The following is a 144179-nucleotide window of genomic DNA, read 5'->3' as shown; positions in this document are numbered from 1 at the left end:
AATATACTACATCACTGGGCATTATACTACGTGGCTCGGCAATATACTACGTGGCTGGGCAATATACTACGTCACTGGGCAATATACTACGTCACTGGGCAATATACTATGTCGCTCTACTATATACTACGTGACTGGGCAATATACTACGTAACTGGGCAATATACTATGTCACTGGGCAATATACTACGTCACTGTGCAATATACTACGTCACTGGGCAATATACTACGTCACTGGGCAATATACTACGTGGCTCTGCAATATACTACGTGGCTGGGCAATATACTACATCACTGGGCAATATACTACATCACTGGGCAATATCCTACGTGGCTGGGCAATATGCTACGTGGCTGGGCAATATACTACGTGGCTGGGCAATATACTATGTGGCTGAGCAATATACTACGTGGCTGGGCAATATACTACATGGCTGGGCAATATGCTACATGGCTGAATAATATACTACGTGGCTGGGCAATATACTACGTGGCTTGGCAATATACTACGTGGTTAGGCAATATACTACGTGGACATGCATATTCTAGAATACCCGATGCGTTAGAATCGGGCCACCATCTAGTGTACTTATATTTCATATATTTTAATATCTATATACTCTTTTTTTTTTGGACTATAAGACACATTTTTTTCCTCCAAAATTTTAGAGGAAAATGGTGAAGGGTGGTGACTTATAGTCCGGATGTACGTGCCTATGACTGTGGATATGGGGGTGGGGGAGCAGCAGCAGCGAAAAAGCGGGTCACAGGAGTCAGGATCCTGCGCTTGTGGCTGACTCCCGTGCAGGCTGTCAAAGGAAAATGAATATTCGCTCCCCATGCCTATAGTCCCTCCCACCCCTATGCACTGAAGCCAGTACCAGGAGGTGGGAGTCCCATGGGAGTGGAGAACAGTGAATATTCATTTTCTTTAATAACGGACACACTTGATCACTCAGCCACTGCAGGAAGCTGCTGGCTTCGGCTAACAGTGTGCCTGCTATTAAAGAGAAATAAATATTCACCTCTCCACATGCTCATAGTCCCGGGCGTGGGGAGCAGTGATAATTTCGGCAGCTGACCTCAGCGCATAACCAGCACAATGTGTCACTGCCATGTGCTGCTTACAAGCTTAAATCAGCTGATGGCCTCAGGACAGGATGCTGCGATGGAGCATAGGGAAAGTATGTAGAATGGTTTATTTTTTTTTTGTGTGCAGTGTGATCTGGACCATGTATACCAGGATGGTGATGGGGGCATGTATACCAGGATAGGGATGAGGGGGCATGAATACAAGGATGGTGATGAGGGGGTCATGTACACCAGGATGGTGGTGCTGGGGCCATGTATACCTGGATGGGGATGATGGGGCTATTTATACCTTGATGGGGATCATATATATTAGGATGGGGACATGTATACCTTGATTGGAGACATTTACTTACTAGTATGGGGGATTGTAATACAGAATTGGGGAAGCTGCACTACTTCGATCGCCTCTGCTACACACAGCCGATGATCAGATTGCCTGTGCATAGCAGAAATGCTCAATTGCTATAAGCGCCGACCACCGAGTGGAACTCATAGCAGTCTGGCAATGGCAACCATAGATGTCTGCTTCAGACTTCTGACTGTCGTGCCGACCCATGCGTTCATGGTGGGCGGAATAAAGGATGAGATTCCAGTAAGCACAAGTAAAATGCCACTGTCAAAGATTGCCAGCAGCTTTTAACTAGTTAATCGCTGCGGGTGGATCCCAATTCCATCTGCTGCTGTGGCGGGCACATGTCAGCTGTATAGATCAGCTGACATGTGTCCACAAAGGTAAGGCCAGGGGAAGTCTGACTTGGGCATACTGCTACGCCCAAGTTGGAAAGGTGTTAAAAAGTGACTGAATAGACTCATATGCAATAAAGAGAGTGACCCCACAGTATAGACAGCAGAGAGATATCAAAAGTTTTCTGCAAGAAGAAAGTAAATAGTTAAAAAGAGAGAGCTGCACAATATAATTGTTGGATAATAGGAAAGCGGCATAGTTTCTTGGGCATTAGTTTAACTTGAAAACTTATCCATAAGATCTGTGAAAATGCATTTTTTTTTAATTATTAAGGCTGGTTTCACATTTGCGTTTTTTGCGGCTGCATTTTAACGCATATAAACGCATGCGTCTTGTTTTCCTATATTTAACATTAAAAACGCATACTTTTTTTTGTACGCATTTGGCCGCGTTTGACGATGCATGCGTCGTTTTGATGCTTGTGTTTTGGTGCGGAAATGCAACATGTAGTATTTTCTACGCATGCGTTCGATTGCGTCAAAAAAACATATTGCTGTCTATGTAAACGCATGGGTTTTTAAGCACATGCGTTTGGTTGCGTTTTTGGACACTGATAAGCCACCCCCCACCATCAAGGTGCTAAAGGGATCCAAACCCTAACCCTAACCCTAACCCTAGCCCTAACCCTAACCCTAGCCCTAACCCTAACCCTAACCCTAGCCCTAACCCTAACCCTAACCCTAGCACTAACTAAAGTTGATGAAGGGGGTTTGATTCCTATTTATAAGGGGTTTTCTAGTGGATTTTTATGATTGGCAGCTGTCACACACTGAAAGATGCTTTTTATTCCAAATAATATTTTTTGCGTTACCACATTTTGAGAGCTACAATTTTTCCCTATTTTGGTCTACAGAGTCATGTGTGGTCTTTTTTTTTGCGGGACGAGTTGACATTTATATTGGTAACATTTTCGGGCACGTGACAATTTTTGATCGCTTTTTATTCTGATTTTTGTGAAGCAGAATGAACAAAAACCAGCTTTTGAAATTTCTCATCATGCTTACCAAAAGCGCAAACGCAGGAAAAAACGCATGTAAATGCGTACAAACGCGGCATTTTTTTAACCGCATGCGACAACGCATGCGTCTAAAATACGCAGCATTTGTACGCGTTTACATGCGTTTTTTTCAACACTTGCGGATGCGTTTTAAACGCTGCAGCAAAAAACGCAAATGTGAAACCAGCCTAACTGATATTCTCTTTTTAAACAAATGATAGCCTCAGTTTTAATTCATAGGCAATGACAAATGTCACACAGGTCCATATTGTCCAAAAGCATAAAATTCAGATCCATAATGGAACTTCATGTTTATATAGAGAATACTGTTTACAAGTCATCTTACACATGACAGTGTTTTTCAATAGCATTTGTCCGGCTAATATTAAGAATGCAACCTATATAGAAAAAAACTATAATGAAGAGACTTGTACATTTAAAAGCGTATGGACCCACCCTATAATCTATCTATCTATCTATCTATCTATCTAATATTCAGAAAAAAGGCAGCACTCCTTGCTTATGGTGAGCGTTTGTGGTTTTTAATTCAGACCCACATGGCAGGCGCCGTTTCCTCTGTGGGCCATTTGCACTGAAGTTGTTCCATCCAGCAAGTCCAAATGGATATTTTCTCTCTGAACCCTGCTTATACAGGTACTATACAGATGATCAGGTTTTTAAATACATCAGATAGGGATTATATACATTAGACAGGACTGCTCTATTATGGGTATACCTTTTGCAAAAAAACGTATTAACTAAATACCCTGTATGTTTTTCATTTTTTGACTAGCACTTGATTATTTACTGTGACTTTTTTACAACAGAGTATTTTTGACCTCGCTGTGCTCTTTTTGTGTCTTCATGTTTCATGCGCAGTAATGGCGCTGTTAGACTCCGGGAGCTTAGTGACTCTGGTGAGGGCCACTTTTCCTCTCCACCTGCTCCCGGGAAAGAAAGTCAGCGTGCGATGCATACATAGTGATGCAAAGGACTACCCTTTGGACAGAGTGGATATTGAAATGGCATGTGGCACTGAGTACCATGTAGTCGGCGTCGTTCTGGACTTGTTGCACCCTATAATTATTGGCCGGGATTTCTGTTTCTTCTGGTATTTGTGGGGAAAGGGTTCTGAGGTCTCTAGCAAGAGTAGGGAACCAATGAACCCTAAAAAGGTGTCGCCACACCCAGAGACAGACAGGTTTCCTTTTTGTGTTCTGGTTGGGGATGAGGAGGAAGTGTCCCCTGCATCTGACATTCTGGAGTTAGAGGTAACCGGTGAAAATTTTGGGACTGCCCAACATAGGGACCCCACTCTGAGGGAAGCCTTTAATAATGTCACACTTATTAATGGGGTTGTGCAGGAGCCAGGGAGCAGACACAAGAGTTCCCTATTTTCTCATGAGTAGGGAGTTGTTGTACCGGGTCACGAAAATAAGGGAGGAGTTGGTAGAGCAGTTGGTAGTGCCGGGTCCATATAGACGGAAGGTGTTGGATATGGCTCATTCACACATCTTGGGTGGACACCTAGGGGTGGAAAAAATGCAGGAACGGGTTGTGCAAAGGTACTATTGGCCTTGGTTTCACCGGGAAGTAGTGAAGTATTGCAGGTCCTACCCTACATGTCAGCTAACTGCTCCCACTCCTCATTTCCGGAGCCCCCTTGTGCCATTGCCCATTATTGAGGTGCCATTCGAGAGAATTGCCATGGACTTGGTTGGTCCCTTGGTTAAATCAGCCCGGGGCCATCAGTATGTATTAGTCATCCTGGACTATGCCACACGCTATCCTGAGGCAATTCCCCTGAGAAATTTTTCCTCGAAGAGTATAGCACACGAGTTGGTCCATGTGTTTTCCCGGTAAGGTCTGCCGAAGGAGATCCTGACTGACCAGGTGACACCTTTCATGAGCAAGGTGATGAGGGAGTTATGCAAAGTAATGAAAATCTCCCAGTTGAGGTCCTCAGTGTACCATCCCCAGTCAGATGGCCTTGTTGAGAGATTTAACAAGACACTGAAGAGCATGCTGAGAAAAGCTATAGAGAAAGATGGTAGAGACTGGGACTGTCTCTTACCATATCTGATGTTTTCCATTTGTAAAGTTCCTCAGGCCTCCACAGGGTTCTCAACGTTTGAGCTTCTATATGGCCGACATCCGCGAGGACTCCTGGATATAGCCAAGGAAACCTGGGAAGCCGAAGTCACGTCCAACAGAAGCGTCATTGAGCATGTGGCCCTGATGCAGCAGAGGATTGCAAAGGTGATGCCTATCGTGAAAGAACACCTCCTCCAGGCACAAGAAGCTCAGGCCAGGGTCTACAACTGGTCTGCAAGAGTTAGGCAGTTCAATCCGGGAGACCGAGTTCTTGTGTTAGTTCCAACGGTGGAGAGCAAGTTCTTGGCCAAATGGCAAGGGCCATATGAGATATTCGAGAAGCTTGGTGAGGTAAACTATAAAATTCACCAATCGGGAAGACGGAAACCAATTCAAGTCTACCATGTCAACCTCATCAAGCCATGGCAAGATAGAGAGCTGGCAGTAACTCCATCTTTGCTAAGCAACCCAGAAGGTGAGGTTGGAGGCGTTACTATAGCGGAAACGCTATCGACGGCCCAGATAAACAGCAGTGCCGAAAGTTACTCCAGAAGAACAGGGATATGTTTTCAGAGTTGCCAGAATACACGATGGTCATAGAGCACGAGGTCCTGACAGAGCCACATGTACGGGTGAACTTGAAGCCTTACCGAATTCCTGAGGCCTGTCGAGAAGTATTCTCCAAGGAGGTGGAGCGTATGTTGAAGCTTGGAGTCATTGAGGAATCCAAAAGCGGTTGGTCGAGCCCAATTGTTCTGGTCCCAAAACCTGATGGGGAGTGGAGGTTTTGCAACGATTATCGGAAGTTGAATGAGGTCTCCAAGTTCAACGCATATCCCATGCCCCGCGTTGATGAGCTCATCGAAAGACTTGGGCACGCCAGGCATATAACCACCTTGGATTTGACGAAGGGGTATTGGCAGATTCCCATGCACAGAAAGCCAAGGAGAAGACGGCGTTTTCTACACCAAATGGATGCTTCCAGTATGTCTGGATGTCGTTTGGCCTACAGGGAGCTCCGGCAACGTTCCAGAGGGCTATGGATAGAATTCTTGCACCCCATAAGCCATACGCTGCTGCGTACCTGGATGATATTGTCATCTTTAGCCCGGACAGGGAGAGTCATCTGGAAAAAGTCCAAGCGGTGTTTGATGCTCTAAAGGAGGCGGGGTTTACAATAAACCTGAAGAAGTGTGCCTTGGGTAAGGAAGAAGCTAAGTACCTAGGATATGTAGTGGGCCGTGGAGAAATAAAACCCCAAATCAGGAAAGTGGAGGCAATTCAAACATGACCAAAGCCACTCTCCAAAAAGCAAGTTAAAGCCTTTCATGGGATCGTGGGATATTACAGGAGGTTCATCGCAAACTTCGCCACGGTGGCTGCACCTCTGACTGATCTGCTAAAGGGGACGAAATCAATAATGGTTAAATGGTCCGAAGAGACAGAGTCAGCCTTCCAAGAAATGAAAGAGGCTCTGTGTAAGCAGCCCGTTCTGATGACCCCAAATTTTAAGAAAGAGTTTATTCTTCAAACAGATGCCTCAGATGTTGGGGTAGGAGCAGTCCTTTCCCAAGAGCTACATGGAGAGGAGCATCCTGTTCTCTATCTGAGTAAGAAACTGTCCTCGTCTGAAAAGAATTACTCAGTCGTTGAGAAGGAGTGTTTGGCCATAAAGTGGGCGGTGGACACGTTACGGTACTATCTGCTGGGACGTAAATTTAGACTCACATCCGACCATGCCCCACTTAGATGGATGAGGGAAACGAAGGGTAGAAATGCTAAGGTCACCAGTTGGTTCTTAGCCCTGCAGGACTTCAATTTCCATGTGGAACATAGGGCCGGGAAGCTGCACGGTAATGCTGATACCCTATCAAGAATCCCTTGTCTAGTGGGAGAAAGTGCCAAGCCCCACGGCTTTAGGCATAGGGGGAGGTATGTAGCGTGACTAAAGGTTGTATGGTCGACGGGAGATATGTATCACATAGGTGGCTTGTCGCTGTATCATAGCCCTGCCTATCTATGTGTCTTTCAGGACCTGTGGTGATGTCATAACCACATGTCTAATCATGTGATGGGTTCCTGGGTGTGGTTAGACCTATAAAAGAAAGGCTAATGTTTAACACAGCAGATGTGTGTGGAGGTGAAACCCTCCAGAGTGTGTTAAGGCTCCAGGACTGAGCCTGAAGGACTAGACACTTGTTTTTCTTTTCCTGAGCTAAAGGCTATTTGCTTTCTGTTATTTTGCTATGTGGTTTATGGAGCAATAAACCCTGTGAACTTTTAATGGAACGTGCCTCCTGAGTGTCAGCCGTCGCACCTGAGCAAGTGTAACCCCTATACCACATATTACCAACAAATATAGTCCGTGTACCAAACACAAATCAGGACTATAAGGTCACAGGTTCCTTTTCTTGTACATCCTCCAACGTGGTGTACATGATACAATGTACGAGGTGCCCTGGAAGTATCTATATTGGGGAAACCATGCAAAGATTACAAACTAGGATGAATCTACACAGACACACAATCAGGAATGAAATGGACACACCTGTGAGAAAACATTTCTCTGGACCTGGACACAGTATGACAGATTTAAAAGTCTTAGTACTAAAAGGTCATTTTAAGGACCACAGGGAAAGGAAAATTTTGGAATACAAACTAATGAAGATGTTTAATTTGTTGACACTAGGACTCAATTTTCCCTATCTTTCCTACCTGATCTATCTATCAAAATAAATGAAATCACACTTTCCCCTGTCCCCAAAATCCGCTGCCTCGGAGTAACCCTTGACTCTGCCCTGTCCTTCAAACCGCACATCCAAGCTCTCGCCACCTCCTGTCGCCTCCAGCTCAAAAATATTTCCAGAATCCATCCTTTCCTCAACCCACACTCTATCAAAATGCTTGTGCATGCCCTAATCATCTCCCGCCTCCACTACTGCAACATACTCCTCTGTGGCCAACCTTCTAACACTCTCGCACTCCTCCAGTCCATCCTTAACTCTGGTGCCCGACTAATTAATCTCTCTCCTCGCTACACTCCTGCTTCACCTCTTTGCAAATCCCTTCACTGGCTCCCAATTTCCCAGCGTATCCAGGTTAAACACTGACCTACAAAGCCATCCATAACCTTTCTCCTCCATATCTTTCCACACTAATCTCTCAATATCTTCCCTCACATAAGGTCCTCACAGGAGGTCCTCCCAAGACCTCCTCCTTTCCTCCACGCTTAATTGCTCCTCACTCAATCGCCTCCAAGACTTCTCCCGAATATCACCCATCCTCTGGCATTCAGTGCCCCAACATATCTGGTTATCCACTACTTTTGGATCCTTTAAAAGAAACCTGAAAACCCACCTCTTCAAGGAAGCTTACAGCCTGTAAAGACCACACGGCCACCTCAACACCATTGGAGCTACTGCAACCCTCGACCTACTGTCTCCTTCCCCATAATCCTGTAGAATTTAAGCCCGCAAGGGCTGGGTCCTCTTCCCTCTGTATCAGTGTGTCATTGTTAGTTTTGTTTACTGTAAGTGATATTTGTATTTTGATGTAACCCCTTCTCATGTACAGCACCATGGAATTAATGGTGCTATAGAAATAAATAATAATAATAAAATAATAATTTAACACCTGGATTTATGAGTCATTACATGGATACAATTCACACCTCCACCAGACGGACTCCAGATAACTAAGAACATTATTCCCACTGCCTCTCCATTTGTAAGAAAATGCCTAATTTGATTACCTTGGCTTATCTTTAGAAGGCACCAAACTTTCCCACCCCCCTGAACAAAGGTCCTGCTGTAGTATTCTCTAAATGTTGTGCTTTTTTCTTATTAATCTATTTGTAATCTTGCCTTAAGAAGGAGCAACTGTGCTCTGAAAGCTTGCAAACATATTATTTTCTGGTTAGCCAATAAAGGTATTACTCCTAGAATACTTGTGTCATCATTGTGCAGAAAAGTATTTACATCGATTTTTCTGGCTAACTCGGTACCACAATACAATGTGTTATTGTACATCATACCTAACATACAGAAAATTCTCTTACTCCATCATGTTGGAAGCAACAGAGCAGAAGTGTGAAAATAAAGTAATATATTACACAGAAACAAACTGGGGCCACAAATTAAACTGCTAATTATTTTATTTCCATTTCAATTTATTTTCCCCTATTTACATAAACAGCAGTAATGTCAAGATGAGATATGATTCAGGAGCTATATTTTAAGCCGCACAATATAGCATTTTTTTAATTCCTCCAATATATTATAAATCATATTGAACAACACTTGCACATAATCATGAAAAGGTTTTATACATATGTTTGATTTTATTGCTATATTGTTCACTCTCACATATGACAATGGATAATTTGCTGTACACTAAAAATAAATTTAAAGATTTGCAGATATTATGTCTATCACACTATAACGGCACAAAGAATACAGCTCTTGCAAAAATTAGGAGACTACCACATCAAAACCCCGTCATGGGCAGCCCAATCTCCAGACCTGAACCCCACTGAAAACCTCTGGAATGTAATCATGAGGATGATGGATAGTCACAAGCCATCAAACAAAGAAGAACTGCTTAAATTTTCGAGCCAGAAGCAGTGTGAAAGACTGGTGGAAAGCATGCCAAGATGCGGGAAAGCTGTGATTAAAATCATGGTTATTCCACAAAATATTGATTTCTGAACTCTTCCTGAGTTAAAACCTTAACCCCTTCCCGACCCATGACGCCACGTAGGCGTCATGAAAGTCGGTGCCAATCCGACCCATGACGCCTATGTGGTGTCATGGAAAGATCGCGTCCCTGCAGATCCGGTGAAAGGGTTAACTCCCATTTCACCCGATCTGCAGGGACAGGGGGAGTGGTAGTTTAGCCCAGGGGGGGTGGCTTCACCCCCTCGTGGCTACGATCGCTCTGATTGGCTGTTGAAAGTGAAACTGCCAATCAGAGCGATTTGTAATATTTCACCTATTACAACGGGTGAAATATTACAATCCAGCCATGGCCGATGCTGCAATATCATCGGCCATGGCTGGAAATACTAATGTGCCCCCACCCCACCCCACCGATCGCACCCCCAGCCCCCCGATCTGGCCGGTACACTGCTCCGGCTCCCCTCCATCCAGTGCTCCGCTCCCCCCGTGCTCTTGTCCGCTCCCCCCGTGCTCCAATCACCCCCCGTGCTCCAATCACCCCCCCTGCATTCCGATCCACCACCCCCCGTGCTCCGTTCCACCCCCCGTGCTCCGTTCCAGCCCCCCCGTGCTCCGTTTCACGCCCCCCGTGCTCCGTTCCACACCTGCCGCGCTCCGATTCCCCCCCCGTGCTCCGATCCCCCCCCGTGGTCCCCCCACCCCATCATACTTACCGATCCTGCCGGGGTCCCGTCCGTCTTCTCCCTGGGCGCCGCCATCTTCCAAAATGGCGGGCGCATGCGCAGTGCGCCCGCCGAATCTGCCGTCCGGCAGATTCGTTCCAAAGTGCATTTTGATCACTGAGATAGATTATATCTCAGTGATCAAAATAAAAAAAATAATAAATGACCCCCCCCCCCTTTGTCACCCCCATAGGTAGGGACAATAAAAAAATAAAGAAATTTTTTTTTTTCCTCTAATGTTAGAATAGGGTTAGGGTTAGGGGTAGGGTTAGGGGTAGGGTTAGGGGTGGGGTTAGGGGTAGGGTTAGGGGTAGGGCTAGGGTTAGGGTTAGGGGTAGGGTTAGGGTTAGGGGTAGGGCTAGGGGTGAGTTAGGGGGAGGGTTAGGGTTAGGGCTAGGGTTAGGGCTAGGGTTAGGGCTAGGGTTGGGGTTTCGGTATGTGCACACGTATTCTGGTCCTCTGCGGATTTTTCCGCTGCGGATTTGATAAATCCGCTGCGGATTTATGGTGGATTTACCGCGTTTTTTTCTGCGCATTTCACTGCGGTTTTACAATTGCGATTTTCTATTTGAGCAGTTGTAAAACCGCTGCGGAATCTGCACAAAGAAGTGACATGCTGCAGAATGTAAACCGCTGCGTTTCCGTGCAGTTTTTCCGCAGCATGTGTACAGCGATTTTTGTTTCCCATAGGTCTACATTGAACTGTAAACTCATGGGAAACTGCTGCGGATCTGCAGTGTTTTCCGCAGCGTGTGCACATACCTTTAGAATTAGGCCATGTGCCCACACTGCGGATTGGCCGCTGCGGATTCGCAGCAGTATTCCATCAGGTTTACAGTACCATGTAAACATATGAAAAATCAAATCCGCTGTGCCCATGGTGCAGAAAATACCGCGCGGAAACGCTGCGTTGTATTTTCCGCAGCATGTCAATTCTTTGTGCGGATTCCGCGGCGTTTTACACCTGTTCCTCAATAGGAATCCGCAGGTGAAATCCGCACAAAAAACACTGGAAATCCGTGGAAAATCCGCAGGTAAAACGCAGTGCCTTTTACCCGCGGATTTTTCAAAAATGGTGCGGAAATATCTCACACGAATCCGCAACGTGGGCACATAGCCTTAGGGTTAGGGTTGGAATTAGGGTTGTGGTTAGGGTTGTGATTAGGGTTATGGCTACAGTTGGGATTAGGGTTAGGGGTGTGTTGGGGTTAGTGTTGGAGGTAGAATTGAGGGGTTACCACTGTTTAGGCGCATCAGGGGTCTCCAAACGCAACATGGCGCCATCATTGATTCCAGCCAATCTCGTATTCAAAAAGTCAAATGGTGCTCCCTCACTTCCGAGCCCTGACGTGTGCCCAAACAGTGGTTTACCCCCACATATGGGTATCAGTGTACTCAGGATAAACTGCGCAACAATTACTAGGGTCCAATTTCTCCTGTTACCCTTGTGAATCTAAAAAAATGCTTGCTAAAACATCATTTTTGAGGAAAGAAAAATGATTTTTTATTTTCACGGCTCTGCGTTGTAAACGTCTGTGAAGCACTTGGGGGTTCAAAGTGCTCACCACATATCTAGATAAGTTCCTTGGGGGGTCTAGTTTCCAAAATGGGGTCACTTGTGGGGGGTTTCTACTGTTTAGGCACACCAGGGGCTCTGCAAATGCAACGTGATGCCCGCAGAGCATTCCATCAAAGTCTGCATTTCAAAACGTCACTACTTCAATTCCGAGCCCCGACATGTGCCCAAACAGTGGTTTACCCCCACATATGGGGTATCAGCGTACTCAGGAGAAACTGGACAACAACTATTGGGGTCAAATTTCTCCTGTTACCCTTGGGAAAATAAAAAATTCTGGGCTAAATAATTATTTTTGAGGAAAGAAAACGTATTTATTATTTTCACGGCTCTGCATTATAAACTTTTATGAAGCACTTGGGGGTTCAAAGTGCTCACCACACATCTAGATAAGTTCCTTTCGGGGTCTAGTTTCCAAAATGGGGTCACTTGTGGGGGGTTTCTACTGTTTAGGCACATCAGGGGCTCTGCAAACGCAACGTGACGCCCGCAGAGCATTCCATCAAAGTCTGCATTTCAAAACGTCACTACTTCACTTCCGAGCCCCAGCGTGTGCCCAAACAGTGGTTTACCCCCACATATGGGGTGTCACCGTACTCCGGAGAAACTGGACAACAAATATTGGGGTCAAATTTCTCCTGTTACCCTTGGAAAAATTAAAAAATTCTGGGCTAAATAATTATTTTTGAGGAAAGAAAACGTATTTATTATTTTCACGGCTCTGCATTATAAACTTCTATGAAGCACTTGGGGGTTCAAAGTGCTCACCACACATCTAGATAAGTTCCTTTGGGGTCTAGTTTCCAAAATGGGGTCACTTGTGGGGGGTTTCTACTGTTAAGCCACATCAGGGGCTCTGCAAACGCAACGTGACGCCCACAGAGCATTCCATTAAAGTCTGCATTTCAAAACGTCACTACTTCTCTTCCGAGCCCCGGCATGTTCCCAAACAGTGATTTACCCCCACATATGGGGTATCAGCGTACTCAGGAGAAACTGGACAACAACTTTTGGGGTCAAATTTCTCCTGTTACCCTTGGGAAAATAAAAAATTGCAGGCCAAAAATCATTTTTGAGAAAATAATTTTTTATTTTTATTTTCATGGCTCTGCGTTATAAACTTCTGTGAAGCACTTGGGGGTTCAAAGTCCTCACCACACATCTAGATTAGTTCCTTTGGGGGTCTAGTTTCCAAAATGGGGTCATTTCTGGGGGATCTCCAATGTTTAGGCACACAGGGGCTCTCCAAACGTGACATGGTCTCCGCTAATGATTGGAGCTAATTTTCCATTTAAAAAGCCAAATATTGTGCCATCCCTTCCGAGCCCTGCCGTGCGCCCAAACAGTGGTTTACCCCCACATATGGGGTATCAGCGTACTCAGGAAAAACTGGACAACAATATTTGGGGTCCAATTTCTCCTATTATCCTTGGCAAAATAGGAAATTCCAGGCTAAAAAATCATTTTTGAGGAAAGAAAAATTATTTTTTATTTTCATTGCTCTGCGTTATAAACTGCTGTGAAGCACCTGGGGGTTTAAAGTGCTCAATATGCATCTAGATAAGTTCCTTGGGGGGTCTAGTTTCCAAAATGGGGTCACTTGTGGGGGAGCGCCAATGTTTAGGCACACAGGAGCTATCCAAACGCGACATGGTGTCCGCTAACGATGGAAATAATTTTTCATTCAAAAAGTCAAATGGCGCTCCTTCCCTTCCGAGCCTTACCATGTGCCCAAACCGTGGTTTACCCCCACATGTGAGGTATTGGTGTACTCAGGAGAAATTGCCCAACACATTTTAGGATCCATTTTATCCTGTTGCCCATGTGAAAATGAAAAAATTGAGGCTAAAAAATTTTTTTGTGAAAAAAAGTACTTTTTCATTTTTACGGATCAATTTGTGAAGCACCTGGGGGTTCAAAGTGCTCACTATGCATCTAGATAAGTTCCTTGGGGCGTCTAGTTTCCAAAATGGGGTCACTTGTGGGGGAGCTCCAATTTTTAGGCACACGGGTGCTCTCCAAACGTGACATGGTGTCCGCTAAAGAGTGGAGCCAATTTTTGATTCAAAAAGTCAAATGGCGCTCCTTCCCTTCCAAGCCCTGCCGTGCGCCCAAACAGTGGTTTATCCCCACATATGAGGTATCAGCGTACTCAGGACAAATTGGACAACAACTTTCGTGGTTCAGTTTCTCCTTTTACCATTGGAAAAATAAAAAAATTGTTGCTAAAAGATAATTTTTGTGACTAAAAAGTTAAATGTTCATTTTTTCCTTCCATGTTGCTTCTGCTGCTGTGAAGCACCTGAAGGGTTAATAAACTTCTTGAATGTGGTTTTGAGTACCTTGAGGGGTGCAGTTTTTAGAATGGTGTCACTTTTGGGTATTTTCAGCCATATAGACCCCTCAAACTGACTTCAAATGTGAGGTGGTCCCTAAAAAAAATGGTTTTGTAAATTTCGTTGTAAAAATGACAAATCGCTGGTCAAATTTTAACCCTTATAACTTCCTAACAAAAAAAAATTTTGTTTCCAAAATTGTGCTGATGTAAAGTAAACATGTGGGAAATGTTATTTATTAACTATTTTGTGTCACATATCTCTCTGGTTTAACAGAATAAAAATTCAAAATATGAAAATTGCAAAATTTTCAAAATTTTCGCCAAATTTCCGTTTTTATCACAAATAAACGCAGAATTTATTGACCTAAATTTACCACTAACATGAAGCCCAATATGTCACGAAAAAACAATCTCAGAACCGCTAGGATCCATTGAAGCGTTCCTGAGTTATTACCTCATAAAGGGACACTGGTCAGAATTGCAAAAAACGGCAAGGTCTTTAAGGTCAAAATAGGCTGGGTCATGAAGGGGTTAATATTGTTGTTTCTATATGAACTTGTTTTTTTTTTCTAACTTTGATCATTTCTCCTTTTCAGAAAAAAAATACAAAATTTATTGCTTGAAAATTCGGAGACATGTTGTCAGTAGTTTATAGAATAAATGAAAAATTTACATTTTACTCAAAAATATACATATAAAGAGAAAAACCAGACGAACTAAACATTTTGCAGTGGTCTCTTAATTTTTGCCAGAGCTGAAGGTACTGCGGATTCTACCAGGAAGGAAGAGATTTTCAGGGCTCTGTCTGGAAGCCACAGACTACCGACCTGGTGATCTTTTTGATCTGCTCGATTGTAAAACTAAAACTGTTTGTTTATGTTCATTGTCTGTAACGTTAATACATTTATTGTTATTGATTTACTAATCCATTGAGAAACAAACTGAAATCATTTTTAGGGGGAAAATAAAAAAACACCACACTAAAATAATGGGGTTGCATAAGTGAGAACACCCTCTCATAATTGAAATGTGATTGGGTTCCGAATTAGAAAATCCCATTTAAACGCATGTTAAATAGTAGTAACTGCACAGATGCCATAATGTAAAGTGATTGTAGTTAACTATATAACCCCATATAAAGTTTAGGGGTTCTAGTAGAATTTACCTGACAGATTGATTGCATGTTACAGCTAAAGCCATGGCCCATAAAAAGCTTACAACACAGCAAAGGGATCTTATTGATGAAAGTTATCAGTCAGGAAAAGTGTAAAAGAACATTTCTAAGACATTAGATGTACCATGGATAACTGTGAAGTTGTTCATAGAGAAGTGGCGTAAATTTGGGTACAACAGAGAACTTACCTACAGCTGGATGACTAGCAAAAATTAATCAAAAGGCAAGAAGAAAATTGGTCCAGGAAGCTGCCAAGAGGCCTACAGTTACATTAAAAGAGCTGCATGACTCACTGATTGTGTACTGCATGTAACAGCAATATCTCATATGTTTCATATGTCTTGTATGTGGTGTAGGATGACAAGAAGAAAACTTTTTCTTACAAAGAAAAACATCCAAGGGCAACTATGTTTGCTAGAAACTACAATGAGTCTACTAAAATCATGTGGGAATATGTGCTAAGGTTTGAGGAGTCTGATTGAGCTTTAAGGCCATAATTCCAAAAGTAATGTTTGGCACTAATCCAAAACTACACATCAGCAGAAGAACATCATACCCACAGTAAAGCAAAGTGGAGTCAACATTGTGGTTTGGAACTGTTTTTCAGCAGCTGAAATTGGGGCATCAGTTAATATTGAGAGAATTATGAACAGTTTCCCAGAGTGGTCAATTTTGCATCACAGCCTTTAAGCCTCTGCTCAAAAGCTAAAGATCAAAATAAATTTAATCTTTCAGCATGACAATGACCTTAAGCATACCATGAAAACAACAAAAAGAAAGGCAAAAAAGATCAAAGTTTAACATTAGTATAAGGGTATGTACAGTATATTTATACATTCTCATTATTTCTGTTATTTACTACTTTTTTCCCACCTGAAAAGTGTTCAGCATATTTTAAAATTGAAGTGTACAGCTTTTGGGCAACATTAAAAGCTATCAAATTCTTAGTATGATTTTTTTACATGACCAAAACCTGACATTTGGACTGGGGTGTGTATACTTTTTATATCCACTGCATATACAGTATCTATTTGCACTATGAGGATGAATAGCTAGAGAGCACCAACATATTCTGCAGCATTTTACTGCTTAGAAGGTACATGTACAAACAAACAATATTAGACATTAAAGAGTAACACACAAAGTAGTTCACCAAACCAATGAAGAAGAGAAAGTGCGCTGATCACAGGAGTTTCCAATATATAAGGAAGTGGAGATGACACAAAAGGTAAAAAGTGCTTCATTGAATGTGCCTGAACTGGTCACCAGCCAGTATTTGTCTACGTACAGCAATACAGTATTTCCATTGGTCTAAAGTATTACGTGAAGCTCTAACAAATTAGGTCGTCTTTAGTGATGTGGGAGTTTAGATTGTGTAAAAATGTTTACTATGTTTCTCATTAAACAAAAACATCTTTATACATATCTAAAAATATAGAATATAAAAATATAAAGTGCAGTTTGTATTGGGCAACAAAGCACAATTTCAAATGGGTTAAACACATCATGAAAGACTCCTAATTAGAGTTGAGCGACCTTGACCTTTTTAGAGTCGAGCCGGGTTTCGCGAAACCCGACTATCTCAAAAGTCGGGTCGAGTGAAATCGCCCGATTATGACATAAAGTCGGGAGCGACCGAAACACGAAACCCAATGCAAGTCAATGGGGCAGCATAGTCGGCAGTGAGTGGGGGCCAGGAAAACACCTAGAGTGCCCATTTTAATGTCAAAACCATCCATTCTTCTTAATGAAGCTTGTCAAGCGTAATTTACCTTATAATAATTGGAAGGCATTTGAAATTGGGGGTCATTTGGCTAAAGTTGTGGTGGGTAGGGCTGGTTCAAGTAATTAGTGGGCCCAGGAAATCTGGACCACGTCACGGCAGTGGAGCAGGGAGAGGTAAGTATTTCAACTTTGCAAGTGCTGTGAACCTGAGCAAGCAGGGGGGGCCCACTCGTTGGCATTGGCACTGGCACAGGGCCCCTCAAAGTACAGCGGTGTGTTTGCACGGCGGGGGCGCCTCCCACCGGCAGCAACACTTTTGCGTACCATGAGAGGCCCTGTGCCAGTGACGTCGCCAACTAGTATTCCTCCCCCCACCTGATGAAGGAACCTGCACTTTCATCTGCACCTTCCTGTTTGTCCCCGTGTAAGGTGGTATGGTATGCGGGAAGGGGGACCTGACTTTCAGCAGGGTCACAATCTTGCAGTGTAGCGTGCACGGGAAATGTTGCGTTATGGGTCAATGTACCAGCAGACTCATCTATCACTGGCTGGGCAATGGGCAGGATGAGGAGGAAACACAGATATAGGCCCAAAGAATAAAGTGGGCTAAATGCAGTTCAAAATTGGTAACACAGGACTAATCAGGGGGCATTGCAGTGGAGGACAACTGGAATGAGAGGCTGACACAGAGAGTAGGCCCAAATCAGTAAGTAGTCAAAATGCAGTTCAAAATTGGCAACAGTAGTAAACAGGCGGCACAGCTTTGTTCAGTGGAGGAGAACAGCAAGGAGTGGCAGACACCGATAGTAGGCCCCAACCCAACTAGTAGGCCAAATGCAGTCTAACATTAACAACTACTTAACGAGCACCTGAAAACGGAATTTCAGGACAGGAAACCAGGAGAACAGCAAGGAGCGGCAGACACCGATAGTAGGCCCCAAACCAACTAGTACGCCAAATGCAGTTGTTCCGTTTAACCACAATTTAATGAGAGCCTGAAGATAGAAGTTCAGGAAAGGCAACCTGGAGAACACCTTGGAGTGGAACACACCATCTCTCTACACCCCATACCCAATTTGTAGGCCTAATGCAGCGTAGTTTCCAACAACTACTAAACGAGAGCATGATGATCGAAGCATTGGCGAGGAAACCTGGGGAACACCTTGGAGTGGAACACACCATCTCTCTACAGTGGAACACACCATCTCTCTACACCCCATACCCAATTTGTAGGCCTAATGCAGCGTAGTTTCCAACAACTACTAAACGAGAGCCGGAAGATCGAAGCAATGGAGAGGAAACCTGGGGAACACCTTGGAGTGTAACACACCATCTCTCTACACCCCATACCCAATTTGTAGGCCTAATGCAGCGTAGTTTCCAACAACTACTAAACGAGAGCCGGAAGATCGAAGCTCAGGAAAGGCAACCTGGAGAACACCTTGGAGTGGAACACACCATCTCTCTACACCCCATACCCAATTTGTAGGCCCAATGCAGCGTAGTTTCCAACAACTACTAAACGAGAGCCGGAAGATCGAAGCAATGGAGAGGAAACCTGGGGAACACCTTGGAGTGTAACACACCATCTCTCTACACCCCATACCCAATTTGTAGGCCTAATGCAGCGTAGTTTCCAACAATTACTAAACGAGAGCCGGAAGATCGAAGCAATGGAGAGGAAACCTGGGGAACACCTTGGAGTGTAACACACCATCTCTCTACACCCCATACCCAATTTGTAGGCCTAATGCAGCGTAGTTTCCAACAACTACTAAACGAGAGCCGGAAGATCGAAGCAATGGAGAGGAAACCTGGGGAACACCTTGGAGTGGAACACACCATCTCTCTACAGTGGAACACACCATCTCTCTACACCCCATACCCAATTTGTAGGCCTAATGCAGCGTAGTTTCCAACAACTACTAAACAAGAGCCGGAAGATCGAAGCTCAGGAAAGGCAACCTGGGGAACACCTTGGAGTGGAACACACCATCTCTCTACACCCCATACCCAATTTGTAGGCCCAATGCAGCGTAGTTTCCAACAACTACTAAACAAGAGCCGGAAGATCGAAGCTCAGGAAATGCAACCTGGGGAACACCTTGGAGTGTAACAAACCCTCTCTCTACACCACGGAAGGGCTGATTCTTAGGAAGGAAGGCTGTCGGAAAGAAGCAGGGCGCGTCCGAGGGTGATTATATTCTTATTAGGTATATACTCACCCTCGGACGCGCCCTGCTTCTTTATTTGTAATGAATGTTTATTTGCAATGTGGTTTTGACTTACTCTATTTTTTTGGTAAATAATGATTTTATTATTTTCATTGTTTTGCATCTTCTTGGCAATAATATAAAGAAGACGCGACAGGACAACACTCGGTGGATGCCATATCTGTGTTTAAAATTGAAAAAACCTTTCAGTTAACTACTTGCAGGAGAAAGTTATTGTAGCTGGTGGCCATTTTTAGTACTGTACCAGATTTTTGTTGTATGTGTTTGTTTTTAATGTTAAAATGTCTGCATTTGATATCTCTCCAGTATTTTCTTTTTTATAAGCAAAATACTTATTTTTATATTTTCTGATGTTGGTTCCAGGGGTACACGGGCAGCAGTGGTGTGGTCAGTGAAGGCCTAGTGGAAGGAGTGACCGCAGACAGGCATCGAAGGCCTAAAATAATAACACATGGCTGTAGGCAATTTTAAATTGGTTACAGGGGTACACGGGCAGCAGTGGTGTGGTCAGTGGAGGCCTAGTGGAAGGAGTAACCGCAGACAGGCATCGAAGGCCTAAAATAATAACACATGGCTGTAGGCAATTTTAAATTGGTTCCAGGGGTACACGGGCAGCAGTGGTGTGGTCAGTGGAGGCCTAGTGGAAGGAGTCACCGCAGACAGGCATCGAAGGCCTAAAATAATAACACATGGCTGTAGGCAATTTTAAATTGGTTACAGGGGTACACGGGCAGCAGTGGTGTGGTCAGTGGAGGCCTAGTGGAAGGAGTGACCGCAGACAGGCATCGAAGGCCTAAAATAATAACACATGGCTGTAGGCAATTTTAAATTGGTTCCAGGGGTACACGGGCAGCAGTGGTGTGGTCAGTGGAGGCCTAGTGGAAGGAGTGACCGCAGACAGGCATCGAAGGCCTAAAATAATAACACATGGCTGTAGGCAATTTTAAATTGGTTCCAGGGGTACACGGGCAGCAGTGGTGTGGTCAGTGGAGGCCTAGTGGAAGGAGTGACCACAGACAGGCATCGAAGGCCTAAAATAATAACACATGGCTGTAGGCAATTTTAAATTGGTTCCAGGGGTACACGGGCAGCAGTGGTGTGGTCAGTGGAGGCCTAGTGGAAGGAGTGACCGCAGACAGGCATCGAAGGCCTAAAATAATAACACATGGCTGTAGGCAATTTTAAATTGGTTCCAGGGGTACACGGGCAGCAGTGGTGTGGTCAGTGGAGGCCTAGTGGAAGGAGTCACCGCAGACAGGCATCGAAGGTCTAAAATAATAACACATGGCTGTAGGCAATTTTAAATTGGTTACAGGGGTACACGGGCAGCAGTGGTGTGGTCAGTGGAGGCCTAGTGGAAGGAGTGACCGCAGACAGGCATCGAAGGCCTAAAATAATAACACATGGCTGTAGGCAATTTTAAATTGGTTCCAGGGGTACACGGGCAGCAGTGGTGTGGTCAGTGGAGGCCTAGTGGAAGGAGTCACCGCAGACAGGCATCGAAGGCCTAAAATAACACATGGCTGTAGGCAATATTAAATTGGTTACAGGGGTACACGGGCAGCAGTGGTGTGGTCAGTGGAGGCCTAGTGGAAGTAGTGACCACAGACAGGCATCGAAGGCCTAACATAACAAAAATGTCAATACAATGGTATTGTTAGTGGCAGGCATTGAAGGATGTCAGCGCATAGACTAAACATTGGTGGAGCTGTGAGATAATTTTGCAAGTGGTAGAGCACTGTTTGAGCTGGGGTGGGGGGAAACTGTCTTGTGGCCAGCGGTACAGGCCCAGGGCCCCTCATATTACAACGGTGTGTCTGACGTTGGGTGCGCACCACCACCGCCAGAGACACTTTATTGTACTAGGAGGGACCCAGTGGCAGTGCCGTCGACCAAAAGCGGGCTCACCCACCTCTTCAGACAAACTGCACTCTCACGGGTGCTGTCGCCAAGTGTCGATACCACGGCCCCGTGTGGGGAGTTTGGCCATTTAGTGAGGTGTAAACATGTAGTATGCTGGACAATCAGGTGCAGAAAATTACGAGATTGGAAAAGGCATTCAGAATAGTCCACAGGCAAGACCTTTTCATAGGAAAGCTAGGTGTCAGCCGGGCAAGGTGGGGCAATAGATTTCGAAATCCAGTTGTGGTTCATTTTAATGAAGGTTAGATCATCTACATTTTGGGTAGCCAGACGAGTCCTTTTTTCTGTTAGTATTGAACCTGCAGCACTGAATACTCTTTCTGATAGGACACTAGCTGCCGGGCAAGCAAGCTCCTGCAATGCATATTCTGCCAATTCTGGCCAGGTGTCTAATTTTGATGCCCAGTAATTAAATGGGAATGACGGTTGAGGGAGAGCATCGATAAGGGATGAAAAATAGTTTGTAACCATACTGGACAAATGTTGTCTCCTGTCACTTTGAATTGATGCTGCAGTACCTGTCCTGTCTGCGGTCATAGCAAAATCACTCCACAACCTGGTCAGAAAACCCCTCTGGCCAACGCCACTTCTGATTGCTGCCCCTCTAACTCCTCTGGTCTGATGGCCCCTGCAGCTCGTGTGAGAACGATCACGGGCGCTGTGTGCAGGGAATGCCAGAAGCAAACGGTCAACAAGAGTTGATTGTTTGGTTGCTAATATTAGTTCCAAGTTCTCATGTGGCATTATATTTTGCAATTTGCCTTTATAGCGAGGATCAAGGAGGCAGGCCAACCAGTAATCGTCATCATTCATCATTTTAGTTATGCGTGTGTCCCTTTTGAGGATACGTAAGGCATAATCCGCCATGTGGGCCAAAGTTCCAGTTCTCAAATCTGCGGTTGTGCTTGGTTGAGGGGCAGTTTCAGGCAAATCCACGTCACTTGTGTCCCTCAAAAAACCAGAACCCGGCCTTGCCGCGCCACCAATTTCCAGTGGCCCCGGAAAAGCTTCCTCATTAAAAATATAATCATCCCCATCATCCTCCTCGTCCTCCTCCTCCTCTTCGCCCGCTACCTCGTCCTGTACACTGCCCTGGCCAGACAATGGCTGACTGTCATCAAGGCTTTCCTCTTCCTCAGCTGCAGACGCCTGATCCTTTATGTGCGTCAAACTTTGCATCAGCAGACGCATTAGGGGGATGCTCATGCTTATTATGGCGTTGTCTGCACTAACCAGCCATGTGCATTCCTCAAAACACTGAAGGACTTGACACATGTCTTGAATCTTCGACCACTGCACACCTGACAACTCCATGTCTGCCATCCTACTGCCTGCCCGTGTATGTGTATCCTCCCACAAAAACATAACAGCCCGCCTCTGTTCACACAGTCTCTGAAGCGTGTGCAGTGTTGAGTTCCACCTTGTTGCAACGTCTATGATTAGGCGATGCTGGGGAAGGTTCAAAGAACGCTGATAGGTCTGCATACGGCTGGAGTGTACGGGCGAACGGCGGATATGTGAGCAAAGTCCACGCACTTTGAGGAGCAGGTCGGATAACCCCGGATAACTTTTCAGGAAGCACTGCACCACCAGGTTTAAGGTGTGAGCCAGGCAAGGAATGTGTTTCAGTTGGGAAAGGGAGATGGCAGCCATGAAATTCCTTCCGTTATCACTCACTACCTTGCCTGCCTCAAGATCTACAGTGCCCAGCCACGACTGCGTTTCTTTCTGCAAGAACTCGGACAGAACTTCCGCGGTGTGTCTGTTGTCGCCCAAACACTTCATAGCCAATACAGCCTGCTGACGTTTGCCAGTAGCTGCCCCATAATGGGAGACCTGGTGTGCAACAGTGGCAGCTGCGGATGGAGTGGTTGTGCGACTGCGGTCTGTGGACGAGCTCTCGCTTCTGCAGGAGGACGAAGAGGAGGAGGAGGGGGTGCGAACGGCTACAGCCAATTGTTTCCTAGACCGTGGGCTAGGCAGAACTGTCCCAAAATTGCTGTCCCCTGTGGACCCTGCATCCACCACATTTACCCAGTGTGCCGTGATGGACACGTAACGTCCCTGGCCATGCCTACTGGTCCATGCATCTGTTGTCAGGTGCACCTTTGTGCTCACAGATTGCCTGAGTGCATGGACGATGCGCTCTTTAACATGCTGGTGGAGGGCTGGGATGGCTTTTCTGGAAAAAAAGTGTCGACTGGGTAGCTCGTAGCGTGGTACAGCGTAGTCCATCAGGGCTTTGAAAGCTTCGCTAACGAGATTAGTCTAGCTATGTGTGCATTCAAACCCTGTGTACGCGGATGCGAGGCTAAGTACTTCCTTTTTCTAACCATAGTCTCATGTAGGGTGAGCTGGACTGGAGAGCTGGAGATCGTGGAACTAGCGGGGGTGCCGGTGGACATGGCAGACTGAGAGACGGTGGGAGATGGTATTGTTGCCACCGGTGCCCTAGATGCAGTGTTTCCTACTACGAAACTGGTGATTCCCTGACCCTGACGGCTTTGGCCTGGCAAAGAAACCTGCACAGATACTGCAGGTGGTGCGGAAAATGGTGGCCCTACACTGCCGGAAGGGATGTTGCGTTGCTGACTAGCTTCATTGGCCGAGGGTGCTACAACCTTAAGGGACGTTTGGTAGTTAGTCCAGGCTTGCAAATGCATGGTGGTTAAATGTCTATGCATGCAACTTGTATTGAGACTTTTCAGATTCTGTCCTCTGCTTAAGGTAGTTGAACATTTTTGACAGATGACTTTGCGCTGATCAATTGGATGTTGTTTAAAAAAATGCCAGACTGCACTCTTTCTAGCATCGGATACCTTTTCAGGCATTGCAGACTGAGCTTTAACCGGATGGCCACGCTGTCCTCCAACAGGTTTTAGCTTTGCCACGCGTTTTGGGCAAGATACGGGCCCGGCAGATGGAACCTATTGCGATGTTGATGCCTGCTGCGGCCCCTCCTCCTCCGCTTCAGAACTGCTGCCGCCTGCACCCTGTTCCCCCAATGGCTGCCAATCGGGGTCAAGAACTGGGTCATCTATTACCTCTTCTTGTAGCTCGTGTGCAACTTCGTCTGTGTCACCGTGTCGGTCGGTGGTATAGCGTTCGTGATGGGGCAACATAGTCTCATCAGGGTCTGATTCTTGATCAGCACCCTGCGAGGGCAATGTTGTGGTCTGAGTCAAAGGACCAGCATAGTAGTCTGGCTGTGGCTGTGCATCAGTGCACTCCATGTCAGATTCAACTTGTAATGGGCATGGACTGTTAACTGCTTCACTTTCTAAGCCAGGGACGGTATGTGTAAAGAGCTCCATGGAGTAACCCGTTGTGTCGCCTGCTGCATTCTTCTCTGTTGTTGTTTTTGCTGAAGAGGACAAGGAAGCGACTTGTCCCTGACCGTGAACATCCACTAACGACGCGCTGCTTTGACATTTACCAGTTTCACGAGAGGAGGCAAAAGAGCTAGAGGCTGAGTCAGCAAGATAAGCCAAAACTTGCTCTTGCTGCTCCGGCTTCAAAAGCGGTTTTCCTACTCCCAGAAAAGGGAGCGTTCGAGGCCTTGTGTAGCCAGACGACGAACCTGGCTCCACAGCTCCAGACTTAGGTGCAATATTTTTTTTCCCACGACCAGCTGATGCTCCACCACTACCACTACCCTCATTACCAGCTGACAATGAACGCCCCCGGCCACGACCTCTTCCACCATACTTCCTCATTGTTTTATAAACATAAACAAACTAACGGTATTTGTTGCTGTCACACAAATTACACGGTGAGCTATAACTTCAGTATGATTTAGCTACCCCTTTACAGGTGAGTGAGACCACAACGAAAATCAGGCAACAAATGAGAGAGATGCCACACACGCAGGACTGTCACTGAAGCACAAATGTAAATATTAATCTCCCACTGATTTGATTTTTTTTTTTTTTTTCAGGGAGACTTTAGGAAAAAAAAATAGAATAAAATGATTTTTTCAGGAAGAATTTAGAAACCAAATAAAATAAAATGATTTTTTCAGGGAGAATTTAGAAAACAAATAAAACAAAAAAAGGCTTTCTATGGCCCACTGAGTGAGAGATGACGCACACAGGAGTCAGGAGTGGCACACAAGCCCAGAGGCCAATATTTATCTCCCACTGATTGATGTAGTGATTTTTTCAGGTAGATTTTGGAACCCAAATCAAGCTAAAAAAATAATAGGCTTTCTATGGCCCACAATTGGAGAGAGAGAGAGAGATGGCACACCCAGGAGTCAAGACTGGCACACAAGCAGAAAGGGTAATATTAATCTCCCACTGATTTGTTTTTTTTTTTTTTTTTTTTTTTCAGGGAGACTTTAGGAAAAAAAAAATAGAATAAAATGATTTTTTCAGGAAGAATTTAGAAACCAAATAAAATAAAATGATTTTTTCAGGGAGAATTTAGAAAACAAATAAAACAAAAAAAGGCTTTCTATGGCCCACTGAGTGAGAGATGACGCACACAGGAGTCAGGAGTGGCACACAAGCCCAGAGGCCAATATTTATCTCCCACTGATTGATGTAGTGATTTTTTCAGGTAGATTTTGGAACCCAAATCAAGCTAAAAAAATAATAGGCTTTCTATGGCCCACAATTGGAGAGAGAGAGAGAGATGGCACACCCAGGAGGCAAGACTGGCACACAAGCAGAAAGGGCAATATTAATCTCCCACTGATTTGTTTTTTTTTTTTTTTTTCAGGGAGACTTTAGGAAAAAAAAAATAGAATAAAATGATTTTTTCAGGAAGAATTTAGAAACCAAATAAAATAAAATGATTTTTTCAGGGAGAATTTAGAAAACAAATAAAACAAAAAAAGGCTTTCTATGGCCCACTGAGTGAGAGATGACGCACACAGGAGTCAGGAGTGGCACACAAGCCCAGAGGCCAATATTTATCTCACACTGATTGATGTAGTGATTTTTTCAGGTAGATTTTGGAACCCAAATCAAGCTAAAAAAATAATAGGCTTTCTATGGCCCACAATTGGAGAGAGAGAGAGATGGCACACCCAGGAGTCAAGACTGGCACACAAGCAGAAAGGGCAATATTAATCTCCCACTGATTTGTTTTTTTTTGTTTTTTTCAGGGAGACTTTAGGAAAAAAAAAAATAGAATAAAATTATTTTTTCAGGAAGAATTTAGAAACCAAATAAAATAAAATGATTTTTTCAGGGAGAATTTAGAAAACAAATAAAACAAAAAAAGGCTTTCTATGGCCCACTGAGTGAGAGATGACGCACACAGGAGTCAGGAGTGGCACACAAGCCCAGAGGCCAATATTTATCTCCCACTGATTGATGTAGTGATTTTTTCAGGTAGATTTTGGAACCCAAATCAAGCTAAAAAAAATAATAGGCTTTCTATGGCCCACAATTGGAGAGAGAGAGAGAGATGGCACACCCAGGAGTCAAGACTGGCACACAAGCAGAAAGGGCAATATTAATCTCCCACTGATTTGTTTTTTTTGTTTTTTTTTCAGGGAGACTTTAGGAAAAAAAGAATAGAATAAAATGATTTTTTCAGGAAGAATTTAGAAACCAAATAAAATAAAATGATTTTTTCAGGGAGAATTTAGAAAACAAATAAAACAAAAAAAGGCTTTCTATGGCCCACTGAGTGAGAGATGACGCACACAGGAGTCAGGAGTGGCACACAAGCCCAGAGGCCAATATTTATCTCCCACTTTTTTTTTTTTGTTCCAGGGAAAATTTATAAACCCAATAAAAAAAATAATAAATAGGCTTTCTATGGCCCACTATCTGAGAGACAGAGAGAGATGGCACGCTTAGGACTGGCACACAAGCCCAAAGGCCAATATTAATCTCCCTTTTTTTTTTAAGGGAGAATTTATAAAACCAAAACAAAAAAATAAATAGGCTTTCTATGGCCCACTATTTGTGAGAGAGATGGCACGCTCAGGACTGGCACACAAGCCCAGAGGCCAATATTAATCTCCCACTTTTTTTTTTTTTTCCAGGGAAAATTTATAAACCCAATAAAAAAAAAATAAATAAATAGGCTTTCTATGGCCCACTATCTGAGAGAGAGAGATGGCACGCTTAGGACTGGCACACAAGCCCAAAGGCCAATATTAATCTCCCACTGATTGATTTATTGATTTTTTCAGGTAGAATTTAGAACCCAAATAAAGCAAAAAAAAAAAAAAATGGCCTTTCTATGGCCCACTGAGTGAGTGATGATGCACACAGGAGTCAGGAGTGGCACACAAGCCCTGAGGCCAATATTTTTCTCCCACTGATTGATGTAGTGATTTTTTCAGGTAGATTTTAGAACCAAAATCAAGCAAAAAAATAAATAGGCTTTCTATGGCCCGCTGAGTGAGTGATGATGCACACAGGAGTCAAGAGTGGCACACAAGCCCTGAGGCCAATATTTTTCTCCCACTGATTGATGTAGTGATTTTTTCAGGTAGATTTTATAACCCAAATCAAGCAAAAAAATAAATAGGCTTTCTATGGCCCACTGAGTGAGAGATGACACAGACAGGGATGGCACTCTAGCAGAAATGTCAATCTTAATCTCCCACAAAAAAAAAAAAAAAAAACAGGGAGTGTCCTTCAATTACTATCTCCCTGCAGTAATCTCAGCCAGGTATGGCAGGCAGCAATAAGGAGTGGACTGATGCACAAATTAAATAAAAAGTGTGTACAAACCAAAAAGATAGCTGTGCAGAAAGGAAGGAACAAGAGGATTTGTGCTTTGAAAAAAGCAGTTGGTTTGCACAGCGGCGTACACACAGCAATGCAGCTATCAGGGAGCCTTCTAGGGCAGCCCAATGAGCTACAGCGCTGAGGGGGAAAAAAAAAAAAAATGTAGCTTCCACTGTCCCTGCACACCGAAGGTGGTGTTGAGCAGTGGAAATCGCTACAGCACAAGCGGTTTGGTGGTTAATGGACCCTGCCTAACGCTATCCCTGCTTCTGACGAAGCGGCAGCAACCTCTCCCTAAGCTCAGATCAGCAGCAGTAACATGGCGGTCGGCGGGAACTCCCCTTTATAGCCCCTGTGACGCCGCAGACAGCAAGCCAATCACTGCAATGCCCTTCTCTAAGATGGTGGGGACCAGGACCTATGTCATCACGCTGCCCACACTCTGCGTTTACCTTCATTGGCTGAGAAATGGCGCTTTTCGCGTCATTGAAACGCGACTTTGGCGCGAAAGTCGCGTACCGCATGGCCGACCCCGCACAGGGGTCGGATCGGGTTTCATAAAACCCGACTTTGCCAAAAGTCGGCGACTTTTGAAAATGAACGACCCGTTTCGCTCAACCCTACTCCTAATTAATTTTGTCAGGCCTGTTATTAGAAAATTGTAGGGCTTCTACATTTCTCAATTTACTTGGAGTCAGGCTGGCAGAAATAAGTGCATAATTTCGTTTCAACAGATGGGCAGGGTATGTTGGCTAGTGGTGGTCCTTCATGGCGTTACTTTATTGTCACAATGATGACCCAACTTTGGTGTTCACCCTGCCCTACTAATCTTTTCCCCTGATTTCATTGTCTCCAATTAATCCACATGCATTTTTTTTCCATTCTTGAATTCCATTATCTATTCAGTACAAATTCTGGTCCCCAAAGCAGTTAGGGGAAGATGATGTAAAGCAACATGTGCAACTTTTTGATTTCCTATTTTTGCTTATATAACACCATCATAGCCATAGTTTATAGCGCTTTACAGAAATTATTCTTACCACTGTTTCCATTGGGGATCAAAATCAACATTTCCTATTAGACTTGTCTTTGTGATGTGGGAAGAAACTGGAGTTCATCGAGGAAAAACACGCAAACATGGTGAGAACATACAAACTCTTTGCAGATATATTTGATAGGATCACGAACCTGATACCCCTGCACTGCTAACCCACAGTCCTAACCACTGAGCCAATGCTTATTGTCATCAGTATTCAACTTTAACCACAGTAAAGATCTATTGATCACAAGATCTCACCTATATGAATGTTCTAATCGGTCTCACCATTTCATGATTTCCTACTCTTTAATGTTTAGGTTTGGATTATGAGTATCTGCTTTTCTTTTAGTGAAGTTATCTATCAAGTCAACAACCCGACAATTTCTGGCAATAAAAGCAATGGGGATCTCAGAAAATAACTTTCAGATGTTCCACTAGGAGTATAAACAAGTTAAAAATTATCAGATGTTAATACGTCATATTCCAAAAAATAATGGTGGACAAAAGGCCCAGATGAAGACAGTACTTCTCTGTATGACATAGGGAAACAAAATTTACAGTACCCATGAGTTTAGAAGAAGGGGGCTTGCTTTCCAGAATGAAAGGGCTATGAGAAAAAGAACAGATGTCATTCTTCATGTGCTTACCAGGATTTAGGGACATGTTACGCATATTATCCCCTCATAGTACACTCAGCCATGGAGCTAATTAGTGACAGCTTTCTTCTCCTTTGTGAAATATTTACATGTAACAGTAACACATACATACAATAATTCAGTGGCAAATTGTTAAAACAAGCATTTTTAAATGTGACACCTTTGTCACATATACAGTTTAGTATCAGGTCAACATTTAAAATCTTACCTGTCTAAATGTAGGTTTTCATCCATGTCTAAAGGTTGATTGCATATTGCTAAGTCAATGAATAGATGAGACGTCTTGACTTCTGATTGTGATGCATTGGAGACCACTTCAGAAGCATGGCTAAAACATTGGTATATTAGAGGGATAAATAACTCTTTTTCCTAATGTATAGTGATCCATCTACTTTGGTCGGAATGAAAACTTTTGTAGAAATCTCTAATTAAAGTGGTTGTCCACACAGAAATGCTGCTCCTGTGGTCTCTGTTGAGCCTTGAATTGGTGATGTTCCATGCACTCAGCCACCTTACTGCTGATGTAACTAATTGGCTGCAGGGTAATGTGACTGATGGACAACTACTATCAAAGGAGATGATGTACTGTCCTTCAGTCACCTCACACTGCAGTATGTTAATGGCTGCAATGATCACGTTACTAATTGTAGGTGTCGCCATTAGTTCTGGGCGTGATGGAGACCATCGGAGCAACATCATTGGAGTAGTGGGGGATACATCTTTTTTTATTATACAATAATATCTTGCCTTTAGCCAGTTTTAAACAGTTGTAGAAACTACATTAATTATTATTTGCAAAAGGATAACTGACAATGGGAAGTACAGCCATATCATTAGTTATCTTCATAGGGCAGGGACAGAGAAGCTAATTTAAGATGTCACTGTCAATCTTTGTGTGGATGATTGTGTTAGCATATATAGTCCTTCTTTGAATTTTAATCCAGTCCAAATTATTTTCTAAGTAAAAGTGTTTCTGAAGGTGTTATTGGCATGAAGTTCTCTCCAGATGTCACTAACAACCCACATCCAATCCACACAGGCAAATAAATCAAACCATATATGTCCATAAATTAAGTTATGTGTATTATTGAAATGCCTTTAACACTTTGTACAAAAATCTTGTTGATGATGACAGCTTGCAGATGCCTCCTTTATGGAAAAACTAGTTGCATGTGTTGGTGTGATTTTGACCCATTTGGTATGTTTGTCCATTCATCTTTCTTTCATGAAGTTTCTTGTGCCATATACTGGAAAACAGAACCACAACATGATGTTCCCACCTCCAATCTTCACTGTTGGTATGGTGTTTTGGGGTGATATGCAGTGCTTTTTGTCCTCCAAACATTGTGTGTATTATAGTTACATAGTTATATTGTTATATAGGTTGGAAAAAAGGTTTATCAAGTTCAACCTTTCTCCACCAATAGTTTTTTTTATCACTAAATTGACTATTACCCAAAATGTTTTGTGTATTGATGAAATCATCCAGCCCTTTTATAAAAGCTGTTATAGTGTCTACCATTACTACCTCTTGTGGCAGGGTCTTCCACAGTTTGACTGCTCTAACTTTACAGAACCCTGTCCTATTTAGCTCTCAGAATCACCTTTCTTCCACACATAATGAGTGCCACCTGGTCCTTAGTATGGTCTTTGGAAGGAATAAGTCATGTGCCAGTCCTTTGTACTAACCACACGTAAATTGATACATATAAATGAGATCCCCTCTGAGGCATATTTTTTTCTAAGCTAAACATGCCCAACGTTTTCAACCTCTTATCATATGAGAGGCCTTCCATCCCTTATAATAATCTAGTTGCCCGCATTTGAACTGACTATATTTTATGAATGTCCTTTTTTTAAATGTGGGGCCCAAAACTGGATCACATATTCTAGATGTAGCCTCACAAGCGATTTATAAAGAGGTAACAATACGTTTGGATGATGGTATTTTATCTCTCTTTTCATACACCCTAAAATTCTGTTTGCTTTTGAGGCTGCTGCTTGACATTGAGTACTGCTGCTCAGCTTACTTGTAACCGGAGAACTAAAAGTCCTTCTCCTGTTCTGTAGTCCAGAGTATGACGCCATTTTATTTATATGCAGTAATAGGATTTCTCTGACGACTCTTTGTTTCCTGTCATTTAACCAATTTCTTACCCATCTGCATTTTGTTTCCCCCAGTCCTTGCGTCTGTAGCTTCAGTATAAGGCTGTTATGGGGTACAGCATCAAATGCCTTTGCACAGTCCAGATAAATCACATCAGCTGCATTGCCAACATTCAGATTTGCACTTGCCTCCTCAGAGAAACCCAACATGTTTGTTAGACCTTTCATGAATCCATGCTGGTTGTCAGTTATTATATTATCTACAATATATTTCTGCAGGTGATCTCTTATAATGCCCTCAAAAATTTTGCACACTACTGATTTCAGGCTTACCTGACGGTAGTTGCCTTGCTCCACCTTCTTACCTTTCTTAAATATCGGTACCACATCAGCCATCCTCCAATCCTGTGGAACCATCACTGTTATAAAAGAGTCTAAGAATATAAGATACTGTGTTCTGTCAATTACTGATCTCAATTCCCTCAGTATCCATGGATGAATGTCATCTGGAATGGGAGATTTGTCAATGTTTAATTTGTTCAGATGCAGGCGTACTCATTTTTGTTTTGGACTAATTATATCAGGTGGTGAATTTCCATGGTTTTTTGCATTGCTCTTTCTTCATGTGTTCAATACTTTTTCCATTTGTCTTTTCTCATTATTACCCATAACTAGTGTTGAGCGATACCGTCCGATACTTGAAAGTATCGGATAGTATCGGCCGAAAAATATCGGATATCGCCGATACCGATATCCGATACCAATACAAGTCAATGGGACATCAAGTATCGGAATGTATCCTGATGGTTCCCAGGGTCTGAAGGAGAGGAAACTCTCCTTCAGGCCCTGGGATCCATAGTGAGGTGTAAAATAAAGAATTAAAATAAAAAATATTGATATGCTCACCTCTCCGGCGGCCCCTGGACATCACGCTGGTAACCGGCCGGCTTCTTTGTTTAAAATGAGCGCGTTTATGACCTGCGAATGACGTCGCGGCTTCTGATTGGTCGCGTGCCGCTCATGTGACCGCCACGCGACCAATCAGAAGCCGTGACGTCATTCGCAGGTCCTTAATTCCTAGAATTAGGAGTTTAGTGAATGAGAATGACGTTGGGGCTTCTGATTGGTCGCGTGGCGATCACATGAGCGGCACGCGACCAATCAGAAGCCGCGACGTCATTCACAGGTCCTAAACGTGCTCATTTTAAACAAAGAAGCCGGCTGGTTACCAGCGTGATGTCCAGGGGCCGCCGGAGAGGTGAGCAATCTTGCCTTGCCCAGGCGTGTACTATGAAGGACAGAGAATGAACTTCAATCCAATATTGCAGCCAGCATGCAGCCAGCGGGTAAGGAAAGGGTGAATCAAAAACCCCAAAACCCCGCCTCCATGGCTGAAGATTGTTCCCTCCAAATTCAGGTGACAGTGTCCCTTTAAGTTGAGTGTGTTGAAATCACTTTGACTAGACAGGCATGACTAAGAAACCAGGTACCTGGAAGCTGAAGAGTTGAGTGTGCACAGATAGCACCTTGGTGCATAAGTAGGTAAATAGGTAACTTGTTGTATCAGAGTTTTATGTGTTGATAACCTCAATGAACAGAAGAGTTAAGGTAAAATTCTGGTGCACAATTTTAGTACAGCTGGTTGTGCGTACAATACTCATGAGCAGCAGGTATAAATTGATAGTCAGGTAACAGGCTATTGCGAGCAGGCAGAAAGGTACTGGACAGGTATACTGAGTGGCAGTATCTGGGGACCTGATAAATAGCAAGCATGCAGAGGACTAACTAACACATTACTCAGGCACCTTCATTCAGGTGGAGGTGCCTTAAATAATAAATGCATGTGCAGCGTGCCGATACAGTTACATTCTGTGGCAGAGCAGAGAGAATTGATCTCTTTGCTCTGTCGCTCGGCCGCTATGGAGCCTGCCTGTCATCGCAGGTTCTGCTGTTTCGGCTGACCGCATTGATGAGAGAAGAAGCGAATGCTCCCTCTCCCATCACACCCCTGTCAGAATCTGACTCAGACACTGACAGCAGGCATGAACACGTCACTTCCCGGTGCCCACTGTCCAGAGATGTGCAGGAGCTCGAAGCAGCGGAGGAGAAAGGAAGAAGAGAGGTGAGTATTTATTTATTTTTAAGGGGGTTGTCTTATACTTCAGAATCTGCCTATGTGGGGGCTTCCTTATACTACAGAGTCTGCTTATGGGGGGATTCCTTATACTACAGAGTCTGCCTATGGGAAAGATTACTTATACTACAGAGTCTGCCTATGGGGGTTGCCTTATTATAGAGTCTGCCTATACGAGGGATTCAAGGTAAGGATACATGTCACTCCATATAAAAAGGTGCCAAGGTAAGGATACCACTCCTATATCTCAAATGTATATAAACAATTTGGCACTCTATTTGATGCAAAAAACTTGTTTATTCAGATCAGGCAATCCCAATTTCACAAGTAACATTTCAGTCTTACAATCAGACCTTCATCAGATGGATTGCAGACAGTTACTGGTAGCCAAATAGCAGCGCAAGGAAATGGGAGTAAATCCCTGAGGAAAGCAATCAGGGGGATTCCTTATGCTACAGAGTCTGTCTATGGGGGGCTGCATTATAATACAGAGTCTGCCTATGGGGGGTGCTTCCTTATACTACAGAGTCTGCCTAAGGGGGCTTCCTTATACTACAGAGTCTGCCTATAGGGGGCTGCCTTATACTACAGAGTCTGCCTAAGGGAGGGCTGCCATATTACAGAGTCTGCCTATGGGGGACTGCCTTATTACAGAGTCTGCCTATGGGAGTGTGCCTTATACTATTGAGTCTGCCTATGGGGGCTTCCTTATACTACAAAGTCTGCTTATGGGGGTGATTCCTTATACTACAGAGTCTACCTATGGGGCTGCCTTATTACAGAGTCTGCCTATAGGGGGAGATTCCTTATACTACAGAGTCTGCCTATGGGGGGCTGCCTTATAATACAGAGTCTGCCTATGGGAGGTGCTTCCTTATACTACAGAGTCTGCTTATGGGGAAGCTGCCTTATACTACAGAGTCTGCCTATGGGGGGTCTGCCTTATACTACAGAGTCTGCCTATGGGGGGCTGCCTTATACTGCAGGGTCTGCCTATGGGGGGCTGCCTTATACTACCGAGTCTGCCTATGGGGGCTTCCTTATACTACAGATTCTGTCTATGGGGGGCTGCCTTATTACAGAGCCTGCCTATTGGGGGTGTCTGCCTTTTACTGCAGAGTCTGCCTATAGGGGGCTGCTTTATACTACAGAGTCTGCCTATGAGGGGTCTGCCTTATACTACCAAGTATATGGTGGGTCTGCCTTATACTAGAGTATGCCTATGGAGTACTACCTTATACTACCGAGTTTGCCTATGGGGGCTTCCTTATACTACAGAGTCTGCCTATGGGGGGCTGCATTATTGCAAAGTCTGCCTATGGGGGGATCTGCCTTATACTACATTATTAAATGTAAAGTGGGCACTTATTGTTATAGGGGAACTCAGGTTACTGTGACTATCAAAGGGACACACAGAGAGCATTATTACTTTCTAGAGGGCAAAACATGGGCACTGTTTTCTAGAGCACTTGCATCCGGCATTACTAGATTATAGAGGGGTGCTTTAGAATTTAGAATGCACAGAGAACCACACAGCAGGTGCAGTAATAGCGACACATACGGCAGCAGTGGCTCAGTATTGGGATATCAGCAGGATGAGGAATTTGTGCAGGTTGGGAATAGATGGTAATGGGACTGGAATATGAGAAGTGAAATGTGTCTTTGTTATTTTCTCTGCAGCCGAGTCGTGGCTGGAAGAAGTTTTCATGTCGGTCTGGGCCAGATGGAAAAGATGGGAAAAAAGAACGATTCCACCAGAAAGAACTTCAGCAGTAAGTCATTATCTGTAACTGTGCTGTGATATCTTATATGTTCTGTAGGACTGGTAACTACTACTGACCATATGGCGGTAATATCCATGTTGGTCTTTGTATAGAGATTATTTTCAGCAACAGCATGGTCATCTGCTCAGATCCTACTCCACCATTAGGGTGCGTCACCCAGTTATAATCAAGGTTACCTGGTTAGGGGCCCACTCAGAGACTCCGCCCCCCCAAACCAAAACCCTAGCTATGCCTCTGAGGCCAAGAGTTTGAACTTGTAGGCTACATGATTTATCTGTTTGAGAACCTTGAACAGACCAATGAAGCGAGAACCCAATTTATACAAGGTTAGCTTGAGATTATCATACTTTGACAGCAGCCAAACCCTGTCCCCTTGGTGACACAGAGGCAGATCCAGACGTCTCTTCTCTGCGTGGTTTTTCATCCATTCAGAGGATTTCAATAATGCAGTCTTGGTGTCTTCCTAGAACATAGAAAAGCCTTTGACTAGGGATTCTGCAGCAGGAATGTCAGTGGTAGTAGACACAGAGAACAGAATATTGGGATGCTGAATATAGACTATAAAATTGGTGAGGATTCACTCACATGGTTGTTGTATGAGAATTTGGCCCAAGGTAGGAGTTCGGCCCAATCATTATGGTGGACATTGTCAAAGTGCTGCAGGAAGTTGGTCAGGATCTGATTGACCAGCTCTATCTGGTTATTGGACTGCGGATGGTAGTCTGAAGAGAAATTAAAAGTCACATTTTTCAGTCTGAGACAATATGGAGAGGTAAACCATGGAGGTGGAAAATATCTAGTACAGGTCCTTCTCAAAAAATTAGCATATAGTGTTAAATTTCATTATTTACCATAATGTAATGATTACAATTAAACTTTCATATATTATAGATTCATTATCCACCAACTGAAATTTGTCAGGTCTTTTATTGTTTAAATACTGATGATTTTGGCATACAACTCCTGATAACCCAAAAAACCTGTCTCAATAAATTAGCATACTTCACCCATCCAATCAAATAAAAGTGTTTTTTAATAACAAACAAAAAAACCATCAAATAATAATGTTCAGTTATGCACTCAATACTTGGTCGGGAATCCTTTGGCAGAAATGACTGCTTCAATGCGGCGTGGCATGGAGGCAATCAGCCTGTGACACTGCTGAGATGTTATGGAGGCCCAGGATGCTTCAATAGCGGCCTTAAGCTCATCCAGAGTGTTGGGTCTTGCGTCTCTCAACTTTCTCTTCACAATATCCCACAGATTCTCTATGGGGTTCAGGTCAGGAGAGTTGGCAGGCCAATTGAGCACAGTAATACCATGGTCAGTAAACCATTTACCAGTGGTTTTGGCACTGTGAGCAGGTGCCAGGTCGTGCTGAAAAATGAAATCTTCATCTCCATAAAGCATTTCAGCCGATGGAAGCATGAAGTGCTCCAAAATCTCCTGATAGCTAGCTGCATTGACCCTGCCCTTGATGAAACACAGTGGACCAACACCAGCAGCTGACATGGCACCCCACACCATCACTGACTGTGGGTACTTGACACTGGACTTCAGGCATTTTGGCATTTCCTTCTCCCCAGTCTTCCTCCAGACTCTGGCACCTTGATTTCCGAATGACATGCAAAATTTGCTTTCATCAGAAAAAAGTACTTGGGACCACTTAGCAACAGTCCAGTGCTGCTTCTTTGTAGCCCAGGTCAGGCGCCTCTGCTGCTGTTTATGGTTCAAAAGTGGCTTTACCTGGGGAATGCGGCACCTGTAGCCCATTTCCTGCACACGCCTGTGCACGGTGGCTCTGGATGTTTCCACACCAGACTCAGTCCACTGCTTCCTCAGGTTCCCCAAGGTCTGGAATCGGTCCTTCTCCACAATCTTCCTCAGGGTCCGGTCTCCTCTTCTCGTTGTACAGTGTTTTCTGCCACATTGTTTCCTTCCAACAGACTTACCATTGAGGTGCCTTGATACAGCACTCTGGGAACAGCCTATTTGTTGAGAAATTTCTTTCTGGGTCTTACCCTCTTGCTTGAGGGTGTCAATGATGGCCTTCTTGACATCTGTCAGGTCGCTAGTCTTACCCATGATGGGGGTTTTGAGTAATGAACCAGGCAGGGAGTTTATAAAAGCCTCAGGTATCTTTTGCATGTGTTTAGAGTTAATTAGTTGATTCAGAAGATTAATAATAGGTAATAGGTCGTTTAGAGAACCTTTTCTTGATATGCTAATTTATTGAGACAGGTTTTTTGGGTTATCAGTAGTGTTGAGCGATACCTTCCGATATCAGAAAGTATCGGTATCGGTTGGGATCGGCCGATATTCAAAAAATATCGGATATCGCCGATACCGATACCCGATCCCAATGCAAGTCAATGGGACCAAAATATCGGAATTAAAATAAACCCTTTCTTTCCTTGTAGGTTCATTCTACATCAAGGAAAACAACTAAGAATAATGTAGGATGTATTGTGGGAGGTGGCGGAGACATTAAAGGCAATGAGGTTTAGCCCAATCAAATAGAATAGCATGTTTTTTTTTTTTTTTTAAGACGTTCGGAGTGAAAAAGATATTGAGTATGTAAATTTTTTTTTATTTTGTCAGATATTGATGTTTCACTATTCCACGCCCTTCCCCTTCTTTTTTTTCTTTTTTTTTTTTACTTTTCCCACACTTTCATCTTCATCATCATCAGCATCTTTGACATCAACTTCTTCTTCACCTTATTCATCTTCTTCTTCATCTTCTACCTATTTTTTTTTTTTATTACATTCTTCATATTCATTTTATTCAACTATTATTATTCTTCCTATTCTACATATTCTTTTTATTCCACTGTTATTATTCTTCCTATTCTACTTCTTCATCATATTCTCATTTGTGACAGGCATTCCCGTAGTTGTTATCTATAAGGCTATATTCACACTTAGCGGTTTTTACCGCGGAACCGCCGCGATTTTGATGCTGCGGGTCCGCAGCAGTTTCCATAGCGTTTACAGTAAAATGTAAACCCTATGGAAACCGCAAACCGCTGTGCACATGCTGCGGGAAAAACCGCGCGGGAACGCAGCGGTTTACAACCCGCAGCATGTCACTTCTTTGTGCAGAATCGCTGCGATTCTGCACCCATAGGAATACATTGAACCACTTACTTCCCGCATGGGGCTGTGCCCACGTTGCGGGAAGTAAGCGGATAATGTGCGGGTGGTACCCGGGGTGGAGGAGAGGAGACTCTCCTCCAGGCCCTGGGAACCATATTTGGGGTTAAAAAATAAAAAATCTGGTTATACTCACCCTCTGATGTCCGGAGCTCCTGGGCGCTGCACGCGGCCGTCCGGTCAGAGTTGCTGTGCGACCAGGACCTGCGGTGACGTCGCGGTCACATGACCGTGACGTCACGAAGGGTCCTTCTCCCACAGCATCTTAGGAACCGGACCGCCGGGTGCAGCGCCCAGGAGATCCGGACATCAGAGGGTGAGTATAACCAATTTTTATTATTTTTAACATTACTATTGATGCTGCATATTGCTGCATATGCAGCATCAATAGTATAGGCGGAAACCCGCAGCGGAAAACGCGGAACAAACCGCGATAAATCTGCAGGGAGAACCGCAGTTGTTTTGCCCTGCAGATTTATCAAATCCGCTGCGGGAGAACCCGCAGGGACCCGACGCAAGGTGTGAACATAGCCTAAAAGTTGGAAGATTACACCTTCCGTTCTGCCAGTCACAAAAGTTACATTTGTCCGCGTTCAGTTTGGCCTGCAGCATCAGGCTTTATCCAGGGGCACCACGAGGAGGAACGGACTCACCCCCATACACTGCTTAGTCTTCTTCTGCATATAATTTAGATAATATCTTTTGCTCTGATATTAAGTCTTATGCTTAATGTTCTTCTGCTCTTTGTTCTGCAGCCTCTTGTTCTTCTGCTTCTCGGTCTTCCATGTCGTCGTCTCCAGGGTCGTCGTCTCCAGTGTCGTCATCTCCGCCGTCGTCGTCTCAGCCGTTGTCGTCTCCGCCATCGTCGTCTCCGCCGTCGTCATCGGGGTGGTCTTCCGGGTCGTCGTCGTCGTCGTCATCGGGGTGGTCTTCCGGGTCGTCGTCATCGGCGTGGTCTTCCGGGTCGACGACTTTAGGGTCTTAAACTTGGAAATGTAGCAGAAGGTACAAGAAGGCTGAGAAAATGCCAAGAACCAGCTGATGGAACTGGAACTCGGATGGCTACCCGAAGGTTCAAGAGCCTATGGAACTACCGAGGACCAGCTGACGTTACTGGAACCCGGTTACTAAGCAGGAGGTACCCGTGCTAAAAAGCACTACCAAGGACCGCCTGGCGTTGGCGGAACTCGGATACCCAGAAGGAGGCACCTAAGCCAAAGGCTCTGCCCGGAACCAGCTGACGGCACTGGAACCAGGATGGGGAGCAGAAGGTACAAGAGCAAAAGACACTGCCGAGAACCAGCTGACGGTACTGGAACCCGGATGGGTAGCCGAAGGTCCAAGAGCCAATGGAACTACCGAGGACCAGCTGACGTTACTGGAACCCGGTTACTAAGCAGGAGGTACCCGTGCCTGAAAGCACTACCAAGGACCAACTGACGTTGGTGGAACTTGGATACCCAGAAGGAGGCACCTAAGCCAAAGGCTCTGCCCGGAACCAGCTGACGGCACTGGAACCAGGATGGGGAGCAGAAGGTACAAGAGCAAAAGACACTGCCGAGAACCAGCTGACGGTGCTGGAACCAGGTGGTGGACCCGAAGGCCCACAGGAGAGGAGAGAACAGCTAGGCCGCGAGGCAGCCGCAGTTACCGAACCCCAACAGTCCTACAGGGGGAGCTGGGCCTACTGGCACTACAGAACCAGCCTTGACTACCAGTTCACGCAGCCCACATAGGAAGCTCCAAAACTGGAGGCACCCTGGAGTTGGCTAACCCGACTGCAACACGACGGGGCAAACATAGGCGTCTCAGCGAGTTTGACACACCCCGGAAACAGCTGACGGTGCTGAAACCAGGTTTGGCACGAGGGAGTACCTGTGACAAAAACACTGCCGAGAACCAGCTGGCGGTGCTGGAACCCAGATGCGTTGCCCCAGTGTGCAAGAGCCAATGGCACGACCGAGGACCAGCTGACGGTGCTGGAACACGGTTACTAAGCTGTAGGTGCCCGCGCTTAAAAGCACTACCAAGGACAGCCTGACGTTGGCGGAACTCGGATACCCAGGAGGAGGCACCTAAGCCAAAGGCTTGGCCCGGAACCAGCTGACGGTGCTGGAACCAGGTGGTGGACCCCAAGGCCCACAGGAGAGGAGAGAACAGCTAGGCCGCGAGGCAGCCGCAGTTACCGAACCCCAACAGTCCTACAGGGGGAGCTGGGCCTACTGGCACTACAGAACCAGCCTTGACTACCAGTTCACGCAGCCCACATAGGAAGCTCCTAAACTGGAGGCACCCTGGAGTTGGCTAACCCGACCGCACCACGATGGGGCAAGCATAGGCGTCTCAGTGAGCTTGACACAACCCGGAAACAGCTGACGGTGCTGAAACCAGGCTTGGCACGAGGGAGTACCTGTGACAAGAACACTGCCGAGAACCAGCTGGCGGTGCTGGAACCCAGATGCGTTGCCCCAGTGTGCAAGAGCCAATGGCACGACCGAGGACCAGCTGGCGGTGCTGGAAGCCGGTTACTAAGCTGTAGGTGCCCGCGCTTAAAAGCACTACCAAGGACCGCCTGACGTTGGCGGAACTCGGATACCCAGGAGGAGGCACCTAAGCCAAAGGCTCGGCCTGGAACCAGCTGACGGTGCTGGAACCAGGTGGTGGACCCCAAGGCCCACAGGAGAGGAGAGAACAGCTAGGCCGCGAGGCAGCCGCAGTTACCGAACCCCAACAGTCCTACAGGGGGTGCTGGGCCTACTGGCACTACAGAACCAGCCTTGACTACCAGTTCACGCAGCCCACATAGGAAGCTCCTAAACTGGAGGCACCCTGGAGTTGGCTAACCCGACTGCAACACGACGGGGCAAACATAGGCGTCTCAGCGAGTTTGACACACCCCGGAAACAGCTGACAGTGCTGAAACCAGGTTTGGCACGAGGGAGTACCTGTGACAAAAACACTGCCGAGAACCAGCTGGCGGTGCTGGAACCCAGATGCGTTGCCCCAGAGTGCAAGAGCCAATGGCACGACCGAGGACCAGCTGACGGTGCTGGAACATGGTTACTAAGCTGTACGTGCCTGCGCTTAAAAGCACTACCAAGGACCGCCTGACGTTGGCGGAACTCGGATACCCAGGAGGAGGCACCTAAGCCAAAGGCTCGGCCCGGAACCAGCTGACGGTGCTGGAACCAGGTGGTGGACCCCAAGGCCCACAGGAGAGGAGAGAACAGCTAGGCCGCGAGGCAGCCGCAGTTACCGAACCCCAACAGTCCTACAGGGGGAGCTGGGCCTACTGGCACTACAGAACCAGCCTTGACTACCAGTTCACGCAGCCCACATAGGAAGCTCCTAAACTGGAGGCACCCTGGAGTTGGCTAACCCGACCGCACCACGACGGGGCAAGCATAGGCGTCTCAGTGAGCTTGACACAACCCGGAAACAGCTGACGGTGCTGAAACCAGGCTTGGCATGAGGGAGTACCTGTGACAAGAACACTGCCGAGAACCAGCTGGCGGTGCTGGAACCCAGATGCGTTGCCCCAGTGTGCAAGAGCCAATGGCACGACCGAGGACCAGCTGACGGTGCTGGAACCCGGTTACTAAGCTGTAGGTGCCCGCGCTTAAAAGCACTACCAAGGACCGCCTGACGTTGGCGGAACTCGGATACCCAGGAGGAGGCACCTAAGCCAAAGGCTCGGCCCGGAACCAGCTGACGGTGCTGGAACCAGGTGGTGGACCCCAAGGCCCACAGGAGAGGAGAGAACAGCTAGGCCGCGAGGCAGCCACAGTTACCGAACCCCAACAGTCCTACAGGGGGAGGTGGGCCTACTGGCACTACAGAACCAGCCTTGACTACCAGTTCACGCAGCCCACATAGGAAGCTCCTAAACTGGAGGCACCCTGGAGTTGGCTAACCCGACTGCAACACGACGGGGCAAGCATAGGCGTCTCAGCGAGTTTGACACACCCCGGAAACAGCTGACGGTGCTGAAACCAGGTTTGGCACGAGGGAGTACCTGTGACAAAAACACTGCCGAGAACCAGCTGGCGGTGCTGGAACCCAGATGCGTTGCCCCAGTGTGCAAGAGCCAATGGCACGACCGAGGACCAGCTGACGGTGCTGGAACACGGTTACTAAGCTGTACGTGCCCGCGCTTAAAAGCACTACCAAGGACCGCCTGACGTTGGCGGAACTCGGATACCCAGGAGGAGGCACCTAAGCCAAAGGCTCGGCCCGGAACCAGCTGATGGTGCTGGAACCAGGTGGTGGACCCCAAGGCCCACAGGAGAGGAGAGAACAGCTAGGCCGCGAGGCAGCCGCAGTTACCGAACCCCAACAGTCCTACAGGGGGAGCTGGGCCTACTGGCACTACAGAACCAGCCTTGACTACCAGTTCACGCAGCCCACATAGGAAGCTCCTAAACTGGAGGCACCCTGGAGTTGGCTAACCTGACCGCACCACGACGGGGCTCCCTTCAATTTCAGTTCATGTGCCTGCGTGGCGTTTGCAGGACACGTTGCCAGCTACACAGCAGGGGAACAGCTGGCGGTGCTGAACCCCACTAACACATTGGCTGGTGTTTTTCTCTGTGCAGCTAGCATGTCCGGGCAGAAACTGGCGTTGTTTGAGCCCAGGGTCAGCAGGAGGAGGAGAGGAGCAAAGTGTAGGCCGAAGCCTGCACTGGTGGCAGCTTTTGGTCAGTTGTGCCAGCGTGGCTTGTGCTGGACACGATGCTGACTACACAGCAGGGGAACAGCTGGCGGTGCTGAACCCCACTAACACATTGGCTGGTGTTTTTCTCTGTGCAGCTAGCATGTCCGGGCAGAAACTGGCGTTGTTTGAGCCCAGGGTCAGCAGGAGGAGGAGAGGAGCAAAGTGTAGGCCGAAGCCTGCACTGGTGGCAGCTTTTGGTCAGTTGTGCCAGCGTGGCTTGTGCTGGACACGATGCCGACTACACAGCAGGGGAACAGCTGGCGGTGCTGAACCCCACTAACACATTGGTTGGTGTTTTTCTCTGTGCAGCTAGCATGTCCGGGCAGAAACTGGCGGTGTTTGAGCCCGGGGTCAGCAGGAGGAGGAGAGGAGCAGAGTGTAGGCCGAAGCCTGCACTGGTGGCAGCTTTTGGTCGGTTGTGCCAGCGTGGCTTGTGCTGGACACGATGCCAACTACACAGCAGGGGAACAGCTTGCGGTGCTGAACCCCACGAACACATTGACTGGTGTTTTTCTCTGTGCAGCTAGCAGTTCCGGGCAGAAACTAGCGGTGTTTGAGCCCAGGGTCAGCAGGAGGAGTAGAGGAGCAGAGTGTAGGCCGAAGCCTAGTTGAACCAATTTCAAAGGTTACCTTTAACCCCCCCCCTCAGGTGTTGCAAGGTACAAGAGCCACACCTTGAACAGCATTAATGATGCACAAGTCAAAGGTTGCTCTATTTAATTTTGCTCCTTGCACACGCTGAATAAAACACGTACACTATTTAGCCCATTATACTGTCAAACAGTAGTGGAGGCGTGACTACTAGTCTTTTTAAGGAGATGCAGCACAGGTGTCAAAATTTACACCTAGCTGCTGTGCGCAGATTCCTGAGCGTTGTTATTTGCTGTACAGGAGTCTGCGCTATTGTGATCCCTTGGCCATGCGCTGTGAGCGCTTCCTGTCTTCTGACCTCATTTAATGTCGGCCGTTACGGTTAGCGATGGACATGAATCCCAGACCCACAGTGTGTTTTCAAAAAATCACACTGCGTGGCTGGGATTCGTGGCCTTGTTCAGTAAATATGTTTGACGCTCATACATGTCCTTACACCTGCTTCAGACTGGGCGGCCTCATCTGATCCCTTATCGCCTGCCGCGGCCATGAGGACACCCAGTCTGAAGAAGGCGGAAGGAGATGAGTGAACACAGCCAAACATATGCACTGCACATGCCCATCAATCACACCCTCGCTGTTCAAAAAAATAAGACACCGAGGGGCGTTGTTTTGAGCAGGGCAGACGCACAGGCGCAGCCAGCTAACCAATGATGTCAAAAGACGGGCAGCGCTAACAAGGGTGGTGCTGCGTATCATTAGAAAGGAAAGTCACACCTCAGGGACAGTGGAATGGTCTCAATGAGACACATTTTGTACATGTTGAGTTCCACGTGGGCAAGGAGAAAAAGTCAGCCACCTTGTACAAATGCAGCAGTACTGCTGTACAAGGTGGCTGTTTTACATAGAAACACCTGGGGGTGGGGGGCAGGCTCCCTTCAATTTCAGTTCATGTGCCTGCGTGGCGTTTGCAGGTCACGTTGCAAGCTACACAGCAGGGGAACAGCTGGCGGTGCTGAACCCCACTGACACATTGACTGGTGTTTTTCTCTGTGCAGCTCGCATGTCCGGGCAAAAACTGGCGGTGTTAGAGCCCAGGGTCAGCAGGAGGAGGAGAGGAGCAATGTGTAGGCCGAAGCCTGCACTGGTGGCAGCTTTTGGTCAGTTGTGCCAGCGTGGCTTGTGCTGGACACGATGCCGGCTACACAGCGGGGGAACAGCTGGCGGTGCTGAATCCCACTAACACATTGGCTGGTGTTTTTCTCTGTGCAGCTAGCACTTCCGGGCAGAAACTGGCGGTGTTTGAGCCCAGGGTCAGCAGGAGGAGGAGAGGAGCAGAGTGTAGGCCGAAGCCTGCACTGGTGGCAGCTTTTGGTCAGTTGTGCCAGCGTGGCTTGTGCTGGACACGATGCCGACTACACAGCAGGGGAACAGCTGGCGATGCTGAACCTCACTAACACATTGACTGGTGTTTTTCTCTGTGCAGCTAGCAGTTCCGGGCAAAAACTAGCGGTGTTTGAGCCCAGGGTCAGCAGGAGAGGAGCAGAGTGTAGGCCGAAGCCTAGTTGAACCAATTTCAAAGGTTACCTTTAACCCCCCTCAGGTGTTGCAAGGTACAAGAGCCACACCTTGTGCAGCATTAATGCTGCACAAGTAAAAGGTTGCTCTATTTGTTTTGCTCCTTGCACACGCTGAATAAAACATGTACACTATTTAGCCCATTATACTGTCAAACAGTTGTGGAGGCGTGACTTGTCTTTTTAAGGAGACGCAGCACAGGTGTCAAAATTTGCACCTAGGTACTGGGCGCAGATTCCTGAGCGTTGTTATTTGCTGTACAGGAGTCTGCGCTATTGTGATCCCTTGGCCATGCGCTGTGAGTGCTTCCTGTCTTCTGACCTCATTTCATGTCGGCCGTTGCGGTTAGCGATGGACATAAATCCCAGACCCACAGTGTGTTTTCAAAAAATCACACTGCGTGGCTGGGATTCGTGGCCTTGTGCAGTAAATAGGTTTGCCGCTTACACATGTCCTTACACCTGCTCCAGACTGGGCGGCCTCAGCTGATCCCTTATCGCCTACCACGGCCAGGAGGCCGCACAGTCTGAAGAAGGCGGAAGGAGATGAGTTAAGACAGGCGAACATATGCACTGCTCGTGCCCATAAACCACACCCTCGCTGACAAAATAAATATGACAACGAGGGGCGTTGTTTCTAGCAGGGCGGATGCACAGGCGCAGCCAGCTAACCATGATGACAAAAGACGGGAAACGCTACCAAGGGGGGTGCTGCGTATCATTAGAAAGGAAAGTCACACCTCAGGGACAGTGGAATGGTCTCAATGAGACACATTTTGTACGTGTTGAGTTCCACGTGGGCAAGGAGAAAAAGTCAGCCACCTTGTACAAATGCAGCAGTACTGCTGTACTAGGTGGCTGTTATACATAGAAACACCTGGGGGGGTGGGGCCAGGTTCCCTTTAATTTCAGTTCATGTGCCTGCGTGGCGTTTGCAGGTCACGTTGCCGGCTACACAGCAGGGGAACAGCTGGCGTTGCTGAACCCCACTAACACATTGGCTGGTGTTTTTCTCTGTGCAGCTAGCACTTCCGGGCAAAAACTAGCGGTGTTTGAGCCCAGGGTCAGCAGGAGGAGGAGAGGAGCAGAGTGTAGGCCGAAGCCTGCACTGGTGGCAGCTTTTGTTCTGTTGTGCCAGCGTGGCTTGTGCTGGACACGTTGCTGACTACACAGCAGGGGAACAGCTGGCGGTGCTGAACCCCACTGACACATCACCTAGTGTTTTTTCTGTGTAGACAACACTTCCAGGTGGCAACTGACAGTGTTGAAACCCAGGGAATCAAAGAGGAGCAGAGTGTAGGCCGGAGCCTGCAGTGGAGCAAGTTGAAAGGGAACCTTTAACCCCCCCCCCAGGCATTTGTTGCTGAAAGAGCCATCTTGTACAGCAGTAATACTGCACATGGAAAATGGTGGCTCCGAAAATTATGCTCCTTGCAAACGCTGAAGTACACACTCATATAATGTGTCCCCTCACACCGTCAAACCATCCCGGAAGTGGGACTTTCCTTTGTAATGTGACACAGCACAGCCGTCATTCCAACCCCCTTGGTGCCGGGCGCCACCTCCTCAACGTTGTTTGGTTCTGTCACGGAGCCCGCGCTGTAATGTTATCCCTTGGCCATGCACAGTTAGCGGTGCCCGTCTTCTGACATCATGTAGGTGTCAGGCTGGCAGTGCCTGTGCGTCCAAGCTGCCCGAGATCCAACCTTGCAGTGTCATCTAATGTAGTCCCACTGCGGGCCAGGGATCCATGGGCATGCGCAGTGCATATCATCGCCTCTCACTCACCTCCTTCCTGCTTCTTCAGACTGTGCGGCGTCACGGCCGTGGCATGCTATTAGGGATCAGCTGACGCCGCCTAGTCTGAAGAAGCGTGAAGAAGGGGAGTGAGAGGCTAGTATATGCACTGCGCATGGCCATGGATACCAGGCCCACTGTGGGATCACATTAGACGACACTGCGAGGTGTGATTTCGGGCAGCGTGGACACACAGGCGCAGCCAGGACGACAACAAATGATGTCAGAGGACGGGCAGCGCAAACTGTGCATGGCCAAGGGATAACATAACAGCGCAGGGTCCATGACGGAATCAAACAACGCTAAGGAGGCAGCGCACGGTGCCAAGCGGGTAGCAATGACGGCTGTGCTGCGTCACATTACAAAGGAAAGTCCCACCTCCGGGACGGTTGGACGGTGTGAGGGGACACATTACATGAGTGTGTAGTTCAGCGTTTGCAAGGAGCATAATTTCAAGAGCGACCTTTCCCTTGTGCAGTATTAGTGCTGCACATGGTGGCTCTTTCAGTAACAAACGCCTAGGGGGGGGGGACAGGTCCCCTTACATTTTAGTTGTGCCAGCGTGGCGGTCGCATGACACGTTGCCGGATACACAGCTGGGGATCAGCTGACGTTACTGAACCCCAATAACAGAGGAGCGACTGTTGACTGTGCACACAGCACTTCCAGGCACCAACTGGCGGTGTTAGAGCCCAGCGACAGCAGGAGGAGCAGATTGGAGGTATTGCCGCACACACAGCTGGGGATCAGCTGACGTTACTGAACCCCAATAACAGAGGAGCGACTGTTGACTGTGCACACAGCACTTCCAGGCACCAACTGGCGGTGTTAGAGCCCAGGGACAGCAGGAGGAGCAGATTGGAGGTATTGCCGCACACACAGCTGGGGATCAGCTGACGTTACTGAACCCCAATAACAGAGGAGCGACTGTTGACTGTGCACACAGCATTTCCAGGCACCAACTGGCGGTGTTAGAGCCCAGGGACAGCAGGAGGAGCAGATTGGAGGTATTGCCGCACACACAGCTGGGGATCAGCTGACGTTACTGAACCCCAATAACAGAGGAGCGACTGTTGACTGTGCACACAGCACTTCCAGGCACCAACTGGCGGTGTTAGAGCCCAGGGACAGCAGGAGGAGCAGAGGAACAGAGTGTAGGCCGAAGCCTGATTGGAGCAAGTTGAAAGGAAACCTTTAATTCCCCCCCCAAGACGTTTGTAGCTGAAAGAGCCATCTTGTGCAGCACTAAGGATGCAAAAGGAAAAGGTTGCTCTTTTAATTATGCTCCTTGCAAACACCGAAGTGAACACTAAAAATGTGTCCCTTTATACCGTTAAACCGTTCCGGAGGTGCGAATTTCCTTCGTAATGGGACACAGCACAGCTGTCATTCCTATCCCCTTGATGCCGTGCGCTGCCTCCTCAGCGTTGTTTTAAGCTGTCACGGAGCCTGCGCTGTTCTGTTAGCCCTTGGCCATGCCCAATTAGCGCTGCCTGTCTTCTGACATAATTTGGTGTCAGGCTGTCAGTGCCTGTGCGTCCACGCTGCTCCAGATCCCACCTCGCAGTCTCGTCTAACGTAATCCCACTGCGGGCCTTGGAACCATGGGCATGCACAGTGCATAACCTCGACTCTCACTCCCCTCCTTCCCTCTTCTTCAGACTGTGCGGTGTCACGGCCGTGGCATGCTAGGGATCAGCTGACGGCGCACAGTCTAAAGAAGGCGGAGGGAAATGAGCGAGAGCCCGAGGGGAAGATATGCACTGCGCATGCCCATGGATCCCAGGCCCGCAGTGTGACTCAATCAGAAGACACTGCGAGGCGGGATCTCAGGCAGCGCGGCCGCACAGGCGCAGCCAGCCTGACACCAAATTATGTCAGAAGACAGGCAGTGCAAATAGGGCATGCCCAAGGGATAACAGAACAGCGCAGGCTCCGTGACAGCTTAAAACAACGCTGAGGAGGCAGCGCATGGCACCAAGGGGGTAGGAATGACGGCTGTGCTGCGTCACATTACGAAGGAAAGTCCCAGCTCCGGGACGGTATAACGGTATCAGTGAACACATTTTATAAGTGTTAAGTTCTGCGTGTGCAAAGAGCTAAAAAAAAAGAGCTACCTTTTCCTTGTGCAGCATTACTGCTGCACAAGATGGCTCTTTCAGTAACAAACGACGGGAGGGGGGGGACAGGTTCCCTTACATTTAGGTTGTTGTGCCAGCGTGGCGGTCGCAGGACACATTGCCGGCTACACAGCTGGGGATCAGCTGACGTTACTGAAACCCAATAACACTGGGTCGTATGTTTTTACTGTGCAGCCTGCACTTCTGAGCCGCAACTGGCGGTGTTGGAGCCCAGGAATAGCAGTTCAGGTGGTAGAAAGATGAACACAGCAGGAGACCTGGATGACACCCAATTACTTAATCAGGCAGAGGAGTGGCAAATTCCTGCGAGATCCAGGCCTGGTTCATTTTCAGGAAAGTAAGCCGGTCAACGTTATCGGAGGATAGTCGCATGCGACGGTCTGTTAGTACACCACCTACGGCACTAAAGACACGTTCCGATAAGACACTAGCCGCAGGGCAAGCCAGCACCTCCAATGCATACTGGCTTAGCTCTGGCCATGTATCCAGCTTAGAGACCCAAAACTTGAACGGGGAAGAGCCGTCTGGGAGTACAGTAAGAGGGCAAGCCATGTAGTCTGTCACCATCTGACGGAACCGTTGCCTCCTGCTTACTGGAGCCACCGGTGATGGTGTAGACATTTGGGGCGGGCACACAAAAGTGTGCCAGAGTTGTGCCATACTGGGCTTGCCTTGGGCAGAGGCACTGCTTCTGCTCCCTCTTTGGGCAGAGCCTCCCCCACTGCCTCGACGCACTGAGCTGCTTTGTAAAGCACTAGCAGCACTCCTCTCAGTTGGACAGGAGAAGATGATGGAATTCACCAGTGTGTCGTGGTACTCCTGCAATTTACGCTCCCGGGTCAACGCAGGGATGAGGTTTTGGACGTTGTCCCGGTAGCGAGGATCGAGGAGGGTGAACACCCAATAATCAGGCATGTTGAGAATGTGGTCGATGCGGCGGTCGTTTCTCAGGCACTGCAGCATGAAATCCACCATGTGCTGCAGAGTGCCAACTGGCCCAGAAACGCTGTCCCCTGCTTGAGACATGATCTCTGCCCGCTCGTCATCACCCCACCCTCGCTGTACACACTGACCACTGGACAATTGTGTCGCTCCCTCCTCTGGACGGAGCTCTTCCTCCTCCATTGACTCCTCCTCATCCTCCTCACAAATTGGCCCCTGCGTACCCCTTTGTGAGGAACCACGTGGCGCTGACTCTCCAGAAGCTGATGGAAAAGGTGACTCCTCATCCTCCACCTCTTCCACAACATCATCCCTTAACCCTTGCAAAGTTTGCTGAAGCAGGCAGATAAGGGGGACAGTCATGCTGACTAGTGCATCATCTGCACTTGCCATCCGCGTGGAATAATCAAAAGGACGCAAAACCTGGCAGACGTCCTTCATAGTGGCCCACTCTGTGGTTGTGAAGTCTGATCGGCGCTGACTGCGACTTCTTTGCGCCTGATGCAGCTTGTACTCCATAACTGCTTGCTGCTGCTCACACAACCGCTCCAACATATGTAACGTGGAATTCCACCGGGTAGGTAGGTCACATATGATGCGGTGTTCCGGAAGGCGGAATCGGCGCTGCAGAGCAGCAATGCGGGATCTGGCCAAGCTGGAACGCCGCAAGTGAGCACACTCTAGGCGGACCTTGTGCAGCAGGGCATCAAGATCCGGATAGTCCCTCAGAAAACTCTGCACAACCAAATTGAGCACATGTGCCAGACATGGGATGTGAGTGAGGTTGCCAAGGGCCAAAGCTGCCACCAGATTTCGGCCATTGTCACACACTACCATGCCTGGCTGGAGATTCGCTGGCAGTAACCACACATCGCTCTCCTGCTTGATGGCATTCCAGAGCTCCTGCGCTGTGTGGCTTCGATGCCCCAATGAAACTAGTTTCAAGACGGCCTGCTGACGTTTGGCCACGGCTGTGCTCATGTCGGTCATAGGTAAACGTTCACGGGTCCATGTGGAGGTGGACTGTGACGGATCCTGCAGAGAGGAATCAGAGGAACTGGTGTAAGAGGAGGAGTCGATGCGTACAGACTGGATTCCTGCAATCCTTGGAGTGGGCAGGACATGTCCTGCGCCACTCGCACGATCTGTTCCATGGCTCAACAACATTAACCCAATGGGCAGTGAGGGAAACATATCGCCCCTGTCCATGCTGACTGGTCCACGCATTGGTGGTGAGGTGGACCTTGCTACTGACGGCGTTCAGTAGCGCATGTTTTATGTTTGCCTCAACATGCCTGTGCAGGGCAGGGACAGCCTGCCTGCTGAAGTAAAAGCGGCTGGGCACCTTGTACTGTGGGACTGCCAATGCCATCAAGTCACGGAAGCTGTCAGTCTCCACCAGCCTGAACGAGAGCATTTCCAGGGACAACAGTTTGGCAATGCCTGCATTCAGAGCCTGTGCTCGGGGGTGGTTGGCCGAGAATGCCCGCCTTTTCTCCCATGCCTGGACTACCGATGGCTGTAGAGTAGACTGGGAGTGTGAGGATGACTGGGAAGGTGGTGCTGTGGGTGGAATTACACTAGGTCTCTGGACAACAGTGGAGGAAGAGGCAACACGAGATGAAGAGGTGGTAGCTGCCGCTGTTGGTTGGCCTACGTCTTCACTGTGTTTCTGTAACTCCACCGCGTGCCTGTTCCGCACATGTTTCCACATATTTGTGGTATTGAGGTTGCTGACACTTTTACCTCTTTTTACTTTCTGATGACACAGCTTGCATTTGACAAAACAAATGTCATCTGCAACTGTGTCAAAAAAGGACCAGGCACTGCAAGTCTTGGGAGCGCCCTTTTTGGCTTTGGAAAGAGACAGGCTCCTAACGGGTGCCAAAGTGGAGGCTACAGGCTCCGCAGTCTTCCCCCTCCCTCTCCCTCTTTGGCCCGTAAGAGGAAGCTCTTCCTCTGAGCTGCTCCCACCACCTTCCTGTTCCTCACGCCACGATGGGTCAAGGACCTCATCATCTCCACTACCCTCTGCCACCAACTGCTCCTCCTGGGTAGTCTTGGCAGCACAGTACGCATCAGAAAGCGGCACCTGAGTTTCATCATCAGATGCGTACTGCGCTGTGGTCACCGGAGGCACTGGCCCACCTGCCTCTTCAGAGTCAGAGAGAAAAAGCTTTTGGGCATCACTGCACACTGCCTCTTCTTCCATTTCTCCAATGCTGCTTGGCTGGCCCCCTGTTTCCAAGCCAAGAGATTCAGAGAACAGAAGTAGAGACGGCTCCTGTCCTGGGCTCTCTGACTGCCTGGCCAATTTGGCAGGTGGTGAAGAGACAGATGGCTGCTCTCCAGTGCTCTGTGCCTGAGAGGATGTGGCACTAACTGAAGTCGATGCCGAGGCGTTAGCTGCCATCCACCCGACAACGGCTTCAATTTGGTCTTCACGTAGCAGCGGTGCACGGCGCTCTCCGACAAAGCTGCGCATGAAGGACTGTTCCCTGCTGAAACTGAGTGACAACGAGTCACCGGCGCCCGCAGCAGGCACAGAATCACCACGTCCTCTCCCTGCTCCTCTCCCTGCTCCGCGCCCACGCCCACGTGCCTTACTCCCTGCCCTCTTCATCTTGGTTGACAGATAAAGATAAGCAGAAAAGTACTAAGGCCTTAGTGTGCTTATTCCTGAAATGCTCCTCCTAACAGGTGTAAGAAACACTAATGTTGTAAATTGTGGACTAAACTTTATTATTTTTCAAATGTGGCCTACACAAGTGTTAAGTTGTGTTTGGTGAACTTAACTTTTTTTTTGGTGCAGATCGGGCTACAGAGCTAGTTTAAATCACACGGAGACCGTGCAGACAGCCGTAAACGGCGCTGCACGGCCAAAAAACCCTCCTCTCGGTTATCCTATATAGTGTTTTTCCACTATTTAGCTGGATACGAGTAGAAAGACACTAATAGGAATTTTTTTTTTCAAATTTTAAACTGGCTGCACTATTTGAAAAAAAGGAAATTGTTTTTCAAGGTATGAGGCAGTAACGCACCCTGAGCTGAATCCAACCGGCTATGGCTGCACACAGACTACAGGGCGAGCTGCGCTCACACAGAGACCGTGCAGACAACCGTAAACGGCGCTGCAAGGCCAACAAACCCTCCTCTAGGTTATCCTATATAGTGTTTTTCCACTATTTAGCTGGATACGAGTGGAAAGACACTAATAGAATTTTTTTTTTTCAAATTTTAAACAGGCTGCACTATTTGAAAAAAAGTAAAATTTTTCTCAAGGTATGAGCCAGTAACGAACCCTGAGCTGAATCCAACCGGCTATGGCTGCACACAGACTACAGGGCGAGCTGGGCTCACACGGAGACCGTGCAGACAGCCGTAAACGGCGCTGCAAGGCCAAAAAAACCTCCTCTAGGTTATCCTATATAGTGTTTTTCCACTATTTAGCTGGATACGAGTGGAAAGACACTAATAGGAATTTTTTTTTTCAAATTTTAAACTGGCTGCACTATTTGAAAAAAAGGAAATTGTTTTTCAAGGTATGAGGCAGTAACGCACCCTGAGCTGAATCCAACCGGCTATGGCTGCACACAGACTACAGGGCGAGCTGCGCTCACACAGAGACCGTGCAGACAGCCGTAAATGGCGCTGCAAGGCCAAAAAACCCTCCTCTAGGTTATCCTATATAGTGTTTTTCCACTATTTAGCTGGATACGAGTGGAAAGACACTAATAGGAATTTTTGTTTTTCAAATTTTAAACAGGCTGCACTATTTGAAAAAAAGTAAAATTTTTCTCTAGGTATGAGCCAGTAACGAACCCTGAGCTGAATCCAACCGGCTATGGCTGCACACAGACTACAGGGCGAGCTGGGCTCACACGGAGACCGTGCAGACAGCCGTAAACGGCGCTGCAAGGCCAAAAAACCCTCCTCTAGGTTATCCTATATAGTGTTTTTCCACTATTTAGCTGGATACGAGTGGAAAGACACTAATAGGAATTTTTTTTTTTCAAATTTTAAACAGGCTGCACTATTTGAAAAAAAGTAAAATTTTTCTCAAGGTATGAGCCAGTAACGAACCCTGAGCTGAATCCAACCGGCTATGGCTGCACACAGACTACAGGGCGAGCTGGGCTCACACGGAGACCGTGCAGACAGCCGTAAACGGCGCTGCAAGGCCCAAAAACCCCCCTCTAGGTTATCCTATGTAGTGTTTTTCCACAATAGAGCTGGAGACTGGTGGAAAAACACTAATAGGAAATTTGAGAAAAAATGTGCAGCAGGCTGCACTAAGAGCAAAAAAGGACAACTGTGTGAGGCAGTGTGAACCCCCCCTGAGCTGAATACAACCGGGTATATGGCTGCACACAGACTACAGAGTGAGCTGCACACACACACACACACACAGAGACCTTGCAGAACGCTGTTAAAACAGCGCTGCAAGGCAAGAGCAAGGTGAACAGTGAAGAACACACAGCGTTTTGCTAAATTAGCCTTTGGAAAGGAAAATAAAGCAATTAGCTAGCTCGACTGGCCCTCAGTTAGAACACAGCGTCCTGTCCCTAACTGAAATCACAGCAGAGTGAGCGCAAAATGGCGGCAGCGTTTTTTATAGTGCAGAGTGACATCATTTCAGCAGCCAATCCAAGCCTTGCCAGTACTTACATGCCCACCATGCTAAACAGGATGTGCCCACACTTCCAATCATTCCTCATTGGCTGCTGCGTTCAGTTTGAATTCTGGGAACTTCCGATTCCGTTATCCGATACGCGGGAAGTATCGGAATTCGGTATCGGAATTCCGATACCGCAAATATCGTCCGACACCCGATACTTGCGGTATCGGAATGCTCAACACTAGTTATCAGGAGTTGTATGCCAAAATCATCAGTATTTTAACAATAAAAGACCTGACAAATTTCAGTTGGTGGATAATGAATCTATAATATATGAAAGTTTAATTGTAATCATTACATTATGGTAAATAATGAAATTTAACACTATATGCTAATTTTTTGAGAAGGACCTGTATAAACTTCTCTGCAAGCACAGGAGCAGATGGGAGAGCGGGTCATTTCAGAGAAGCGATCCACAACTACCCAGATGACGGTACAACCTGCCAATACTGGAAGATCAGTAAAGAAATCCATCGCAATATACTGCCAGGGAGAAGATGGTATGGGCTAAGGAAGTAGCCAAATGGTCAGAAGCTGTTTCAGAGTCTTGTTCTAGGCACAAGAGGGAGAGGTCGAGAGGAAATCTGCAATATCCTTGCTCAGAATCAGCCACCAATAATGCTGGGAATTGAGGAAAGCCATTTTCTTCTGTCCGGCATGACCAGACAATTTAGACGTGTGACCCCACAGAAGGTTGCTTCCTGCCTGGTTCATCAACGAAAGTTTTCCTGGCTGGGATTCAAGACTAATCAGTGGAGCGATCGTAATTATTTTTTAGGGCTCCATGATGTGTTGAGGCTTTTCATTCTGATCAGAGTACAGAAAGGACCTAGAGAGTGCATCCGCCATGACACTCTTATCTGAAGGCTGGAAATGAAGAAAGTTGAAACAGATGAAGAACAGAGACCACCTGGCTTGCCATGAATTTAGCCGCTGTGTGGACTGAAGGTATTCTATATTCTTGTGGTCAGTGTAAATAACCACTGGGTGCATGGCTCCTTCAAGCAAGAATCGCCACTCCTCCAGAACTAGTTTTATTGCCAACAGTGCTCGATCGAATATTGAGTAGTTGCGTTCTGGAGCTGAGAAGATTTTGGAAAAGAAGCCACAGGTCACCATAAGGCTGGAAAGAGACTTCTGGGTAGCAACAGCTCCCGCCCCTGAGGAGAAAGCATTAGCGTAAGAAATTATTTGCTTATTATTGTCTGGTCGATGCAGCACAGGAGCTTGAGGAGAAGGCCTTTTTTAAGAAAACAAAAGCGTTCTCTTCCTTGGAGTCTATATCTTAGAGTTAGCCCCTGTAAAGACATGGGGTCAATGCTGGCTCTAGACCCCATGGACAGGGATCATCCCAATGAATGCCCGCTTGACTTTAACTGTGTACTTGAAAAAACAGCTGCACTCAAGATATGAGTTTTTGAATGCATAACATAGGTGGAATTTATTGAAAGCACCACAGTGAATATAACGTGTTGAGGTAACGTTTCGACCCTGTGTTGGGTCTTTATCAAACCTCACTAAAAGAGTCATAAACATACAATATATTAAAATCTAAAAGGACGAACAAATTATATGTCAGATCAACAAATTATATCAGTGGTCACACAGAATGTAACAGCTATGTACAAATTTATACAAATATAAACACATATACCCAAAATTATGTAAACCGGAAGCCCATAGAAAAAATGCGTATACTCTTAGAGACATAATGACTTAGTGCTGTATATGCTTTTGGTGACATGTATTGCTCTCCATTTCCGTTTTCATTTATATCCTACTTATGTCTGCATTCATAACGCAATTATGATAGACCTTTATACGCATTTTTTCTATGGGCTTCTCTTTTACATAATTTTGTGTATATGTGTTTATATTTGTATATATTTGTACATAGCTGTTACATTCTGTGTGACCACTGATATAATTTTTTGATCTGACATATAATTTGTTCGTCGTTTTAGATTTTAATATATTGTATGTTTATGTCTCTTTCAGTGAGGTTTGATAAAAACCTAACATGGGGTCGAAACGTTACCTCAACACGTTATATTCACTGTGGTGCTTTCAATAAATTCCATCTATGTTATGCATTCAAAAATTCATATCTTGAGTGCAGCTGTTTTTTCAAGTATATGATTCTACTGGTTCCATCCAGGCTCAGCCTGCACCTGCATAAGTCCCAGAGTGCGCGCCTTTTTTTCTACAATGATTTTGACTGTGGGCATGATACCACTCAGACAACACAGGGTGAGATTAAAAAAGTGTGGCAATAATTTATTGAACCACCAGCAAACAATGACATATAGAACAATCTCAGCAATTACGCAAGATGGTGCATATTGCAGAGTTTTATTCTTACACTGGCTCATCGAGATTAGAGCAGCTGCAACTTTGGGAGCTTCCAGGGCTGACTACCTCCTGCAGTGGCACTCCACTTTTGTCGGGCACCCACCAAGAGGAGGTAATGACAAGCTTTGGAAAGTGACAGTCCATTGATGTACAAGGACAGGTGACCTGATTTTCCCAACCTGGATTGGATTCTTTAAACGTCTTGAGGGTTCAGCGATGGTCAATGAAGCAGCTCTGTATTTCTTCAGCTGGAGCCACGATGCCATGGCTACTGTATTGTAGAATCTCCCTAAACACAGGCCGATCCTCCTTTTTATAGCTCACAACTTCTCATTCAGGCATTCCTCCCCTGCTTGGGGGAAAGTGGAAGGAGGTCATCCCTCACTGCTGGAGTGTTCAAACAACTTGCATAGATTGTCATTCATATTTGCAGATCAACAATGGGTCATCCACATATTAACAAACATTGTTTAATTATCATGTTTCTTTGCTTCCCAATGATAGTAGAACAATACTAGGCCTGCAATACTAGGACAGATACAATAGCTAATCAGCAGTCATTTGACAAATGACAGCCACTGAAAATTAATAATAATTGATAATAAGAGTCAACATTATTCTCACATGAAATCTAGCTCATGTCCATGGGCCTACTGAAATAATAGGTCTGGATAATTAAGAATAAATGCTGTGTCGTCACACCACCCTGTGGGTCTGTGCAGAAATAGGAGCAACCTGAGAGGAGAAATGCGGAATGAACTGGCAGTAATAATTAGGGAATCCGATAAACTACTTGATAGCCTCCCGACAGCCAGGACAGGGTTATTTCAGGACAGTGGACACCTTTTAGGGATCTATTTTCAGGCCAGGCTCGATGACGATATATCAAAGAAATGAAAGAGAGGTCCGCTCGATGATACACTCCTACTTGGCGTGCAGAAAGTTCTTCCTTAATCTCTGCAGAACCTGGTGAACATCCCTCCTTTGTGTAGGCAGGATGTGAGAATACACCAAAATGTCCTCTACGCAACTAGAGTAGAGGACATCTTGGAAGAGTTCATTCACTAGTTCTTGAAAGACTGCTGGGGCATTAGAAAGCCCAAATGGCATTACACGATACTCATAATGGTCATTGCGGGTGTTCAAAGCCACCTTCCACTCATCTTCCTGGTGTATTTGGACCAGGTTATACACCCCAAAGGTTGAGTTTCGTGAAGACTCTGGAACCTTTGAGATGATCAAATAGCTTGGAAATGAGAGGCAGAGGATATTTATAGTTGACTGTTATTTGGTTGAGTCCACTATAATCAATACAGGGTTGATTTGAGCCATTCTTTTTCTTTACAAAGAAAAATCCTGCTCCAGTCAGGTAGGAAGGCTTCCAGATAAATACCCTGGCAATATACTCTTTAATATAATTGGACATGGCTTGGATTTCAGCCTGAGACAGGGGCTAGATTATACCTAGTGGAAGAGAAGAGCCAGGAAGATCGATAGGGCAGTCATACAGCCTATGAGATGGCCTCATTTTTGCCGAAAACACCAGTGTACAGCCAATAAATGAGAGGCAAGCCAGGCAGATTTGATGGAGTAGCCATAGGTCAAGTAGGATGAATGGGAGCTAGGCAATTCTTGTAGCACTCCTGACCCTAACAGAGTGCTTCTCCAGATTAAAAGTCCAAGACAGGCTCGTTTTTTAGCAGCCATGGAGACTCAGGAGCAAAGGATGGAAAAGACCAGGCAGAATATAAAGAGAGATTCTCTCCGGGTGCAGTTTTCCTAGCCAAAGTTCCACAGGCTCAGTAGTGAAAAGGATGGTCTTGGAGAGAGGTTTTCCACCAGCGAATTATATAGACGTTGGATCGGGTTTTGATACTGCTCCACAATGGAGTGTTGAATGAAATTTCCTGCCGAACCAGTCTAGACAAGCAGATTCGACCAAACGGATGTTGCCACAGGAAATGGACACTGACAGAGTCAGTGAAAGAGAGGAGTGATCCTAGCACAAGGTAGCCTCCGCAACAGACTCTAGGCTCTCGAGTTTCCTGGCTTTTCAGGGCAGGAGGGGATTAAATGATCAGGATGGCCACAATAAAAGTGCTGATATGGACTGACCTGGAATGGAGCAATGGTATTGCAACCACTAGGGGCAGCAGCAGCAGATAATATAGTCAGGGATAGCCAGAGGTCGATATACAGGAGGAGCAATTTAGTTTGAAGGAGATGCATGCAGCATAGTCAAGGATAGACAGGAAATTGGTACACAGAAGCAGGGATGTAGTTTGAATGGGCAGCATGTAGCATAGGCAAGTTTTGCTAGAGGTCGGTACATTGAGCAGCATTAGAATCTTGTGGATAAGCAGCAGGTGAAAGGAAGCTTGAACCAGAGGCTGGTAGCTCAATAAAATTGACAGGAAGAGAGTGTAATGCCAGGTTTAAATAGGATGTTCAATGAGGGGGGAGTCAACCATAAACTCAGGGTGGAGACCAACAGGAACTCAGGGTGGAAACCATCAGAAAGAACATAGGTACAAGTATTTTGGTTAGCATGGAACTGTCTAGCAGGCTGAATAGCTCAGAAGGAAGAGCTGCAAAGAACTGCCTCAGATGAAAAGCTCTTTTAAGCCTGGGTGCATGGATGTTGCCATCCGGCTCCCATGAATTATCTTCTGGTCTGTAACCCCTCAAATATTGTAGTCTTTCTCTAAACCTCCTAGAGTCCAGAATTTCAGCTACAATGTACTCTTCTTCACTATGGACTTTTTCTGGTGGAGGAGGTGGCTGAGTTCTTCCTGGAGATGAGGTCTCACTGAATGGTTTGAGAAAGGATGCATGAAGCACAGGGTGAATTTTAAGACTGTTAGGAAGTTTTAAATGGAAAGCAACTGGGTTATTTTGTGCAGAAATTTAAAAAGATCCTATGAATTTTGGCCCAATTCAGAGAACGGTACGGTCGTTTTTAGATTTTTTGAAGAAATCCAAAACGTGTCACCCATCTAAAAGGTAGGAGGGGCTTTGCCATGTTTCTCTGCTGTTTCTTTGTAATCTTCTTGGGCCTTTTGTAACATTTTAGTTCTTTTTCAGCTTTCTGCAACTCAATAAGTCTGTTTGTAACAGCAGGAACTGAAGTATTAAATGAAAGATTAAGTATAAATACCGGATGCAAGCCATAGTTAGCAAAAAAATGGACTTTTGGATGTAGAACTATGTTTGGAGTTATAGGCAAATTCTGCTGTTGGTAATTAATCCACACAGTCGTACTGTAGGTAATAAATATAACAGCACAGGTATTGTTTGATGGCTTGGTTAGTTCTTTCAGTCTGGCCATTGGATTGAGGGTGGAAGGCAGTAGACAAATTGACAGTAACTCCTGAAGCTGTACAGAAACTATTAAAAAATCTGGATGGAAACTGAACACCTCTATCAGATATGACATTGTCAGGAATAACATGCAGCTTAAATAACTCTTTGACTATTAATTTTGCGGTTTGAACAGTGGTAGGTATGCCTTTAGTTGGAATAAAATGGGCCATCTTTGTGAGTCGACCCACCACAACAAGCATAACAGTCATTCATTTAGATGGAGGTAGGTCCACAATAAAAATCCATTGAGATTGATCACCATAGCTTGGATGGAACTGGAAGAGGTTGAAGGAGTCCTAGAGGAGAAGATCATGGCGTATTGTTCCTTGCACATGTTAAACAGGAGGAAGCATATTTTCTCACATACTTTCTACAATTAGGCCACCATAAAGAACGAAGCAGTAGTTCTTGCATTTTTATTACTTATTACAGGGTGTCCTACAACATTAGAATCATGGACACGTTTGAGGACTTCAAGTCAAGCAGATTCGGGAACATACAGTGGGGCAAAAAAGTATTTAGTCAGTCAGCAATAGTGCAAGTTCCACCACTTAAAAAGATGAGAGGCGTCTGTAATTTACATCATAGGTAGACCTCAACTATGGGAGACAAACTGAGAAAAAAAAATCCAGAAAATCACATTGTCTGTTTTGTTATCATTTTATTTGCATATTATGGTGGAAAATAAGTATTTGGTCAGAAACAAAATTTCATCTCAATACTTTGTAATATATCCTTTGTTGGCAATGACAGAGGTCAAACGTTTTCTGTAAGTCTTCACAAGGTTGCCACACACTGTTGTTGGTATGTTGGCCCATTCCTCCATGCAGATCTCCTCTAGAGCAGTGATGTTTTTGGCTTTTCGCTTGTCAACACGGACTTTCAACTACCTCCAAAGGTTTTCTATAGGGTTGAAATCTGGAGACTGGCTAGGCCACTCCAGGCTCTTGAAATGCTTCTTACGAAGCCACTCCTTCGTTGCCCTGGCGGTGTGCTTTGGATCATTGTCATGTTGAAAGACCCAGCCACGTTTCATCTTCAATGCCCTTGCTGATGGAAGGAGGTTTGCACTCAAAATCTCACGATACATGGCCCCATTCATTCTTTCATGTACCCGGATCAGTCGTCCTGGCCCCTTTGCAGAGAAACAGCCCCAAAGCATGATGTTTCCACTACCATGCTTTACAGTAGGTATGGTGTTTGATGGATGCAACTCAGTATTCTTTTTCCTCCAAACACGACAAGTTGTGTTTCTACCAAACAGTTCCAGTTTGGTTTCATCAGACCATAGGACATTCTCCCAAAACTCCTCTGGATCATCCAAATGCTCTCTAGCAAACTTCAGACGGGCCCGGACATGTACTGGCTTAAGCAGTGGGACACGTCTGGCACTGCAGGATCTGAGTCCATGGTGGCGTAGTGTGTTACTTATGGTAGGCCTTGTTACATTGGTCCCAGCTCTCTGCAGTTCATTCACTAGGTGCCCCAGCGTGGTTCTGGGATTTTTGCTCACCGTTCTTGTGATCATTCTTACCCCACGGGGTGGGATTTTGCGTGGAGCCCCAGATCAAGGGAGATTATCAGTGGTCTTGTATGTCTTCCATTTTCTAATTATTGCTCCCACTGTTGATTTCTTCACTCCAAGCTGGTTGGCTATTGCAGATTCAGTCTTCCCAGCCTGGTGCAGGGCTACAATTTTGTTTCTGGTGTCCTTTGACAGCTCTTTGGTCTTCACCATAGTGGAGTTTGGAGTCAGACTGTTTGAGGGTGTGCACAGGTGTCTTTTTATACTGATAACAAGTTTAAACAGGTGCAATTACTACATGTAATGAGTGGAGGAAAGAGGAGACTCTTAAAGAAGAAGTTACAGGTCTGTGAGAGCCAGAAATCTTGATTGTTTGTTTCTGACCAAATACTTATTTTCCACCATAATATGCAAAAAAATGATAAAAAAACAGACAATGTGATTTTCTGGATTTTTTTTTCTCAGTTTGTCTCCCATAGTTGAGGTCTACCTATGATGTAAATTACAGACGCCTCTCATCTTTTTAAGTGGTGGAACTTGCACTATTGCTGACTGACTAAATACTTTTTTGCCCCACTGTATATTTGGTGGTTATGCATCCCAAATCCCTCCTTAAAATAAAGATCAATGTCTTTAGAAGGATGGTTAAGAAAAATGTCAGTTTGGTATCCTTCTTTAATTTTCGTCAAAAATTATTTGCAGTCTAGTATTCCCCAAAGAATTTTTGGGCGTAGCATGGTACAGACAGTGTTAGACATCTACTGAGGACCAGGTTCAGTAAATATCCTGAGCAGAGCATAAGCCTTGCCATTTCTGGAACCAGGCCAATAAGATATTATAAAATTAAACTAACATCATAGTTGTCTTCTGCAGATGACAAGGTATGAGAAAGGAATGCACATAAATAAAGCTGCATTTTGTCTCCCACTCAGTGTGATAAAACGTCTCCCATCACAGAGTCTGAGGCATCTACGTCGACAAAAAATGTCAGTTCAGGATTTGGATGGATTAGTAATGGTGCGAAAGTAAAAAGTGTCTTTAGTTTGTTGAAAGCCACTTGTACCACTAGAGACCAGGAAAAAGATTTTGGTTTTCTTTGTGAGTAAAGTAATTGGTAAAATTATTTTTATTTTTTTTTAAATGAATCTTCTGTAACAGTTTGCAAATCCCATAAAGCGCTGAATGTCTTTTAAATTTCTTGGGATAGGCTAGTCAACTACCTCACTGATTTTACTGGGATCCATGCTCAGACCTTCTGGAGAGATGATATATCCCAGAAATTGATTTCTGGTTTGTTTGAATTCACATTTTTTGAGATTGATATAGAGATGGTTCTCCTGTAGACATTCCATGACTAACCGGACATGTCTGTGATGCTCCTCAAAGGAATCTGAAAATATAAGAATGTCATAGAGATAAACATCAACAAATGAATCCAAAAAAATTTGAAAAAAATCATTATTTAAGTACTGAACGGTGGCAGGGGCATTGCAAAGGCTGAACCAGATAATCAAAATGTCCATATTTAGTTCTAAAAGCAGTTTTCCACTCATCTCTCAGGCGAATTCATATGAGATTATAAACCCCTCTTAGATCAAGTTTGGTAAAAATTCTGTCATAACAAAGTCTCTCCAGCAACTCAGGGAATAATGGGAGTGGGTAGTGATTAATGGTAATTAGTGTTGAGCGATACCGTCCGATACTTGAAAGTATCGGTATCGGATAGTATCGGCCGATACCCGAAAAGTATCGGATATCGCCGATATCGATACCCGATACCAATACAATTCAATGGGACACCAAGTATCGGAAGGTATCCTGATGGTTCCCAGGGTCTGAAGGAGAGGAAACTCTCCTTCAGGCCCTGGGATCCATATTAATGTGTAAAATAAAGAATTAAAATAAAAAATATTGATATAATTACCTCTCCGGAGGCCCCTGGACATCACCGCTGGTAACCGGCAGCCTTCTTTGCTTAAAATGAGCGCGTTTAGGACCTGAGAATGACGTCGCGGCTTCTGATTGGTCGCGTGCCGCTCATGTGACCGCCACGCGACCAATCAGAAGCCGCGACGTCATTCTAAGGTCCTAAATTCCTAGAATGAGGAGTTTAGGACCTGAGAATGACGTCGCAACTTCTGATTGGTCGCGTGGCGGTCACATGAGCGGCACGCGACCAATCAGAAGCCGTGACGTCATGGAAGTCCCTAAACGCGCTCATTTTAAACAAAGAAGGCTGCTGGTTACCAGCGGTGATGTCCAGGGACCTCCGGAGAGGTGAGCATATCAATATTTTTTATTTTAATTCTTTATTTTACACATTAATATGGATCCGATACCGATTCCCGATACCGCAAGTATCAGCCGATACCGAATACTTGCGGTATCGGAATGCTCAACACTAATGGTAATCTTATTTAGTTCTCTATAATCAATACATGGCCGCAGGGTCGAGTCCTTCTTTTCTACAAAAAAACAAGGGTTCTGGAACTGACAAATAAGAAGGTTGAATGAAGCCTTTCTCTAAATTTTCATCTAGGCATTCTTTAAGTACTCTCAATTCTGGCTCAGAAGGATTGTAAATTCGCCCAAACAGAATGGATGCTCTAGGAAGTAATTCAATGGGACAATGAGAAGGCAGTTGATCGGCTTTCTTCTTATTGCAGACCTCACTGAACTGCAGGTGGCAGTTTATCAAAATTCTCATGAGAAATCTTAAATACTTGAATTTGTTTGTAAACAGATAAATTAGCATGGCAATTGTTCTTACAGTTTCAGATGGAAGGGTAATGGCCCTCGATGCCCAGTTGATAGATGGTTTATGGATTGAAAACCAGGGAATTACTAGAATAACTGAAAATTTTGGAGATGAAATAAGATGAAAACTAACCGCTTCATGATGATTCGGTTCAATGCAGATTTCAAGTTTAATTGTCTCGTCAGTAACAGGTCCAGACGATAAAGGTGATCCATCCACAGTTTAAATATAAATTGGCATGTATTTAGTCCTACTTGCAATGTTAATATCAAGTGTGAATTGTAAGTCCATGAAATTCCCTTTTGCTCCAGAATCTAACATGGCAGAGCTTTGTATTTTTTGGCTCCTAATTATGACCTGCATGGGAACGGCAAAATGAGTTGATGGTGATTGCTCTTTGAACTTATCCTGCATTACAGATGAGGTGGTCTGCATACCTGGATCTAGCCGTTCAGAAAGGTCTAAATCGCTTGCAATTTTGGCATCTGTGAAGTGAAGGCTATGGTCCTTTTATTAATACAATTCATGGCAAAATGTCCAGAACCCCCACAATAGAGGCATACATTCTCTGTAGGTCGCCTTTCTTTCTGTACTGCAGAAAGAGGTTTTCAGATTACATCAATTTGCATAGGTTCAAGCACACTTTCCATTTTCTGTTCATTTTTTAATGCAGATTGATTAAAGAAGTAGTTAAGGTTGTTTCCAAATAATCGCAGTCTTTCCTTTCTTAGGGTACCGTCACACAGTGCAATTTTGATCGCTACGACGGCACGATTCGTGACGTTCGAGCGATATAGTTACGAGATCGCAGTGTCTGACACGCTCCTGCGATCAGGGACCCCGCTGAGAATCGTACGTCGTAGCAGATCGTTTGAAACTTTCTTTCGTCGTCTAGTGTCCCGCTGTGGCGGCATGATTGCATGGTGTAACATATATCGTATACGATGTGTGCATAGTAACCAACGGCTTCTACATCGCACATACGTCATGAAATTATCGCTCCAGCGTCGTAGATTGCAAAGTGTGACAGCAGTCTACGACGCTGGAGCGATATTGTTACGACGCTGGAGCGTCACGGATCGTACCGTCGTAGCGATGAAAATTGCACTGTGTGACGGTACCCTTAGTTCAGTGAGTATCTGATCAATTTGGATGCACAATTGAATAAAGACCTCTAAATTATCAGGGTTCTTGGCCCTTTCAAGTTTATCTTTTAAGTTTATCTTTTATTAGCTATGATAATCCTTATCAAAATTGACTCCTCTGGGCAGCTAAATTCCATGTGGTGTCTGTTACCCAGCGGCGAAATACAGAGGTATATTCAGCTACAGATCACTGCCCTTGACATAAGTTATGCAATTTGGTTTCAGTTGTAGCACAACGATTCGGGTCATCAAACACTTGATCCATACCTGTGATGAAGGAAATTAAGTTGTTAAGGAGGTCAGATTTCTATTCCATATAAAGTGAGGCCCTTGCAAGAGCCTCATCAGTCAGGAGATTAATGATAAACAGAACCTTTTTCCTGTCACTGTTAAATGGAGAAGGTTGCTTCTGAAAATAGATATGGCATTGATTTATGAATCCACAGTAATGATAACGATCCCCACTGAACTTTAGGGGCAGCGATATACATGCATTTGATTCTGGGCCAGAGTTGTGCAAATCCAGAAGTTGCCTCTGTAACTCAATAATTTATTTTTGCTGACCCAACACCTGAGTTTGCAACTCATAAAAACATTTTTGTGCGTGGTCCCAAAATACTAAAGTTCAGCAACTCGAGATTATTCTGTTATGGAATGACCTTGGTTGGTGTAGTGGTATTGCAACCACTAAGGGCAGCAGTGGCAGTTAACGTAGTCAGGGACAGCCAGAGGTCGATACACAAGAGGAGCAACGTAGGATAAAGGAGGAGCATGTGGCGTAGTCAGGGATAGCCAAGAAGTTGTTACATAGAAGCAGCAATGTAGTTTGAAGGAGCAGCAAGTAGCGTCAGTGATATCCAGAAGTCGGTACAAAAAGTATTAGTAGAATCTTGAGGATAAGCAGAAGGTGAAAGGAAGCTTGACTAGAGGCTGGTAGATCACTAATCTCAAAAGGAAGGGAGGGCAATGCCAAGCTTAAATAGGGTGTTCAATCAGGGTGGAGCCAATCAAAAACTCAGCTCAGGTTGGAGACCAAAAGGAACTGAGAGTAGAGACCATCAGAAACAACATAGGTACAAGTATTTGGGTTAGCACATAACTTTCCAGCAAGCTGAATAGCTCAGAGGGATAATCTGCCACATGGTGCACAATAACTGCTGGGTTTGAATCCTCACAAGCACCTTCCCTTGGCATGATGTGCCTCCTGAGGATGCTTGGCCATCTTTGCCTGGTCGATTTGCATGGACTGGTGCTGCAGCTGTGGTTTGCTGCATAATTGGTCTTTGAAAGGTACGTGACAAGTGCATAGGTCTTCTCTTATGGGTCACCTCCTTGGATGGTCACATCCAGAAACCTGATGTCGGTCTGAGTTGTTAGGGGCCCAGCTTGTCCAGAGAGGTGGGTATATTATGGCCGGCCAGCTCAACCTTGATTCTCCATGAAACACCTTCCAAAAGGCGGCCATCAGCGCCTCATTTTTCCAGTATAGCTCAAAGTACAGGACATGGAATTGAACACCATACTGGCCCAGGTTTCCCTGGTGCAGTTGCATGAGAGAAGATGCTGTGGAGGAAATGCAGCAGGACTCATCAAAGACCTTACAGAAGGCTTCTAGAAAGAACTGAAGGTTCGAAACAAGAGGATCCACTCTCTCTCATAGGAAGTTGAGCCACGCCATAACTTTGCCAGTGTGATTGGACATGATGAAAGCCACTTTGGACTGGTCTGAAACAAAGTGCTAAGCCAGGAATTCAAAGTGCAGTGTGCACTGATTGATGAACCCATGACATAGAACAGGGTCACTGCCATAACGTGGAGGAACTGACAGACAGGGTCCAGAACCGGGATTATAGCTGACAGGCTGGTGGGTCATGGCTGAGGTTGCCGTAGCTTGGGTAGGTGCGGATGCACTCGGACTTGTCAGCATATCTAGACAGGTGGTCACTATCTGCAGGTAGAAGAAAATTTTATCCTGCTGGTATTTCTTGCTGGAGGCCTCCTGGTACAGGTCTGAGATAGAGGAAGCCTGGGAGTGGTGGAATCCCTGTGCCATGATCCGAGGAGAGGAGTAGGTGAACACCTGACTCTTCAATAGAGCCCCAGCTGTAGGGTTCGACTTGTCTCCCAATGGACCCCAGGTACTACACAAAGACAGACCTCGTACGCACGGCAGTTGATCCCAAGGGACATGTAGCTGAAAGGGCTATAAGAGGAGTGCAATTTTTTAAAGCTACTTGGTTTGCATATTGAATTTTCTATATACTTTACAGCTAAGAGGGAACACATTTTTTAGCATGCTTAGTACTTCTGGCAAATTACTAAATCTACAAATGTGAATGCAAAAAAGCTCCAAATTGTGAGATTCCAGAAAAAACTAACAAAAGGTGCAATAAAGTATTTTCCAAGTAGTCCGTTATTTTTCAACCTATTCATTTGGGTCTATGACTGGACTTTCACATGTGCAATGTGCTCAAATTTATCTTGGTATTTTCAAGGCAAAGGATATCCACTTGCCTCCATTACCATTGGAACAACAAAATTGTTACAAAATGTTCAAGTTTCCTTTCTTCTTAATACTATCCCAGATGGCTGAGGATTTGTGACTTTCATCCCTTTTAGTTGTAGCCATGAAAGTGATGGAAGAGCTTACAGTAAGTAGTTTTGTATCATTCATAATCTGCAGTGCCTCTTGCAAAACTATGTTCTAAACACATTTGAGTACTTGCCTGGTAACCGCGTGCACAAAAATATTTAGAAATCTGAAGGTCGGTCATTTCTAAAATACTGAGATTACTGATAAAATGAGCTGGATAAGGCAAACACAGCACCTGGTCCTTTTGGCTTTCACCCAAGTGTTCTCATGGAGCTTGTTCACTGGGAGCCAGGTTGTTTTTATGTGATATAGTCCACTGGCTCAATACCTCATCTTAACTTTGTTGCAGGCATGGTGACACAATATAAATACTGTATATTAAAATGGTAAAATGTCAAGAAATGAAATTTAAGTTAGAGGCACTAAAGAAATAGTGTTTCCACAGTTGCTGTGTTTTTTGAGTGTTTTTACCTCTCAATCATTCAAACAAAGAAATATTCCTATCTGAAATTTAAGAAATGTTGGCAGTCATCAAAACAACTGGTAAACATTATAAACATTATAAATTATTTGACATGCCATCAACTAAAGGAATTGTCTTTGACAAATCCTTTGATGATAATCAGCTCTTTGTTATATGTCTAGCTCCCATAAGCTTCCTTGTTGCAATCACCTACTCATTTCCTGCCCTTGCAAGATTGTAGATTGTAGACATACATATAAGAAATCATACTCACCAGATCAAAAGTCATTGCTTCATTCTGGCTCATAGAAGGGGATCTCATTCAAAGGGACTTTTACATGTTAATCAGACACATGGGGAAAATGGGGGTGCATCTTATAATGCGTATGTACCTTAACGGTACCTTTGCTGCAGGCCACAGGCTGGGATGAGGGGGTGTGCGGCGGTGCTGCGGGTGTCCGGCACTGCTGCCCGGTGCTCTGCAGGTGTGTAATGCCGGTGGGTTTATACCTTGTTTCTTTGGCGTTACTCTGCATGTCTCTCCTTTAACCCTTTGCTACTCTCCCTCTAACTTGCAGGGATACTGTAGTCTGTTACCTGTAAGGATGCGGCTCAGTTTCCTGTGCTGTTGCGTAGCTGTACATTTGCTGTGATGTCTTTGCTTTGCTGCATGACCACCCGCATGTGCGGTCCCAGTTTACAGGGTCCTCTGTAGCTGATACATGACTTTCCACATGTGTTCAGGCTAGCAGTCACTGCTAGGTACCCTAAGCCACAGTTCCTGTGCTGTCTGTGCTGCAATTGTTTGTTTGTGCTTAGTGTGCGCGCGGCCACACCTTCCCTGCTTTTATAAGGGTTTGTGTGTGCACCTGTTTTGCTTTTCTCAGCCTATGGCTGAGGGGCAGCATCTATAAAAACTCTCTCTTTCCTGTTGGACATTGCCAGAGCATTGCATTGTGTTTCTGAGTCTTGCCTTGTGTATGAGGTATCCAGTTCCCATTCTGTCTGCAGTCTATTCTGGGAGAGCTGATACCTGCCTTCCGCCTGTTCTGAGGGCAGAGTACCCAGATCCCGCCTGCTCTGGGGGCAGAATAGCCAGATCCCGCCTGCTCTGGGGCAGAATACCCAGATCTGTTTGTGTCTTGTTTTTTTTGCCTTTTCTGGGGGCAGAGTTCCCAGATCCACCTATCCTGGAGGCTGCATATCCAATACCTGATCCTGTCTGAACTTTGTCCTCTGTGTTATGTTCCTGAAGTCCTTTTGTGTCTGACACCCCATACCCAGTGATTGAGAGATTCCTGGGCTCATCTTTTAAAGATGAAGTCTGATGTTCTTGCTGAGCGTTTACTACGTTGTGCTCAGCCTGCTATGTGGTGCTAACTCTGTCCGGCCCAGGTCTAGTGTGGTGGTGCTTGATCCATCTCTCTTGAGTTCCTTGCTAGGTGTGATGCCTGGAGTCTGACGGCTGCAGCTAGGAACCTAATGACCACCGCTGCCTGGTCCGGTGCCATCTGTGTCCCAGCTGATGACCTGGGCTGCCACGTAAGTGTCCAGATGTCCACCTGTGCCCGATGACCTGATGTCTAATCTGAGTCCGAAGTCCTGAGGTCCAGTCTGTGTCTTGATGTTCAGTCTGTGTCTGATGTCCTGATGTTCAGCCTGTGTCCTGATTTCCTGATATCCAGCCTGTGTCTGTTAGGAGTTGAGTTTCCTCTGCTGCACAGGAGGAATCTCGATCCATGTCTGCTGCGGTCTCCCATTCTGCATCGGCCGCAGTGCAGCCTGCTAAGCGGAGACGTCGCTCCCAGCGTCTCACTGAGACTGATACTGTGCAAAGGGTTACTACTGCCTCTCCAGGCTCTGCTATTGTACCCTGCACTGATCTGCGGCGAGCAGGCTTTTCTGGGTCTAAGTCCTGCTTTGCACACACTGAGCATGCCCAGGGCAAGATCTCTAAGTGGAGATCTATGGTCACATGCTCAGGTACTGCAGCGACTTCCATTGGTCCTTCTCACGGAAGGTCCTGCAGGTGCTAGGACTAAGTTCTGCTTTGCACACTGAGCATGCCCAGGGCAAGATCTCTCAGTGGAGATCTAGGGTCACATGCTCAGGTACTGCAGCAATTCCATTGGTCCTTCTTTGAAGGGTCCTGTACGTGCTGCAGCTATTTAAGGCTCGCATGGCCGCACGGCCATGCTCTAGTATCAAATGTGTTTTGGCTTATGCCAGTGGATACTAAACCACTCAGTTCTATGTGATGTGAAGCTGTTAGCATTGGGACTGTACACTCAGGCAGGCAGCTAGCGTCAGTGGGGGCAATTAGCCTAGTTAGGGCATTAGATTTGTGTACAGCACGACTCTGTGAGGTAACAGAGTTCGCTACTAGTTTACACGGGGTGAAGCCTAACCCACGTGTGAGCTCAGAGTCCTTCCGCCTTTACTTAGCAGCAGATATTTCTGCACGGTGGATCCCGGGCTGCGAACGCACCTTGTAGCTATCTTCCTATTACTCGGTGTGTTCCGCTAGCCCTAACAGTGTCTGATGACCTGATGTTCAATCTGATCCGATGTCCTGAGGTCCAGCCTGTGTCCAAATGTCCAGCCTGTGTCTGACAACCTGATGTCCAATCTGAGTCCGATGTCTTGAGGTCCAGCCTGTGTCCTGATGTCCAGCCTGTATCTGATGTCCTGGAGTCCAGCCTGTGTCCTGATGTCCTGTCTGTGATCCGATCTTCCACCGGTTCCCTGGGGTCCACCCTGTGATGACGTCTATCCTGTGTCGGTGTCTGATGTTCTCCTGCTGAGCCTGTGCTATGCCTGAGGCCTGAGAGAGGCCATCCTAGTATGCTCGTGCCAGATGACCCTGGACTGCATCAACCCGTGATGACCCCTGCCATTATCTGAAGTCTGTCCAAGATCGGTGTCTGATGTTCTCCTGCTGAGTCTGTGCTGTGCATGAGGCCTGAGTGAGGCCGTCCTAGTATACACATGCCAGATAACCCTGGACTGCATCAACCCGTGATGTTGTGTATTATCCTGAGACATGTACCCTTCCTTTATGTGTAGAATTGGGATCCTGTCATCATTATGTTTTGTTATGTACTGTGTTTTCACTTAAGTAAACTCTGTTTTTTCATACCAGAAGTTGTGCGGTGTAATCTAGTTCAGCATATCGCCATCTTGACCACATGCTCAGCTGCCATGACCCTGCTCACTGCCCTTCCCTAGTCTGGGTAATAATAATAATAATAATAATCTTTATTTTTATATAGCGCTAACATATTCCGCAGCGCTTTACAGTTTGCACACATTATCATCACTGTCCCCGATTGGGCTCACAATCTAGAATTCCTATCAGTATGTCTTTGGAATGTGGGAGGAAACCGGAGTGCCCGGAGGAAACCCACGCAAACACGGAGAGAACATACAAACTCTTTGCAGATGTTGTCCTGGGTGGGATTAGAACCCAGGACCCCAGCGCTGCAAGGCTGCTGTGCTGACCACTGCGCCACCGTGGGTAGGTCCAGGTTACTCTATGTGGCCGAATGGGTCCACATTCCATTCCCACTTGGGACGCTCGCCCCACGTTATTATGGTCTGGTGTCATAGAAGCGTCGGCTGGGCTGCGTCTGCGGTCACAGTCGTAACAGGGTGTCTCTGGTGCCCGGCGGTGCTGCTGTGGGTGTCCGGCGCTGTTGCCCAGTGCTCTGCGGGTATCTCCGGTGCCCGGTGGTGCTGACAGATGAGATCTCAGAGCTGAAATCTCATCTCCCGAGATCTCAGTGACGAGATCTCCAGCTGTGCATGCACAGGTGGGCATTTTCCTTAAGTCCACCACACACGAAGCTATGGGACTGCCGGGGCTCTGGCCTTTCACAAAATGTCATCAGAGCCCCAGCAGCACCAGAGACACCCACTAATGGGCAGCACCGCTGGACAGCCCCACCGGCCGGACAACTGCAGCATCGGAGACGCACAAAGAGCACCGAGAAGCAGCGCCGGAAACCCGCAGTAGCACCGCCAGACACCCCTCGCAGTGCCTCCGGGCACCAGAGACACCCGCAGAGCATCAGGCAACAGCGTTGGACACCCGCAGCACCACCGGACACCCCCTCTTCCCAGCCTGTGGTTTGCAGCATCACCCCACTCCTGCCTCCTCCAGCAGCAACCCTGGGTCCCTGCTTCACCTGCAGCCACCAACCCGGAAAGCAATAAGACGCATAGATTATAAGAAGCACCACTATTTTATTAAAAAAAATCTTTTTCGTACTTTTCTCCTCAAAATTTGGGGTGCGTCTTATAATCTGGAGCATCTTATAAAGCTAAAAATACTGTACTTTGGGCTCCAAGAACATGCTTATTAAACTCTAATTCACTTGCATTGTACTGTATTTTGCTGCAGACTTTTCTTGTCAATTCGGGTAAGAGTTGATTATGCAAGACATACAGTACAAGCTCTTAGCTGGCACCAAGATATGATAAAATGTTTGTATTATGGTGGTAGGAAACTGAACATAATAGACTTTTCTGAGTTTTCAGCTTCTGGCTCAATTTAATGCTGCAGCTGTGAAGATTTGTAAACTATGCACAAATTACCTATTGTAAAATCTATTCAAATTTAAGACACTAAATCTAAACCAAGGCAACTTCTATTAAAGACTTTTCCAAGCGCATATTTACATTATTCCAGCGAATTGAAGAACACCTGCATTCGTGCACTAGAGCATATTTCACTTAGGACTGATATGACCTCGAGCAATTTATGTAAGGTCATCTTTACAGAGTAATTTAGAGCGCCAAAAATTCTTGCAATAGTTTGACAGTGCATCATGTATAACTGATTGTGCTCCTTTTTCACTTTTTATTGAACATTTTTCGCTTTTTCCTGTATCAAGAGTGTAAAAAAAATGCTGCTTAAATCTGTATTTATAATCATATTCAGCGACACGGGATCATGACAAATATTGTATTTAAGGCCTCTTCTACTTGTTCAATCCATTTTTTCATGCATAGAACTCAAACCCATTATAACCAATGGATATCAGTGTTTTTTCATAGGCTGTTTATTCATGCAAAAATTCATGTCCGTTTTTTTCGGTATCACCCAAGTCTATGGGTTTGTGAAAATCACGTATAGCACACAGATACTGTCCTTAATTAACATTGCAAACGATAGCGGAAGCTTTGAAATGTATTTATTAATTTATATATCCATGAAAAACACTAATGGAAAAAATGGACACACGCATCGTACGCTGAAGAAACACTGATGACACCCATTACTGAAGATGTTTGTCATTCATCCACAAGATAGGTAGCGCCAATGAGATCACTGGGGTCTAATCACTGGTATCCCAGTATCATATAAGTATCACATAAGATGCCCTATATCTCCACAACAGAGAGAGGAAATAAAAAATAAAAAGCTATGTTTTATTCAGCTTTTTAGCCCAGTTATCATAAGGTAACCAGCTGAATATGTAACCTTTAAGTAATATGAAAAAAAATTCTTTCCCCTTTAACTTTTTTGGCTTCTATTTCAGTGTGGATGAAAGCCTTTAACACTGTAGTCACTGTGATAAGATAGATAGATAGATAGATAGATAGATAGATAGATAGGTTATTTTTTATATTGTCATCATGAATGATACACAGCTACGTACACATGCAAACCAGCCTTTACATGAAGGTCTAATTTCACAAGCAGCTATAGAGATGTTTTATCTGGTGCCAAATAAAACAGGCGGAATAATTCCACTCTGTAGAACCTTATTCTGTGTAAAATTAAAACAAGTATTATTACATGAATAATTCCCAGAGCCAACTATAATATGCAATCACTGCCTCAGGCACTGTTTGCCTATTTTCCTGCTTTGCCAAATAATTTTTGAAGTAGGAAAATGAATTATGGCTCTCTTAGGACCACACATGTATGTTTGTGCAAACAGTGACTGATTTTCCTGGAAATGTTCTTGAAATCATTTTACATCTTTGATTGCAACACAAGACAGAAATAGGGGAATCATTTCAATGTTCACATACATGTCAAACTCTGGCCTGTGGACGAAATCTCTCCAGCAGAGTGAATATATTTGTCCCATGACTCCAGCACTGCCCCACCTCCCCTACCAAGCATCACATCCTGGATGCCAATACAGTTGAAGCCATGATGGAAGAGGGAGTCATCAGCTGTGGCAGGCACGATAACGTCATTATTTTGCGCCCACTGTAATGAGCTGTGAAGGGCTCCAGAGCATTCGCTGCGCAGACCGGAACATCGGGGTAATGAGGAGAAGTGAGTATTTTTTTTTTTTTTTTAATGTGGGGCCTATTATACTGTATCTAGGACTATGTGGGGACCATTAAACTGCATGGAGGACTATGTGGAGAACGCTATATTGTATGGAATGATTTTGGGCCCATAATACTACAAGGAGGACCATGTGGGGCCATTATTCTGTATGGAGGAATTTATGAGGACTACTATACTATATGGAGGACTATGTGGGTCCATTATTCTGTATGGGTGATTATATGGAGTCATTATTCTGTATAAAAGACTATGTGGGGACCATTATTCTGTTTGAAGGGCTGTGTTTGGATCTCTGATGAGTCACCATACTTTCCCAGGAGGAGTTGAGGGGGGTTTAGTAGGGCCATCATACTGTGTGATTGGGGAGTATTGTGGAGAAACTTACTGTGGCGGTATCATACTATGTTTGAGGTGCACTATTGCTGGCATCATACTTTATGGAGGTAACAAAAGAGCAATCTTGGAGCTTCAATAGGAGAAAAAATACTTTGTAAGTGCTGCCACCTTGTGAGATATGCTCTTCTTGAACCCCACCAAACAGTAACTTTTTTTAGGGCGAGAGGAACAAATGAGAACTTCTGCTATGGATCCCCATGATTTCTGTGCACACCCCTGCTTGCAATAAAATACCCAATGCTCCAGTCACATGATCTGACACATGTTCATGGGACAACCCTTTTAAGTTTGTTTCCATAGGAAAAGGTTCATCGTAATATTTGATGGTAAGGAAAAACTTCCTCAATTGTAGACTTTTTTTTATAAATATCAAGGTTGGCTGGCGGCTTTTTCCACGTTTTTAATTTTGGCCCTCTTGTGTTTCTGAGTTTGACATCGCTGCTCTACACGTAGACTCATAAAGATATGCGAAAGTTTTAGTCCTCAGTTTGGCTGACATAATGAAACTTATTAATCCTTTGACAGTTGGATTTGTAATTAGTAGACAAATATTTTAAATGGAAAAGTGGGGGGAATGTCTTAAAGTGCTGTGGAATTAATGGCGCTATACAAGTGAGTGAAATAAATAAATAAAATTAAACAACTCTTGCAACAAAAGTGATCCAAATATCACACTCCCTAGAAGTTGTTTGTAATCAAATCCGCTCTAAACTCAGAGTGAGTACTACAGTACATCATCTAAACTACTCTGCACATCATCTAAACTACTCTGCTTCATTCTGGTTTCCAGCTCATGCACACTAGTTGCAGATGTCTCTGCACTGTCACATCTGCCACCATTGCTCGGAATTGACTGCAAAATGGCACCAGCACTGTCAGCGCTACTTTAAGATGCTCATCCGAACCAAGTGTTATGAAGATGTACCTCACCAGATGAGACATAGAGACAGCTATTTTAGGTGCAGGTCAGCCTATAAACTGAATCTGCTCATGTTCTGAAGGTAAATATCTTCTGCTTATGATGATATTAAGACAACATAAGGGTATTTTTTTCCATTTAATGAATATTTTCTAATAGATCTTGTTATCTACTTGTCAAACATCAAATATCAGAAGGACTTAATGCTTTTTTATCCCTAAACAGAGGACTCATAAAATATTACATCATCTTATCAGCATAAATGCCATCCATGGGTGGCCAAGTCTATTAGGGCCATATCTGCCATGAGGAGAGTTGGGCATCTGTTACTAAGGTGGCTGCGGCCCAACACGATCTCCTGACTGTGACACACAGCACAGTAATTCTGCTCCAGGGATGTATTGGCCAACGTCACAACGTTCTAAGCAGGTGGACACTGTCTGAGAGCTGTTGGTTCTATGTCTCCCCAAAACGGCTGGATTTATTACCTGCCAGAGAAGGCCTTGTTGACCAGGTGGTGTGGTGCAGTTACTGTGAAACCATCCTGTAATGAGATAGAAGAACTTGTGTTCTGTAAAAGAACTCAGATTTTGAGTGCTACTGCCTGTGTGCCATTGTATGGTAGAAAGCAAATATATGCCAGAGAGGCAAAAAGCTCTAGATTTTGTTGTCTCCAGAGACGGTGATAATACAGTATGTAAGAAAGGAGTCTATATTATTAAATGCCTAAAGAGGTGAGTAAATACAAATACTGAGGGAAATGAGCTCAGTAATTGACAGACCGCTGTATCTCATATTCTTAGACTCTCTTGTACAGGGATGGTGCCACAGGATTGGAGGATGGTTGATGTGCTCCACATATTTAAGAAAGGTAAGAAAATGAAGCCAGGCAACTACTATTCAGTAAGCCTGATATCAGTAGTGTGCAAAGTTTTTGAGGGAATCTTAAGAAACGACCTGCAGAGATAAATTGCAGAGAATAATATACAGTGGGGCAAAAAAGTATTTAGTCAGTCAGCAATAGTGCAAGTTCCACCACTTAAAAAGATGAGAGGCGTCTGTAATTTACATCATAGGTAGACCTCAACTATGGGAGACAAAAAAAAAATCCAGAAAATCACATTGTCTGTTTTTTTAACATTTTATTTGCATATTATGGTGGAAAATAAGTATTTGGTCAGAAACAAAATTTCATCTCAATACTTTGTAATATATCCTTTGTTGGCAATGACAGAGGTCAAACGTTTTCTGTAAGTCTTCACAAGGTTGCCACACACAGTTGTTGGTATGTTGGCCCATTCCTCCATGCAGATCTCCTCTAGAGCAGTGATGTTTTTGGCTTTTCGCTTCACAACACGGACTTTCAACTCCCTCCAAAGGTTTTCTTTAGGGTTGAGATCTGGAGACTGGCTAGGCCACTCCAGAACCTTGAAATGCTTCTTACGAAGCCACTCCTTCGTTGCCCTGGCGGTGTGCTTTGGATCATTGTCATGTTGAAAGACCCAGCCACGTTTCATCTTCAATGCCCTTGCTGATGGAAGGAGGTTTGCACTCAAAATCTCACGATAGTCGTCCTGGCCCCTTTGCAGAGAAACAGCCCCAAAGCATGATGTTTCCACCACCATGCTTTACAGTAGGTATGGTGTTTGATGGATGCAACTCAGTATTCTTTTTCCTCCAAACACGACAAATTGTGTTTCTACCAAACAGTTCCAGTTTGGTTTCATCAGACCATAGGACATTCTCCCAAAACTCCTCTGGATCATCCAAATGCTCTCTAGCAAACTTCAGACGGGCCCGGACATGTACTGGCTTAAGCAGTGGGACACATCTGGCACTGCAGGATCTGAGTCCATGGTGGCGTAGTGTGTTACTTATGGTAGGCCTTGTTACATTGGTCCCAGCTCTCTGCAGTTCATTCACTAGGTCCCCCCGCGTGGTTCTGGGATTTTTGCTCACCGTTCTTGTGATCATTCTGACCCCACGGGGTGGGATTTTGCGTGGAGCCCCAGATCGAGGGAGATTATCAGTGGTCTTGTATGTCTTCCATTTTCTAATTATTGCTCCCACTGTTGATTTCTTCACTCCAAGCTGGTTGGCTATTGCAGATTCAGTCTTCCCAGCCTGGTGCAGGGCTACAATTTTGTTTCTGGTGTCCTTTGACAGCTCTTTGGTCTTCACCATAGTGGAGTTTGGAGTCAGACTGTTTGAGGGTGTGCACAGGTGTCTTTTTATACTGATAACAAGTTCAAACAGGTGCCATTACTACAGGTAATGAGTGGAGGAAAGAGGAGACTCTTAAAGAAGAAGTTACAGGTCTGTGAGAACCAGAAATCTTGATTGTTTGTTTCTGACCAAATACTTATTTTCCACCATAATATGCAAAAAAAAAATGTTAAAAAAACAGACAATGTGATTTTCTGGATTTTTTTTCTCAGTTTGTCTCCCATAGTTGAGGTCTACCTATTATGTAAATTACAGACACCTCTCATCTTTTTAAGTGGTGGAACTTGCACTATTGCTGACTGACTAAATACTTTTTTGCCCCACTGTAATTACTGACAACCAGCATAGATTCATGAAAGATACGTCTTGACTAGTGTTGAGCATTCCGATACCGCAAGTATCGGGTATCGGCCGATACTTGCGGTATCGGAATTCCGATACCGAGTTCCGATACTTTTGTGGTATCGGGAATCGGTATCGGATCCATATTAATGTGTAAAATAAAGAATTAAAATAAAAAATATTGATATGCTCACCTCTCCGGAGGCCCCTGGACATCACCGCTGGTAACCGGCAGCCTTCTTTGTTTAAAATGAGCGCGTTTAGGGACTTTCATGACGTCACGGCTTCTGATTGGTCGCGTACCGCTCATGTGACCGCCACGCGACCAATCAGAAGCCGCGACGTCATTCTCAGGTCCTAAACTCTTCATTCTAGGAATTTAGGACCTGAGAATGACGTCGCGGCTTCTGATTGGTCGCGTGGCGGTCACATGAGCGGCACGCGACCAATCAGAAGCCGCGACGTCATTCTCAGGTCCTAAACGCGCTCATTTTAAGCAAAGAAGGCTGCCGGTTACCAGCGGTGATGTCCAGGGGCCTCCGGAGAGGTGAGCATATCAATATTTTTTATTTTAATTCTTTATTTTACACATTAATATGGATCCCAGGGCCTGAAGGAGAGTTTCCTCTCCTTCAGACCCTGGGAACCATCAGGATACCTTCCGATACTTGGTGTCCCATTGACTTGTATTGGTATCGGGTATCGGTATCGGCGATATCCGATATTTTTCGGGTATCGGCCGATACTATCCGATACCGATACTTTCAAGTATCGGACGGTATCGCTCAACACTAGTCTTGACCAACATCTAACCAACATGTTGGTTTTCTATAAGGAAGTGCAAGTCTGGATGTTGGTAATGCGGCTGATGTGATATATCTGGACTTTTGTAAAGGCATTTGATACTGTTCCACATAACAGCCTTATCCTGAAGCTCCATAAGCAGGGACTGGAGGAAACTATATGCAGATGGGTAAGGAATTGGCTAAATGACAGGAAACAAAGAGTTGTCATAAATGGTACTTTCTCTAAATGGGATATAGTCAGCAGTGGGGGCCACAGGGATCTGTGCTAGGACCGATTCTTTTTAACCTCTTTATTAATGACCTTGTGGATGGGATTGAGAGTAAAGTGTGAGTCTTTGCTGATGACACAAAACTATGTAGGATATTAAAATCTGACCTTGACATTACAATATTGCAAAACGATCTGAGGAAGGTGACTGAATGGGCAAACACTTGGCAAATGAGAGTTAATGTAGATAAATGTAAAGTAATGCACCTAGTATGGAGTAATACTATTGCTGCATATACAGTACATTAAATGGGAGTATACTCTTGACAACAGAACAGGAGAAGGACTTGGGTATTCTTGTTACAAGTAAGCTGAGCAGCAGTACTTAATGTCAAGCAGCAGCTGCAAAAGCAAACAAGATTTTAGGATGTATAAAAAGAGAGAAAATCCCACGATCCCAGTGTATTATTACCACTTTATAAATCACTGGTGAGGCCACAACTAGAATACGGGATCCAGTTTTGGGGTCCACATTTTAAAAAAGATATTCGGAAGTTAGAATCAGTTCAAAAGCGGGCAACTAGATTACTACAAGGGATGAAAGGTCTCTCATATGATGAAAGGTTGGAAAAGTTGAGTTTGTTTAGCTTAGAAAAAAGACATCTCAGAGGAGATCTCATTTGCATGTATAAAAATATGTGTGGCCTGTACAAAACACTGACACATGACTTATTCCTTCCAAAGACCATACAGAGGACTAGGGGGCACTCATTACTGGTGGAACAAAGGCGATTCCAGCAGCTAAATAGGGCAGGGTTCTTTACAGTTAGAGCAATCAGACTGTGGAATGCCCGACCACAAGAGGTCGTAATGGCAGACGCTGTAACAGCTTTCAAAAAAAGGCTGGATGATTGGAGTTATAGTTAAATTAGTGACACAATGTTAAATTGGTGGAGAAAGGTTGAACTTGGTGGACCTAGGTCTCTTTTCAGCCTATGTAACTAAACACCAAAGAAATGCAGCACAAAGCACATAATATGCTGCAGAGAAGTAATTGAATTCAGAAAAAATGTCAATGCTTTTTTTGGAGTGTTCTATACCACAGGAGTGTAGCACAAAGCATGCGATACTCCATGGATGAGTAATTGAATCAATATAAAAATTTGAACGCTTTTTTGGAGTGTTATATACTACCAAAATGTGCTACAAAGAATGGAATACTCTGTGGATGGGTAATTGAATCCCAAAAACATTTTCAACGCTATTTTGAAGTGTTATGTACCACCGAAATCTATCACAGGGCATGGAATACTCTATGAATTAGTAATTAAATATGGAAACATTTTTAAACGCTCCTTTGGAGTGTTATATACCGCAGAAATGTACCACACGTTATACTCCATGGATAAGTAACTGAATGCAGAAAATGTTTTCAATGCTTTTTTGTAGTGTAACTGTGGGGGGGGGGGGGGGAAAGTATTTAGTCAGCCACCAATTGTGCAAGTTCTCCCACTTAAAAAGATGAGAGACCTGTAATTGACATCATAAGCAGACCATAACTATGAGAGTCAAAATGAGAAAACAAATCCAGAAAATCACCTTGTCTCATTTGGCAAGATTTATTTGGCAAATTATGATGGAAAATAATTATTTGGTCACCTGAAAACATGCAATATTTCTGGCTCTCACAGACCTGTAACTTCTACTTTAAGAGGTTCCTCTGTCCTCCACACATTACCTGTAGTAATGGCACCTGTTTGAACTTGTAGAAAAGACACCTGTCCACAACATCAGTCACACTCTAAACTCCACTAAAGTGAAGACTAAAGAGCTATCGAAGAAAGCCAGAAACAAAATTGCATCCCTGCACCAGGCTGGGAAGACTGAATCTGCAATAGGCAATCTGCTTGGTGTGATGAAATGAACTGTGAGAGCAATAATCCCAGATCCACAAGGGGGGAGCTAGTGAATGACCTTCATAGAGCTTGACCACCAGAACAAAGGCTACCATCAGTATTCCCTATGATAAAAATATAATCTAGTTAAGTATAGCAATTATAAATCTGATTTATGTGGCTATATCATACAGTTTGTACAATTTTTGACAACCCATAACTTTTTTATGTACCAACAGGACTTTTTCCTTCGGTGTAAGGAATGGGGCCCAAATACTCACCCACTCTTGCCATTCTGGTGATGTCCTGCTGGGAGCTCAGTTATCTCTATGTCTCCACTAACCCTTTTATCCAGAACTTCCTTTTGTATGGCAGATATAATGACTACCTCTTCTTCATATGGAGGGGCAAAATATCTGCCATACCTGGATTCATTGATTATATCAATAACAATGTGAATAATTTATCTTTCACACACACAGTTTTCATCCTAAATTTTTCCTTTTTAGATCCCAGATTGGAAGGGATTAACCACAACATATCTACTTCAGCCTTTTCTAAACCAATGTCTGGCAATACAATCTTTCTTGCAGTTAGTGGGAATCCGCAGCATACAATCAAAGCAATCCCGGTGGGTGAGTTTACAAGAATAAAGCATAACTGCAGTGATATTAATAAATTGAACAATTAAATCATGGAATGTAACAAAAAACTAAAAAATAGAGGTTATCCATCCTGGACCTTAAATAGAGCATCCAATATTGCTAAACACAAAAATAGAACATATTTTATTAAGGTTATGTGCACACGTTCAGGAATTCATGTAGAAAATTCCTGTGAAAATCTGGACATTTCTGCCAGATTTCCGCATGAAATCCGCATGCGTTTTTTTGCGCGGTTTTGACGTGGTTTTTGCGCATTTTTTGCGCGTTTTTTTCCGGACATTTCCCAATGCATTAGACAGTGGGAAAACCGCAAAAAAAAATGCAAAATTAATGAGCAGGTTCATTATTTTTCCGCAATGCGTTTTTCATGCGGAAAAACGCACATCATGTACACAGGAGTTGCGGATTTAATTAAAAATGATAGGATGCTTAATGTATGCAGATTGTTTGCGGTTTTATAGCATTTTTATAGCGCAAAAACACAAAAAAAACGCAAATAATCTGCAACGTGTGCACATAGCCTAAATGTTCACAATCTAAAAGTAATGTTTCCATGTCAAACAAATGTGTATGGTATGTTCTCTTCAATTCAGTCTCCAATTTTATAAAATAAAAAAGACAATCATGAAATACCAGGCTGCCTGTTGTAGCTAGAAAAGCACAAACACCGAGAAATATTTTATCCCCAACTTTTCATAGGTCTACTGAACAGTGTCACACCTGGTTGAACTGCAAAGGTTTTTACAGATGCAGTTTTAACCAATGTGGAATATGTCAATTTGCTTTGGTAACCAGAAATTTTTCAAATACAGATGGATCCCAACAATTCAATATTAGCCATTATATCAATTATATCAGTGATCATGCAGTATATGTGATAAGATGAGTTGCATGCAGCAAGCTATATGTGAGCTGCACTATTCTGAAGCTCAAACAGTGCATTTCTCAACATTTAACAGATATTTACAATTTGTCTGATACTATCCATACAATCTCCCACTCATCTAGGCAATTTATCCAGCATCAGAACAGATAGACTTCTTCCCTGCAGGTCTTTGGCGTAGAAAGGGTGTTTTCAAATCCAAGAGGTAGAGATAAGAAGACGTCTATTAGATCGGGAGGCGTTTTGAATGAACAACATGAATACATGCCATTCAATTGGATTAAACATGCGCCGTGAAATAATGTTCCATTATTGACCTATGGACTTGTATTTTCACATCTGAACTCTATTTTAAGTTTCTTGTTTCTTTTCAATTGTAGTACATATATGTTGCTATCTTAATTGTGGTTTTAGACACTACTCCATGTGACCACACTGTGCATTTTCATTAGGGGCTTGCCATGTAAATGAACTTGTGGTTAGCTTGCGTGCAGCTCTGATAAAGAACGCAGTTTGTACATTCGAAACGCATTGCTGTGTCTTACTTGATCATGGAATCCTAAATTGGAATAATCTAATGAAGATGGAACCCTTTTTTCATTTTCCTACTGTACGGCAAGTGGTCCCTTGAGTTTCGCGTCTCAGGACACCTAAACCTGGGTGAGCTGGTTACTATAAAAGGGGAGAGTGGCTACAAAGAGAATCTCTAGTTCTTGAAGATTTATTATGTGCATGGACTGTCCATTCATTTTATTGTGAAATGTGTAATGCTATATTTTTCTAGAATGTTACTCGAAAATAGTGAAACACTTATTGTTCCACAAATTATAGCTCAACTTTGGGGAAGTATCAGCACCCTGTAAACAGTTTTTCATACCCCCTACTAACAAAAATGCCCCAAACTCCATAAATCCACATATACAAAATTCATAACTTTACGTTTTCTTCATGTATTCCAGTTTACTCTTTTTAATATATTAAATAATTTGTGTATTCACAAACCTTATTTTTATTGCAGGAAGTGATGAGGTTTTTTCTTCAAACTATCATGATTATTAAAACACTTTGAACATGCTTAGTATTTGAAGAGTACAAAGACAAATTGTAATGTTTAGAACCACATGTAGAAAGTCTGGACACCAGCTGATTATTCAATCCACTGGTGGAGCTTAAGAAATCTGCGCCAGCTAAGCCCAAGCTTGACCACAAGGTTTAGTAGAAAACTATAAAAATACATGTGGGAATAAAATTGAAGAGTATAGAAGAAGGAAGGTTTCGTTTTACTTGGATATTACAAGTCTATTAGTATTTCATGAAGAGATCTTAGAATATTGGGATCTCTTGCAGCCTCCCTGAATGCAGTCCATGGGATGACTGTTGGAGGACAACATTTGTCTTGTAGTGTTCCTCATTTCAGCGCTGTTCTATTTTAAAGGACCCTCACCCAGTTATGGCATCGAGTATTCTAGAATATGTATGTAATGTATGTACGTCGCGCTGTGAGTGGGGGTTAAATTCTGCGCCAATATTGCTGATTGGTCACGCCCGGCTGGCCGATCAGCGAAGCGTGGTTCAAATCTTGCGCAAATTCGCAGCCGGACTGCGCCTGTTGCTGATTGGTCGCAGCCGGTCAGGCACGACCAATGACCGAAGCGGTGTTTAAATCCCACACCAATATCGTTGATTGGTCGCGGCCGTCTGGGCATGACCAATGACAGAAGTGGTGTTTAAATACCACGCCAATATCACTGATTGGTCGCAGCCGGCCGTGCGCCACCAATCACTGAAGTGGTGTTTAAATCCCATGCCAATATCGATGATTGGTCGCGGCCGGCCGTGCATGACCAATGACAGAAGTGATGTTTAAATACCGCACCAATATCGCTGATTGGTCGCAGCCGGCCGTGCGCCACCAATCACTGAAGCGGTGATTAAATCCAGTGCTAATATCGCTGTTTGGTCGTGGCCGGCTGTGGACAACCAATCAGCAAAGCATGGTTTAAAACCCACGTCAATTCGCAGCTGGACTGCATCTGTCACTGATTGGTCGCAGGATGTCTGTGGTTCGGGGCGCTGTATGTCGGGGGTTCGGGGTGCAGGATATAGTACAGCCACATAGTATATAACACAGCCACATAGTATATAGCACAGCCATGTAGTATGTGGTATATAGCACAGCCACGTAGTATATAGCACAGCCACGTAGTATATAGCACAGCCACGTAGTATATAGCAGCCACGTAGTATATAGCACAGCCACATAGTATATAACACAGCTGAGGTACTTTATAACACAGATAGCCAAGTAGTATATTGCAGCCACGTAGTATATAGCACAGCCACATAGTATATAGCACAGCCACGTAGTATATAGCAGCCACATAGTATATAGCAGCCACATAGTATATAGCAGCCACGCAGTATATAGCAGCCACACAGTATATAGTACAGCCACAAAGTATACAGCAGCCACATAGTATATAGCACAGCCGCGTAGTATATAGCACAGCCACATAGTATATAACACCGCCCACGTAGTATATAGCACAGCTCACGCAGTATATAACACAGCCACGTAGTATATAGCACAGCAAAGTAGTATATAGCAGCCACATAGTATATAGCAGCCACGTTGTATATAGCAGCCACATAGTATATAGCACAGCCACGTAGTATATAGCACAGCCATGTAGTATATAACATAGCCCACGTAGTACATAGCACAGCCCACGCAGTATATAGCACAGCCCAGGTAGTATATAGCCCAGCCAAGTAAAATATAGCACAGCCACATAGTATATAGCACAGCCACGTAGTATATAGCACAGCCCACGTGCTATATAACACAGACAGCCATGTAGCATATAGCACAGCCACATAGTATATAGCACAGCCACGTAGTATATAGCACAGCCATGTAGTATATAGCAGCCACATAGTATGTAGCAGCCACATAGTATATAGCAGCCACGTAGTATATAGCAGCCATGTAGTATATAGCAGCCACGTAGTATATAACACAGCCCATGCAGTAAATAACACAGCGCACACAGTATATAACACTGCCCATGTAGTATATATCAGTCATGTAGTATATAACATAGCCCACATAGTATACAGCAGTGTGGGCACCATATGTCTGTTAAAAAAGATTTAAAATAAAAAAATAGTTACAGTTAGGTCCATATATATTTGAACAGAGACAACATTTTTCTAATTTTGATTGTAGACATTACCACAATGAATTTTAAACAAAACAATTCAGATGCAGTTGAAGCTCAGACTTTCAGCTTTCATTTGAGGATATCCACATTAAAATTGGATGAAGGGTTTAGGAGTTTCAGCTCCTTAACATGTGCCACCCTGTTTTTAAAGGGACCAAAAGTAATTGGACATTTGACGCCAAGGCTATTTCATGGACAGGTGTGGAAAATCCCTTCGTTATGTCATTCTCAATTAAGCAGATAAAAGACCTGGAGTTGATTTGAGGTGTGGGGCTTGCATTTGGAAAGTTTTGCTGAGAAGTAAACATGCGGTCAAAGGAGCCCTCCATGAAGATGAAAAAAGCCATCCTTAAGCTGCGAAAACAGAAAAAACCCATCCGAGAAATTGCTACAATATTAGGAGTGGCAGAATCTACAGTTTGGTACATCCTGAGAAAGAAAGAAAGCACTGGTGAACTCATCAATGCAAAAAGACCTGGGCACACACGGAAGACAACAGTGGTGGATGTGATATAGAAGATGCTAAGCACAGCCTAAATAGGGGAGGTGCACAGTCATAGGTGCCCAAACCTGAACGTATACAATATAAAGTGACTAGCACACTCCAGGGTGTTGTAATGCAAAGAAGTTGGGATTTATTACATACAGGAAATCACAAATGTTTCGGTCGATACTGGACCTTCATCAGTGTGCTAGGTATAATTGTATACTTGTATGGCCCCAAAAACAATAGAATACTCGGATTTGCATCAATCAGACATGCTGGAAAAAAAGGCAACACGCCGGGAAGAAACAGAACCAGGCTGGTCAACTGACGGTGAGTCAGAATAATAGGTGGCGCTGAGGCTTAAAAGATCTGTCAGTACGCCGGGACACTAGGCATAAATGCGGTATCCACCGCTAATAGAGTGTGACACACCTATTATTCTGACTCACCGTCAGTTGACCAGCCTGGTTCTGTTTCTTCCCGGCTTGTTGCCTTTTTTTCCAGCATGTCTGATTGATGCAAATCCGAGTATTCTACTGTTTTTGGGGCCATAAAAGTATACAATTATACCTAGCACACTGATGAAGGTCCAGTATTGACCGAAACGTTTGTGATTTACTGTATGTAATAAATCCCCACTTTTTTGCATCACAACACCCTGGAGTGTGCTAGTCACTTTATATTGTAACAGTGGTGGATGATCGCAGAATAATCTCCATGGTGAAGAGAAACTACTTCACAACAGCCAACCAAGTGAACAACACTCTCCAGGAGGTAGGCATATCAATATCCAAATCTACAATAAAGAGAAGACTGCATGAAAGTAAATACAGAGGGTTCACTGCACGGTGCAAGCCACTCATAAGCATCAAGAATAAAAAGGCTAGACTGGACTTTGCTAAAAAAACATCTAAAAAAAACAGCACAGTTCTGGAAGAACATTCTTTGGACAGATGAAACCAAGATCAACCTCTACCAGAATAATGGACAGAGAAAAGAATGGCGAAGGTATGGTACAGCTCATGATCCAAAGCATACCACATCATCTGTAAAACACGGCGGAGGCAGTCTGATGGCTTGGGCATGCATGGCTGCCAGTGGCACTGGGTCACTAGTGTTTATTCATGTTGTGACACAGGACAGATGCAGCCGAATGAATTCTGAGGTATTCAGAGCCATACTGTGTGCTCAGATACAGCCAAATGCAGCCAAACTGATTGGTCGTCGTTTCATACTACAGATGGACAGTGACCCAAAACGTAAAGCCAAAGCGACCCAGGAGTTTATTAAAGCAAAGAAGTGGAATATTCTTGAATGGCCAAGTCAGTCACCTGATTTCAACCCAATTGAGCATGCATTTCACTTGTTAAAGACTAAACTTCAGACAGAAAGGCCCACAAACAAACAGCAACTGAAAACCACCGCAGTGAATGCCTGGCAGAGCATCAAAAAGGAGGAAACACAGCATCTGATGATGTCCATGAGTTCAAGACTTCAGGCAGTCATTGCCAACAAAGGGTTTTCAACCAAGTACCAGAAATGAACATTTTATTTAAAATTATTTAATCTGTCCAATTATTTTAGGTCCCTTTTAAAACAGGGTGGCACATGTTAAGGAGCTGAAACTCCTAAACCCTTCATCCAATTTTAATGTGGATACCCTCAAATGAAGCTGAAAGTCTGAACTTCAATTGCATCTAAATTGTCTTGTTTAAAATTCATTGTGGTAATGTCTATAACCAAAATTAGAAAAATGTTGTCTCTGTCCAAATATATATGGACTTAACTGTATATACTCACCCTTCGGCGTCCACCGATGCGCTGCTCTCGTGAGACCGCTAAGACATCTGGGTAATTTTGCAATGTATCTCTGGGAACGGAAGCTGGAGGCAGCCTCGCCACTTGCACGCATCGGTGAACGCTGGAGGGTGAGAATAGCACCATTTTATATATTTTTTTAAAATTATTTTTAACATTATATCTTTTTACTATTGATGCTGCATAGGCAGCATCAATAGTAAAAAGTTTGTCCCACAGTGTTAATAGCGACCAATCAGCGACTTGGGATTTCCGTGACAGACAGACAAACAGAAAGACAGACAGACAAACAGACGGAAGTGCCCCTTAGACGATTATATACAGTGGGGCAAAAAAGTATTTAGTCAGTCAGCAATAGTGCAAGTTCCACCACTTAAAAAGATGAGAGGCGTCTGTAATTTACATCATAGGTAGACCTCAACTATGGGAGACAAACTGAGAAAAAAAAATCCAGAAAATCACATTGTCTGTTTTTTTAACATTTTATTTGCATATTATGGTGGAAAATAAGTATTTGGTCAGAAACAAAATTTCATCTCAATACTTTGTAATATATCCTTTGTTGGCAATGACAGAGGTCAAACGTTTTCTGTAAGTCTTCACAAGGTTGCCACACACTGTTGTTGGTATGTTGGCCCATTCCTCCATGCAGATCTCCTCTAGAGCAGTGATGTTTTTGGCTTTTCGCTTGGCAACACGGACTTTCAACTCCCTCCAAAGGTTTTCTATAGGGTTGAGATCTGGAGACTGGCTAGGCCACTCCAGGACCTCGAAATGCTTCTTACGAAGCCACTCCTTCGTTGCCCTGGCGGTGTGCTTTGGATCATTGTCATGTTGAAAGACCCAGCCACGTTTCATCTTCAATGCCCTTGCTGATGGAAGGAGGTTTGCACTCAAAATCTCACGATACATGGCCCCATTCATTCTTTCATGTACCCGGATCAGTCGTCCTGACCCCTTTGCAGAGAAACAGCCCCAAAGCATGATGTTTCCACCACCATGCTTTACAGTAGGTATGGTGTTTGATGGATGCAACTCAGTATTCTTTTTCCTCCAAACACGACAAGTTGTGTTTCTACCAAACAGTTCCAGTTTGGTTTCATCAGACCATAGGACATTCTCCCAAAACTCCTCTGGATCATCCAAATGCTCTCTAGCAAACTTCAGACGGGCCTGTACTGGCTTAAGCAGTGGGACACGTCTGGCACTGCAGGATCTGAGTCCATGGTGGCGTAGTGTGTTACTTATGGTAGGCCTTGTTACATTTGTCCCAGCTCCCTGCAGTTCATTCACTAGGTCCCCCCGCGTGGTTCTGGGATTTTTGCTCACCGTTCTTGTGATCATTCTGACCCCACGGGGTGGGATTTTGCGTGGAGCCCCAGATCGAGGGAGATTATCAGTGGTCTTGTATGTCTTCCATTTTCTAATTATTGCTCCCACTGTTGATTTTTTCACTCCAAGCTGGTTGGCTATTGCAGATTCAGTCTTCCCAGCCTGGTGCAGGGCTACAATTTTGTTTCTGGTGTCCTTTGACAGCTCTTTGGTCTTCACCATAGTGGAGTTTGGAGTCAGACTGTTTGAGGGTGTGCACAGGTGTCTTTTTATACTGATAACAAGTTTAAACAGGTGCCATTACTACAGGTAATGAGTGGAGTAAAGAGGAGACTCTTAAAGAAGAAGTTACAGGTCTGTGAGAGCCTGAAATCTTGATTGTTTGTTTCTGACCAAATACTTATTTTCCACCATAATATGCAAATAAAATGTTAAAAAAACAGACAATGTGATTTTCTGGATTTTTTTTTCTCAGTTTGTCTCCCATAGTTGCGGTCTACCTATGATGTAAATTACAGACGCCTCTCATCTTTTTAAGTTGTGGAACTTGCACTATTGCTGACTGACTAAATACTTTTTTGCCCCACTGTATATAGATTCTCTCCATTTGCATTCTTGACCCCAGTTCACACTTTAAAGTAGTCTCACCTACTCCCTTTGATGTCTTTTTTTTTACTTTTGTGCCCAGAAACATAATTTTTTTTAGTTTAGAATTTTGAGACATACATTTGCTCATGTTATCAACCCGGATATCAATGGACCTAGAAAAAGGATACATTGGTTTAAATACCAATGAAATATTTCTCAAAACGTTTGTGTATTAACAGACAAGATGCAAAAACTTGTGCAGCATGGGGAAATAAAATTGTTCTGATTTGTGCAGGCAGTGTGGAATTTACAGTGGATGATGTTCCATATTTGACAAGATTGCCCTCAACTTACATTCTTTTAGAGCTCAGTGCTTTTCACTTACGAGATGTCCAATATTGCACAAATAATCTTGTAGCCAAAGCTCTCTGATAAAGGGCCGTGATCCGAAATGCATGTCGAGCAGTGTACTGCAAAGCCAGTCATCATCCACCAGGTATTGTTGTACTTGGACCGGCGGGCCTTAAATGTACATACCCTTCTTTATTGCTCTCGGCTGCATTTTACCTCAGTGTGTTTCAGCATTTATGTGCTCACTATCCCCTTCATATCGTGCACATTGAATTGCTTATTTTTTCAAATATTTTTATATTTTGTGTTTTTCTTCACTCGTAATATCCCATATGTTACACATGGTGTTATTATTATATACATATTTTAACACATTATTTGTATACACTTTGGTATATATATTTTTATATATATATTTTTTGTATTCCATTTTAATATGCTGCACATGTGATAGGCACCATTTCTGAGCATCTGAGTAAGAATATGTATACATAAGGAATGCATATTGTATTTATTGCACTTATTTTTATCTTTGAGATATGTATGCATGTTCCCCAGGTAATTTCATTAATATATACATTTTTTTTTGGCCCACTGTTTCTTTTAAAAGATATATTTTTTTTTTATTTTTGGGGATTTTTTTGTATTTTTTATAATCATCTCTGATTCTATTGTTCTTTACCCTATTTTCCACGTACGGGCACATTTTGCTAGAGTGCTACCGTTTTCCATTTATGTCTTAATAAAGTTAATTTTATTGAATAAATAAAAGTTGTACTTGTAATCTCCTTTTAAGACCCTAAGGCTATGTGCACACGTTCAGGATTTCTTGCAGAAAATTCCTGAGAAAAACCTGAAATTTTCTGCAAGAAATCTGCATGCGTTTTTTGCACGTTTTTACTGCGTTTTTGGTGCTTTTTTTCTGGACATTTCCCAATGCATTTTATAGTGGGAAATCCACAAAAAAAAAACCAAATTAATGAACATGCTGTGTTTTTTACCGCGATGCGTTTTTTTTAGCGGAAAAAACGCATCATGTGCACAAAAATTGCGGAATTCATTCTAAATGATGGGATGCATATTGTAGGCTGTTTTTTTGCAGTTTGATAGCGTTTTTATCGTGATAAAATGTGAAAAAAACATGAAAAATCAGCAACGTGTGCACACAGCCTGAGGTCGGTGCTGTGCTTTTTAGTGTTTTGTGCAGGCAGTGTGGAATGTACAGTCGATCATGTTCCACATTTGACAAGATTGCTCTCAACTTACATTCTTTTGGAGCTCAGTGCTTTTCACGTTCGAGATGTCCAATATTCCACAAATAATCTTGTAGCCAAAGCTCTCTGATGAGGGACCGTGATCCGAAACGCGTGTCTGGGAGTGTACCACAGAGCCAGCCATCATCCACCAGGTATTCACACAACTCCATTATCCTCCTATTTTGTAACTGATTATAGTGGCACTGTTTGGATGAATACATAAGTTTACAGTTATATGAAAAAGTTTGGGCACCCCTTTTAACCCTCCGTCACATACAATATTCGGACTAACGAGTTCACATACAATGTGCCTGTCAGGCGCCTGCTGGAAAAATACCTATAGTATCTAATGTTTGCAATTTCAGTGCTCTAAAAGTGATCAGTGACCTTCATAGGGATGTAATAAAAGAGACTACACATAATCAGTTGCAAAAAAAAACATTTACTTAACATAAAACTAATAACTATGAAATACAAACTTTTCAAAACTCCCGCCAAATAGTCCCCAGTTCGACTCTCTCAAAAAAATGTACAAAGAAAATTTTTGAACACAAACTTAATTTTAAGGTACCTTAAGTACTATTAAAAACATATTCAATCAGAAGTAGATGCTGAGGTTTCCCCAGAAAAGTCACACTTGCAGAGCAAATAGCAAGAATTACACACCATTTTTGCATGTGTCAGGCAAATTGCTTTATGACATTTGAGACATTCATAATTTGAAAGCCTTCTGGTTCCGCTTTCCGTTTGGCAGGTGGTGCATCTCTTTCTTTTGTGAGGTGGTGCAGATGGTGACTTTTCACCATCATCTTCTGGGCGGAACCTTTTGAGCTGAACTTGAAGGCGAGAGGGGATACCGATTGTTTTCACGCTTCTCCTGCGTAGCTCTCCAAGTACTAGTTCATGGGCCAATTTTTTCAGATACAATCGTCTACGGAGTGGTTCAAGCTTGTTTTCAAGATAAATTACTTGTGAATTTATACCACCCAAATTCAACATAGCAAAAAATATGACCATTGGCCAGCGTTTGATGTTTCTGCTGACGTTGAAAGTGGAGCACATCTGATCTGCTGTATCCACACCCCCTTTGGTGGCATTGTAAAATGTAATTATCTCCGGTTTTTTTTCTGCCCCAGTCCCAGGATCGATGGCAGCATCATCATGAAGTGTTGATAGAAGAAGTACGATTTTTTTGGCATGTGGTACATAGGAAACTAAAGCCTTTCCATTATGGAATGCAAACATACTGCTGTACTGTTGTCTCTCTTTCACACTTACAAACTGTGGCGGCAATTCCCTTTTGTTTTTTCTTACAGTTCCCACATATGACAGCTTCTGAATTTTCAGATAATCAATCAGATCACAACTTGTAAACCAATTGTCAGCTGTAATATTGCGACCCGATCCAAATAAGGGTTCAGCCAGTCTTTTTACAACATCAATGGGTTTGTTGCTCACACAGTAAGGACCTTCTGGTTGTTTTCCTGCATAAACTTCCAGGTTGTAAGTGTAGGTTTTACTGGCATCAACAAGGGCATAAATTTTTATTCCATATTTGTTTGGCTTTGATGGAATATATTGACGAAAGGCACATCTACCACGAAAACCAGGGAGCATTTCGTCAATAGTGAGATTCTCTCCAGGGTAATAACTTTGTTTACAGTTTACAACAAATCTTTGAAATATATCACGAATTGGAGCAAGTCGGTCATGTGTTTTGCGTTCGGTTCGGGTAGTTCTGTCGTCAAACCGAAGGCAACGAATTAGAATCTTGAATCTGTTTATGGACTTAACAAGGCTAAATTTTTCAACTCCATCCCCATCTTTACCCCAAAGTTCCTCCAAACTTTGTCTATTTGCCCTATAAGCTCCTGCAAGGTACAGTAATCCAAAAAAGCACGCAGTTCTATTTCATCTGTGGGCTTGATGGTTCTGTTGCAGATGTACTTGTCCTTTATAATGTCTATATATTGGTTGGTATATGTGACAATAGAGTCCAGAATGTCATCTGTAAATATACTGTTCCAGCATTCAACTGCAGTTTTTGCATTACGTGCAGTTCCTATTACTGCAGGAAGGTGAGTAATAATGTTTAAAGGTTCCCTACTTTTTTTCTGGAATGGCTTCTTGTTCCATTTAGTATTTTTATCTTTTCCAATATAATATGATCCAACTTCTTCATCCTCACCACTGTCACCATCTTGCTCTGTTTCAGAATCCAGGACACATTCTTCCACCTCATCATGAGAATCAATCTCACTTTCCTCTCCTAAATCCTCATTTAGTGTGAGGTCTCTATCATCTAACAGCATGTTTGTTACTTCCTCAACATCAAGTTGTTTGGATAAATTGTACATTTTCCTCTCCATTTCAGCAGATAATCTGAAGCAAGAGAAGGAATATGTTAGGGAACTACTGTATATGCCTGAGCAGCACACTTTCTTTTATAAAATCTCCCTTATTTCTATGAAATATCCTCACATTTTGTGCTATACATTCATAAAACAAGCTGAATAAACTATTGTGATGAATAAAAACATAAAATACCAACCTTACTGAATGTGACGTATTCACATACAATGAGCCTGAGAGATCTGTGCAGCTATATCCTCTCCCCTGAAGCTCTGAAATCCAACTGTGATATCAGGTTTCACAGACCTTCAAGAGACAGGAGACTACCTGGAGGGAGGGGGTTTCCTCACAATCTGGTGAGGAAGGAGAAATGAAAGTAAAAGAGAAGCGCCTGTCAGATCAGTTGTATGTGACGGAGGGTTAATCTTAAGCTTAATGTTTTATAAAAAATAGTTTTTTTTCCAAAAGCTATTTCAGTTTCATATATCTAATAACTGTTGGACACAGTAATGTTTCTGCCTTGAAATGACGTTTATTGTACTAACAGAAAATGTGCAATCTGCATTCAAACAAAATTTGACAGGTGCATAAGTATGGGCACCCCACCAGAAAAGTGGCATTAATATTTAGTAGATCCTCCTTTTTCAAAAATAACAGCCTCTAGTCACTTCCTGTAGCTTTTAATGAGTTCCTGGATCCTGGATGAAGGTATTTTTGACCATTCCTCTTTACAAAACAATTCCAGTTCAGTTAAGTTTGATGGTCGCCAAGCATGGACAGCCCTTTTCAAATGATCCCACAGATGTTCAATGATATTCAGGTCTGGGGACTGGGATGGCCATTCCAGAACAGTGTAATTGTTCCTCTGCATGAATGCCTGAGTAGATTGCTGAAAGATCCATCCCCTGTGTAACTTCAACTTTGTCACTGATTCATGAACATTATTGTCAAGAATCTGCTGATGCTGAGAGGAATTCATGCGTCCCTCAACTTTAACAAGATTCCCAGTGCCGGCATTGGCCACACAGCCCCAAAGCATGATGAAACCCCCACCAAATTTTAATGTGGGTAGCAAGTGTTTTTCTTGGAATGCTGTGTTTTTTGGCCGCCATGCATAATGCCTTTTTGTATGACCAAACAACTCAATCTTGGTTTCATCAGTCCACAGGACCTTCTTCCAAAAAGAAATTGGCTTCTCCAAATGTGCTTTTGCATACCTCAGCTGACTCTGTTTGTGGCATGCTTGCAGAAACGGCTTGTTTCGCATCACTCTCCCATACAGCTTCTCCTTGTGCAAAGTGCGTTGTATAGTTGACCGATGCACAGTGACACCATCTGCAGCAAGTTGATGCTGCAGCTCTCTGGAGGTTGTCTGAGGATTGTCCTTGACTGATCTCATCATCCTTCTTCTCTGCCTTTCTGATGTTTTTCTTGGCCTGCCACTTCTGGCCTTAACAAGAACTGTACCTGTGTTCTTCCATTTCCTTACTATGCTCCTCACAGTGGAAATTGACAGGTTAAATCTCTGAGACAGCTGTTTGTATCCTTCCCCTGAACAACTATGTTGAATAATCTTTGTTTTCAGATCATTAGACAGTTGTTTTGAGGAGCCCATGATGGCACTCTTCAGAGGAGATTCAAACAGGAGAACAACTTGCAAGTTGCCACTTTAAGTAGCTTTTCTCATGATTACATACACCTGGCTATGAAGTTCAAAGCTCAATGAGGTTAGAAAACAAAAAAAAAGTGCTTTAGTAAGTCAGTAAAAAGTAGGTAGGAGAATTTAAAAAAAGAAAATGATAAGGATGCCCATACTTATGCACCTGTCAAATTTTGTTTGAATGCAGATTGCACATTTTCTGTTAGTACAATAAACCTCATTTCAAGGCAGAAACATTACAGTGTCCAAGAGTTATTAGATATATAAAACTGAAATAGCTGTTGCAAAAAAAAACAAAACAATTTTTATAAAACATTAAGCTTAACATTAATAGGGGTGCCCAAACTTTTTCATATAACTGTATATGGTATATGCTAAACATCCCCCTTTCATCTGCAGTTTACATCATGCCATTGTTGCTATATATCAGGGGTGGGGGACCTCAAGCCCCAGGGCCATTTATGGCCCTCGATGACCTTTTATCAGACCCCCAAGCAGATTCTCAGGAATAGCATTCTTGGGCAGGGAGCTGTATTTTGATTAAAACCAGCTCATTAATTTCTTCTTGCTCTGTTAGCACACACATGCAGTGTTCGCTACTGAACACTGAAGGGCATGCAATGAAAGATTACGTCCTGACACCAGTGCCAGAGTCAGGATGTACTTTGTGGGCGGAGTTTGTACGGGCCCCGAAGGATGGTACAAATATCCAAATGGCCCTTGGCAGAAAAAAGATTCCTCACCCCTGCTATATATACAGATTATTTGAATGACTGCAGTTCATATATTGATTATACCAATATTGCTATATATGCAAGACTATTGGAATGATTGTATAGCCTTACTACTTTATGAAATCATGGCAATTTTTTGCACTTTAATCATCTCTTGCTGATAGTATGCAAATGCTGGTAGACTCTCTATCTCTAGTAGGAGTTTATACTTTTCCACTCTGGGATTTATATGGGTCACCTGGTGGATGTTTGTTTTGGCTAGGTTTATTTTCTTCTTTTTTATTTTGTGTAACAATATTTTATCTACTTCTGTGTGGACACCCTTGTGTGATGGTGTCATTTCTTACCATGTATTTTTGTATTAATAAATGTACTGTATTTTAATTTAATTTGATTGTTCCCACACATTTTCAGTCCACATGTTCGGTCTTTTCTTTTATTGGTACACTTAAGTTTACCGAATGGTCTGCCATACGTATTCTTGCTAATATACACCACGGACACGTTAGTAATTTTCACTTTGGGTTGGTGTGTGTGTATATTTATATATATACAGTACAGACCAAAAGTTTGGACACACCTTCTCATTTAACCCCTTTACCCCCAAGGGTGGTTTGCACGTTATGGACCGGGCCAATTTTTACAATTCTGACCACTCTCCCTTTATGAGGTTATAACTCTGGAACGCTTCAACGGATCCCGGTTATTCTGACATTGTTTTCTTGTAACATATTGTACTTCATGATAGTGGTAAAATTTCTTCGATATAACTTGCGTTTATTTGTGAAAAAAACCGAAATTTGGCGAAAATTTTGAAAATTTCGCAATTTTCCAACTTTGAATTTTTATTCTGTTAAGCCAGAGAGATATGTGACACAATATAGTTAATGAATTACATTTCCCACATGTCTACTTTACATCAGCACAATTTTGGAGACAATATTTTTTTTTTCTACAAAGTTATAAGGGTTAAAATTTGACCAGCAATTTCTCATTTTTACAACAAAATTTAGAAAACCATTTTTTTTAGGGACCACCTCACATTTGAAGTCATTTTGAGGGGTCTATATGGCAGAAAATACCAAAAGTGACACCATTCTAAAAACTGCACCCCTCAAGGTGCGCAAAACCTAATTCAAGAAGTTGATTAACCCTTCAGGTGTTTCACAGCAGCAGAAGCAACATGGAAGGAAAAAATTAACATTTTACTTTTTAGTCACAAAAATGATCTTTCAGCAATAATTTTTTTAATTTCCCAAGGGTAAAAAGATGAAATGGACCTCAAAAGTTGTTGTCCAATTTGTCATGAGTACGCTGATACCCCACATGTGAGGGGGAACCACTTTTTGGGCGCACGGCAGGGCTCAGAAGGAAAGGAGCGCCGTTTGACATTTTCAATCTAAAATTGGCTGGAATTGAGATCGGACGCCAGGTCGCGTTTGGCGAGCCCCTGATGTGCCTAAACAGTGGAAACCCCCCACAAGTGACCCCATTTTGGAAACTAGACCCCCTAAGGAACTTATCTAGATGTGTCATGAGCACTTTTATCCCCCAAGTGCTTCACGAAAGTTTATAATGCCCGGGCGTGAAAATAAAAAATCCTATTTTTTCCACAAACATGATCGTTTAGTCCCCAATTTTTTATTTTCTCAAGGGTAAAAGGAGAAATTGGACCCCAAAAGTTGTTGTCCAATTTGTCCTGAGTACGCTGATACCCCATATGTGGGGGGGAACCACTGTTTGGGCGCATGGCAGGGCTCAGAAGGAAAGGAGCGCCGTTTGACATTTTCAATCTAAAATTGGCTGGAATTGAGATCGGACGCCATGTCACGTTTGGCGAGCCCCTGATGTGCCTAAACAGTGGAAAACCCCCACAAGTGACCCCATTTTGGAAACTAGACCCCCTAAGGAACTTATCTAGATGTGTCATGAGCACTTTTATCCCCCAAGTGCTTCACGAAAGTTTATAATGCCCGGGCGTGAAAATAAAAAATCCTATTTTTTCCACAAACATGATCGTTTAGTCCCCAATTTTTTATTTTCTCAAGGGTAAAAGGAGAAATTGGACCCCAAAAGTTGTTGTCCAATTTGTCCTGAGTACGCTGATACCCCATATGTGGGGGGGAACCACTGTTTGGGCGCATGGCAGGGCTCAGAAGGAAAGGAGCGCCGTTTGACATTTTCAATCTAAAATTGGCTGGAATTGAGATCGGACGCCATGTCACGTTTGGCGAGCCCCTGATGTGCCTAAACAGTGGAAAACCCCCACAAGTGACCCCATTTTGGAAACTAGACCCCCTAAGGAACTTATCTAGATGTGTCATGAGCACTTTTATCCCCCATGTGCTTCACGAAAGTTTATAATGCTCGGGCGTGAAAATAAAAAATCCTATTTTTTCCACAAACATGATCGTTTAGTCCCCAATTTTTTATTTTCTCAAGGGTAAAAGGAGAAATTGGACCCCAAAAGTTGTTGTCCAATTTGTCCTGAGTACGCTGATACCCCATATGTGGGGGGGAACCACTGTTTGGGCGCATGGCAGGGCTCAGAAGGAAAGGAGTACCGTTTGACATTTTCAATCTAAAATTGGCTGGAATTGAGATCGGACGCCATGTCACGTTTGGCGAGCCCCTGATGTGCCTAAACAGTGGAAAACCCCCACAAGTGACCCCATTTTGGAAACTAGACCCCCTAAGGAACTTATCTAGATATGTCGTGAGCACTTTTATCCCCCAAGTGCTTCACAAAAGTTTATAATGCCTGGGCGTGAAAATAAAAAATCCTATTTTTTCCACAAACATGATCGTTTAGTCCCCAATTTTTTATTTTCTCAAGGGTAAAAGGAGAAATTGGACCCCAAAAGTTGTTGTCCAATTTGTCCTGAGTATGCTAATACCCCATATGTGGGGGGGAACCACTGTTTGGGCGCATGGCAGGGCTCAGAAGGAAAGGAGCACCGTTTGACATTTTCAATCTAAAATTGGCTGGAATTGAGATCGGACGCCATGTCACGTTTGGCGAGCCCCTGATGTGCCTAAACAGTGGAAAACCCCCACAAGTGACCCCATTTTGGAAACTAGACCCCCTAAGGAACTTATCTAGATGTGTCGTGAGCACTTTTATCCCCCAAGTGCTTCACGAAAGTTTATAACGCCTGGGCGTGAAAAAAAAAACCCTATTTTTTCTTACAAAAATGATCATTTAGTCCCCAATTTTTAATTTTCCCAAGTGTAACAGGAGAAGTTGGACCCCAAATGTTGTTGTCCAATTTGTCCTGAGTACGCTAATACCCCACATGTGGGAGAAAACTACTGTTTGGGTACACTTCGGGGTTCGGAAGGGAAGTAGTGACGCTTTGAAAAGCAGACTTTGATGGAATGGTACGCGGACATCATGTTCCGTTTGCAGAGCCCCTGATGTGCCTGAACAGTAGAAATCCCCCACAAGTGACCCCATTTTGGAAACTAGACCTAACTGGGAACTTATCTAGGTGTGTGGTGAGAATTTTGAACCCCCAAGTGTTTCACTTAAATTTATAACGCCCGGGCGTGAAAATAAAATATCCTATTTTTTCCTACAAAAATGATCATTTAGTCCCCAATTTTTAATTTTCCCAAGTGTAACAGGAGAAATTGGACCCCAAAAGTTGTTGTCCAATTTGTCCTGAGTACGCTGATACCCCACATGTGGGAGAAAACTACTGTTTGGGTACACTTTGGGGTTCGGAAGGGAAGCAGTGACGCTTTGAAAAGCAGACTTTGATGGAATGGTACGCGGACATCATGTTCCGTTTGCAGAGCCCCTGATGTGCCTGAACAGTAGAAATCCCCCACAAGTGACCCCATTTTGGAAACTAGACCTAATTGGGAACTTATCTAGGTGTGTGGTGAGAATTTTGAACCCCCAAGTGTTTCACTTAAATTTATAACGCCCGGGCGTGAAAATAAAATATCCTATTTTTTCTTACAAAAATGATCATTTAGTCCCCAATTTTTAATTTTCCCAAGTGTAACAGGAGAAATTGGACCCCAAAAGTTGTTGTCCAATTTGTCCTGAGTACGCTGATACCCCACATGTGGGAGAAAACTACTGTTTGGGTACACTTCGGGGCTCGGAAGGGAAGTAGTGACGCTTTGAAAAGCAGACTTTGATGGAATGGTACGCGGACATCATGTTCCGTTTGCACAGCCCCTGATGTGCCCAAACAGTAAAAAAAAAAAACCACAAGTGACATTTTGTAAACTAGACCCCCAATGAACTTACATAGATGTGCCCCCTTTTTGGAACTAATCTACTGTTTCCTGTAAAGTAAATTAGTAGTGCATGGAGGTGTGGTACAATCTGAAGCAATCCTTCATACACAGGCCAGGTTTTTCGGGGCAGGTGTCGCATTGATAAGTGGTGTCCTTGCGTATTCCCCTTTTGTAACACACTCGGCACCTTTTTTGCGACCTACCTCTTTTTGCAGTTTGCGGGACCTCCCCCGGGAAATGCTGACCTGGTACGATACGAGCACCTTCAGTTCCGGAAGTACTGGGGCCCGCTCCTTCCCTCGTGCCAAATAACAGGGCCTTAACCACTACCTACTGGAACTGAAGGTACGACGTATCGCTGTGGCGTGCACATTGTGACAGCAGGAAAGCGTTGAGCATTGCCATTTGTACGATGTACACGGACAGCTTTTTGTACCACACCTTGGCCTTCCTCAAAGCACTGTACGGTTGGAGGAGCTGATCGGAGAGATCAACGCCCCCCATGCTTTTGTTGTACCCCAGTACACAGTCCGGTTTGCAGACCTGTGTAGAGGTACCCCGTACAGTGTTGAGGGCACTGCCATCACCGTGTATGGTGGTCAAGAGAAGGACATCCCTCTTGTCCTTGTACTTGACCACCAGCAGGTGGTCGCTACATTGGGCTCTGCTCTCACCTTTTCTGAGCATCTGCCCAAATAGCGTCTTTGGGAGGCCTCTCTGATTTTTGCGGACAGTACCGCAGGCTGCGGTACCTCGCGCAGAGAGGGATTTGTAGAGTGGGATGCTGGTATAAAAGTTATCAGTATAGAGGTGATAACCTTTATCCAGCAGTGGGTGCACCAAATCCCACACTATTTTCCCACTCACTCCCAGGACAGGGGGACACTCAGGCGGTTCAATCCTGCTGTCCTTCCCCTCGTAGACTCTAAAGCTGTAGGTGTACCCTGAGGTACTCTCACACAGCTTGTAGAGTTTGATTCCGTACCTGGCCCTCTTGCTGGGCAGGTATTGACGGAATCTGAGCCGCCCCTTAAAATGAACCAAGGACTCATCCACGCAGATGTCCCTTTTGGGCACGTACACTTCACCGAACTTTTTGTTGAAGTGTTCGATGACAGGCCGAACTTTGAACAGACGGTCAAAGTTGGGGTCATCTCGTGCGGGACACTGTGCATTATCGGAATAATGCAGGAATTTATGGATGGCCTCAAAACGCGTTCGGACCATGACCATTCGGAACACTGGAGTGTTGAATAAAATATCAACACTCCAATATTGCCGAACTTCTGGCTTCTTCAGGAGCCCCATATGAAGCATCAGGCCCCAAAACTGCATCATTTCAACTGCGTCTACAGGAGACCAGTTAGAATATGATGAACTGGTGTTTTGCTCCAAAAATTGACGAGCATACAAATTAGTTTGCTCCACCATGAGGTTAACAAAATCCTCAGAGAAAAAGACTTTGAAAAAGTCTATTTCTGTGAGGCCGGTGGTGTCAAAACTGATTCCTGATTCTGCCACAAAATCAGGAATCAGTGGCTCGTAATTTTCGGGGGGCGAGGTCCATACGGGGTCCGAAGAGGGGCGCGCTGGTTCATCTTCAGGAGTGGGCCCTGCCTCATCTTCATCTTCATGAATGATGGGCACTTCTTCTGTCCTGCTGCGTCTGCGTGGCGGTTCCGAAGGGCCGGAGGAGGAAGATGAGGAGGAGGAAGAGGATGAGGAAGAATCAGAAAAATAATGAAAAGTGGGATCCTCTCCCTCGCTATCAGTGTCGGAGGCAAGGAAAGCATATGCCTCCTCCGCTGAATAGCGCTGTTGGGACGAACGGGACGAGCGGGACATTTTTTTTATGAGTATGGTGCTTGGGTGTAATTTATTGGGAACTATGTGTACGTGTGGGGGGATAGTGTTTGGTGCAAACTATTCTTAAAAGAAAAAGCTAAAGGGAAAGAAAAAGTAAAGGGGAGAAAAAAATACCTGTGAAAGGAAAAGTCTAAAACAGCAGGCCCTAGCTCTGATAAGTGAACCGCGTCAAATTTCGGCGCCTGCTGGGTGTACGAACGGGGATGTGGAAAAAACGCCAGGCACGAGAGCTCTAAGTGACATGGTTCACTTATCAGAGTTCGGTGGCTGCTGGGTGTGCGAACGGGGATGTGAAAAGGGAAGGCACAGATTAGACGCGGCGGCTGGGGGAGCGCAAGGGGATGGGGGAAAAAAAAAAAAGAAAAGGCACGGATTAGACGCAGCGGCTGGAGGAGCGCACGGAGATGGGGAAAGAAAAAAAAAGAAAAGGGAAGGCACAGATTAGATGCGGCGGCTGGGGGAGCGCAAGGGGATGGGGGAAAAAAAAGAAAAGGCACGGATTAGACGCAGCGGCTGGAGGAGCGCACGGAGATGGGGAAAGAAAAAAAAAGAAAAGGGAAGGCACAGATTAGATGCGGCGGCTGGGGGAGCGCAAGGGGATGGGGGGAAAAAAAAAAGAAAAGGCACGGATTAGACGCAGCGGCTGGAGGAGCGCACAGAGATGGGGAAAGAGAAAAAAAGAAAAGGGAAGGCACAGATTAGATGCGGCGGCTGGGGGAGCGCAAGGGGATGGGGGAAAAAAAAAAGAAAAGGCACGGATTAGACGCAGAGGCTGGAGGAGCGCACGGAGATGGGGAAAGAAAAAAAAAAGAAAAGGGAAGGCACAGATTAGACGCGGCGGCTGGGGGAGCGCAAGGGGATGGGGGAAAAAAAAAAGAAAAGGCACGGATTAGACGCAGCGGCTGGAGGAGCGCACGGAGATGGGGAAAGAAAAAAAAAAGAAAAGGGAAGGCACAGATTAGACGCGGCGGCTGGGGGAGCGCACGGGGATGGGGAAAAAAAAAGCGAGCACGAGTGTTGATAGGTGAACTGCGTCACCAATCAACGCACGGCGGCTGCTAAATTTGGGCACGGATACGGCGCAAGGAGGGTGGATTGGAGAAGGGGGGATGGGAGAAGGGGGGATGGAAGAAGGGGGGATGGGAGAAGGGGGGACGGGAGAAGGGGGGATGAATAGAGATCGGGCCGGGATCGGGGTATCAACACTTACGGTTTGTAGTCTCTCTTCTTTCTTCTCTCTTCTTTCTTTAGCTAGAATTGTTGTGTCACAGGCTACTGTGGCACCACAAGTCTCAGCACAGGAGGGGATCTCAAAGCGTGACCGCTCTGAAGTAATCCTCACCAAGTGTGAGGATTCCTTCAGAGCAGTTACACAGGTCAGGGGCAGGTGAGACAGGTCACAGAGCGGTCACACCGCTGCTGTGACCTGTGATTGGTGGGATCGATGATCACATCGATCCCACCAATCAAAGAAGACCCTGGTGACACTGGTGTTGCTATGCACCAGCCTATGATCGGAGCTCACAGCTCCGATCATAGGCAGGTCACCGGCAGGTCACCAGCAGGTGACAGGCAGGTGACAGGCAGGTGACCGGCAGGTCACCGGCAGGGCACCGGCAGGGCACAGCGCGGTCACACCGCTGCTGTGCCCTGTGATTGGCGCGATCGACGATCACATCGATCGCGCCAATCAGACTGGGAACACGGGGCTGCAGAGCACGCAGGTAGGCAGGACACAGCAGCGGCGGTAACACCGTCGCTGTGTCCTGCGATTGGCGCGATCGATGTGATCGTCGATCGCGCCAATCAGAGTTGAATGCTCCGGAGCCATGGCAGGAGATCCGGAGCCATGGCCCGGGGCTGCAGAGTGCGCAGATAGGGGCAGGGCACAGAGCGGTAACACCGCCGCTGTGCCCTGCGATTGGCGCGATCGATCTATCGCGATCGCGCCAATCCCGGGGGGGTTTGGGCCCATGCCTGGCATTGCCAGGCACTGGCCTAGGATCGAGTACATCGGTACTCGATCCTAGGCTGGGACCTCACTGTTTCAGCCAAATTGATTGGCTGAAACAATGAGAAAGGCTGCGATTGGCTGCTCAGAATTGAGCAGCCAATCACAGCGATCGGGAGGCCGGGGGGGCGGCGACAGGCCCTAGGATGCCGACACCATCTTCCTGCAGGTAAGATGGCGTCGGAATTTTAATGCGATCACTGCGACTTAAGTCGCAGTGTCGCATTAAAGGGCATGACGTACTATTGCGTCCTTGGGAAGTAGGGCCCACCCCACATGGACGCAATAGTACGTCAGATGGCAGAAAGGGGTTAAAGATTTTTCTGTATTTTCATGACTATGAAAATTGTACATTCACACTGAAGGCATCAAAACTATGAATTAACACATGTGGAATTATATACTTAACAAAAAAGTTTGAAACAACTGAAATTATGTCTTATATTCTAGGTTCTTCAAAGTAGCCACCTTTTGCTTTGATGACTGCAGCCCCCTCTACACACAGTATAATGCACCACCCTTCACGCACAGTATAGTGCAGCTCCCTCACACACAGTATAGTGCAGCTCCCCAACACACAGTATAGTGCAGCTCTCGCACACACAGTATAATGTGGCCTCCACACACACAGTATAGTGCAGCCCCTGTCCACACATAGTACAGTGCAGCTCCCCCATACACATTATAGTCCAGCTTCTCCAACACACAATATAGCGCAGCTCCCCCAGAAACACCTTATAGTGCAGCTCCCCAACACGCAATATAGTGCTGTTCCCCTACACGCAGTAAAGTGCAGCTCCCCAACACTCAGTAAAGTGCAGTCAGTCCCCAACACACAGTATAGTGCAATCCCCGAACACACAGTACAGTGCAGCTCCAACACACAGTGTAGTGCAGTTCCTCCCAACACACAATATAGTGCGGACATGTACACACACAGTACAGTGCAGCCCCAGCACTCACACATACAATAATGCATACACACACTCACACAATTCTCACCCCTCATCCGCGTTCCTCGCTTTGCTCCAGTCTCATGAGCTCCACTGCTGGCACACCATGACTTCCTCACTTGAGCACTTTACATTTCCCCCTTACTTTAGAGTCGTCCTTTACCATGTCAGACCTTAAAAGAGTAGTTAGTGTAAAGATTAAAACATTATAGTACAAACGAAGCCGAGCCAGATGTGTAGATATACATGAGAACCGTAGTGTATGAAAATCTAATATCTTCCATCAGGAAAGTAGTTAATCACAGGAATGCAGTCTGGTATCTTGCAGCAGGGCAATGGTTAAACAAAGGAGTAACTCAAGAAAAAGTCTTATATCTCCCAGCAGGGCAATAGTTAATAGCATCATTAATAGCATCATTGCAACATAGAGGTAAATGATGTCTGGTATATTCCAGGAGGCCAATTTGTAATAACATATTTTAGCAGGACAATGGTTAATAGCAGCACTGTAACAAAAGAAGTAAATGGAAACTGCAGAAATGGGTTACCTTGATCGCAGAGGCCAGGAACAGTGACTGAGAACAGTTGGGAGGAGTTGGATGCTTGCATGCAAAGACGATGGTGTAGACAACGCCTAACAAGTTGCATTAATCTTGGAAATAATGCTAACATATCACACCATCACACAGAAACATTTCTGTTATATTTACAAGCACTAAGTTGAGGCCGCTAAATGAGCATGATCGACAATATTGAAGTTGTTTGACGCTTGATTCCCGGCCTCTTTAGGGTAGGTGCACACGTTCAGTAAATGACAATGCTTTGGACGCAGCACATGTCTGCTGTGTCCAAAGCGCTGCCGGCTATTGAACGCAGGTGAATCCTACTCACTCAGAGTATAAAGCAGCGCCCTCAGAGTATAATGCAGCCCTACACACAGTATAATGCAGCCCCCCAACAGTATAATGCAGCCCCCCTATACTCAGTATAGTGCAGCCCCCCACACGCACAGTATAGTGCAGTCCCCCTACAAACAGTGCAGCTCCCACTCACAGTATAGTGCAGCCTCCCACATACACAGTATAGTGCAGCCTGCAGCCTCCACACACACAGTATAATGCAACCCCCCACACAGTATAGTGCAGTACCCCCACACACACTATCGTGCAGCACACACACACTATAATGCAGACAGACACACACACAATTTATACTTCTCCTCCTCATTTCCCAGCTGCTCTGACCTATGCAGAGCGTCTCAACATCTCATCAGCTCCACTGCAACACGCTGAGTCAGAGGCAGAGAGGGAGTGATGAGAGAGGGAGCGTCACATTACGCTCTCTCTTCTATTACTGCTTTCAACCTTATCAGCATCTAGAATGCCAATAAGTTGAATGCACGATATGGGAAGGGGGCGGCATATGGCCCCTCTTACTCAGGGGCCCCATAGCAGTCACTGCATGGGGCCTTTGGAGGAGCAAGGGCCCTAGACAGCTGCCTGGTCTGCCTACCCCTAACACCAGCCCCATACGGCAGCCTGTCACAGAAGACCTTGCGTCATGATGTTGTGGATGGTTTCTGCACCCTGATTGGCTGCAGGAATGTACACACATTAAGTTATTAAAGAAAAAAATTAAAAGATAAAAAATTACACTTTGCAGATCCTCTGACCTAGACATGCCTCCTCCTCACATAAAATGCATCCATCTGCTCATCATATAGTTCCATTATCCTAGCCAAAGTGGAAATAAAAGCATTAGTGGAATCATTGTCATTTACTGAACTGTGACCAAATTTTGGCGACTTTGAGGAATCTGAATTTGCTAATTTCATGCCGAATTTGAGATTGGCGAACATTTTCTGAACAAGTTCACTCATTGCTACCCATCAGTCACCACCTGATCACAATCAAGTGTAGGCTGATGGGAGTAGTAGTCTCTCATCAGCTGACACCTGTGACCGGCAGTAAGCTGTCTGTGACCGGCAGTGACCCCAACTGTAACAATCTTACCGCCCATCAGAGCTGAGGTGTTTCTCGCACCCCTAACAGCAGCCCCATTCGGCAGCCTGTCACAGAAGACCTTGCGTCATGACATTGTGGATGGTTTCTGCACCCTGATTGGCTGCAGGAATGTACACACATTAAGTTAATAAAGAAAAAAATTAAAAGATAAAAAATTACACTTCGCAGCTCCTCTGACCTAGACGTGCCCCCTCCTCACATAAAATGCATCCATCTGCTCATCACATAGCTCCATTATCCAAGCCAAAGTGGAAATAAAAGCATTAGTGGAATCACTGTCATTTACTGAACTGTGACCAAATTTTGGCGACTTTCAGGAATCTGAATTTGCTAATTTCATGCCGAATTTGAGATTGGCGAACATTTTCTGAACAAGTTCACTCATTGCTACCCATCAGTCACCACCTGATCACAATCAAGTGTAGGCTGATGGGAGTAGTACAAAAGACCACAGTACCAACCCATACAAAAATAAATGATTGGCACAAGGAATGTAAAATTAACAAATTTTATTAATGAATCATCAATTAAACATACATCATAGTTACCTAGGCACCTCAAACAACAACTAGACGCCACTAGGCGTAGGGCACAAATAACCACAACTGCTATATTGTATCTAGTAGGAGATAAACTCATACAGTATAACATAACATACACATGGTACCTCCCTATGTCATACCTAGTTTAAGCCACTGGCGCACGCCTAAGTGGCAAAACAAACCGAGAGAAATTGTCCATGTGCTTAGTAAGATGCCTACATAGTATAAAAGTACTTCAATAGCAAGTGAAGGTATGTTACCTGTATAGTGCCCACGTCCTAATGCGCGGCCCACCCCGACGCGCGTTTTGCCAGTTCTTCTTCCGGGGGCGCCCCCGGAAGAAGAACTGGCGAAACGCGCGTCGGGGTGGGCCGCGCATTAGGACGTGGGCACTATACAGGTAACATACCTTCACTTGCTATTGAAGTACTTTTATACTATGTAGGCATCTTACTAAGCACATGGACAATTTCCCTCGGTTTGTTTTGCCACTTAGGCGTGCGCCAGTGGCTTAAACTAGGTATGACATAGGGAGGTACCATGTGTATGTTATGTTATACTGTATGAGTTTATCTCCTACTAGTTACAATATAGCAGTTGTGGTTATTTGTGCCCTACGCCTAGTGGCGTCTAGTTGTTGTTTGAGGTGCCTAGGTAACTATGATGTATGTTTAATTGATGATTCATTAATAAAATTTGTTAATTTTACATTCCTTGTGCCAATCATTTATTTTTGTATGGGTTGGTACTGTGGTCTTTTGTACTAGTACGGAATTTGACCAAGCCTTGTGCTTAGGTCATTTGGATTTAAATGTATGTGATGGGAGTAGTAGTCTCTCATCAGCTGACACCTGTGACCGGCAGTAAGCTGTCTGTGACCGGCAGTGACCCCAACTGTAACAATCTTACCGCCCATTAGAGCTGAGGTGTTTCTCGCACTGTCACACAGATGACAGTATGGGAAACACCAAAGTAAGTCCAGGAAAACTGAGCAAAACCGGAAGCATTTTTATACCAGCGTTTTTGGGGCGTATTCCACTGACTCAGTTGAAGTCAATGGGTGAAAAACGTGGCAAAAATGCGCAAAGAAATGACATTCTCTGGATTTAAACACACCCCAATTTCTGAAAAGGAAAAATACTTATCATGTGCACAGCACTTCTGGATTCTCATTGATTTTACTGGCAATAAGATTCCCTGGCATTTTTGGGCCAATTCCGCGTGATAAAAAATGCTGTAAAAACGCACTAAAAATGCACCCTGTACACACAGCCTAAGACTTTTACACAGAACTGTATATTATATTGAATCTTCTTTACAATACTAAGGTATAACTGCTTACTGTCTTTACTTATACTTTATATGCAGTAATTGCAGTACTGTATAGCCAGTGGCATTTTCCATATTTACTTTAATTTTCAATATCATGTTTATGTCATTCATATTCATATTTAATTATTAATTAAATTGAATACATACTGAGCTTTCATTATTCTATCATTATGCTATGGTAGGCTAGATTTATCTCTAGTTAATTACAGCCCATTTTTTATGAAATATGTCGATATTATACTTTGAACTGAAGTAGGCTCTTTTTGTATATTTTAGTTTAGTGTCATATTGAGCTGTGGTTTTAAAAATACAAAATCAATAGAAAAAAGGACCAGCACATCTAAACTAGTGTCAACAGGCGCCAACCAAAAAAGCATATAAGCAACAAATAGTAATGTTGCACCCTAATATACAAAGAAGGATAACTCTAGAACATTGAAACTGCATTGCTGCCATAGGAAATAGGAAAAAATGAAATAAAAGCGCTATATAATGTACACATTAAATATTTATTTGCAAAAAATTGATATGAAAAAAGAAGGTACTTTGCGCATAAATTGGCCAATATATGTGAGTCCAATTGCCACATCAAGGTGTACTTCCTAAATCGTGTCCCTGTCCTGATATGTCACCTCTCCTGGGCAAAACGCCTACCATTTATGGGGCAGGAATGGACTAGCTAATTTGCTTAAAATCAACTGTGGCTAATGGGAGTGGGAGTGCACATGTCCAAAAGGCTATGAATCAATAGAAAAAAAGGACCAGCACATCTAAACTAGTTTTAACAGGCGCCAACCAAAAACAACCAAGACAAAGCTCGAAATACGTCAAAGGATGCATCTACTCTATTTTATGTGAACTTACAATTTTAATCTTTGCTTCATGTACCTTGGAAAATAAAATGCACTTTTTTTGGACTTCATCTGTGAGCTGGATTTTTCTGCTTTCTTCATTAGATGTTGCACCCTACCAAGGTGCTATCCGTGCTCCAGAAGTGTGGACTTGCAGGTGGAGAGCTGGATTTTCTTCTGAGAAATTAAGATCAGCTCAATAATACACTGGACTCATTATACTGTATGATTTTTCAAAGTAAGTGACACCAACCTCATCGAGTCTGAAAGAGCTACTAAAACATGTATTCAGATCGTGTTGAGAAATCCAGTGACAGATCTTTTCAATCTACTAATGAAAGAAAGATCAGCTTCTTCAAACTGGTATCTAATTCATAAGTTACTAACAGTACCCTGAATTGCCTGGGGCACATGCATTCTTGAACATAATTATGAGCATTTATTTTTACCTGTAAGTCACAGAGGAACACTTTCCATCCATAGTACCTGCTGAGTTTGTAATCATGAGTACATAAGCTTTAAACTGTTCACCTCTTTGCCGATTTGGTCCCCGAGCTTTGGAACAAATACTTTATTATGAATTAAAGTGCATTGATATGCTACAACAAAATGGAATACCATGCAACAGCTATAGGACATTTGAAGACAGGAGACACGGTGCTGGTTTGTTCACTTATTTTTGGGTGATGAAAATTTGTCCAGGTCTCTGCTTTTCAGATTGACTGCATTATTGACAAGTCAGTGGGCATGAATCATCCCACAGAACATGGAAAGAGCTTTGAGTGGGAAATAAACACTGGTCTGTACTGGGTGTAAACTCTATTGCATCTTTGCTAAGGGTCCCCATCAATTTTCTTACTATCACTATGCTCTATGTAGAAATTGAAGGTCAATTTTCCTTGTATGAGTCATAAGTCACTGTAAAGTCCCTCAGAAGGGGGAGGAGCATAGCAGCTGGGTCAGGAGTTGAAGAGGGGGATGATTTTTTCAGGTAAAAAGACTTCCTGTTTCTACACAGAGCAGAGAAAAGAGAACAATTTTCTGGGCAGAAAGACAAAAAGAGCAATTATAAGTACACAGTGCTATATAATGATGATTGCAAATTTATTAAGAGAATAAAAACTTTTGTGGGAGTGCTTCTTTAAATTAGTCTAGCAATATTTAGTAAAATTATTGGCCCCAATTCATCAAGACATGCAATTTTCATACCAGTCTTGATGAGGCAGCATGTTGAAATCAGATGCTCTTGATTCATTATAAGGTACGCTCAGGTTGATGAATCAGGAGCACCTGACGAGTGATGTGCACCTCGAAGCACCATGACACAAACCTTACTAGTATGATTTCTGGCATTTGGTACACCACAGCTCATCATGAAATGAACAAGCTGTGAAGTCATACAACCACTATTCACCATCACACCTCAGCTATGCCCATTTTGGCAGATGTGGGAGAAGCTAGTATGAAAACATAAAAAGTTTAAAAAAAATTGTGCAATTCCAAGTTACGCAAAAATTTGTCAAAATTTCAAAGCAATTTACTTTAGAATTCTGATTAAATTGCTTTGATGAATCCAGGTTATTAAGATGCAGATCTGAAACAATGAATGGCATTTGAGAGCTGAATGTGAAGTCTCCAAGGAGTGATTGTGAGTACGGAGGAAGTAAAGGAAGTAAAGTGATGTTGAAGTGTATCAAGCATATGTTCCTTATCAGGTCTATTAAGTGAACTGTGCCCCCATAGTGCTTGACTGTAACCATGTACTTTTGGGTCCAATAATAGGCTTCTGTTACAGCTATGATTTTGTACCTTTGATAAAGTTCTTACAGAGAATATCTGAGACAGTGTAAAAAAATATAAAATGTGCCTGAGCACTAACAGACAGGTAGTTGCTACCTGGCAGCTAGTTGCCTCTGCTGACTTGATGTTGACAGAACGGCGGATTCTTTTCCGCATTGCGCTGTCCACAGGGCGTGTCTGCTGACATCATTTTGTTTGATAGCCTGCCCTGAGTAACTGGGGGAGCCTGAGAATAGAAAGAAGGCATACTCAGCTTGTAGAAATGGGGAGGTGCTAGCTGAACAGGACGCGTCCAAGATTCACTGAGTGAAGGTTAAATCAGCTCCGCTCTCAATCATTTGCAAAGATATTTAATATATGAAGATATTTACACCACATTGAAGAGACAAACAGAAAAAATTTTATGTGATGGGCAGAAAATATCGGTGGTGGTGTAGCTACCATTACAGCGCATAAGCAGGAGCTTATTCACAGCTCCCAGGACACATCATCTCCAAGCTAACCCCCAGCAACTTTAACCATGCAACATTCAGATGTCATCTAAATCAGTGTTGTTTGAGAAAGACTCAGACGGGGGCAAAACGTAATACGCCACTTGATGTTTCTGTCTTCACATAAAAAAAATGTTTTGTCTCTTCATTGTGGTGTAACTATATTCATATTTTAAATGAAATAAATAATAATTGAGAGTGCAGCTGATTTAACCTTCATAACTGGGGGGTGCAGGCTGTCAACTAGCATAACGTCAGAAATCAAGCCCCGTCGACAGAGTAGGGTGGAAAAGAAGCTGCCATTCTGTCAACATGATGTCACCAGAGGCAGCTAAATCGAATTATATGCTTGTTAATACATATATTTATTTATTTATTTTTTATACACATCTTTTTAAGGTGAGGCAGGAAATGGACTGAGACCCCCACCAATTTCTTAAAATACTTGTCTAATGTGTGTTGCTCTTGAGTACACACAGAGAGGTCTACATCTGTAGAAAGTTTTTAACGTTATACCTTCAAAACTTCAACAATGCAATTTGATACATATAGAAAAAACCTCTGCCACAAAAATTGCCCTTGCCAAATTAAAACCATTGTATGTATCATATACATGAGAACGATACTGTTAGGGTCGGTGGAACACACTAAATAAAATATAATAATAAAGTGCATTCGCCACTCGGGGTCCACTGTGCAGAGATGGTATACTGTAGCTAAGAGGACAATGGCAAAACAAGCAAGGAACGTAACTGACTCGTATTGAGTTAAATGTCACTCAGTGGAGAAGCACGTGGCTGTGCCAATCGCACATAGCGACGGGAAAGAAACTCTGCAGCAGAGCTGTGTTTATAGGCACAAAACCGCAGAGTGATAATGGCGCTAAACGTGAACCCTGTTGAATTCACAGATGTTTGCTACCTCACTGAGGCAAAGGAGGTGGACTCAAACACCGCACTTGCACACACAGAACTCCTCTCCAGAGAAGCCGGAATTCTAATGGCTAAACGCCAGCCCTAAACCACACAAACAATCTCCTCTCTATAGGTGCCAGAATTTTAAAGGCTCTAGGCCTGCCTTGTGCACATGCAAACAAGTCCATACTAGAGAATATAAATGATCTTAGTGCACCGACAGGCGTGCCAAAGATCCTTTTATAGTTTTGACGATCAGACAGGACCTTGCTCATGGGCCAATCTTAAGTCGGAAAAGGACCTGAGCATGTGACGGCCGACCACCAATGAGAAGTCGCCTCACGAGCATGCTCAGTAGAGTGAATCTTGGACTTAGTCTCAGGAAGAATTGCTCGCTAGGGTTGAGCGACTTTTACTTTTATAGGATCGGGTCGGGTTTCACGAAACCTGACTTTTTCAAAAGTCGGGTCGAGTGAAATCGGCCGATCCTATAAAAGAGTCGGGGTCGGGGTCGGCCGAAACTCGAAACCCAATGCAGTGCATTGGGTTTCCAATGGTTCCCAGGGTCTGAAGGAGAGGAAACTCTCCGTCAGGCCCTGCGATCCATATTTAAGTGTAAAATAAAGAATTAAAATAAAAAATATCGCTATACTCACCCTCGGACGCACCCTGGTACTAACCGGGAACCTTCCTTCCTTCCTTCGAATCAGCACTTGCAGGACCTTGCGATGACGTCGCGGTGACGTCGCGGCTTGTGATTGGTCGCGCGACCGCCCATGTGACCGCTCGCGCGACCAATCACAAGCCGCGACGTCACCGCGACGTCACCGCAAGGTCCTGCAAGCGCTGATTCTTAGGAAAGAAGGCTGCCGGAAAGAAGCAGGGCACGTCCGAGGGTGAGTATATTCCTATTAGGAATGGCCGACCCGTTTCGCTCAACCCTATTGCTCGCTGCTGTCTATTATTAGTTACCATAGTTGAACCTGGAGAGGCAGTGGTAACCATTGTCACAGACTGAGTCTGAGCAAGACGACAAGACCGACATCTTTGCTGCCCAGCATCCACAGTGGTTCGGACTGAATGAGATCTATCCTGTGCAAAGGAAGAATCCCAATGCCTAACACATACATTTTAAATATGTACTGTAAATATAGTATACACTCATTTGCCGAAAATGTTTACACTAATAATATTTGTAAAAAATGAAACTTTGCAGTATGTGCAATGTTGCAATGTCATTTGTCACATAATTTAAAAGGAAATACTTGGAGGCATTTACATTTACTGTATGATCTCACTGACAACGAGGAATGGACAAGAACAGACGTGAGCTTCAGAGAGCTAGGATGCAGAAACAAACATTTCAAAGAAAGTGGTTTAAAGGGAATCTGTCAGTAGGATTTTACCCCTAATCTATTTATATTTGCATGTAGCTATTTCAAATACAATTTTGGCAATACTTTTTCATGGCCTGTTAATTCTTCTACTACTGACAAATAAGCTTTTGAATTGTTATGCGAATGAAGCTAAAGAGATATGATAGATCTGAAGCCACTATTACTCCTATGTTATTCACCAACAAGTGCCCACCTCCTGCTGCTTGATTAACAAATCATCTGCCTGAAGTCACGCATCACGCAGACTGTAGGAGGAAGCGAGGCTGGGCAGGGAATAGAACTGGAGTGCCAGAGATTTTATATATAAAAAGTTTTTGAGGGCATTAAAAGTGATAACCTGCAGATAATCTATATATATAATTGCCTAAGGGTTTTTCTGTCTGTCTGTCTGTCTTTCTGTCTGTCTGTCTGTCTGTCCTGGAAATCCCGGCTCTCTGATTGGTCGAGGCCACCAGGCCTCGACCAATCAGCAACGGGCACAGCGACGAAGATGTCATAAAGGACGTAGACATCCCGCGTCTCTGATTGGTTGAGGCCGCCAGGCCTCGACCAATCAGCAACGGGCACAGCGACGATGATGTCATAATGGTTGCCATGGCGACGATGATGTCATAAAAGTTGCCTCGACCAATCAGCGACGGGCACAGTCTGCCACGAATTCTGGAATCATCATTGTCCATATATTACAGGGACATGCATATTCTAGAATAGCCGATGCGTTAGAATCGGGCCACAATCTAGTCTATATATATAATTGTCTAAGGGTTTTTCCGTCTGTCTGTCTGTCTGTCTGTCTGTCCTGGAAATCCCGTGTCTCTGATTGGTCGAGGCCGCACAGCATGGCGACGATGATGTCATAAAGGTTGCCTCGACCAATCAGCGACGGGCACAGTCTGCCGCAAATTCACCACGACCAATCAGCGACGGGCACAGTATCGACGTAGATGTCATAATGGTTGCCATGGCGATGATGATGTCATAAATTTTCCCTCGACCAATCAGCGACGGGCACAGTCTGCTGCGAATTCTGGAATCATCATTGTCCATATACTATGGGGACATGCATATTCTAGAATATCCGATGCGTTAGAATCGGGCCACAATCTAGTAATATAATAAATGACAACCAGCATGGTCCAGGTTCCCGTTCAGGTTCGCCAGTCTAATAAAACTTGTTGAAAGACTGCAGTGCAGCCAATCAACATGCTTTTAAACTGTGAGCACTTCCAGAGCATCACAGTCATGACAAGTATTGGCATAGCTGTTATTTACAGGCGCACCACGTGACCTGGCCTGTATAAAGACCGGTTCACGAGTGCTTCCACCATTATGCTCTTTTTAGTGTAAGGATAGGACCAAGCAGGAGTGAGGGACAGATTCTGACTGCACACTGTGCAAAAAAAACTGCTGTGCATACTCTGCAACCCATATCTGTGGTAGTACTGTGCCAAAAGCTGCCATGTGTACTCTGCACCCATATCAGTGGGAGCATTGTCCTTTAATCCACTGTGGTTAATCTGCCCTCCGTATGTGAGAGTACTGTCCTGTAAGTCGCTGTGTGTACTCTACACCCCCCATCTGTAGGAGTACTGTAGTTTAAGCAGGTGTGTGTGCTCTGGATCCCCCTGTCCTTTAGCCACTGTGTACTTGGGTCCCATATCAGTTGGAGTACTGTCCTTTAAGCCGCTGAGTGTACTCTGCCCCCCTTGCCTGTGGGAATACTGTCCTTTAAGATGCTGTGTGTACTATGCACCCATATATGTACTGCCCTTTAATCCACTGTGTGTACTCTGCACTCAAACACCTGTGGGAATTCTGTCCTTTAAGCCGCTGTGTGTACTCTGCCCCCTCTTGCCTGTGGAGTACTGTCCTTTAAGATGCTGTGTGTACTCCACACCCATATATGTGGGTGTCATGGGAGTTCTTCTCCAATATCACACAATCAACAGAGCTAGAGTATAGTAAACAATTCCAAGACCTTTATTTAGGCAAAAACATGAAAGATCCATATACGATGCACCACTAGTGTTGAGCGATACCTTCCGATATCCAGAAGTATCGGTATCGGATTGGATCGGCCGATATTTAAAAAATATCAGATATCGCCGATACCGATACCCGATACCAATGCAAGTCAATGGGACACAAATATCGGAATGAAAATAAGCTCTTTCTGTCTTTCTACATCCTGCTCCAGAGGGGGGAAGAGTGTGGGCGGTGCGTGGGCGGACACTGTGCGTGTCTGTGTGTGCGGGCGGGGTCTGTGGAGGCCTGCCGAAGATCTGTACAGGCCTCTTGGGGTTCTGTGCGGGCTGCCGGGGGTCTGTGCGGGCCTGCCGGGGCTTTGTGCGGGCCTGCCGGGGATCTGTGTGGGCTGCCGGGGCTCTGTGCAGGCTGCTGGGGCTCTGTGTGGGCTGCCGGGGGTCTGTACGGGTCTGCCAGGGCTCTGTGGGGGCTGTGAGGGCTCTGTGCGGGCTGCCAGGGCTCTGTGCGGGCTTGCTGGTGCTCTGTGTGGGCCTGCTGGGGCTCTGTGCGGGCTGCCGGGGGTCTGTACAGGCCTGCTGGGGCTTTGCGCGGGCTGCCGGGGCTCTGTGCGGGCTGCCGGGCTCTGTGCAAGCTGCCGGGGCTCTTTGCGGGCTGCCAGGGGTCTGTGCGTGTGTGAAGGCATCGTCCGATGGGACTACAAGTCCCATCAGACAATGCCTGCTACAGTGACAGTGACTGACACATTAGCCAATAATGGGACAGTAGTAGTCCCATCATCCAGCTAATGAATGAAAAAAACAACAAAAAAACATACATACTGCATACATACTACATACATACTACATACAGTACAGTACATACATACATTACATACAATACATACATATAGACATACAGTACATTAGACATAGAGTACATACTCACCATTTCTTGTCATTTTGATACCCGAAGCCAGTGTCACCTGTAAAAAAAATGTTAAAATAACCAACAACCAATATACTCTCTGTCCGCAGAAATCCACGAGTGTCCCAAGGCGATCTCCCGTGGAGAACGGCAACATCAGCTGATGCGACCACTCTCCAGGGGCTCCAGGAGCACAATGACGGGAGGAAGGTATCCTTCTGCACTGTATTCCTCCGCCACTGTAAAAAAAAATAGTCCCTAGTCTCACTTTTGACATTGCTGTGTGAGAAATTTTCCCACGCAGAAATTGCCATAAAGTGAGATTTTGAACTATAGTAACCTCAGTGATGCACTACAAGAGCCATTGTCTCCTGTCAGTGTGTCACTGAGGGTCCTATAGAGCAGTGACATCACCCGATGTCATTGTTCTATAGGGGAGATCATCGTGGAACACTCATTAATTGGACTACGGCGGACAGGTAGTATACGGTTTATTGTTTTACGTTTTTTGCAGGCGCTGAAGTGTTGTAAGTAAGGTTAAATGAAGAATATTAAAATACTTTTTTCCTAACGTATGCGTGTTTTATTAACCCTTTATTACTATTGAATTATTAATGGATAGGCGTCTTATGACGCCTCTTCGTTATTCACCCGGCTTATTGTCACCTTACAATAGCAAGGTGACATTAACCCCTTATTACCCCATATCCCACCACTACACGGGAGTGGGAAGTGAGGAGCTAAGAGCCAGAATTGGCGCATCTTACAGATGGGGTGTCTGCGGACTGGTATTTGTAGCCGTGGGGCCAATATCCATGGCCCCTATCTAGGCTATGAATATCAGCCCGCAGCTGTCTGAATAGCCTTTCTGGCTATAAAATATAGGGGGACCCCATGTCATTTTTTGGGGGGTCCCCCTATTTTAATAGCCAGTAAAGGCTGATATTCATAGCAGGCTGCAAATATTGGCCCCCGGCCGTCGGCTTTCCCCCTCTGGTGCAGTAAATTGTGCGGGAGCCCACGCCGTTTTTTTCCATTTTTTAATTAAATTAAGCGCTCATTAAGGCCTCTTTCACACTTGCGTCAGTACGGTACGTTGTGAAATCTGTGAACGACATGGGCAGCGGATGCAGTTTTTCACGATGATCTCCCCTATAGAACAGTGACATCGGGTGATGTCACTGCTCTATAGGACCCTCAGTGACACACTGACAGGAGACAATGGCTCTTGCAGTGCATCACTGAGGTTACTATAGTTCAAAGTCTCACTTTATGGCAATTGCTGCGTGGGAAAATTTCTCACACAGTAATGCCAAAAGTGAGACTAGGGACTATTTTTTTTACAGCGACAGAGGAATATAGTGCGGAAGGATACCTTCCTCCCGTCATTGGATTCCTGGAGCCCCTGGAGAGCGGTCGCATCAGCTGATGCTGCCGTTCTCCACGGGAGATCGTCGTGGGACACTCGTGTATTTCTGCGGACAGGGAAATGTTTGTTATTTTAATTCTTTTTTTCAGGTGACACTGGCTTCGGGGAACAAAGTGACAAGTAATGGTGATTATGAACTCTTTGTTTTATGTACTGTATGTCTGTATGCATGTATTGTATGTAATGTATGAATGTACTGTATGTAATGTATGAATGTATTGTATGTAGTATGTATGTAGCATGTATGTAGTATGTAGTATGTATGTATGTAGTATGTACTATGTATGTAGCATGTATGTATGCAGTATGCATGTATGTAGTATGTATGTATGTTGTATGTATGTAGTATGTATGTAGTATGTAGTATGTATGTAGCATGTATGTAGTATGTATGTAGTATGTAGTATGTATGTATGTATGTAGTATGTATGTAGTATGTAGTATGTATGTAGTATGCATGTAGTATGTATGTAGTATTTTTTTTTCTTTTTTCTTTTTTTCTACATTCAACACATTAGCCAGATGATGGGACTACTACTGTCCCATCATTGGCTAATGTGTCAATCACTGTCACTGTAGCAGGCATCGTCTGATGGGACTTGTAGTCCCATCGGACGATGCCTGCACACACGAACAGACCCCCGGCAGCCCACACAGAGCCCCGGCAGCCCGCACAGAGCCCTGGCAGCCCGCACTGAGCCCCAGCAAACCTGCACAGAGCCCCGACAGCCCGTACAGACCCCCGGGAGCCCACACAGAGCCCCAGCAGCCCGCACAGAGCCCCAGCAGCCCGCACAGAGCCCCGGCAGCCTGCACAGAGCCCCAGCAGCCTGCACAGAGCCCCAGCAGGCAAGCACAGAGCCCCAGAAGCCTGCACAGAGCCCCGGCAGCCCACACAGAGCCCCGGCAGGCCCGCACAGAGCCCCGGAAGCCCACACAGAGCCCCGGCAGCTCGCACAGAGCCCCGGCAGGCCCGCACAGACCCCCGGCAGGCCGCACAGACCCCCCGGCAGGCACGCACAGACCCCCTGGCAGGCACGCACAGACCCCGGGCAGGCCGCAAAGAGCCCCGGAAGGCCCAAACAGACCCCCGGCAGCTCACACAGACCCCCAGCAGGCACACATAGACCCCCGGCAGGCCCTCACAGACCCCGCCCACATGCACACATGCAGTCTCCACCCACGCACCGCCAACACTCCATTATTGTGTATCATTGCACTATGGGAACTTCCGATTCCGGTATCAGATATCACAAAAGTATCGGAAATCGGTATCGGAATTCCAATACAGTGAATATTATATTATATATAATATTTGAAGTATCGGAATGCTCAACAGTATCCACCACACAAAGGATAAAATAGTCCAGAACACGAATGCAGTTCAGTAACCGGATAAATGTCCAAGGACATAAGAATCCAATAATCCAGCAGACAGAGGATAAAAAATGGTCCATATGCTTCCCCTTCTCTCTGACATGCTGTGTTCACATCATCATTCCACAGAAGACTGAGACTGATCTGTGTGTCACCTCCCTGATATTTACAAGTCCCTCTCCTCATTCACATGTTAGGGGGGTGGGTCTCAGGGGCTCATTGTTTCAACAAGCTAGGTCAACATGTCATTAGCATATTAGCAAACAACATTATTCACTGACCCTGTGGAGAGATAATAGTACAGGACTGTGGGGGCTGATATCAGATGGCAAATAACTTATCCTACAAGAGAACACCATGATAATCAGTAAAATATAAATATACGCAAAATGATACCCACATAACATATCACACCATCACAACCTCTCCCCCCTTATAATAAGTAAGCACGCCATGATGTCTACACATACCTCTGGCCTGCTCACTTTAGTCCACATTGCTCAATCGATTACAGTTCCTTGTACAGTGGCAGGGGTAAATCGGCCTGGGGAGCCTATGGTTCTTATTGTTAAGAAGAGTCCATCGGCGTTCTGGTGTTGGGTTCCCTGCTTGTATTGGATGGAGAAGCTGTAGGGTTGTAAGGACAAGCTCCACTGCAGCAATCTTCCATTGTCCCCTGATACGCGGTTAAGCCATGTGAGGGGGTTGTGGTCGGTAACAATTGTAAAGTCTCTGCCATATAAGTATGGCTGCAATTTTTTTAGCGCCCATACGATGGCAAGGCACTCCTTTTCAATAGTAGCATAGGCAACTTCCCGATCCAGTAGTTTCCGACTGGCAAAAGCAACAGGATGTTCTTCTCCGGCGGCGTTCACTTGCCTTAGTACTGCCCCAATCCCAAAGGTGGATGCATCTGTCTGCACGAGGAACCTGCGCTTATAATCAGGGGCAGCCAAGACAGGAGCAGTGATGAGGGCTGTCTTTAACGCTGAAAAGGCATCCTCGCAAGCAGTCATCCATGTCACATTCCTAGGCATGTTCTTGCGGGTCAGGTTGGTTAGTGGTTTGGCCAAGGTACTGAAGTTAGAAACAAATTTTCGATAGTAACCAGCAGTTCCTAAAAATGCAAGTACCTGCTTTTTAGTCTGGGGTCTACACCAGTTGCTAATGGCTTCCAACTTGGCAGGCTTAGACCTTAGGGTCCCACCCCCTACTCTATGCCCGAGGTACTGCACCTCAGCCATCCCTATTTGGCAGTTATCAGGGCAAATGGTCAATCCTGCAGCAAGGATACAGTCTAGCACTATGCCCAAGTGTTTAAGATGTTCCTCCCAGGTGGTGCTAAAAATGGCAATGTCATCTAAGTAAGCACAGGCAAAATCCTGACATTGTTGTAACAATTGATCTACCAGTCTCTGGAAAGTAGCGGGGGCATTTTTCATCCCAAAGGGCATTCCCAGGAACTCAAAAAGCCTAAATGGAGTAATGAAGGCTGAGCGCTCCCGAGCGTCCTCCGTTATGGGTATCTGCCAGTACCTATTGCTCGAGTCTAACATGGTCACAAATTGGGCACTGGCTAGACAGTCAAGTAGATCATCAATCCTGGGCATGAGGTAAGCATCACTCTTGGTGGCATAATTTAATCATCTGTAATCAACGCAGAATCATGCTGTACCATCCTTCTTGAGGACCAGGACGATAGGAGAGGCCCAAGAACTGTAAGATGGCTGAACAACTCCCAGTCGTTTTATCTCCTCCAGTTCATTCTTTATCATAAATTGAACAGCCTCTGGAACCCGGTAGGCAGCCTGCTGGATGGGGCGTTGTCCGGGGGTTTCCACATGGTGGCTGGTGAGAGTAATTTTCCCCGGCTTTGAGGAGAAAGCAGCAGCCCTCGGCCTAAGTATGGTGAAAATATCGTCCTTTTGTATATCCGATAAATGGGAGCCCAGGGGCACTTGTTCCAGTGATCCTTCCGCTTGGGCGACCTGGAGAAGATCAGGGAGATTCTCGTCATCAGCGGTATCACTAGGGGGGTGGCAGACAGCTAGAACAGGCAGAGATCGGTCGTGGTAGTCTTTCAGCATGTTAATGTGGATGGTTTTCTGTCATTGACCACTAGCGTCCAGGGCAATAACGTAGTTAGTGTCATTAATTTTCTTGACAACCTGATAAGGGCCGTCCCACACTGCTTGAAGCTTGTTGGAAGGGGAAGCAGTAATCATGAGCACTTGTCCTTCCATAAATTCCCGGGTCCTGGTATTACGGTCATACCGGGTTTTTTGTCTGGACTGGGCCATTTGCTGATGTTCTTTAGCCCAGGTAGCTAGCTGGGCAAGACAGTCTCTGAACTCTAGAACATAAGGAATGATGGGCATTCCGGTGTCTGAGATATCTCCCTCGAAATGTTCTTTCAGAGGAGTGAGAGGTCCATGGACCTTCCGGCTAAACAGTAGTTCTAAGGGAGAGAACCCTGTGGACTTTTGGGGAACCTCCCGATAGGCAAAGAGATAAGGCAGGTATTTTTCCCAGTCTTTTTTAACTTCAACAAAATCCCTCAGTATATTTTTTAGGGTTCCATTAAAGCATTCACATAGTCCGTTCGTCTGCGGGTGGTAAGGGGTGGTGCGAATGGCTTGAACACCACAGGTATGCCATAGGGACTGGACCAGATCTGACATGAACTGAGTACCTTGAACCGATAATATTTAACTAAGAAACCCTACCCAGGTAAAGATGGTAACAAGGGCCTCGGCTATCTTTACTGCTGGAATACTGGACAGGGCCACAGCTTCAGGATACCGAGTGGCATAGTCCACCACTGTCAGGATATATTTTTTCCCCGACCAGCTGGGGTAGGCCAGAGGACCTATGATATCGACAGCTACACATTGAAATGGTTCTTCAATTATGGGCAGGGATCGCATGTGTACCTTATGTCGAGCTCCTGGATGCCGCATTCGCTGGCACACATCGTAGGTGCGGCAATAAAGGGCTACCGACTGCGAGGTACCAGGCCTGTAAAAACTTTGGGTGAGTCTCTTTTCAGTCCTTTTCCTCCCTTGATGCCCAGCCAAGGGGATGTCATGGGCCAGTTGGAGTAGCTGTGCCCTGTACTTCTGAGGGACAATGAGTTGCCTGGTCGTTGCGTCAGGGTTGCCCCTGTCACTGACCTTTGTTACGCGATAATACAATCTGTTTTCTTGAGTGAAGCCATCCCCATTATCTCCCATGTGCCCAGTTTTTGCCCTTAGCCTAAGGGCTGTTAAGGTAGTGTCACCCTCTATTTCTCTCCTAAACACCTCTCTATCCCAAGACTCTCCCAATGTAGTAGCAGCAAACGTATTGCTTAACAACTCTGATGCAGTTTGTGGTGGTTGCTCCCCCGTGTGGTCCGGATGATGTAGTGCTTGAAGGGCCTGTAGTCGGGTGACTGCTCCCACAAATTGGCATTGTAACTCCCCTATGTCATTCCCAAGGAGGATATCTGCCGGAAGTCCTCCCATAACTCCAATTCAACACAGTGTTTCTTCACATTGCATTACTCCCTATTTCGATCTCCACTCCTCCTTGCACTCCTGAGACGTCTGGGCCCAGAACCGCCATCTCTTCTTCGTATCACACCACCCACTGGCTTTTTGGGGTGGGATCCCTGTCTCCTGCGCTTGTCCTTCAGACATATGGGAGGAGGTTGTCTGGTTAGCACCCACCAGTAAGTCAATTAAGGCTTCTTTAGTCAGTCCCTTGTAGTTCAGGCCCAGGTCTCTGGCTCTCTCCTGTAAACTACATACAGTCCAATTACTGTACTCACTCTGTGGGTGGTTCTCCATTAAGTAACACTGTGTTGATCCCTCTGCTTGCCACCAGTTGTCACGGGTAGGGTTGAGCGAAACGGATCGGACAAATTCAAAAATCGCCGACTTTCGGCAAAGTCGGGTTTTATGAAACCCGACCCGATCCTAGTGTGGGATCAGCCATGAGGTTGGCGATCTGCGCGTAAAAGTCGAGTGTCGTATGACGCTTTCAGCGCCATTTTTCAGCCAATGAAGGAGGACCCAGAGTGTGGGCAGCGTGATGACATAGGTCTCGGTCCCCACCATCTTAGAGAAGGGCATGACAGTGATTGGCTTGCTTTCTGCGGCATCACAGGGGCTATAAAGGGGCATGCACGCCGGCCGCCATCTTACTTCTGCCGATCTTAGCATAGGGAGAGGTTGCTGCAGCTTCATCAGAAGAAGAGATATAGTTAGGGAGGGAAGATTAACCCCCAAACTGCTTGTGCTGTAGCGATTTCCACTGTCCAACACCACCATTTTTTTGCAGGGACAGTGGAGGCTATATTTTTGTGCATCATCTCTGTAGCTTATAAGGCTGCCTTATAAGGCTCCCGGATAGCTGCATTGCAGTTTGCACACTGCTGTGCAAACCAACTGTTTTTTGAAAAGCAAAAATCCTGTTGCTCCTTTCTGCACAGTTATCTTGTTTATTTGTAAACACTTTTGTGTGCAGCAGTCCTTTTTATTGCTGCCATACTTTTCCGCAGATCATTGTCCTTGTATTTTTTCATATATCTTCCAGCCACTTTCTGCCACTTACATTGTGTTGTTTTATACACTGGGCCTGAGTTTTGGTTCAGTCTCCCAAAAAAAGTGAGATTCTAATTCTCACAAAGTGGATATACTTCAGTCCTGTTAGTTTGTCGTATATCAGCAAGCCACTTTCTGCCACTTACATTGTGTTGTTTTATGCACAGGGCTTGAGGTTTGGTTCAGTCTCCCCCACAAAAAGTGAGATTCAAATTCTCACAAAGTGGATATACTTCAGTCCTGTTAGTTTGTTGAATGTCAGCCAGCCACTTTCTGCCACTTAGATTGCATTGTTATATACACTGGGCCTGAGTTTTGGTTCAGTCTCCCCCCCCAAAAAAAGGGAGATTTAAATTCTCAACAAGTTTATATACACTTTCTACCTTGTTTTACAGTACCATGTAACGGTTGTTATTTTGGTTAGATTTTCCAAAAAATGAGGAAGTCTGGTGGAAGAGCCCATGGGCGGTGGTTGTCAGCTGGTACTGATGGTGGTGGTGGTGGTGCATCTGGTGGTAGTGGCAAAAGCACATTAGCACCTAAGGCTGGAGGTGTTGAGCCAGCATCATCGTCTGGCTACACAAGGACTCGAAGGTTCCCTTATCTGGGAATAGGAAAACAGCTTTTAAAGCCGGATGATCTAACTTTCATTAAAATGAACCAATCATGGATTTCAAATTATTTTGCCCCACCTTCTTCTGCTGACAGGTAGCTTGCCTGAAAAATGTCTTGCTTTTGGCCTCCTCTTACTGACTTTTCCAATTCCTCCATTTGCAGCTGCTGAATGTCCACCATAGGCCATTTTTATTCCTCCCTAAATGGGCTGACTCCCCCCACAGGGCCGTGGTCACCACATGGCACAAACACCCGTGCGAGTCGTGTTTGCCTGGACAGGTGGGTGGGCCCACTCTTGGGCGATGGCACTGGCACAGGGTCCCTCATAGTACAATGAAATGTCTCTGATGGTGGTGGTGCACAACCAACGTCAGACACACCATCGTAATATGAGGGGCCCTGTGCCAGTACCGCCGCCCACGAGAGAGTGTTCCCCCCCAGCTCGAACAGTGCTCTACCACTTGCAATACTTAACTCTCCCTGCTCCACCACTGTGTAGTCGGTGCTGTTAAATCCTTCAATGGCACTGCCAATACAAATTTGTTAAAATGATAGATGATAGTTAAAATATACAGGGGCCCTGGCCTCCATTTATACCAGTTAATACTTTGCGCCTACTACCACTGTCTGCTACTCAGCAGAGGAGCCCACCCCTGTACCTAGCTATGCCACCTGTTTAGTCCTGTTACCAATTTTGAACTGCATTTAGCCTACTTTATTATTTGGACCTACTAACTGTGTCTGCCACTCATTACAGTTTTCCTCCATTGAACAAATCAATGCCGCATGTTTAGTCCTGTTACCAATTTTGAACTGTATTTAGCCTACTTTATTATTTTGGCCTACTAACTGTGTCTGCCACTCATTTCAGTTGTCCTCCACTGAACAAAGCAATGCCGCCTGTTTAGTCCTGTTACCAATTTTGATCTGCATTTAGCCTACTTTATTATTTAGGCCTACATCTGTGTTTCCTCCTCATCCTGCCCATTGCCCAGCCACTGCTAGATGAGTCTGCTGGTACATTGACCCAGACCACTACATTCCTCTTGCACTTTACACAGCCAGAATCTGACCCTGCTGAGTCAGGTTCCCCTTCCCGCATACTATACCACCTTACACGGGGACAAAGAGGAAGGTGCAGATGAAAGTGCAGGTTCCTTCATCAGGTGGGGGGGCATACTCGTTGGCGATGTCACTGGCACATGGCCCCTCATAGTACGCAAAAGTGTATCTGCCAGTGGGAGGCGCCACCCGCCGTCAAACACACCGCCGTACTATGAGGGGCCCTGTGCCAGTGACAACGAGTGGGGCCCCCCTGCGCCCTACCCCCCCACAACTTTAGCCAAATGACCCCCAGTTTTCAATGCCTAACTTTTATTATAAAGTAAATTAAGATTGACAAGCTTAAGTAATAAGAATTGATGTTTTTGGCATTAAAATAGGCACTGTAGCTGTTTTCCTGTCCTCCACTCACTGTCGACTTTGATTCCCCATTGACTTGCATTGGGTTTCGTGTTTCAGTCGGCCCCCGACTTTTCGCAATAATCGGCCGATTTCCCCCGACCCGACTTTTGACAAAGTCGGGTTTCGCGAAACTCGACGCAATCCGAAAAAAGTAAACGTCGCTCAACTCTAGCCACAGGGGTTCTTCTCCAGTATCACACAATCAACACAGCTAGAGTATAGTAAACAATTCCAAGACCTTTATTTAGGCAAAAACGCGAAAGGTCCATATACGATCCACCACACAAAGGATAAAATAGTCCAGAACACGAATGCAGTTCACTAACCGGATAAATGTCTAAGGAGATGAGAGTCCAATAATCCAGCAGACAGAGGATAAAAAATGGTCCATATGCTTCCCCTTCTCTCTGACATGCTGTGTTCACATCATCATTCCACAGAAGACTGATCTGTGTGTCACCTCCCTGATATTTACAAGTCCCTCTCCTCATTTACAGGTTAGGGGGGTGGGTCGCAGGGGCTCATTGTTTCAAAAAGCTTGATCAACATGTAATTAGCATATGAGCAAACAACATTATTCACTTACCCTGTGGAGTGATAACAGTACAGTACTGTGGGGGCTGATATCAGATGGCAAATAACTCATCCTACAAGAGAACACCATGATAATCAGTAAAGGTTAAATATACACAAAATGATACCCACCTAACATATCACACCATCACAGTGGGAGTAAGCACATGACCAGAAATGGAAGAGTTCTCATTCTGCTGGGCACTTTATCGCATACAAGCAGTCCCTCACCAGCTTCAAGTCCACTCTCACTGCAGCAAAACAAATCTATTTCTCATCTCTCATATCCTCCCTGACTCACAACCCTTAACAGCTCTTCAACACTTTCAATTCTCTACTCCGTCCATCAGCACCTCCTCCCATTCGTCTCATTTCTGCTGAAGATTTTGTCTCTTTCTTTAAGCAGAAGATCAATAACATCAGACAAAGCATTGGCCTGCAGCCTCAATGTCCCTCCTCTTGACTGCTCAGCCCTGTTATTCCAAAGCCATCTTCTCCACCATGACAGACAATCAGCTCTCCACCCTTCTGTCAAGATCACATCTCACCACTTGCACGCTTGACCAGCTCCCATCCCACCTCATCCCGAACTTCGTCAAAGTCTTTATCCCATCCTTAACACAACTCTTCAACTTCTCACTTACAAACAGTGTCTTCCCCTCATCCTTCAAACATGCATCAATCACAACTACCCTCAAAAGCCCCCTCAACCCATCCTCTGTGTCCAGCTATCGCCCGATATCCCTTCTCCCATATGCCTCAAAACTACTAGAACAGCATGTTCATCTTGAACTGTCCTTCCACCTCCCCTCCTGCTCCCTCTTTGACCAGTTACAATCTGGCTTCCGATCACATCACTCAACTGAAACTGCCCTAAATAAAGTGACGAATGACCTACTAACCGCCAAGACCAAGCAACACTACTCTGTCCTCCTCCTCCTAGACCTATCTTCTGCCTTCGACACTGTGGACCACTCCCTCCTGTTACAGATTCTCTCATCTCTTGGCATCATAGACTTGGCCCTATCCTGGATCTCATCATATCTAACAGACCGGACATTCAGTGTCTCCCTCTCCCACACCACCTCCTCATCTCGCCCCCTGTCTGTCGGTGTTCCCCAAGGCTCAGTTCTAGTACCCTTACTCTTCTCTCTCTACACCTTCAGCCTGGGACTGCTTATAGAATCTTCCGGTTTACAATATCATCTCTATGCTGATGACACGCAGATCTACCTTTCTGGACCTGACCTCACTTCCTTACTGACCAAAATCCCACAATGTCTGTCTGCTATTTCATCTTTCTTTTCTGCTTGCTTTCTAAAACTGGACATGGACAAAACAGAATTCATCATCTTTCCCCCACCTCACTCTACCCCTCCACGTGACCTATCCATCAATGTCAATGCCTGCTCACTTTCCCCAGTCCCGCACGCTCGGTGCCTCAGGGGTGATCCTTGACTCTGCCCTCTCTTTCAAGTCACATATCCAAGCCCTTGCCTCCCTCTGCTGATTCCAACTCAAAAGCATTTCCCGGATCCGTGCATTCCTTGACCATGAAAACACTAGTGAATGCCCTTATTATCCTCTGTCTCAACTACTGCAACCTCCTGCTCTCTGGCCTCCCCTCAAGCACTCTGGCACCACTCCAATCCATCCTAAACTCTGCTTCCTGACTAATCCACCTGTTTCCCCATTATTCCCCAGCCTCTCCTTTCTGTCAGGCCCTTCATTGGCTTCCTATTGCCCAGAGGCTACAGTTCAAAACACTATCAATGACATACAAAGCCATTCACAACCTGTCACCTCCATACATCTGTGACATGGTCTCCCTGTACCTAATTACACGCAACCTTCGATCGTCTCATGATCTCCTTCTCTACTCCTCTCTCATCTCTTCCTCCCACAACCGCATCCAAGATTTCTCCCATGCTTCCCCTATACTCTGGAACTCTCTACCCCAACACATCACACTATCGCCTACCACAGAAGCCTTCAAAAGGAACCTGAAGACCCACCTCTTCTGACAAGCCTACAACCAGCAGCGATCCTCTGCTGAACTGCCGCATGACCAACTCTACCCTCTACTAGTGTATCTTCACCCAACCCCTTTAGACTATGATCCCTCGCAGGCAGGGTCCTCTCTCATCCTGTACTTGTGTGTGCCTTGTTTTACTCATGTTTATTGTACTTGTCTATATTTGCCCCATTCACATGTAAAGCGCCATGGAATAAATGACGCTATAAAAATGTATAATAATAATAATAATACCATCCTTTCATCCACTATATGTACTCTGCACCCAAACACCAGGGGAATTCTGTCCTTTAGGCTATGTGCACACGTTGCGGATTAGGCTTAGGAATTTCTGGTGCAGATTCTGCATCTCTTGGCAGAAATCACAGGTGCGGATTTGTTGCGTTTTTGTGTGGATTTTGTGCGTTTTTTGTGTGGATCTGCTGCAAATTTTTTGCGTATTTCCTGTGTTTTTTTACCCCTGTGGATTTCTATAAAGGAATGGGTACAAAAACGCTGCAGATCCGCAAAAAAGAAGTGACATGCTACTTCTTTTAATCCGCAGCGTTTCCGCACGGAATTTTCTGCACAATCAGCACAGTGTTTTATTTTCACATTGATTTACATTATACTATAAACCACTTGTGCATCTGCAGCATTTCTGCACCACAAAAAACGCTGCAGATCCGCAGGCAATCCTCAATGTGTGCACATACTCTTAAGCTGCTGTGTGTACTCTGCACCGCCCATCTGTGGGAGTACTGTCTTTAAAGCCATTGTGTGTACTCTGCACCCCTTCCCACACCTTAGGAGTACTGTTCCTTTAATCAGCAGTATGTTTTCTAGTAGTCTGTGAAATAAATAATTGACATCAGCCATCTTGTTGCCAATTCTAGGTCAAATAAATAATTTTTCATGACCACTGTGTGTTTTCTAGTAATTTTGCAAATAATTAACTGGCGTCTGCCATCTTGCTGCCATTTCTACGCCCAAAAATAATTTTTCATGAACGGTATGTGTTTTCTAGTAGTGTGGCAAATAAACAACTGGCATCTTGATGCTAGGCTCAAAAACAAATTTTTCTGTACTGACTTTTTTTTATAGTAGTCTGGGAAGTAAATAATTGGCATCAGCAGTCTAGTTGCCATTTCTATGCCCTATTTAAATAATTTTTCATGACTGCTGTGTATTTTCTATGCAGCGTGGCATTTGTAGGACAAACAAATAATTTTTACTGTACCGTTGTGTGTATATAAGTAGTGTGTGAAATAATTAATTGTACTCTGCAGCGTTTTTTTTGTGAATAGTGTGTGTAAAAATTAATTGTACTCTGCAGCAGTTTTTTGTTAGTCATGTGTGTAAAAAATAATTGTAATGTGTAGCTTGTTTTAGGAGTAGTGTATCTAAAAAAATTCTACTCTACTGCTGAATCTGTATGAATTATAGCTGTGCCTAACAAAAATAACTGTGTCTTTAAGCCTCTGCAATTCTGTCTCTGTGAAATACTTATTTCTCACTGCAAAATGCAAATACATTTATATAATTTATACAATGTGATTTTCTGGATTTTATTTTTGATATTCTATCTCTCAATTTTAATATTAACCTACCCTTAAAATTATTGACTGTTTGCGTCTTTGTCAGTGGGCAAACCTACAAAATCAGCAAGGGATCAAATACCTATTTCCCCCACTGTATGTAACATAGGTCGTATGGGAAAAATTGCAGCAAGCACTTTTCTGTTCCCTTTTTATGGTCCAGAGCAGAGCATGCAAGCCCACATAATAACAGAATTATTACTTTTCCTCAGAGCTGGCCAGAACATGGAACTTCACACGGAGCCAATCACAAGCATAATACAGATGTCCATTTTGTTCATATGTCATAAATGGACAGATATCCATCAGACAGTCAGTTTTTAACATCAAAATTTTATTAGTTTCTCATGTAAAAAACTAATGGAGGATTTTCAAGTTTCCAGCAAGCCGTCTGTAAAAAACGGACAGCACTCGGATGCAGCTAGGCCTAGGATGCCAACAGTGTGCTTTCCGAATTTCTTATGAATCCACACACTTGTTTTGTAAGGCTGGAGTCACACTAGCGAGTTTTACGGACGTATGAGCGCATAAAATACGTCCGTAAAACTCGCCTAACAAACGTCCCAATTATTCTCTATGCCCCTGCTCCTTTCTGCCGTATTTTACTGATCAGTATTACACGGCTTTCTACGGCCGTAGAAAATCGCAGCATGCTGCGTTTGTCACCGTATTGCGCAAAAAAAACGCCAATGAAAGTCTATGGAAGCCCCAAAAATACGGATTACACACGGACCAGCAGTGTGACTTGCGAGAAATACGCAGCGGTGTTAGAGAGAAAAGCCGGCAATTCAGTGCGGTGTACAGTAAAATCACACTGACAGCTTACAATAGAATAGGTAGAATAAATGTGTACACATAGAATAGGTATATATATATATATATATATGTCAGTGAGACACATATATGTATATACCAACAAATGAAGAGCAGGACGGCACTAGAGTAGTAACGTATTCCAAAGACGGGACTCTTAATGGGCAGCGGTATATCAGGCGTCCGAAAGCTCCAGGTATTGGTGCTCTGCATACGAAGTATTCAGGAACAAGTCCAAATGTAAAAAGAAGGAGAACAATATGCGGCACTCACCCCAATATAGCTGTGAAGATCGTGAACTTTATTGGAGAACGACTAACAAATACATCCGTCAGGACATCAGGTAAACATGAGGGTGCGGTATAGGAGCACGGACGACGGCCGTTTCGCACACACAGGTGCTTCGACGGGTCCGGATAGTAGATTACAACACGTCATTTCCTTTTAAAGGATATCTGACGCATACACACAATTGGAAACATGAATATAACAAACTAAATAATTGTGATTAGTGCATAAAATGGACATATTAAAATAATCTACATACAGACTGACACTACCTAAAGGGTACTTCAAATTTAACATATATACCTCAAGGTATTATTTTCTATGTAAGTATTACAAGACAAATCAATTCACCTCAGTATTATAACCTTTGGACAGTATTATAAAAATACAGACATGTCAAGCCGGTCATTTAAGCCAATCGGCCCCTGTGCATTAGCGTTTAAGATCCATTTGGCTTCTTTTTGTAAAAGAATTCTATTCTGATCACCTCCCTGCGGGGGTACGGCACGATTTCTATGCCAGCAAAACTAAGCAAGTCGGGATTAGCATCATGTTTTTCTGTCATGTGTTGGATTAATCTTAAGCAACCTTTGCCTGTCTTAATAGAATTGTAATGCTCTTTGAAACGCACAATTAAAGGTCTAATTGTCTTACCGATATAAAAATATCGGCACGGACAAAACAGCACGTAGATCACAAATTTGCTCTTACAAAAAATAAAATCTCTCACGGTATGGGTAATGGAACCTATTTGGAGTGGATTTTTAGTTATATGGAGATGGCAAAACCTACAATTCCCGCATCTATGGTTACCGGTTGGTGTGTTACTGGTAAGCCAACTATTTCAAGGTGTAGTCATTCTATTATGTATCAGTAAATCTGACAAATTATGAGCGCGTCTATATGCAAATTTTGGGGGATGTTTATAGATCGATAATCGAGTTCATATGAGGACAACCAGCAGAGGGCGCCCTCATATGAACTCGAGCCTGGGAGCTTTCTAGGAAAGTTCCCACGCTCCAGGAACAGCCAGCAGAGGGCGCCTCACCGCAAATGAAGGTAAATATAGGTCATTGACCTACTTTACCTTCATTCTCCAGGGTTTTGTAGCAAGGAGCAGCACTGCATTAGCAGAGCTCCTGGCTGCAAAATTTTTTAACCCTTTCAGATGGATTTACATCGTGGGACCTTACAGATCTTCGGAAGGTATGTATATTGTTGGTTTATTATTTTTACTTTGTTACAGAGCGAGCGTCTTCAGAAGGATTGATCGTAGAATAAATTATTACAACAACCTTTGTTTTTATTTAATTAAAATAATTTTTAATAATGTGTGTGTGTTTTTTTAACCCTTTACTAGTATTGGATTAATAATGGATAGGTGTCATAATTGACGCCTCTCCATTATTAATTTGGCTTAATGTCACATCTTCCAGATGTGCCTTTTCTGGGGTGGCTGGGGGCAGATGTTTTTAGCCAGGGGGGGGCCAATAACCGTGGACCCTCTCCAGGCTATTAATATCTGCCCTCAGCCACTGGCTTTACTACTCTGGCGGAGAAAATTGCGCGGGAGCCCACGCCAATTTTTTCCGCCATTTAACCCTTTAATTTAATAGCTAGAACGGCCAAATTTTGCATATACACACTACGAACATTAGTAGTGTGGAATATGCAAAAAAAATGGTGATATGAGATGGTTTACTGTATGTAAACCATGTCTCATATCATGTCGGGTTTTAGGAAGGAGATAGCAAAAGCCAGTAATTGAATTACCGGCTTTAAAGCTATCTAGCGCTGTATGAAGTAATAATATATATACATATATGTGTCTACTGACATATATATATATATTTATATATAGACAGTATATATGGGGTTTTTTTTACACATGGATCCCTTGTATAGCCTTGTATGTCGATTTTTCAGGCCTGCGAGAAAAACACGCAGTACAGATGCCATACGGAATACATACGGAGGATGCCATGCGCAAAATACGCTGACACACCCTGCCTACGGAGGAGCTACGGACCACTATTTTGGGGACTTTTCAGCGTATTACGGCCGTGATATACGGACCGTATTGTCTTACGCTGAGTGTGACTCCAGCCTTACAGTCAGATAAATTTATTTTCAGTCCATATTGATAATGGGTCACACCTGGATACAATGTTAGCTTATATGCTAGTACACATGGGCTATTTTTCACAAAGACATCCATGTGAAAAAATAATCTGTATGGTCTGATTTGCGGACCAGACTAGGCATGTATTTGCCTGAATGTATTCTTGCTGTATTCTATTGTGCTAGCTGCTCATAGACCTCGATTCATCATTTGCTTTCCTTTTAAGTCACTTTTTTTTATCTTGTTGTATTAGTTGTCATGTTTGGCAAAATAGCGCATGCAATTCATGAATTTGATGCAAAGTCAAAATTGGGCTTCCTTTCTGTCGTGAACTGTTTTTACAATTTTTAGCAACAAAAGTTGCACGATGGTGCCAAAAGTTGTAAAAATTGTGCCAAAATTGAATTAAAAAAATCACAATTTATGAATCAGGCTAAGACATCTGGAATTGCTAGATTCCATCAACAAAGTGCAAAAAAAATAGGCGAGCACTTAATAAAGATGCAAATAGAATAATGAATTTGCACAGGTAAAAAACGCACAAAGCTAGAAAAAAAGATAGGCGCAAAGGTAATCATTGTTTTAATTCCCAGCTCCAGTGCTTTGGAAGCATATAGTGTACAACGTGAAATTTTGGCTACACCATTTAGAAACCAAGACAAGAGTAAGGTAGAGTTGTTGAGTAATGAACAGCAAATTAACCCCTTTACACATGAGGGTGGTTTGCATGTTGATGACCGGGCCAATTTTTGAAATTCTGACCATTGTCAATTTAAGAGGTTATAACTAGGGTTGAGCGAAACGGGTCGTTCATTTTCAAAAGTCGCCGACTTTTGGCAAAGTCGGGTTTCATGAAACCCGATCCGACCCCTGTGCGGGGTCGGCCATGCGGTACGCGACTTTCGCGCCAAAGTCGCGTTTCAATGACGCGAAAAGCGCCATTTCTCAGCCAATGAAGGTAAACGCAGAGTGTGGGCAGCGTGATGACATAGGTCCTGGTCCCCACCATCTTAGAGAAGGGCATTGCAGTGATTGGCTTGCTGTCTGCGGCGTCACAGGGGCTATAAAGGGGCGTTCCCGCCGACCGCCATGTTACTGCTGCTGATCTGAGCTTAGGGAGAGGTTGCTGCCGCTTCGTCAGAAGCAGGGATAGCGTTAGGCAGGGTCCATTAACCACCAAACCGCTTGTGCTGTAGCAATTTCCACTGCCCAACACCACCTTCGGTGTGCAGGGACAGTGGAAGCTACATTTTTTTTTTCCCCTCAGCGCTGTAGCTCATTGGGCTGCCCTAGAAGGCTCCCTGATAGCTGCATTGCTGTGTGTACACCGCTGTGCAAACCAACTGCTTTTTTCAAAGCACAAATCCTCTTGTTCCTTCCTTTCTGCACAGCTATCTTTTTTGTTTGTACACACTTTTTATTTAATTTGTGCATCAGTCCACTCCTTATTGCTGCCTGCCATACCTGGCTGAGATTACTGCAGGGAGATAGTAATTGAAGGACACTCCCTGTTTTTTTTTTTTTTTTTTTGTGGGAGATTAAGATTGACATTTCTGCTAGAGTGCCATCCCTGTCTGTGTCATCTCTCACTCAGTGGGCCATAGAAAGCCTATTTATTTTTTTGCTTGATTTGGGTTCTAAAATCTACCTGAAAAAATCACTACATCAATCAGTGGGAGAAAAATATTGGCCTCAGGGCTTGTGTGCCACTCTTGACTCCTGTGTGTGCCATCTCTCAGTCAGTGGGCCATAGAAAGCCTATTTATTTTTTTGCTTGATTTTGGTTCTAAAATCTACCTGAAAAAATCACTACATCAATCAGTGGGAGATAAATATTGGCCTCTGGGCTTGTGTGCCAGTCCTAAGCGTGCCATCTCTCTCTCTCAGATAGTGGGCCATAGAACGCCTATTTATTATTTTTTTTATTGGGTTTATAAATTTTCCCTGGAACAAAAAAAAAAAAAGTGGGAGATTAATATTGGCCTCTGGGCTTGTGTGCCAGTCCTGAGCGTGCCATCTCTCTCACAAATAGTGGGCCATAGAAAGCCTATTTATTTTTTTGCTTGATTTGGGTTCTAAAATCTACCTGAAAAAATCACTACATCAATCAGTGGGAGAAAAATATTGGCCTCAGGGCTTGTGTGCCACTCCTGACTCCTGTGTGCATCATCACTCACTCAGTGGGCCATAGAAAGCCCATTTTTTTTTTTTTTGCTTTATTTGGGTTCTAAATTCTACCTGAAAAAATCAATAAATCAATCAGTGGGAGATTAATATTGGCCTTTGGGCTTGTGTGCCAGTCCTAAGCGTGCCATCTCTCTCTCTCAGATAGTGGGCCATAGAAAGCCTATTTATTATTTTTTTTATTGGGTTTATAAATTTTCCCTGGAACAAAAAAAAAAAAAGTGGGAGATTAATATTGGCCTCTGGGCTTGTGTGCCAGTCCTGAGCGTGCCATCTCTCTCACAAATAGTGGGCCATAGAAAGCCTATTTATTTATTTTTTTTTGGTTTTATAAATTCTCCCTGAAAAAAAAAAGGGAGATTAATATTGGCCTTTGGGCTTGTGTGCCAGTCCTAAGCGTGCCATCTCTCTCTCTCTCTCAGATAGTGGGCCATAGAAAGCCTATTTATTATTTTTTTTATTGGGTTTATAAATTTTCCCTGGAACAAAAAAAAAAAAGTGGGAGATAAATATTGGCCTCTGGGCTTGTGTGCCACTCCTGACTCCTGTGTGCGTCATCTCTCACTCAGTGGGCCATAGAAAGCCTTTTTTTGTTTTATTTGTTTTCTAAATTCTCCCTGAAAAAATCATTTTATTTTATTTGGTTTCTAAATTCTTCCTGAAAAAATCATTTTATTCTATTATTTTTTTCCCTAAAGTCTCCCTGAAAAAAAAAAAAAAAAATCAGTGGGAGATTAATATTGCCCTTTCTGCTTGTGTGCCAGTCTTGACTCCTGGGTGTGCCATCTCTCTCTCTCTCTCCAATTGTGGGCCATAGAAAGCCTATTATTTTTTTAGCTTGATTTGGGTTCCAAAATCTACCTGAAAAAATCACTACATCAATCAGTGGGAGATAAATATTGGCCTCTGGGCTTGTGTGCCACTCCTGACTCCTGTGTGCATCATCTGTCACTCAGTGGGCCATAGAAAGCCTTTTTTTGTTTTATTTGTTTTCTAAATTCTCCCTGAAAAAATCATTTTATTTTATTTGGTTTCTAAATTCTTCCTGAAAAAATCATTTTATTCTATTATTTTATTTTCCTAAAGTCTCCCTGAAAAAAAAACAAAAAACAAATCAGTGGGAGATTAATATTGCCCTTTCTGCTTGTGTGCCAGTCTTGACTCCTGGGTGTGCCATCTCTCTCTCTCTCCAATTGTGGGCCATAGAAAGCCTATTATTTTTTTAGCTTGATTTGGGTTCCAAAATCTACCTGAAAAAATCACTACATCAATCAGTGGGAGATAAATATTGGCCTCTGGGCTTGTGTGCCACTCCTGACTCCTGTGTGCGTCATCTCTCACTCAGTGGGCCATAGAAAGCCTTTTTTTGTTTTATTTGTTTTCTAAATTCTCCCTGAAAAAATCATTTTATTTTATTTGGTTTCTAAATTCTTCCTGAAAAAATCATTTTATTCTATTTTTTTTTCCTAAAGTCTCCCTAAAAAAAAAACAACAAATCAGTGGGAGATTAATATTGCCCTTTCTGCTTGTGTGCCAGTCTTGACTCCTGGGTGTGCCATCTCTCTCTCTCTCTCTCTCTCTCCAATTGTGGGCCATAGAAAGCCTATTATTGTTTTAGCTTGATTTGGGTTCCAAAATCTACCTGAAAAAATCACTACATCAATCAGTGGGAGATAAATATTGGCCTCTGGGCTTGTGTGCCACTCTTGACTCCTGTGTGCGTCATCTCTCACTCAGTGGGCCATAGAAAGCCTTTTTTTGTTTTATTTGTTTTCTAAATTCTCCCTGAAAAAATCATTTTATTTTATTTTGTTTCTAAATTCTTCCTGAAAAAATCATTTTATTCTATTATTTTTTTTTCCTAAAGTCTCCCTGAAAAAAAAAAAAAAATCAAATCAGTGGGAGATTAATATTGCCCTTTCTGCTTGTGTGCCAGTCTTGACTCCTGGGTGTGCCATCTCTCTCTCTCTCTCCAATTGTGGGCCATAGAAAGCCTATTATTTTTTTAGCTTGCTTTGGGTTCCAAAATCTACCTGAAAAAATCACTACATCAATCAGTGGGAGATAAATATTGGCCTCTGGGCTTGTGTGCCACTCCTGACTCCTGTGTGCGTCATCTCTCACTCAGTGGGCCATAGAAAGCCTTTTTTTGTTTTATTTGTTTTCTAAATTCTCCCTGAAAAAATCATTTTATTTTATTTGGTTTCTAAATTCTTCCTGAAAAAATCATTTTATTCTATTATTTTTTTTTCCTAAAGTCTCCCTGAAAAAAAAAAAAATCAAATCAGTGGGAGATTAATATTTACATTTGTGCTTCAGTGACAGTCCTGCGTGTGTCGCATCTCTCTCATTTGTTGCCACCAACAACAGAGTGTGTAACATTGTGCCTGATTTTCGTTGTGGTCTCACTCACCTGTAAAGGGGTAGCTAAATCATACTGAAGTTATAGCTCACCGTGTAATTTGTGTGACAGCAACAAATACCGTTAGTTTGTTTACGTTTTTAAAACAATGAGGAAGTCTGGTGGAAGAGGTCGTGGCCGGGGGCGTTCATTGTCTGCTGGTAATGAGGGTAGTGGTAGTGGTGGAGCATCAGCTGGTCGTGGGAAAAAAAATATTGCACCTAAGTCTGGAGCTGTGGAGCCAGGTTCGTCGTCTGGCTACACAAGGCCTTGAACGCTCCCTTTTCTGGGAGTAGGAAAACCGCTTTTAAAGCCGGAGCAGCAAGAGCAAGTTTTGGCTTATCTTGCTGACTCAGCCTCTAGCTGTTTTGCCTCCTCTCGTGAAACTGGTAAATGTCAAAGCAGCGCGTCGTTAGTGGATGTTCACGGTCAGGGACAAGTCGCTTCCTTGTCCTCTTCAGCAAAAACAACAACAGAGAAGAATGCAGCAGGCGACACAACGGGTTACTCCATGGAGCTCTTTACACATACCGTCCCTGGCTTAGAAAGTGAAGCAGTTAACAGTCCATGCCAATTACAAGTTGAATCTGACATGGAGTGCACTGATGCACAGCCACAGCCAGACTACTATGCTGGTCCTTTGACTCAGACCACAACATTGCCCTCGCAGGGTAATGATCAAGAATCAGACCCTGATGAGACTATGTTGCCCCATCACGAACGCTATACCACCGACCGACACGGTGACACAGACAAAGTTGCACACGAGCTACAAGAAGAGGTAATAGATGACCCAGTTCTTGACCCCGATTGGCAGCCATTGGGGGAACAGGGTGCAGGCGGCAGCAGTTCTGAAGCGGAGGAGGAGGGGCCGCAGCAGGCATCAACATCGCAACAGGTTCCATCTGCCGGGCCCGTATCTTGCCCAAAACGCGTGGCAAAGCCAAAACCTGTTGGAGGACAGCGTGGCCATCCGGTTAAAGCTCAGTCTGCAATGCCTGAAAAGGTATCCGATGCTAGAAAGAGTGCAGTCTGGCATTTTTTTAAACAAAATCCAATTGATCAGCGCAAAGTCATCTGTCAAAAATGTTCAACTACCTTAAGCAGAGGACAGAATCTGAAAAGTCTCAATACAAGTTGCATGCATAGACATTTAACCACCATGCATTTGCAAGCCTGGACTAACTACCAAACGTCCCTTAAGGTTGTAGCACCCTCGGCCAATGAAGCTAGTCAGCAACGCAACATCCCTTCCGGCAGTGTAGGGCCACCATTTTCCGCACCACCTGCAGTATCTGTGCAGGTTTCTTTGCCAGGCCAAAGCAGTCAGGGTCAGGGAATCACCAGTTTCGTAGTAGGAAACACTGCATCTAGGGCACCGGCGGCAACAATACCATCTCCCACCGTCCCTCAGTCTGCCATGTCCACCGGCACCCCCGCTAGTTCCACGATCTCCAGCTCTCCAGTCCAGCTCACCCTACATGAGACTATGGTTAGAAAAAGGAAGCACTTAGCCTCGCATCCGCGTACACAGGGTTTGAACGCCCACATAGCTAGACTAATCTCGTTAGAGATGATGCCCTACCGGTTAGTTGAAAGCGAAGCTTTCAAAGCCCTGATGGACTACGCTGTACCACGCTACGAGCTACCCAGTCGACACTTTTTTTCCAGAAAAGCCATCCCAGCCCTCCACCAGCATGTTAAAGAGCGCATCGTCCATGCACTCAGGCAATCTGTGAGCACAAAGGTGCACCTGACAACAGATGCATGGACCAGTAGGCATGGCCAGGGACGTTACGTGTCCATCACGGCACACTGGGTAAATGTGGTGGATGCAGGGTCCACAGGGGACAGCAAGTTTGGGACAGTTCTGTCTAGCCCACGGTCTAGGAAACAGTTGGCTGTAGCCGTTCGCACCCCCTCCTCCTCCTCTTCGTCCTCCTGCAGAAGCGAGAGCTCGTCCACAGACCGCAGTAGCACAACCACTCCATACGCAGCTGCCACTGTTGCACACCAGGTCTCCCATTATGGGGCAGCTACTGGCAAACGTCAGCAGGCTGTATTGGCTATGAAGTGTTTGGGCGACAACAGACACACCGCGGAAGTTCTGTCCGAGTTCTTGCAGAAAGAAACGCAGTCGTGGCTGGGCACTGTAGATCTTGAGGCAGGCAAGGTAGTGAGTGATAACGGAAGGAATTTCATGGCTGCCATCTCCCTTTCCCAACTGAAACACATTCCTTGCCTGGCTCACACCTTAAACCTGGTGGTGCAGTGCTTCCTGAAAAGTTATCCGGGGTTATATGACCTGCTCCTCAAAGTGCGTGGACTTTGCTCACATATCCGCCGTTCGCCCGTACACTCCAGCCGTATGCAGACCTATCAGTGTTCTTTGAACCTTCCCCAGCATCGCCTAATCATAGACGTTGCAACAAGGTGGAACTCAACACTGCACATGCTTCAGAGACTGTACGAACAGAGGCGGGCTGTTATGTTTTTGTGGGAGGATATGCAAACACGGGCAGGCAGTAGGATGGCAGATATGGAGTTGTCAGGTGTGCAGTGGTCGAAGATTCAAGACATGTGTCAAGTCCTTCAGTGTTTTGAGGAATGCACACGGCTGGTTAGTGCAGACAATGCCATAATAAGCATGAGCATCCCCCTAATGCGTCTGCTGATGCAAAGTTTGACGCACATAAAGGATCAGGCGTCTGCAGCTGAGGAAGAGGAAAGCCTTGATGACAGTCAGCCATTGTCTGGCCAGGGCAGTGTACAGGACGAGGTAGCGGGCGAACAGGAGGAGGAGGACGAGGAGGATGATGGGGATGATTATATTTTTAATGAGGAAGCTTTTCCGGGGCCACTGGAAATTGTTGGCGCGGCAAGGCCGGGTTCTGGTTTTTGGAGGGACACAAGTGATGTGGATTTGCCTGAAACTGCCCCTCAACCAAGCACAACCGGAGATTTGAGAACTGGAACTTTGGCCCACATGGCGGATTATGCCTTACGTATCCTCAAAAGGGACACACGCATAACTAAAATGATGAACGATGACGATTACTGGTTGGCCTGCCTCCTTGATCCTCGCTATAAAGGCAAATTGCAAAATATAATGCCACATGAGAACTTGGAACTAATATTAGCAACCAAACAATCAACTCTTGTTGACCGTTTGCTTCTGGCATTCCCTGCACACAGCGCCCGTGATCGTTCTCACATGAGCTGCAGGGGCCAGCAGACCAGAGGAGTTAGAGGGGCAGAAATCAGAAGTGGCGTTGGCCAGAGGGGTTTTCTGACCAGGTTGTGGAGTGATTTTGCTATGACCGCAGACAGGACAGGTACTGCAGCATCAATTCAAAGTGACAGGAGACAACATTTGTCCAGTATGGTTACAAACTATTTTTCATCCCTTATCGATGTTCTCCCTCAACCGTC

Source organism: Ranitomeya imitator, chromosome 3 (genome assembly GCF_032444005.1).
Source record: "Ranitomeya imitator isolate aRanImi1 chromosome 3, aRanImi1.pri, whole genome shotgun sequence".
Classification (NCBI taxonomy): domain Eukaryota; kingdom Metazoa; phylum Chordata; class Amphibia; order Anura; family Dendrobatidae; genus Ranitomeya; species Ranitomeya imitator.
This window is presented reverse-complemented; position numbering follows the sequence as displayed.